The 101,056-nt window shown below is 38.5% G+C and overlaps 2 protein-coding genes, 3 non-coding genes and 1 pseudogene across 5 annotated transcripts; 3 read left to right on the plus strand and 3 right to left on the minus strand.

The window, feature by feature from the left end:
• Window positions 1-22,032: 22,032 nt before the first annotated feature.
• On the minus strand, window positions 22,033-37,817 carry LOC122697826 (annotated as a pseudogene).
• LOC122697878 lies at window positions 30,215-30,320 on the plus strand. The gene has a single exon (XR_006342210.1). It is a non-coding gene; the product is annotated as a U6 spliceosomal RNA (small nuclear RNA).
• Window positions 37,818-52,396: 14,579 nt separating the features above from the next.
• Window positions 52,397-58,664, minus strand: LOC122696829 (placental prolactin-related protein 3-like). The gene is made up of 5 exons (XM_043906953.1): window positions 58,571-58,664; window positions 57,440-57,621; window positions 55,144-55,251; window positions 53,199-53,382; window positions 52,397-52,584 (listed from the first exon to the last, which is right to left on the minus strand). Exons 1-5 carry the CDS (start codon window positions 58,662-58,664, stop codon window positions 52,397-52,399), a joined length of 756 nt encoding a protein of 251 aa, XP_043762888.1.
• Window positions 58,665-59,601: 937 nt separating this feature from the next.
• LOC122697866 lies at window positions 59,602-59,712 on the plus strand. The gene has a single exon (XR_006342199.1). It is a non-coding gene; the product is annotated as a U6 spliceosomal RNA (small nuclear RNA).
• Window positions 59,713-75,305: 15,593 nt separating this feature from the next.
• Window positions 75,306-95,505, minus strand: LOC122696830 (placental prolactin-related protein 3-like). Its single transcript, XM_043906954.1, has 7 exons — window positions 95,376-95,505; window positions 92,968-93,040; window positions 87,780-87,901; window positions 80,282-80,463; window positions 77,978-78,085; window positions 76,092-76,268; window positions 75,306-75,497 (listed from the first exon to the last, which is right to left on the minus strand). Exons 1-7 carry the CDS (start codon window positions 95,503-95,505, stop codon window positions 75,306-75,308), a joined length of 984 nt encoding a protein of 327 aa, XP_043762889.1.
• Window positions 82,417-82,526, plus strand: LOC122697885. Its single transcript, XR_006342216.1, has one exon. It is a non-coding gene; the product is annotated as a U6 spliceosomal RNA (small nuclear RNA).
• Window positions 95,506-101,056: the final 5,551 nt, after the last annotated feature.

A 101,056-nucleotide genomic window follows, 5' to 3' on the forward strand; every position in this document is an offset into this window, starting at 1 on the left:
GGGCTGACCCTATTTCCTCACTCTAGGCATGGGCCACTGTCTTGATCTGAGTACTCAGGATTCACCTAATTTATTCATGGTGGGCTTGTGATAAGTGCTAACTTAACTATACTTGTTTCTGGGACTTGGCTAGAACTTTTGGGATGAGTAAGGATACGGCTTCTAGTAGCTGCATTTTCTGTTCTGTGGGGACAGCCTGCCTGTCAACCTGGAGCTAAGGAGAGGGATGGAGAAAAGAGACACATTCCTGATAATGGACTCTGCCTCCTCCAATTCTCCAATTCTCCAACTCAGTCCCACTGAACTTCCCTGCTCTGTGGTCCAAAGAACATCTCCATGTTTTTGTCTGTTTAATTTGCTTCACAGAAGCTTCTGTTCCTGGCAATGGAATGTTCTGGTTTCTTCCCACTGTCATTCACTGGCTGGCTAGTGGTTGTGTTACCTTGAACTTGACAGCGGTGTTTCCTCAGGTTCAGTGTTTTCATGTGTAAAATTAAATTGTAGCATTTAGAAATCAAACAAACAATATACAGAAATGAAAATATTTCAGGAGTGTTATCAAGTTATGGGAGATGGGTGATATTAAATGAGTTGTTATCAGCCTAGATCCAAATAAACGGGAGAAGGGGTCATCTGTAGAACTTAAACAGAGTTTTGCGGGGGAGGACACCTTGAAGAACTGTGATTGTATCTGGGAAATTTTAAGAGAAGGGAGCCAGGGGAATAAGTTCACTGATCTCATTCTGTTTCCTTCCTTCCATCTCCTGCCATGGCTTCCCAATTGTTGATCCCAACAGGAAGACAGAAAGTAAGGCAGCCTGTTGATGTGGTCCCTAGGCCATCCCACAAAGGCCATAAACATGGTGGAGAAGGAAGAAAGTATATCCAGAAGGGCAAAGAAAAGGTATCTGGCATGGCAGATAATCTTGGACTTGTCTTTCAGTTCTAAAATTAAATGAGCATGAATAAAAAGCTAGAATGATGTGACATTGGGATTCGTTTGGGTTAATGTACACATACGAGTAAGAAAGAGAAGGGAAATCTTACATTACTCCCTCTCTTTTCTGCACATTTAATATCCCAGTTAATTAAAAGCATGACTAATTAGGCCAATGATGTTTTACTGTTTCAAACGACATGGCAAAAGAGTTAGGTAATTTACTAGTTAAATTAGATAATAAACTGATTCAAATTATTCTTGAACGTTGGTTTTAAAAATTAGAATAGGACTTTGAGTGTTGATTTTGAAAATAGATTTAGAAAGTACTTTTCTTTTATATGCAGTAGAGTTGAATAGCTTTAACTTACTCAACTAACCTGTGCTTGAAAAAAAAAAAAATCATAGAAGGAGACTCACAGATGTGTAGAACAAACTAATGGTTAGTAGTGGGTGGGGGGTTATTTAGTGATGACGAGTGTTCAAACTATTGGATATAAGATAGGCTGAAGGATGTTTTGTACAACATGGGTAAAGTAGCCAACATTTTGTAGTAAATATATGTAGAAAGCAACCTTTAAACATTGTATGCATTTTTTTTTAAAAAGCAGAAGACAAACATTTATGTTTAAAAACTAACCAGTGTTTTATCTGGTTTTTCCACTAAAGAGGTAGGAATTTTTCTAAATGCTTGAGAAAGCCTGACCATGTTAGACTTATTGCAAGACCACAAAGTAAGTATAAAACCACATATACCATTTTTTGTGGGTGATTTAAAGCATGTTCAAGAGTAAGTTTTTCTCCATACAAAATTTCCCCACTTATTTAATTCCTGAGTAAGATATAGCTCTAGTGTAATGGCACAACAGAATATTTAGAGGTGTTGTTCAGTCCTAAATCATGTCCAACTATTTGAGACTCTACAGACTGTAGTGCGCAGAATTCCCTGTCTTTCAGAATATTCAGAGAGAATAATTCTGTTTAAATATGGAGGTCTTACAAATTTAGAAAAAAAGCCTGTTAACTCCCATTTTTTGTTAGAACTGCATCCTTGTCGATACGAAGTCTAAATGTATGTGTGTTAACCTATAATACAGAAACACCACCCTCCTCCTTGGTGACAGTGATGGTCTGTGTCTATAGCTAGGGAAGTAAAAAAGGCTTCTTCTGTTGCAGGATGGTTTTCCTGTGCCCTGCCCACCAGAGAGGTCTGTGTGTGGCCATCTCCATTTATGCGTACCTTGTGTGTGGGCCAACCACAGTTCTATAGCACCCCCGCCAAGAACTTTGTCTTGGCCAGTGGAGGTGCAAACTACAGAGTGTCAAGATTTTATTCCATCCCAAAGGGTTCATCAGAAAGGTATAATCCATAGGAGTAAAAACAGACTCCCTGGAAAAGAATGCAAGTAATGCTCTTGATAGTCTTCAAAAATTTAAGAGAAAAATCTCAACAAACTGACTGATATATATTCTCAAATAACATTTTTTATTGTCTGCCTGCATGTAAAGGTGGAGCATTCATAATCTGGAGGACAGAGTGTAGACTCTTTCCATGTACAGACAGCCTCCTGCCACATTCCTTTCCATTTGAATTGGTGCACTGCAGTCTTTGCACCCAGTGGTAGAGTGCAAAGATAAGGGATTTGACCCAGAAAAAAATTCAACCTCACATCACTTGTAAGAAGTGTGAATTGTCATTTCACTCTAAAGACAGCTGTTTTCTTTCTTTCTTTTTTTTTTTTTTTGGTTTCTCCTTTGCACTAGGCAGTATAAGAGATGCTTAATGTAGTCTACATTGTCACATTTATATTTTTATTCACACGATCATATATGGCAGGGATGATTCTCTAGTTATTTTATAGCTAGAGAACTTCTTTCTCTCTTGCTTTGCTTATCCCTCCTACATATTAGACTTTGTTGTAAGTTTTAAACATTCTTTTATTTAAATCTTTTAAAGATTTCTTTTCTTTCCAGACCTTCTACCACAAACTGCTCCATCAATCTCCTGGGTGATCTGCAGTCCCTGAATTAATATCCCTGGAATCCCCTTCTGCTCCCTCTAACACTGGTTCCATTCTTCAGCGGGACTTTGTTATAAACATAGAACTATAACTGTGTCTCTGCTCCCTAAACCCTTGGATGGCTACCCCTTTTCCCTAGAAGAAAGCCCACTTTTCTTCCCACTGTCCTGGATCTCTCCTAGATCTGGCCCTTGCCTGGGCTTCAGCTTCACTCCTGACCTGTCCTCCTCTCTCTCCAGGCCAGCTACACCAGATCTGATCAGTTCCCTGAACATACCATGATCCTGCACTATCTTCCTTGCCTTGTTTTGCTCTGCCTAGAACGTTTTTTCCTATGTTTGTTCAGCTTCCTCTCATGTATCTTTTAGATTTTTAGCTTCTGCACCAGTTCCTTGGACAGTGACTCCTAACCCTTTTGACTAGGAGCCGAGTTCCCTTGCTCTCTGCTCCCACAGTGTGAATCCTTCCTGTTTCCACATCTCTTCATGTTTGTGATTACTTGTTCAAATACCTGTCTTTTCCGCTAGTATATAACCTTAATGAAGTCGGTGACCTCACCTGTCCCATTTATCAAAGGATTTTCTTCCTGTGATGTAGAATCTGGTGCTGGGGAGGCATTCAGTAAACCATTGTCAAATGCATAAAGATTTTAACGAAAACAGAGAACTGGAGAGGTTGAATCTCCTGCCCTGATTCATACAAGTTATACCTCTGGCCACACCTGGATTAGAACCCACGTGTGTTTATCAAGAGAGTCCAGCTTTCCTCCATTTGACTGCTACCTTCGGGAAGGTTGGTGTGACTGGAAAGGTTCATTTATACTTCTGCTGTTTTCTGCTCTTGGAACAGTATTTTGGATGCAGTTTTATATAATGGATCATTCTAAAATCTTTGTGATAATAGAACATATACTTTAAAAGAGTATTTTGAAAATTATAGATGCCTGCTTAGTGATATTTCTACATGTTTCAGAAAGTTATACAAACTAGAATACTCTTGTGAAATCTATCATTAACTACTTTTAATTTTCATCTTGAATTTTATGTTAAAATTTAAAGTAAGTATTTGTTTGTCTATCATTTTCTAAGGGCTTCCTTGGTGTCTCAGATGTTAAAGAATCCACTTGCAATAAAGGAGACCTGAGTTCGATCCCTGGGTTGGGAAGATCTCCTGCAGGAGGGCATGGCAACCCACTTCCCTATTCTTGCCTGGAGAATTCCATGGATGGAGGAGCCTGATGGGCTACAGGCCATGGAGTCACAAGGAGTCACACAAGACTGAGTGAATAAGAGACACATAGCACTACCAAATACTTATTTCACTATACGGGTGTGTAGGGTGTGTAGGTAGCTCAAGTTTATACATCAGGATTATGCAGATACTTTTAATATATTGGTTATGGACTAACCATAAAGAAATCTTGCTATTTGCGATAACATGAATGAATCTTGAGCACATTACACTACATGAAATAAGTCAGAGAAAGACAAATGTTGTATGATCACACTCAAATGTGGAATCAAACAACAACCATGAGGAACAAATCATAAATACAGAGAACAGATTGGTGGTTTCCAGACGGGGGGGTTTGGGTGGTCAGCCAACATGGGTGAAGTGGGTTAAAAGGTACAAATTTACAGTTATAGTCATGGGGATGTAATACAGAGCATGGTGACTCTAGTTAATAATAGTGTATTGCACACTTGAAAGTTGCAAAGAGAGAAGATCTTAAAAGTTCTCACCACTAGAAAGAAATCATAACGAAGTGTGATGATGGATATTAACTAGATTTACTGTGGTAATTATTTTCCTTCCAAACCACCAGGGAAACCCCTATTTGCAGTATATACAAACACCAAATCACTGTGTTGTACATCTAAAACTTGTATGATGCTATATGTCAATTATATTAATATCTCAATCTGAAAAATACACCATGAAAAAACAGGAGAGAGAGACTTTGATCATATACATTTCTATGTTCCTTATGGCCTTATTTCACCTATATTAATTGACCTAAGAATCTATGCCCACGTAGCCCTGAATAACATGATGACTTGAGAAATTTTACTGACAAGAAGAGAGAAAAGAAAGAGAGTCTAAGTTTTAATATTCATGCAACAGACATTTGACCTTAGAAAGCAGAAAATAAGACTCCCCAGATTTTACTGATAAACCCTCTGCTTTTGTCCCAGTGATGAAAAATGAAAGTGAAAGCCACTCAGTCATCTATGACTCGTTTTGACTCACTGGGCTGTATTCTCCAGGCCAGAATACTGGAGTGGGTAGCTATTCCCTTCTCCAAGGAATCTTCCCCACCAAGGGATCGAACCCAGGTCCCCCGCATTGCTGGCAGATTCTTTACCAGCTGAGCCACAGGGAATATGCCAAGAAATGAGGAAATGCTTAGTTTTCCACTCTTGTTTAGTTAGGATTGAGCAACCCAAGAATATGCTTGTGTATTCTGTGATGTGTTTCATTAGTTATGTTACTTATTAATTTTTTTGCATTTTAATATATGTGGTGTAATATAAGATACATGTTTATCTTATAGATATGTACAATTCCATGTAGCAATATGGTAATATATTGTATTTTTACCAAAGAAGATAATTATGTTCTACTTCTTTTATTCAAAGTAAAATTCCTATGTCTCACTGTAAGAAATAATTTCTGAAGGATAGTGAAGACATATATATCTACATAGTTGGTTGTGAGTGATGTTAAAAATGCAGTTCGTAAATATCCATTATCTCATCTACCACATATTTGACATTCACTCTAAATTAGACAATATTATTATACATTATTAGTGAAATGAAGTGAAACATGTGAAATGAATGAGTTATATTTAAGATGCAACTACTCTACAAGTGATACATTTGTAACCCTATTTTATTATGTGTTTTCTGATATGAGCAAAATATAAATAGAGATGTAGTGTTCTGAGGTTATTTAAATTTAGGAAGGGTAAAGGAAATGGAATTTTTGATTGAGAGGAATACATTAAATAGATTGATTTTACTTTTGAATTTTCATTATGTATAGACTTCATAATAGGGTTTCAACTACATAAAAGGGAACCAATAAATAAACTAGAGTTAGAAATTCATTTTAAATGTTGAATGATTTAATTAAGTTTTATTAGTGTCTCATCTTTTTTTTTAATCCATGTTGGGTAGCATCATGGATAGATTTGCATTGTATTTTTATAAGCAGTGATAAATGTTCATTTCTTGAAATAATTTTTTTCACATAAACTGAAATGGCCAAGGAAAGAAATAGTAAGCAATGGTGAAGCATTAAAATCCACAAAATTTAGTAACTGCATTGCTTTTCTTATTTAAAAACCGATATGTTATACAGTTTCTCCAGTAAAAATTGTATTTGCTTCACTCCAGTTCTATTTTTGTATAATCGTAATGGTTTTTGCCCAAGTATAGCAACTGTTCCATGTTCCACCTCTCAGGCCAGGTGCAAATGATGCTTGCTATTGCACTGGACATTGGGACTCAGGTCCAGGGGGGCAGGTAGCAAAGTGGTGTCAAGCAAACAGACAGGGAACAATTAAAGAGTAAATTACACAAATCATACCACAATCAACAGGTTGTTCATCATGAGGGGTGAGTAAGGTGTGGAGCTAACCAACATTAGCCTCAGGATTATGCAAGTACTCTTAATGTATTAGTTATGGACTTACCAGGAAGAAATCTTGCTCTCTGTAATATCATGAATGAACCTTGAGGGTATTATGCAATGTGAAATAAGTCAGATAAAGACAAATGCTATATGAGCTCCCTTAAATGAGGAATCAAAAACCAATAACCACAAAGAACAAAATATAAATCCAGAGAACAGTTTGGTGGTTTCCAGAGGCAGGGTTTGGGTTGCGGAGCCTGAATGGGTGAAGTGGATACAAATTTCCCGTTATAAACAAGTCACGGGGATATAATACAGATTGTGGTAACTATAGTTAATAATAGTGTTTTGTATACTTGAAAGTTGCTAAGAGAGTAGATCTAGAAGTACTCACCACAAGAAAAATTTGAAGCAGTGTGTGATGATGGATCACACTAGTAAATTAACACTAGAATTACTGTGGTCATAGTTTTGCTATATATACAAATATCAAACCATTGTGTTGCATATCTAAAATGTGTATGGTGTTATATGTCAATTAAAAAATAACCTTCATCTTGGGGAAAAAGTAGAGGTAGACTTTGACCATGTGTTTCTCTATGGTCCTTCATATTCCTATTTCTCCTTTATTAACTGACAAAAGGATCTAGGAGGATATAGCCCTGAATAACTTGATGACTTGTGAAATTGTCCTGACATAGGAGGGGAAAGAAAGAGAGTCTAGGTTGTAATACTTATCCAACAGGCATTTGACCCCGGATAACAGAAAGTAAGATTCCCCAGACTTTCCTGGTAAACCCTCTGCCTTTTGCCACACTGGGGATCAAGAGTCAAAAGTTACCTTGAATGTTAAGTATAAAAACTCAATATTTTTCAAGGTCCCTTTATGTTAAGAATTTGTATTTATAGTTGAGTTTTTGAAATTATTCACATTTGCAAAATATTTAACTGATTTTGAGTTTACTACTTTACTCCTTTATATTAATAAAAATTTAATACTATCCTGAAACATAGCCTAATGCATTTTGGCATGAGAAATGACCATGCCAATTTATCAATAACAAATTTATAAATAAATGATGTATTTTGTTCAAATACTTTTATTAAATATTATGAAGGGTTAGTGTTTGAATTTAATCTTGCTGGTCCCAAATTTTTCATGAGAAAGAGACAAATATGTGAATAAATAATTAGTCCAGTTGTATACATTTATTTGGTGAATGTAAGTAAAACTTTACATAGCAACCCGAAGGAGAGAAGAGCTGATTTGTCTGGAAAAGTTACAAGAGTTTTCAAAAAGGAAGTGAAATAGGATCTGGAGGAGCTCCCCAGGAGTAGATGGGGATGGGACTCCAGGTTGGAGAAGAGCTTATAAAAAGAAAGACATTTAAAATCCAAAGAGCACTGCAGGTGTGGGGAAAGATGATGAATTCTATTGACTCTCTCCTGTCTTTGGGAGGGCCAGACAGAAACAGCAAAAGATCCGTAGCCTGTGACTCACACGTCTCACTTGCTCCCTGCAGTTGTGTCCTTCCTATGAGTGGACTTCTGGGCAGACACATGGACACATGAGCCTAGGAGCGAACCCTCCACTCCTGTCTGTCCTGGAGACACGCCTCCTCACATGACCTTGGGAGAGAGCACTGGGTTCTATAGGTAAGATCCCCTGTAAAAGGAAATGGCAACCTAATCCAATATTTTTCCTGAAAATCTCACAGACAGAGGAGCCTGGTGGGCTACAGCCCAGGAGGTCCCAAAAGTTTCAGACAGGACTTAGTAACTAAATAGCAACAACAATTAGAAACTAGTAGTAACAACAAATCAAAGAATTGTGATTACATTGGGCCTTTTAATTGTGCTGTGATTACCCTTTATTACAACACATATTACTGAAGTTATTCTATATGTGTAATGTAAGACTGCTTGTATTTCATAAATATTAAACTTCATATCCACACGTGAGGCCTTGTTCTTCTTCTTGTTCAGTCACTAAGTCATATCTGACATTTGTGACCCCATGGACTGCAGCACACCAGGCTTTCCTGTCCTTCATATTTCCTGGAGTTTGCTAAAACTCATGTCCATCAGGTCGGTGATACCATCCAACCATCTCATCCTCTGTCACCCCCTGCTCCTCCTGCCCTGAATCGTTTCCAGCATTAGGGTCTTTTACAATGAGTCAGCTCTTTGAATCAGGTGGCCAAAGTTTTGGAGCTTCAGCATTAGTATTTCCTTTGAATATTCATGGTTGATTTCCTTTAGGATTGACTGATTTCATCTCCTTTAATCCAAGGACTCTCAAGAGTACTTCCAGCACCACTGTTTGAAAACATCAGTTCACATGCTCAGACTTTTTATGGTACACACTCATATCCATCCATGACTACTGGAAAAACCATACCTTTGAATATATTTTTGAATATACTTTGAATATTCTTTTGGCAAAGTGATGTCTCTGCTTTTTAATATGCTGTCTAGTTTTTTCATAGCTTTTCTTCCAAGGAGCAAGCATTTCTTAATTTCATGGCTGCAGTCATCATCTGCAATGATTATTGAGCAAAAGAAAATAAAACATGTGAGGCCTATCAAATACGTAACTCAAACTTTTCATCAAGATAAATGTGGTTAAAGAATTATATAACCTTAGAATAAACACATTTTGATGTTTTTTTTTTTAACTAATCACCATGTTTCTTTAATGATTCTGATTTATATCTCAAAGTTGTATTCTTTATCTTAGAGCATGACTCAAATTTACACTGAATCTACTATGTTCGCTAAGATATCCTGTGGCTAATGAAACAATAGGGGAACAAAATTTTTTAAAAAATTATGTGGTTAAAGCTGACACTGGAGAAAAAGAAGAGAACCACAGATAAATGTAAAATGTGCACTGAATTACCTTCTGGATGGTAGGAAAGAATGGCCATTTGGGTCTTTAAGAACAGTAGCCATATGGGGACACTTTATATTAAGACAGGGTACTCATTTTTCCATAAAGCTTCTGCTTCCTGGGGACAGTGGGTATTCAGTTCAGTTCAGTGGCTTCGTCATGTCTGACTCTTTGCTACGCTTCCTGGGGACAGTGGGTATTAAGAAATTAAAATAGAACTTACATTGCTATAAGAAATTTAGTGAAGAAGATGAGATATTGGGTGTCCTAGGGAAAAAGTCCCTTTTCTCAGCAAAAGACATTTTAACCCCAGGCCATATTCTACAGTAATCAAGATAATTAAAAAGCAGGCAGCTACCCCATCTTTGAGAAACATTTTCACAATTACCTGTTTCTAAAGTTTACAGGCAGTACAAGAGAAGAACATCTGTATTTAATATTTCCTTAAAATTATGATTGTAACTGCTGTTTCCAAGGTCACCCAACTGAGGATTGGGAGACACAGTATTTTTATAAAAGTGACTCTAGATGCAATGGTAATTCCATGGCTTAGACTCCCCAGTTGGCTTCCTGGAAGGAGTGTGAACTCCTATCCTTCTTGGAGGAACTTTTCTCTCAGACAAAAGTAGAACTAAGAAGTAAGGGGTCAGGAGGCCATCATTCTTTTCACACTAAGAACACATTGGGTTGATTAGAACAGGTCTGTGTTGCTCTTCCATCGCTTGATAGAAATAATTACTTGATAATACAGAATATTACTTTTATCTTTGATCTTCCATTGAAAAGCAGGAGTTGTAGTTAAGCACACTAGTGAGAGAAACTGTTTCTAAATGTCAGTATGTCAACTTGAGAAGTTTGCTATGCATAGTTGCTCAGTTGTGTCCACCACTTTACCACCCCATGGATTGATGACCCCTAGAACTGCAGCCCGCCAGGCTCCTCCATCCATGGGGATTCTCTAAGCATGAATACTGGAGTGGCTTGACATGCCCTCTTTCAGGGATCTTCCTGACCAGGGATGGAACCCAGGTCTCCTGTACTGCAGGCCGACTCTTTACTGTCTGAGCTGCCAGCTCCTAATAAAATCAGTCTTGTAGTATATAGAATAAGCTTGATTTGTCTACTTTTGTTTACTGCAACAGAGTTTTTATTTTTCCAGCTAAAATATCAATCATGTTTCTATTTACCTGAACTCTATCTATAATGCAAGTTCTCCCTAAAAGAAAAAAATTAACACAAAAGGAACTTTTATTTGGAATAGCAGTAAGATTTTGTCCAGTTGTCAGTTAATCCAAAATACTAGAGGCTGGGTATTTGCTTTTAATTATATTTACTTCAGAAAGTAAAAATGGCTGGCCAGTTTCTGCCATGTTTGATACTAAATAAAAAGTAACTTCAGGGCAGACGCTATACACTTGCAGCCCCAGGGGAACTGAATGAAAGGAATAGGAATTGGTGTTTTTCAGATAATTAACTATAATATAAGTCAGAATGTGGTCAGTGAGATAAAAATGGTGAGAATGACATTAGGAAGCCATAAGGAGGAAGATGGTACTTTCATCTAGGAAAAGTAGGTAACAATTCATCAAGGAGGTGAATTTCTCTTGTACCTTCAAAGAAAGATTAGGTGCTTGTGTACAATGTAAGAATATTTGATTTGTTCGCTCTCCTTAAAGTATTTTTATCTATCATGATCAGAGAGTACAGCTAAGAAACTGAACTCCTCTAGTGACGTTAAGAATCCTAAGGTAAAAAGTAAACTCAAGTGGCAGGTTCAGAGCACTGTCTCTAGTTCTGTCCTATTCAGCCTTTTAGTCAGTGACTCAATTATCACATTATCTTAGGACAGGAAACTGTGAGGGCTAGTGTATGTTGAATAAAAGACCGAACATCCAGTCCTTTCCATCTAATAGGGTAACAATTAAAAGCAAATGCATCCACAGTTCTGTGAAAATGAAAGTCTCTCAGTCATGTCCAACTCTTTGTGACCCCATGGACTATACAGTCCATGGAATTCTCAAGGCTAAAATACTGGAGTGGGTAGCCGTTCCCTTCTCCAGGGAATCTTCCCAACCCAGGGTTCAAACCCAGGCCTCCCACATTGCAGGCAGATTTTTTACCAGCTGAGCCTCAAGGGAAGCCCCTGCAGTTCTAGTTCTGTAATTATGTCCAAATAATCAGGGTATGAGGGTTTGGGTGGGGAGAAAAGACCTCATTGGTTTTAGTTCACTGTATGCTCTGAGAGCAGCATCAAAAATTCATTGGAATTTTACTCTGCACGAATAAAAGTGTTTCAATGAACAAACGACTAACGAAGCCCTGTTGGATGCAAAGAATGGACAGTAGTGAAGAGCACCAATATGGACTTTGTAAAGGAGGACTTAAATTTTAATAAATAAACAGAAATGAGGTAAACTTCAAAGTTAAATGTTGCACCACAATTGGGACACATGTCAAGAGGGAAAAGCACAGAATGCCATATGTCCACATAACAAGGAGACCTGAGCTGTGTCAGAATCAGGAAAGGCTGCTTTGTGGAAGTGGTTTTTACTGAGATCTGAAATATGTCAGGGAAGTCATGAGGTAAAAGAGTGAGGGTCTTTCAGGGAGAAGAAATGGCATTGATAAAGAGCCTTAGCCATAAGTGAGTATACAGAGTGAGTAAAACAGACATGCCAGCATTGAACCTTCAAGGAATTTAATTTATTGTTAAACTTATGCTAACTGGACAATGAATACAAAGCAGAATATGATCACTTTTGTGAAAGAGATAAGAATCAAATTTTGCAGAGCATAGGAGATATTTCCATTTGCTGGGTAGTTTGGTAAAGATTCACTTAAACCTAGGAACTATGGTTTCTATTGCTACTTTTGCATTAAGTTTTATAAGTTTAGATAAGTGACTTAATCATTCTTGGATTTACTTATAATATATCCTTAATATGGGAGGATTGTCTAGATAATTTCCAAGATTTCTTCCTTTTCTGAATATCCAGTGAATCCCACTGTTTATTATCTGGAATAAAAAAAAAAAAAACCCTTTTACATACCAAGATTAATGGTTGAAATATCTATAATATTATATAAAAAGCATCGAAATTCTTGGTTTTTTCTTTTTGCAGTTTTTTTAAATACAATTTCCAGATAAAATGGCAAGATATTTAAAGTATACATGACAATTTAAATAGGTATACATGACAATTTAAATAGGTATACATGATTAATAGATTCCCTCATTGATTTAATTAACATATTTATTAATATCACCTCACATATTTACCTTTAAAGATCTTTTTGGTAAGAACTTTTAAGTTTTCCTCTCTTACATGTGTGATAAGTCACTTCAGTCATGTCCAACTCTTTGTGACCCCATGGACTTTATAGCCTGCCAGGGTCCTCTGTCCATGGGGATTCTCCAGGAAAGATACTAGAGTGGTTGTCATGCCTTCCTCCAGAGGATCTTCCTGACCCAAGGATTCAACCTCACATCTCTTATGCATCCTGCACTCACAGGAGGGTTCTTTACCACTAACATAACCTGGGAAGGCCCACAAATGTCCATAACACATTACAAAACACAGTCATCATGTTACACATTAGATCCACACACCTTATTCATCATCTTATAGCTTAAAGTTTGTGCACTTTTAAAAATTCCTTCTTAAATCATTGATTTCTCAGCACTTATTTTTACATGACCTGTGACATGTTCTTGTATCTATGTTTTTGGAGTCAGGAAAAAAGATGTCCCCCTCCTGTTGTGAGCAGTTTAGAATCAGATCTTTGAGGGACCATCTTTATCTATCAGCTCCATAGCCACCCCTATCGTGTCAGAAATCAAGATGATTTACACAGATAAGGAAAATAAAGAAAACTGGCTTTCCTGGTGGTACAGATGACAGAGAATCTCCCTGCAATGTAGGAGACCTGGGTTGCACCCTTGGGTCAGGGAAGTCCCATGCAGAAGGGAACGGTTACCCTCTCCACTATTCTTGTCTGAAGAATTCTTTGGACAGAGAAGTCTGGTAGGCTACAGTCCATGGGGATCACAAAAAGTCAGACATGCCTAATCGACTAACACACAATCAGCTTTAAGAATTTGGAAGTTGAATCAGAGCTAAGGATATTTTAAAAGGAATAACAAAACTCTTTGACACAGGCACAAACAGGGGTACATGAACACTTTTAGGGCCACAGGGCAAAGAAGAGAATGGATATTGCAGTCTCTAAAGAGATTTGTACATAGCTGCAGCTAAAAGGGATGGCCTCTGACCAGAGTTCTGGGCTTCAGTGGAGAAAGTTGGCCACTTCCCAGCAAGAAAGGAGTCAGAGGAAAGAATCAATTCACTAATCTTTTTCTCCACTGACTCACCAATCTCTTTTGTTCACCACTGACCAAACTCAAATAGAAGTCAGAGGGCAGGAGAGGTAGGGGAATAAAGTCTGGTCTTCTCAGCGTCCAAAGGTTCATAACATAATAGAAAATGATCATTAGGGTTCCTGAGGGTCATATAAAGAATATCAAACACACCCACCATTTCTATGTAGTAGAAATGTTTTCTTTATCTTACGAATCTAGTTGTAGTTTTTTTGTTTTTTTTGGTAAACTTTTAGGATGACTAGGTAGGATTAACTTTAATGGGACAGGTCAGTTTCTGATTTGACCTAGACTCGATTATTTGTCACTGTATTTATGATATCATAATATTATTAATGGGACTTTAACTGACTGACTGTATTTTGATTCACTTAAACCCTTTGAAGAGATGGGTAATGTGATCGGACTTAGGAAGGGACCAGAAACCATCAAGAGATGTTTTTATACATTGTTGAATTCATTTGGTTGATTTGTATGTGTGAGAGTGAAAACTTTTATTTCCAAATTTGTGAGAGACGTTAGTCTGAAAATTCCTTTTGTACTGCCTTTCTCTGATTTTGATATAGAGCAATACTGGCCCCTTCTAATTAGTTTGGAATCGTTTCCTTCTCTTTCATTTTCTTGAAGAGATTTTGTCAAATTGATCTTAATTTTTAAAATATTTGAGAGAATTCTCTGGTCAAACTATCTTGGATTGGTGATTTCTTTTTCAAAAGTTTTATGGCACAGTTTCAATCTCAGTAAAGTGTATAGATTATTCAGATGATGTATCTATTTTTGCTTCAAATATTTGAAATTATATTGCTTGATGTATACATATTTAGGATTATTATGTATTCCTGCTGGATGACTCTTTTATCCTTATGTATGTCCTTTTATTCCTTTGTCATTCGAAATTATCTTGATCTAAAGTCTACTTTATCTAATGTTCACATATGTTTTTATCCTTTAATTTCCAAATATCCATGCCATTATTAAATTTCTCAGACTTTCCTGGTGGCTCAGACAGTGAGGAAACCACTTGCCTTGTGAAGACCTGGGTCCATTCCCTGGGTTGGGAAGATCCTCTGGAGGAGGACATGGGAATCTGTATTCTTGCCTGGAGAATTCCGTGGACAGAGGAACCTGGTGGGCTACAGTCCATGGGGTCACAATGAATCAGACACAGCTTAGCAACTAAACCACCACCTGGTGTTCCTTCACATTTATTCCTTGGGAGGAACAGCCCCACTCAGGCTGCCTTCTGATGCTAGGTTGGAGGTCAGGAATGCTGGGCCTGGGTTGTCTTCTGTTATGTGTTGCTGTGTTACTCTTCCATTCTTCAGGCCCTAAAGTGTTCACCTTCTTCTTGCCAACTATAAAAGGTCCCTTTAGTGGTCTCTTGTTATTTCCAGAATAAACAGAGGAGTGGGCACAAAGAGATCAAGTCATCTTGTCTGAACCAGAAGCCCAAAGTGTGTTTTATAACCTGGGGAAGAGATTTCATGGAGGGAAGTGGAAAGGAGTTCACAGTAGGCTGGAGATGAAAGCCATGGAGTGCCTTTCTTTAGAAGTCATCAGAAGCTGAGAAAGTATTTTTTCTAGGTGATATGTATATTCAGCTCGGAGTGAGTAACTTTTGGTTTCAGCAACTATAAGTCTTCTGTATTTTTTCATTAATTTTCTTTACAAATGCATATATATATATATATATATATATATATATAATGATATCAATACAACATTTTATTTATTCTTCTAGGCCATTTCAGTTCAGTTTGGTTCAGTCGCTCAGTTGTGTCCTACTCTTTGCTACCCAAAGAACTGCAGCACGCCAGGCCTCCCTGTCCATCACCAACTCTCAGAGGCCACCAAAACCCACGTCCATTGAGTCAGCAATGCCATCCAACCATCTCATTGACTGTTATCCCCTACTCCTCCTGCCCTCAATCTTTCCCAGCATCAGGGTCTTTTCAAATGACTCAGCTCTTTGCATCAGGTGGCCAAAGTACTGGAGTTTCAACTAAAACATCAGTCCTTCCAATGAACACTCAGGACTGATCCCCTTTAGGATGGACTGGTTGGATCTCCTTGCAGTCCAAGGGACTCTCAAGAGTCTTCTTCAACACCACAGTTCAAAAGCATTAATTCTTCAGCACTCAGATTTCTCTTTAAAATCCAACTCTCACATCCATACATGACCACTGGAAAAGCCAGAGCCTTGAATAGATGGACCTTTTTGACAAAGTACTGTCTCTGCTTTTTAATATGCTGTCTAGGTTGGTCATTAATTTCCTTCCAAGGAGTGTCTTTTAATTTCATGGCTGCAATCACTATCTGCAGTGATTTTGGAGACCAGAAAAATAAAGTCAGCCACTGTTTCCCCATCTATTTACCATGAGGTAATAGGACCAGATGCCGTGATTTTAGTTTTCTGAATGTTGAGCTTTAAGCCAACTTTTTCACTAGGCCATTTCTTTAAAGGCCATTGCTCTGCTTTTATTATGATTTGAGATTTAAACCCTGAAAAAAGAAATCTATTGTAGAGTTGGATTATTTACCAGTAGATGAATTGATTGAACAACAAAAGAACTAAAGATGGTTACTTAATTGAGCTCAAACTTTTATATATGCATATGAAGAGAGTTACTCACATATAATTTTATTCTTGGCCCTTTGTGGTATTCTGAGAACTTGGATTGAAGCTATATACAAAAGAAATCACGTTATTATTACAGTTAAACAACTGGTATAATTATGCATGTACATTCAGAATCCATTAGTCCAGTGGCCATAAAAATGAGTGTCCTCATCCCCTGGGGAAGAAAATGTTAGCATTTCCGTTTCCATTTATTTTTTTATCTCACTGTCATTCAATATACATTTTGTATATATTTTTTAGATGTCATAATATATTAGAATAGCAATGCATATATGATAATTTTACATAATATAATTAGGTCACTAAAAGTGTGTTGTAAAATGGAAAATAATTTGGAGGTTAGTTCTTCAGGAAAAAGAAAATTATCAAAATTTGCTGTGTAAAATGTTACTTAATTTGGGGGTTTACCAAAAAATTTTTCTGAAACCCGTTCAACTGAAGAGAGGCAGAATATTCAGAACATACATGTTTGCACGAGTTTGCCTAGAGCCTCAGAGAAGGAAACATTGTTGAAGTTGGGTAGAAGACCAAGAGACCTGACTGGACAGGGGAAAACTTGAATGCAAGAAAGCATGTTTGCTCCCCTCAGTGTGGTCTACATTGTTTTTCTTTAAATCACCTCCCTTTCTTCACATTCATTCCCGAAACCCCGTCCTCTGCTTTACTATTTCTTTTCCCACAGTAGAGATCACCTGTTAACATTCCATATAATGTACTTGGATTCATGTTTATTGCAGATTATCTGTCTTCCCCCAGCTGGAGTATCAGTTCCATGAGAATAAGAGTCTGCCTGCTTTGTTTATTGATGTAAACTAAGCACCTGTAAGAGTTTCTGAGTCAAGGAGGAATTAAGTCAATGATCAATTGGTTAAATGACCAACAGTAGATAGTGGGCAGGCCTATGGGTTTCAAACTTTTGGTGGTTTCAATTAGCTATTATAAATAAGCTGTTCTATAGTTAATGTTACAAGGTTAAGACAGGTTTCTGACTCTTTTATCAGCATAAACATAAGCTACATTTGAAGACCAGGTTTTAGACGCAACATGACAGCTAAAATGCACATTTGAAAAAAATATATATACTAGTTGATTTGTTTTCTTCATTCAAAATAGAATTATATTACTTTTCAAAACTATTCCTTACATAGCTGTGTGTACATATATGCTTATATATATAAATACAATTCCGTCTTGTCAAAGCTATTGTTTTTCCAGTAATCAGGATGGATGTGAGAGCTGGACCGTAAGGAAACTGAGCACCAAGGAATTGATACTTTTGAACTGTGGTGTTGGAGAGGACTCTTGAGAGTCCCTTGGACTGCAAGGAGATCAAACCAGTCAATACTAAAGGAAATCAGCCCTGAATATTCCATAGGGTCTAGCAGAGGCTCCGTAGAGTACTTATTTCTATCATTTGCTGCAGAACCTTAACATGTCTTGCTGATTTCTGCTACTAAGTTGATGAAATACAGGAAAATAGAGCTCAGATGCATTTGGATAAAACCTTAATTTATCTCCTCCCTTCTCTCTGACTTTTCATTGATTGATTCAACCACTCCCATATTGTTGGATGCCTTGCTTGACTCTTATGTCTGCCTCATTCCTTGCATGTGGTCAAGGTCTATTTCATTTCTTCTATCTCTCACATCCTTTACGTCTAATCACTTGGCAGAGTACTCTTTGATTTTTAGTGTCATAATATTCCCAGTTCTTTCTGCTCTCTTTCTTTTTCTCTACCCAGCCCAACAGCCCAAACTCCTCAATCCACATTAAAGTTTCTCTTTTCTAATTCTGGACATTCTGCTCTCTTGGACCTAATGTTCTTGGTTTCCTGTTAATTTGTAGAATAAAGACAAACTTGCCAAATTGGCATATATCATTCTTCCTAATGCATAAAAATCCATTCAAGTATTTCTCCATTCTAACCCTACAATAATATATAAAGTATATCATGGGAGCATAATCAGGAGAGATACAGCATGAATGGTAAAAAAAATGAACATTTCTTGTGTTTTTGTCAGACTTGATTATTCACTGATACCTTATAATGCCATACGTATTACTATATCAGTTGCCTTGACCTAGGATGTCAGAGATCCTTCCTTCATAAGATGATCCTAAATGAATTGACAGATATACTGTTTTCTCATTTTTCCACATCAATATCCCATTAACCTTTAAAAACTCCATCATAAAGCCATCCCATTTGCTTACTCCTGTAAGCAAATAGATAGATAGATCCTAGCTTTACCTCAATCTACTATAGCACCATGTTGGCATCACATCTTATTCTTCTTCACTCTACCATGCAATATGGTAATTTGTCTGTTTATATCACCCTTTCCTTCTCCACAAGTGGAGGGCCTGCTTCTGGAAAATAGGGACTTTTTCAAACCTCAGAATAAGTCCTCACTTATGACATGTGACTTACTAATCTATAAGTTCAGTCAACTTCAAAGGTTCTTCATTTGTTTCTTTCCATATGGTAACCACTGCTACTATTCTTGTTATATAAGGGCATTTCTTCAAGTGTAATCTTACATGGAAATCTGTAAAAGAGGGGAAATGCAATGATTTCTGGTACGCAAGGGAGTGATTGTTAAATCCTGTCCAAATATCCCCACCTTGGCTATTCCTGACTGACTCTATAGAATATCTATGGCTCTGTTCAATATTGTCTGAAATCTACAATATTCACTTTATATGAAACTGTCAAGCAAGGACAGCATTCTCAATGTCACTACCTCTGTTCTTGATGTAAAGTCCTAAATTTATGCTTGAAATAAATTTTATAAGCGACAAATACATGAAGATGTGTGTGGCCTATCGGTGAGTGTATGTCTCCTTCAATTGCATACTCCCCCATATTGCCAAATTTCCCCTGTAATAAATACCATCCTCTGTGCTGGAAATATCTAGACATTGAAGGAAAGAAAGTTAAGCAAGTAACACAATAAAATTAGATGTTTGGGGCAGTAAATGACTTAGAAAGTGCTTACAAGTTTTTTTCATGGTCTTTTACCTTTTGGAAGAAGAAAGTGAAAATACAGGAAAGCTGACACTTTACATGCATGAAGGAGCCAAAGGAGGTATTGATAGATTGCTTTGGGGCAGAGTATTCTGTCATGTTCTTTAAGGTTTGGATAATCCCAGGTAGAGGCAGGGGCAAGACTTAGGAAACAATAATCCTGGCTATGAGGGAAGAGGTTGGTTTTGGTGGACAGTGTTTCTGTATGTGGGTGAAAGGTGTCTTTGTCTAAAAGAACACGATTTGGCTGGACTCTGCCCTGAAGAGTTGCCAGGCTTTGTTCATCTCTAGAACTATGGCCTCTAGTAATAACAGAAGAATATTCCTAATATAAAGGACAATTTAAGAAAAAAGAGGAGAGAAGAGAAAATGGAACTAAAAGGGAATATGAGATATTTGCTCTTACAATATTGAATATGTATATATTATATATATATAATATATATAGGTCCTTATAATACAGTGTTCTAACATCTTTTCATCCTTCACGACCCAAGTCCTTCACTCAATTTGTGTTGCTGCATTTCCTTCCTTCTGTCTTTCTCTTCCTTCTCTCTTATCACCCCCCTTTCCCTTCTACCTATTGATTTTCCATTTTCTGTTTACTAGGAATTACTTGTAAAGCTCTAGAGAGCTGCAAAACCAGCCCAGCAACATCACTGACTTCTTAGGAGAGCCAGTCAAGAGATTGGCCCTCATCCCAGGTTGTCTGGAGGCTGTTGAACAAGCTGAGCAACCCTAATACAGTCACATTGCTCCAGTCTCAGTAGAGACTCAGTCTATTTGGAGGATTTTATAATTCTGGGACCTACTAGGGCATGCTTGTAAGACCAAATAATTACTGACTAGGATAGTTACTCTAAAAGGAAGAGAGAATGGTATCTCACTTCTCAGATAAATGTGTTTTTGAATCCAGCTTTCCAATCTCCTCGGTGTCTATTTGAGCAGTTGAACAATTGTCCAGAGGCCCCAGGCAGGGGAAGATGCACACCAGTATTTCTGCCATTCAATGGTTCAGAGTGTTTATGATACATGGGTTTCCCGTGGGTCAGCTAGTAGGCAGCTGACTGTGGGCTACTTAATTTTCTCCAGATGGTGCTTGCAGAGTGAGGGAGACAGAGAGGCTGTGCTGATGACTGCGGGTGGTGAGCTGTGGGTACCAGAATATTTCCCCTGATTAAAAAGGGAACTCTGGCGTTGGGGATCCCCAACTTGTGAATGTCCTGGATAATCACAAGGACACCCCACAAGAGAAACACTTGTCAGTCCGGGGGAATTTCAGATCAGTCCGTCTGGACCAAGAGAAGGGTACAACAGCTCCATGTAAGCCAGTGATGTCAGAGCTTTCCCATCTTGTTACCATCTACCCTGTTCCACCATGGCCCAAGGAATGAAGATCCAGAGAGGGAGAGAGAAGGAACCTTGCAGAAATGGACACATTGATGCTTCCTGGTAGGTCCCCTGGGCCTCAGCAGGGGAGAAGGAAACATTGAATAGGCTGAATATGAGATGGAGTTGTCACTTGACTGACCTGGCCTTGTGAAACCCAGAGTGATAGAATGTATGGAATGGTTGCAAGGTGATGCAGAAAATGAGGATGCAGTGGAGTGTGGGTGAAGACAGCCACTGGAGGAGGATGGAGCCAGTTCATGTTTATAGCCCTATGGTCTCAAACTTTGTGTCCCCCAGAAATTTCATATGATGAAATCCTGATTCCCATGGTTATAGCATCCATAGGTGGTGCCTTTGTGAGGTGACAGTGTGATAAGGATGGAGCCTCCTCCATGAGATGAGTGCTTTTATGTATAAGAGACACACAGACCTCCCAAGACCTTCCCCCCGTTTGAGGATACAATAAGAAGTGTGAGACCAGAAAGGACCCTGCATGACCACGCAGTGGAAATCCATTCCCATTGTTATAAGACTGTGATATTTTGTTATAGCAACCCAGAAAGGGTAAGACAGCATCCTAACAATCTTCAGATAGTTCAGTAAACCTCATGCTATTTGTACAAAGGTTTGAAGCACTGATCCTATCTGGTGTAACACTGTGACAGTTGGCTGACAGTTCATGGCTGGCTTTCATAAAGAATCCTGAGGATTCAGTCTTCTTGGTAGCAAGACCAGAACCATGAACAATTGTCTAATTCTCTGATTCTAATAACTTAACCCAGAATAATTTTCTGTGATTCTTATGCATTCTCTTAATGGTCTTCTTTGTAATGCCAGCTTCTGCTATTTGTGACTAATTTTAATAGGAGCTTCATTCTCTCAATTGTAGGGGTGGATTTTCTTTTGATTTTCAATTAAATGAAAATAAGAAATGTTAGCAAATTACCATCTTAGATTTTGACATCTCTACAGAGTCTGTGTTTATTTTTTTAAGAGGAGACCCATTTCACAGAGCATGCATGAAAAAGCTGTAAAATTCAAAGAAACTTGCTATGGGAAAGATCATTAGGACAATCTGAGAGCTGGATGGGATGGATGTGGATTTAGCACTCTTCGCTGCTTCGGCATGCCAGGATCTTGGTGTACATGTCAACTTTACGTGAATCCCGGCTCAGGCACTGGAAGAGTTTATAAATTACCGAATGACGCTTATTTTCATTACTGGACCTCAGGGATTGGGATCCTGGCCAGTACATGCGATCCTTGTCCAACTTCACTCTTGACTGGAAGAATAATCTGAATACCCAAAAGAAAATGACTTCTTATGCATTTTATTAATATTTGTTTAACTTTGTCCCTTGTCATTATCAAATTAAGATTTGGGGAACACATACGAATATAAAACTCTATGGATTTGGAGCCAGCCTATGAGAAAACAATTAGGAATCTAAAACGTAGAAACATAACTCATGTTTAGTTTTAATTTTCTCTTTTCTTCCTTCCCATTCTCATCCTCTGATTTGAGGAGAACAGAGAAAGAAGACAAGTGGACTTCGATAGCAGATGTCCTGGGATACTTTGAGGAAAATGCTGAGCTTGGAAATTCTGTTCTCTACTTCTCTTACTCTTGAAAATATTTCAACCCCCTGTGCCCAGGAAGAGGCAAGCTTTTGGTGGAATTGTGTACAATGCAGGGAAGGCTGCACATGACAAAAATTGCAGTGAAATTCTGATTCCTTCACAGTAGAATCTATCACTATGGATGACTAGGCTCCTGCTTTATGTAGTAGCAGTCTAGCATGAATCTTTTTCTTACAAAATGAGATATTTCAAATCCCCTTATGCATTACAGAGTCATCAACAAAGCAAGAAAGCCCTCTGCAGGATGCTCACCTGGCTGAATCGCTTCTCTAAGATTCTTTTAAGTTTGTTTAATTTTTTAAAATTCTCTCTGGCACTTGATAGGATAATATCTGAGAGGTCTTTCTCAAAGTGCCTGTCATGATGGGCTAGACCATACAGAGGACCATTCCAGAGGTACTGTAACATGAGTATCCATGTAGTAAGGTCTTCATTCTAAGCAAACGTAAGAAACAGTCTCATCAAAATAATCATAATTCAATGGTTTTTGTAACATTTGATCTTTGCTCAGAGCAGATGACCTAAAAGACTTTTGGTTATTCCTCTGTGTATGCAGATATTTTTGAAAGTAATAAAACTTGCAAAATTATAAAATGCAAGCTATTAGTTCACATTACACTGAATTATTGAAAATCTGGGTTATTTTAGAAATTAATTCTTTTGATGAGTTCTAATGTATAACTTGAAGTAATTTCTTTTTTCCTCTGAAATTCTAGTTAATATGCTTGATTTGTTTACAGCCACGAACTGTTTTAGTGGAAAAGAACAGAGAACTGAGTAGGATGAAATATAGCAATGCACATAAAGTGCTTAGTAAAACGTATGGCCATGTAGTAACTCTCAATAAACTTTAAATTTAAGCTTATTGAAAAATCCCTCCTCCTCCTCCTCTTTGACCTTTTCCTTTCCTTCATCATCCTCATTATTAATGAGCTTAACAGAAGAAAAGAATGTTGATATCATTAAGAAAGTTGTAGAGAGAGAAGATAGTATTTTAAGGGGGGAATGCATGTGAAAATATATTAAATAACATTAGGACGAAGGATAATGCAGGAAATCAGAAAGGAGAGATTATAATGGTGAAAATTTGGAGCTTCCATACATGATTGATGTTTGATTTGTAAACTCTATTGTCCTCAGAACAGAGGCAATTGTTGCAGCCATGAGAAGCAAAGCAATATTTTATAGGCCATTGTGGGGAAGGCTTACAAATTAAGAATAAAAGGTGACAGAGGAGTCACTGAGAATGACGAATGAAGGAGGTGTCATTGAAGTAGAAGTAGAATCAGGAGAGCCTTGAAAGGCAGACGCGCTGACTCGAGTGGTATAGTATAGGACTCCCAAATATGAGTCACTAGTAACAGGGAGTACTCAAAACTGAGGTGTGTTTCTTACATATTCATGAATTTTGCAGTCTTATAGTTTACACATGGAAGTTCCCATTCATTTCATGTTTTTGTACAGAATCATAGCTGCAATCCTGTTTATAATGCGCTGTTTGAACTAAATTTGTCTGCATGGACAAGTTATAGATCTGTTATTTATTTTGCTACTACAGATCTTTAGTCATCCCTTGGTTTCATTCATGTTTCATTAACTGCATCATATAATTTCTCTTCAATTGCTTACGGTTCTTCCACCGTTTTCTGCATGTACAGTTTCTGTTACCTCTAAAACTCTGAAGCCTGGTAAGCTACATTCTGTCTCATTTGATCTGGTAAAAAACCCAGGTGAAAGACTCATGTTCATCTGTTGGGCTTTTTCTCTTTCTTCAGCAGCATGGAGGGAATTGGTATGGCAGTCATTGGTGACACTGATATACTCCGGTGTACTCTGGGAATACTTTTCATCCTGAAAGTGATCAGGCAATTAGTTAGGGTTGTTGGGCATTCAGTAGATGAACCCATTACCAGAACATTAACATGTTTTATAGATGTGTAAGTTTTTAACGTGGGGGGGCATCACAAAATTTCAAGTCAGTCTTTTCCTACATTTTCTATATATTGTCTCTATAAAAATGATTTTACATCTTTTTCTAAGTTCAAACTTTTCCCTTCTCTATTTTATCATCATTATTATTTTTTTTTTTTTAGTATTTGAAACAAATATGATAATCTTGTACCAATACTTGTTGCTTCCCAGGTGATGGTCATGGTAAAGAACATTCCTGCCAATGCAGGAGATATAAGAAGCCCAGGTTTGACCCCTTGGTGAGGAGCATCCCTTGCACGAGGGTACAGCAGCACACTCCTGGACTCTCGCCTGGTGAACCCTATGGACAGAGGAGCCTCTTGGGCTACAGTCAGTAGGGTTGCAAAGAGTTGGACACAACTGATGTGACTTAGAATGCATGCATACACCTATATTTAACCATTTAATCTCAAGGATACTGTGGGTTAGAGCCAATATATTCCCTTATAAGGAGTAATGCAATAATGACTGACTTATCTCTGAAAATGCTCACCAAAAACTTAGTGTTCATCCCAGGTGCAGAATACAATGTTGTTTATGGTGAAAAATTGGTATGTTAGAAAAACATGGCCTAAAGTTATAGGAAATACTAAGCAATGGACTAAGAATAATAAGAGTAGAAAAATCTAGCTAGCACTTTGATAGAGAAAATCTAATCTTTAGCGGAAGTTATGAACATTTGAAGAGATTACTTGGAAGAGGTGGAAAAAAATGGACAGTCAAAAATGGAGGATGAAACAAAAACTAGTGAGCACAAAGAACTACGTGAATGTAATAGAAATCTTTATGCCGGGAGCCATTATGGGAGATCCCACCCATGACAAGGTCATGAGGAGAAGACCTGAAATGCAAGGCTGTTCAGGCTACAAGGGACCCTCCAGGTTGACCCCGGCCTCTACCCAACCCTGTATCCTCCCCCTCTTGCTGTTGTCCTTGTTCGTCCTGTTGCGGATCTTTGCGTTGCCTGCCCAGAGCTCTCCTGCTCCTCTTTCACTAAATTAAGACCGACATAGAACCCTAATTAATAAATCTCCTGGGCGCTGGTTCCCTATGAAGGGACCAGGAATGAAGGAAACGTTTCAAGTAAAAACCCTTTTGCTGGCACTCTGGCTTGTTTGGTAAATACATACTAATGCACATGACTGCTCACAATACCTTAATCATAAAGAGCATAAAGAACCTGATCACAAAAGGCCCTTATAGGCACAGAGGCCTCTGGGGGGTGAGAAAGCCCTATTAGAGAACACAAAAAATATTATTCTAAAATTGGTTATTGAATCAACATTTGATTGCTGTTATTGTGCTGAGGTTGTGCAGTAAAAACGATTGTTAATATAGTTAAGGATTTAAAAAAAATAAGAGTTTAACCCTAGTGTTGAGACAATAAGATAATTGTTAATTTTAATCAAGAGTGCTAAAACAGAGGCTGCCTCACCAGAGCCACAGAGTCTTTGTGTGGTAAACTTTTTAGATAAATTTAGCTGAGGACTTTTGCAAAAAGGCTGACGTTTGTGTGAACAGGACTGTATTTCTACTATGTTGCAACCTGCTGTACCATGAGACTGCAACTTTTCTGTTTTCTGCTAAACTCAAGGCAAAATATAACAATAAAGAATAGACTACGGAAAACAGTTTTGCCTTTTCCTAGGTCTTAAAATGTTATAGGCCCCAAGGCCAGAAGATAATGTGTAAAGATCCACTATGAAAGAAGACTCTCGTGAACAAGAAAGTATGCAGAAAACACCCTGGTTTCGTGAAAGACAAAACTGATGTGATGTTAAACTAAACTTTGTACGCTTATCTTTCACCTCCCCTTAGAAATGTACCACTTAGGGTATAAAAGCTACGATAAAAAATAAAGTGATGCCAGACCCTGCTGCACACTTCAGTCTGGTCTCTGTCTGTCTGTCTGTCTGTCTGATTGTCTGTGTGTGTCTCTCTCTCTTACTCGCTGACGCCATTCACCCTGAGGGTACCCCTGGATCCTGCTGGGGCTAGACCCTGGCACCTTTAGCACCACCTTTTACTAGCTGTCTGCTCTACTGTGTGCTCCTTGATTGTCCTAAAAGAATTAACATACAAATATCAAATACCTTCATCAGAAAGAGAATAACTGTTTCCAACTGTAAACTCCCCTTCTATTGTAGCTCGAAACTTATTCACTGCAAATCTTAAAACAATAATTTATAGCATTAAAAAAACTACCAGTATTCGTTATTATGACCAGGATTCAGCTTTGTTTAACATGTTCCATCCAGCCAGTTCACTGCAGAGCAGTTCTCATTTATTGGCTATTTACTCTGAGCCTGGAGAAGAAAGCCCAGAGAGACACTGAAGGACCAGAAAGTCAACATGCTTCCTTTTCCCCAATCCCACCTAAAACTTCTTTCTGTCAGGTAGTATTATGGTCTGAATGTGTGTTCTTCAAATTCATGTGTTAGAGCCCGAACTGCCAAAGTACTGTGTTTTGAAAAGGGTTCTGACTTTTTGGCACGCCATTGTCTATAGCCCACCAGACTCCTCTGTCCATGGGATTTCTCAGGCAAGAATACAGGAGTGGCTCGCCGTTCCCTTCTTCAGGGAATCTTCCAGACCCAGGGATAGAACCCAGGTCTTTGCCATTGCGGGCAGATTCTTTGCCATCTGAGCCACCAGCAAAGCCCATTAAGGTTAAATGAGCTCTTAGGGAGCAACACTCTTCCAATAAGTTTAGTGTCTCCATGAAGCGAAACGCCAGAGAATTTTCTCTTCTGTCTCTGTGTCTGTGTGTCCTTTCCTCTGTCTGTCTTCCCCACCCCCACCCTGTGTGAGGACTCACGGAGAAGCCATCCTGGGAAGAAAGAGTTCTTACCAGAACCTCACCTTGCTGGTGCCCTGATCTGGGACTTCTAGCCCCCAGAACTGTGAGGAAACAAATTTCTGTTGTTTATTCCACTGAGTCTATTGTATTCTTTTATGGCATTCCTAGCTGACAAATACAAAATCATTTATTTTGGAAATTTAAAAAAGAAAATGAATGAAAGGAAATTGAAAAAGTTATTGCACTTCTTAGGAATCTTTCAGATTTCACAAAACTGATCCTTTCTTCGTTTCCACATCTTATGAGCTGACGGCATCTTTAACCTAGAGGGTGTGTTATTTCAAGATTGGCTGATGCAGCCCTCTTGTTTAAAGGATAGTTTGGCCCAGTCACATACGGGAAATTACCTTCTGGGATACTTGTGGGCTAGAGTCCATGGGGTCGCTGGAGTCGGACATGACTTAGCAACTAAACCACCACCACCACAGTACTTACAAACTCATTTAACATTATTGTGGAAATGTTATGCATGTCGTGGGACAGCCTGGAGGCATGGCTAAACGCTTTTCTAAGGAACTTCAGGGTGATGCCAAACACGTCAGGACTGCAGGACGGGCATACGTTGCCTTGGCACAGGAGCAGATTTGACAGGACCAGCAGCAGGAGCAGGCAAGACTCTGCCAAATTAAAAACATGAGCCATTCTGAGATGATCTAGTCACCTGAGGGTATCAAATCCATCCTGTGGAGGGAAGCCTTCTCTTTCCCTGTTGCTCTGAGCAGGAGTTGGTGCTGTAGGAGCTGGGGTGGGGAAGAAGGAGCGCCTTCTGTGTGAATTTAGATGGATGATGATATTTGCACAGATAGATAGTTGGAGAAGTAGGTTACTCCCTACATTTTTGTATTGTCCCAGAAGTACTTCTGTGCTCTGCAAACATTTGGAACTGAGTTCTGAGCCAGAGTATTTAGGCCATTCTTTAAGACAGTTTAATCTGGGGACTCTGCAGACTCTGAGCAGCCAGGTCCTCTAGGAGTGTGTTATTTTTTCACTCTACACTGACTAGTGCTTGAATTTTAGACACTGAAATGACAAGAAGTGTACAGTTGATCTGTGTGGTTTACCATCACGCTGGGGTAAGAGTAAACACATGACTGACTGATCGCTACTATTGAGTACAGAGAGAATACTAAGAGAAAAAGGCACTGTACCTTGGATCTGCTAACTCACCTTCGTAACCCCATGCATGTCTTTGATACTTTCCCAAAAGCTTTAAAACATCTTAAATTTTGTGTTTCACAGTAACCTTGTGAGATAGCGTTCATCTTCACTATGATCATCAAGTTATGTTAATGAAGATACAATGCCTTGGAGAGGATAAATTATTTTCCCCAGGTCCCGTTATTAGCAGATGGAGGTGACTGGGCACCAACGCAGTCATCTGTTCACTTCCTGATGTCACATCACACATGCCTGTGGGCTCTCGGTCTGCATGTGTGTAACCAGGACCACATCAGGAGCTGTGATGACTCAGCTTAAAGCAAAAATTATTTTGTCTTTGACTGCAAAGCAGCAGTGACCCTAGAACACTGGTTTTATCCATTTGTTCTGCTCTGTCTATAAAACACTCACTGTTAACGTCTTTGACATTATCAGTGTGGGGGCCCGGTTCTCCTGGCTAGACTTGCTTCTAGGCAACTTGACAGCTCTTCTACTTTTATGCATCTTTAATCTTCTCATTATGTTTGTTTCTTCGAGACAGTGGCAGGTAAATCTCCAGATGGTCATCCAAGAATCTTACCTGCTCAGCACCCAGGCCCCCGTCACTGGCTCTGCAGACACGCCTGGCCTTTCCTGACTGTGACGTTTCAGGGAGAAAATCCATCTGTCTGGTCGGGAGCACATCCTGACAACCATGTGACTGAGTTTTCGAACCATCTCCAAACATCATCTCTTTGATAGGAGAACTAGACCTTCATGCCTCCATGATGTAGTGTAATATTTCAGAAATTATTCCTGGCCCTACCTTTGGCCAACAGAAGCATAAAATCATAGACTCTTGCAAGCGTGATTTTAACATTCCTTTCCTGTCCGTCCTTTGTAAGTAAGCAGAATTTAAGACTGAAGTGAGCAAGAACTGAGTTTGGACAAGAGAACTGGTAAAATAGGCATTTTATCCTCCTGAATGAGATCTGAACATGATTCTTTTTTCCAATTTACCAGAAGAGTGGTAATTAATGAAGGATAAGATATCAGCATTTCCTACATTTTCTCTAATCTTAGTTAGTTTAAAGGGCATGGTATCTAAGAATAAAATGTTTATTTAAAATTAGGTGGTGAAAATCAAAGAAGTGGTTCTCAAAAAGAAGACATATAAGTTGGAGAAATTTAGGACTATGTCTCTCATCATCTAGAGAGCTCCAGAGTGATGGGATGAGGAGGGAGGCAGAAAGGGGGATCAGGATGGGGAACACATGTAAATCCATGGCTAATTCATGTCAATATATGGCAAAAACCACTACAAAATTGTGAAGTAAAAAAATAAAAAATGAAAAAATTAAAGAGTCTCTTTCCTAAAAAAGGGAGAAAGAACTTCAAAAAATAAAATAAATAGAGAGCTTATTGTAACAGGCAAGGAGAATAACAACTTGTATAACATAGATATATTTCTGTGCATATATTTCTGTGCATGTATACGTGTGTTATGAATCAATATATGCTTAATTCCTACATGGAACTTTGGACCTTATAAAATTCATTTTTATAAGAGGCAGTAAATATAGCAGAATACCGTATATCCTAAAGTAATTGATCATTTTTTGTTAGATGACTAATGTTTTTTTTTTTTTTTTCCTGTTAAAGTGCTATTTGTGTGTTTGCTTTGGTAGCAAATATATTAAAAAAATTGAAGTAACACTGAGAAGATTAGCATGGCTCCTGCCCAAGGATGACACACAAATGTATGAAACCTTCCATATTTTTCTCTAACAACTTCGAGGGGTGCGATGGGAAGCAAGGTGGGAAGGAGGTTCAAGAGCGAGGGGACATAGGTAAACCTATGGCTGACTGATGTTGATGTTTGGCCAAAAGCAGTACAATATTGTAAAGGAATTACCCTTCAATTAAAGACCAATAAATTTAATTATTAAAACTGTCATTGGGGATCATATAACAGGTTCAGATATCCATTGTATGACTAAAGAGGATCCGAATGGAAACTGAAGGTGTCAATTATCATTGATTAGTGCTTCATTAACTTTATAGTTGAATGAGAAAAGTAAACTAACAAATATTATAACCTGTGATTCAGCATCATAGCAAGCTATGATCCTTGTCTGCGTTTGCTTTTAGGTGGTATAGTGCCCAAACTTTGAAACTGAGGCTGTTTCCAGAAGCGCACATTCATGTGTCCTGCCTAGGGTTTCTGTTCCTGATGCTAGAGGCTTCTGTTCGCTGATCCACTAGATCCGAAAATATCTCTCCTGAGCATTCTCTGGTTCTATCATGTGCACAAGTCTTTCTATTTTGGTGTCTAATTTGATTCTCTTATTCTTTTGATCAGACTACCAAGTCTCTTTATGATGTATTTTTCAGACCCTTTTGTGCTTTGATTTTTCTGATGCTCATTAGTGTATTTGCTTCCACGTCTACCTCTCTGAGTAGTTTTCAGTATCTACATATACCTTATTCGCTTACTGTCTGGATTTTGGCGTTCAGCATCAGCATATTTTATGAACTTCATTTTCCTTCTGGTGAAATTTCTGGTATACAGCTTAAGCTGGTTGGCTCCCATCAGGCTTGTTCGTGTTATCTCCAAAAAATTACAGAACTCTGCTTTTGTCTAGTCAAATCTGCCCTCCTTTTGATACCATTGCTAATTTTCTGTGATTTCACTGCCTCATAACTTTGTCTTTCTCAATCTACTCTAACTTGAGTACTGTTTGGTATTACAATTTTATTTTATTTTGTTTATTTTAATTGGAGGCTAATTACTTTACAATATTGTATTGGTTTTGCCATACCTTGACATGAATCTGACATGGGTGTACATGTGTTCCCCATCCTGAACTCCACTCCCATCTCCCTCCCCTTCCCATCCTTCTGAGTCATCCCTGTGCACCAGCCCCGAGCACCCTGGATCATGCAATGAACCTGGACTGGTGATTCGTGTCACATGTGATAATATACATGTTTCAATGTCATTCTCCCAAGTCAGCCCACCCTCGCCCTTTCCCACAGAGTCCAAAAGACTTCTGCACATCTGTGTGTCTTTTGCTGTCTTGCATACAGGGTTATCGTTACCATCTTTATAAAATAAATATATATGAGTTAGTATACTGCATTGGTGTTTTTCTTTCTGGCTTACCTCACTCTGTATAATAGGCTCCAGTTTCATCCACCTCATTAGAACTGATTCAAATCCTTTCTTTTTAATGGCTGAGTAATATTCCATTGTGTATATGTACCACAGCTTTCTCATCCATTCGTCTGCTGATGGGCATCTAGGTTGCTTCCATGTCCTGCCTATTATAAATAGTGCTGCAATGAACATTGGGGTACATGTGTCTCTTTCAATTCTGGTTTCCTTCTGTGTGTATGCCCAGCACTGGGATTGCTCAGTCATATGGCAGTATATTTCCAGTTTTTTAAGGAGTCTCCACCCTGTTCTCCATCATGGCTGTATTACTATTTTAAATAAATATCAACCTGGTACCAGAGAATTAAAGGGAATAAAATTACAATAGTATTAATAATACAGTCTCCCAAATTATAATACAGTAATGCTCCCAGTTTTAAATGACTTTCTACCCATGTATTATTGAGGTTCCCTACTTACTCCTTACTAGGTGTTTCAATTTTGAAATAGAATGTAGAAAATAATGGAATGGAAAATTCTGAAAAATCACCTTGGATTTTAGATGCCTCAAGATTAAGTATGCAATTATTAGTGTTTGATAGTTAGTAGGGCTATTCGTAGCACACATAGCTCAGTGTAGGGTGGTTGCTATTGAGTGAAGGATGTATACTGTGAACTGTAATCACCAAACAGGTGACTGGAAATAAAGAAAGCAATGCCAGGAAGACACAGCCTTTAGTTCTAGAAGGAAAACTTACAGTGTCTCTCATCTACAGTCTAATCTTCAGATTTTTCAAAACACTCTTCGTTTGCTCATTTAATAATTTGAGTTGTTCGATAATTTTTTTTCTACTGAGTTGCATGAGTCTATTATGTAAACTTGATATCAAGCCCTTACCAAATATGTGATCTGCAAATTTATTTTTCATTCCATGGGTTGCATTTACTTTTATTGATGGCTTCTTTTACTATGCAGAAAGTTTTGAGTTTTGAGTTTGATGTGGTCTCACTAGTTTATTTTTGCAGCTCTTGCCTTTGCTTTTGATGACTGACTTGTTTGAGCTGCTTGTATTTTGGAAAGCGATCCTTTATCAGTTATTTTATTTGCTATTATCATCTCCCATTCTTACCAAAAGTCATAGACTGGCTGAATGGATACAAAAACAAGACCCATATATATGCTGTCTACAAGAGACCCACTTCAGTCCTAGAGACATATACAGACTGAAAGTGAGAGGATGGAAAAAGATATTCCATGTAAATGGAAATTTAAAAAAAGCTGGATTGGCAAGTCTCATATCAAAAAATAATAGACCTTAAAATGAACACTGTTATAAGAGATAAAGAAGGACACTACCAAATGATCAAGGGTCAGTCCAAGAAAAAGACAAAACAATTTTAAATATTTATGTAGCCAACATAGGAGTACCTCAATATATGAGGTAAACACTAACTGACACAAAAGGGGAAATTGACAGTAACACAATAATAGTAGGCCATGTCAACTCTGCACCTGTACAAATGGGCAGATCAACAAAACAGAAAATCATTAAGGAAACATAAGACTAAAAGGAAGTATTAGAGCAAACAGACCTAATTGATATGTTCAGCACATTCCATCCAAATGCAGAGTACACTTTCTTCTCAAGTGCACATGGAACATTTTCCTCATCTTGGGTCACAATTCAAACCTCAGTACATTTAAGGAAATTGAAATTATATCAAGCATTTTTTTTTACCTCAACACTATGAGACTATATATAGATTATAGAAAAAAAATATTTAAAGAACACAAGCACATGGAGATTCAACAAAACACTTCTAAATAATAAACAGGCTACTGAAGAAATAAGGGAAATCAAAACATTCCAAGAAACAAAGAACAATGATTTTGCCATACATTGACAGGAATCCACCATGGGTGTACATGTGTTCCCCATCCTGAAACCCCTTCCCATCTCCCTCCCGATCCCATCCTTCTGGGTCATCCCTGTGCATCAGCCCCAAGCACTCTGGATCATGCAATGAACCTGGACTGGTGATTCGTGTCACATGTGATAATATACATGTTTCAATGTCATTCTCCCAAGTCAGCCCACCCTCGCCCTTTCCCACAGAGTCCAAAAGACTTCTATACAACTGTGTGTCTTTTGCTGTCTCACATACAGGTTTGTCGTTACCATCTTTATAAAATAAATATATATGAGTTAGTATACTGCATTGGTGTTTTTCTTTCTGGCTTACCTCACTCTGTATAATAGGTTCCAGTTTCATCCACCTCATTAGAACTGATTCAAATCTTTTCTTTTTAACGGCGGAGTAATATTCCATTGTGTATATGTACCACAGCTTTCTCATCCATTCATCTGCTGATGGGCATCTAGGTTGCTTCCATGTCCTGCTTATTATAAACAGTGTTGCAATGAACATTGGGGTACACGTGTCTCTTTCAGTTCTGGTTTCCTCGGTGTGTATGCCCAGCACTGGGATTGCTCAGTCATATGGCAGTATATTTCCAGTTTTTTAAGGAATCTCCACCCTGTTCTCCATCATGGCTGTATTACTATTTTAAATAAATATCAACCTAGTATACCAGAGAATTAAAGGGAATAAAATTACAATAGTATTAGTAATAATACAGTCTTCCAAATTATAATCCAGTAATGACTTTCTACCCATGTATTACTGAGGTCCCCTACTTACTCCTTACTAGGTGTTTCAATTTTGAAATAGAATGTAGAAAATAATGGAGTAGAAAATTCTGAAAATCACCTTGGATTTTAGAAGCTTCAAGATTAAGTATGCAATTATTAGTTTTTGATAGTAGGGCTAACTATCTACCCATGTTTTAATGACTTTCTACCCATGTATTACTGAGGTTCCCTACTTACTCCTTACTAGGTGTTTCAATTTTGAAATAGAATGTAGAAAATAATGGAGTGGAAAATTCTGAAAATCACCTTGGATTTGAGATGCCTCAAGATTAAGTATGTAATTATTAGTTTTTGATAGTTAGTAGGGCTATTCGTAGCACATATAGCTCAGTGTAGGGTGATTTCTACTGAGTGAAGGATGTATACTGTGAACTGTAATCACCAAACAGGTGACTGGAAATAAAGAAAGCAATGCCAGGAAGACAGAGGCTTTTGTTCTGGAAGGAAAAACTTACAGTGTCTCTCATCAACAGTCTAATATTCAGGTTTTTCAAAACACTTATTCTTCCATTGCTCATTTAATAATTTGAGTTGTTTGATCTTTTTTTCTACTGAGTTGCATGAGTCTCTTATATAAACTTGATATGAAGCACTTGCCAAATAAGTGATTTGCAAATAGTTTTTTTTTTCATTCCATAGGTTTCCATTTAATTTTATTGATGGCTTCTTTTACTATGCACAAGGTTTTGAGTTTGATATGGTCTCACTAGTTTATTTTTGCAGCTCTTGCCTTTGCTTTTGATGACTGACTTGTTTGAGCTGCTTGTATTTTGGAAAGCGATCCTTTATCAGTTTTTTTATTTGCTATTATCATCTCCCATTCTTAAAAAAAGACACAGACTGGCTGAATGGATACAAAAACAAGACCCATATATATGCTGTCTACAAGAGACCCACTTCAGTCCTAGAGACATATACAGACTGAAAGTGAGAGGATGGAAAAAGATATTCCATGTAAATAGAAATAAAAAGAAAGCCGGATTGGCAATTCTCATATCAGAAAAAATAGACCTTAAAATAAAAACTATTATAAGAGATAAAGGACACTACCAAATGATCAAGGGTCAGTCCAAGAAAAAGACAAAACAATTTTAAATATTTATGCAGCCAACATAGGAGTACCTCAACATATGAGGTAAACACTAACTGACACAAAAGAGGAAATTGACAGTAACACAGTAATAGTAGGGCACGTCAACACTGCACCTGTACCAATGGGCAGATCAACAAAACAGAAAATCATTAAGGAAACATAAGACTAAAAGGAAGTATTAGAGCAAACAGACCTAACTGATGTCTTCAGCACTTTCCATACAAACATAGAATACACTTTCTTCTCAAGTGCACATGGAACATTTTCCTCATTGTGGGTCACAAATCAAACCTCAGTAAATTTAAAAAAATTGAAATTATATCAAGCATTTTCTCTGACCACACCACTATGAGACTAGATATAGATTATAGGGGAAAAGAAAAAAAAACCTTTAAAGAACACAAGCACATGGAGATTCAACAACACACTTCTAAATAATAAACAGGCTACTGAAGAAATAAGGGAAATCAAAACATTCCTAGAAAAAGAGAACAATGAAAACATGATGATCTAAAATCTATAGGATGCAACAAAAGCAGTTCTGAGAGGGAAATTTACAGTAATACAAATCCTACCACAAGAAACGCATTGCATAGACAACCTAACTTTGTATATCTTTAGCTTTTTTTAAATTCTATTATCAGTATCTTAAAGGTTTTGTATAAAATCTTTCAACACCTTGCTTAAGTTTATTTCTAAGTGTTTCATCTTTTTGTGATGCAGTAGTAAATGTGCTTGTTTACTTTATTCAACTTTCTGATAGTTCATTATTGATATATAGGTAGACAACAGAGTTTTGTATATTGGAATATAGTAGACATAATGTATGCTACATCTTTAAAGAATAGATATTTTCCCACAATTAAGACATATAGATGGTCAAGAGGTATATGACAAGATGCTTAGCATCGTTAATAATCAAAGGAAATGCAGATCAAAAGCACAAGAGATATCACCTCATACCTGTTTGAATGGCTAGTACCAAAAATATAAAAAATGACAGATCTTGATGAGGATGTGGAGAAAAAGGAGTGCTTATGCACTGTTGGTAGGGATGTATACCGGTGCAAGTCCCATGGAAAAATACTATGGACGTTCCTCAAGAAATTTAAAAGAGAACTGTTATGTGATCCATTATCCCACTTCTGGATATACAGTCAAAGGAAATGAAATCATTTTCTCAAAGAGAGATCTGTATCCCCATGTTAATTGCAGCATTATTCACAGTAGCCTTGATATAGGAACAACCTGAGTATCTTTCAACAGGTGAATGGGTTAAAACAATGTGATGTAACATATATAGGTAAATATTATTTAGCCATTAGAAAAATAAAGAAATCCCTCCATTTATGACAACATGGATGAAACTGGAGGGCATTACACTAGGTAAACTAAGTCAGAGAAAGAAAAATACAATATGATCTCAATTGTAAGGAATCTCAAAAAAAAAAAAAGAAAAAAAAAATCCCTGAGAGAGTGGACATCATCGGGTGGCATACTGACTCAACGGACATGAGTTTGTGTAAGCTCTAGAAGTCAGAGATGGACAGCGAAGCCTAGTGTGCCACAGTCCATGGGGTCGCAAAGAGTCAAACACCACTGATGGCTGACTCAACTGAAGAGAGTGAAACTTACCTGTGTTCTCCTCAAAAAGAAAAAGTTAAACATGTGTGGTGATGGCAATGTTACTTAATAGAAAGGGAAACTCATTTCTAATACATGCACAAATGGGGGTGGACCATATGGCGGAGGGGTAGGTAGAAGTGGGTACACCTCTCTCCACCGATGCATCAGTTCAGTTCAGTTCAGTCATTCAGTCGTGTCCGACTCTTTGCAACCCCATGAATCGCAGCACGCCAGACCTCCCTGTCCATCACAAACTCCTGGAGTTTACTCAAACTCATGCTCATCAGGTGGATGCATCAAGAACATTTAAAGATACAGCAGTTCTCACAGAAGACCAGGTGAATTCTGACAGGACTCCATGACTACTGAGAAGGAATATCCGAATCCATACAGAACTCGGTAGGACAAAGGAAAGAAGGGACGAGGACGAAGGGGAAAGAAGGAGGAGAGCACGTGGGACCAGCCCGCACCTGGGGCTGAGGGAGCTGAAGGGCAGGGGAGAGATCCTCCCATCCATGGCCATCCACTGGAATGGGGGAGTCATTTGAAGCTGTTGGGGAGTGAACTAACTAACCTGTGACCGTCTGAACAGAGTGAGAACCACACAGACAAGCCATGATGCTGCCTTTCATACCTCGGACAGGGTTGTAAGTCCACTGGTGTCCACGGAAGCTGGGAGCTGGAGTCATGGGACTGAGGAATGATCCCAGGGTGAGGAGTACTGTTGACCGTGGGGAGTCAGCCGGATGGGATGGGATGGAGGAAATCTGCTGCATCCAATGCTTCTTAAGGAAAGCCACGAGGCCATAAAAGTAGGGTTCAATTGCCTGTGGAGTAGAGCTATCTCTTTCTCCATGAGGGTACCTGTAGGTTGAGCAATAGAGAAAGACTTCAGTGAGGGTGGTCCTTGAGTGTCTGATGCATTAAGCAATGGAGGATTTTGAATGTCTATATACCATACCCTACCCTATTCTCTGTCTAAATTGTGACTTTTAGCATCGTAATATTTTTATGAATTTAAATTTCTCCTGGTAGAGTTTGTGGTTTACAAATTAAGCTAATTCCTCACATCTGGCTCATTCTTGGTGTTTCAAGAAACTTCGAGAACCTTCCTTCCTTTCAAGGCAATACTGCCCTTTACTATCATTGCTGACTTCCCATACTTTCACTTCTTTCCTAATATATTCTATGTCTTTCTCTATTCACTATAACTTTAGTAGTATGTGTCCCTATGTTGCTATTAATATTCTGATAAATTATTAACCTGATGCAGTGGAGAATCAAAAGCACTGTAGTTAAACACTAGTAATCAATAACCCCCAAATTATAATCCATTAATGCTCCCATTTAAAACTGATTTTCTATCTATATATTTTGAGGAATCTTAACTAATTTTCGTTACTAGGTGGCTCAATTTTGAAAAGAAATATAGAAAACAATGGAGTGGTCAACTCTGGAAATTACCTTCCTTTTGATATGCCTCATTAGTAAGTATGCAAATATTAGTTTTGCTTTGTTATTTTCCCCCAGTGAGGCTGTCCTTAGTACATATTATAGCTCACTGTGGGGTGATTTCTAATGACTGAAGAATGTACACTCTGAACTGTAATTTTCAAACAAGTGAGTGGAAATGAAGTAAGTAATGCCAGGAAGGCATAGGCTTTTGTGGTTCTAGCAGGAAAACCTTGCTGTGTCTCTCATCTACAGTCTAATCTTCAGATTTATTGAAACTCTTACTTTTCTTTCTTTTCTTTCTTTTTTTTTTTTTTTTTGAAACTCTTACTTTTCTTATGCTCCAATAAAAATTTGGATTATTTGTTGTTTTTGCTCCTTGAGTTGTATGTTTCATGTATTATTGAATATTAAGCCTTTGTGAAATATATGATTTGGAAATATCTTCTGTCAATCTGTAAATTGCCATTTGATTTTGTTGATTTTCCTTTCTTTGGAGTTTGATGTGGTCCCACATGTTTGTTTTTGCAGTTGTTGCCTTTGCTTTTAGTGTGAAACCCAAAAACTCATTGCAACGACTGATGGCAAGAAGATTACCTCAATGTTTTCTTCTACGGGTTTAATCGCTTAAAGTCTTAAATTCAACTTTTTAATCCCTTTTTAGTTGATTTCTGTGTATGGTAAAAGATAGGGGCACAGTTTCATTTTTTCATAGGACTATCCAGTTTTCCCAGTGCCATTTTTGAAAAGCTTGTCCTTTCTCCACTGGATAGTCTTGGCTCCTTTATCATAAGCTAACTGACAATATATGGGTATACGTTTCTTTCTGGCTTTGTTTTTCTGCTCTGTTGATCTGTGTGTCTGTTTTCATGCCAGTCAATAAATATGAAACATGTTTCCTTTTGTGTCTTTTAAACATTTCTTTAATGAGTGTCTTCAATATTTTCATATGTAGATCTTTCAACATCGTGCTTAAATTTACTTCTACGTATTTTTGATGCAATTATAAATGGAATTATTTGTATTTCTGTCATTTATTTTTGTGTATGGATAGGTACCTGAGTTTTATATATTCAAATACAGTATACACAATGCATTCTATTTTTTAATAGCATAGACAATTTTCCCCCCAAATAAGACATACAGAATGCCCAAGAAGTATATGACAAGATGCTCAACATCACTATCAGGGAAGTGCAAATCAAAAGTACAGCACATACCACCTCACTCCTGTTTAAATGGCTTTTATCAAAAAGTAAGAAATCAGTGTGATTGAGGATGTGTAGAAAATGGAGGTTTTAATGGATTATTGGTAGGAATGTATATTGGTGCAATTCCCATGGAATACCTTTAGGAAGTTTCTCACGAAATTTCACACTTCTGGATATATATTCATTTCTGAATATATATTCAAAGGAAATGAAATAATTATCTCAAAGAGAAATCTGTACTCCCATATTCACTGCATCAGTATTGACAGTAGCTTGCTGCTGCTGCTACAGCTGCTAAGTCATTTAGTCGTGTTCGACTCTGTGCAACCCCATGGACGGCAGCCCACCAGGCTCCCCCTTCCCTGGGATTCTCCAGGCAAGAACACTAGAGTGGGTTTCCATCTCCTTCTCCAATGCATGAAAATGAAAAGCGAAAGTGAAAGTGAAGTCGTGTCCGACTCCTAGCAACCCCATGGACTGCAGCCTACCAGGTTCCTCTGTCCATGGGATTTTCCAGGCAAGAGTACTGGAGTGGGTTGCCATTTCCTCCTCCATCACAGTAGCCCAGAAACAACCTATTATAGGAACAATCTAAATATCTGTCAGCAGGTGAAGAGATTAAAACAATGTGATGTGATATATATATATATATATATGAATTTTATTTAGCCATTAAGAAAGAAACACATTTTTCCATTAGTGGCAGCATGGAGGGCCTAATGCAAAGTGAAACAAGTTAGAGAAAGACAGATACAGTATAATCTCAAATGTAAGGAATCTTCATATCAATGTATGACAAAACCCACTGAAATGTTGTGAAGTAATTAGCCTCCAACTAATAAAAAAATTAAAAAAAATAAAAAAATAAAAAAAATAAAAAAATGTGGAACTCAGAAATGGAGTAGGAAAGTGATTGCCAGGGCTTGGAGAGTGGAGAAAATAGGAACAGATTTGGAAAAATTTATACATTTTAACATATGAGAATTATAAGGTCTGAGGATCTAATGTGTAGCATGATGACTATAACTGATAAAATTGTGTTGTATAATGGTGCTGTCTGAGAGAGTGGACTGGTCAAGGCTACTCATTGGAAAAGACCCTGATGCTGGGAGGGATTGGGGGCAGGAGGAGAAGGGGACCACAGAGGATGAGATGGCTGGATCGCATCACCGACTCAATGGGCTTGAGTTGAGTAAACTCCGGGAGTTTGTGATGGACAAGGAGGCCTGGCATGCTGCGTTTCATGGGGTGGCAAAGAGTCAGACATGACTGAGCGACTGAAATGAACGGGACTGAAGAGAGTGGAACTTACCTGTGTTCTCTTCAAAAAATAAAAGGTAAACATGTCAGATGATAGCTATGTTACTTAAGTTAATAGAAAGGGAAAAATCTTTTCTAATACATATGTAAATGAGGGTCAGCACTATGGCAGAGGGGTGGGTAGAAATGGCAAGTATACTGGAGTGGGTTGCCATTTCCTCCTCCAGAGAAGTTTTCCGACCCAGGGATTGAAACACCACCTATCTCTCCTGAATCACAGGCAGATTCTTTAGCTGCTGAGCCATCAGGGAAGTCCTAGCAAAACTACCATATGTCCTAGAAATTCTACTATTGGGCATATACCCTGAGAAAACCATGATTCAAATAGACATGTGTACCTCAAAATTCACTGCAGCAGTTTTTACAATAGCCAGGACATGGAAGCAATGTAGACATGCACTGAGAGAGGAATGGATACAGAAGTTGTGGTACATCTATACAACGGAATTTTAATTAACCTTAAAAAGAAGCGAATTTGGGTCACTTGAGCTGAGGCGGATGAACCTACAGCCTGTTGTGTAGAGTGAAGTAAGTCACAAAGAGAAAACCAAATACTGTATATTGATGTATATATGGAATCCAGAAAAATGGCACTGGTTATCCTATTTTCAGGGCACGAAGGGAGGCACAGACAGAGAACATGTTTGTGGACACAAAGGGGAGGAGAGGGCAAGTTGAGCTGAGAGAGTCGCATTGAAACACAGTACATTACCATCTGTAAAATGTTAACAGACAGCTGGTGGGCAGTGTCTGTATGACACAGGAAGCTCACCCCGTGCTGCGTGACCACCTGGAGAAGCGGGACGGGGTGCGAGTGGGGGACTCAAGAGGGAGAGGGTATATGTACACTTATGGCTGACTCACATCATTGCACAACACATTTTAAAGAAATTATACTACAATTAAAACTAAATTTAAAAAATAATATATACATCTATCAAATTCTCATGTTATATACTTTAAATATCATACAGTTTTATTTGCCAGTTCTGTCTCAAACAATACTCTGCTTGCTAGTCACGATTCATGACATTTGATTTATACATGTTGTCTTAATAGGGAAAAAAAAAAAAAAAGAAAAAACTTTGCAGTATCTACCGAGAAAGACAAAATGGAGACTTTTTTGATGCTTAAATATCACTTAAGCAAAAGGATTAATAATTAAGTAGTTATCAGTGGATAATTAGCCCCTCAGCCTCTCAAACAAAAAATAAAAATGGTTAAAAAAAAAAAAATAGCCCCTCATCAACGCAACCAAAAAACTTAAAATGGCTAAAAAAATAATTGTTGGTATCTTTCCAACATAGTGGCTTTCAGTATGAACCTTGGAGTCCTGTAGCCCTTGTACATACTCCCACTCCATCACTCACTAGCCCTGAGTCTTTAGACAAGCATTATTTTGCTTCTCTCCATAATGCCATTCAAACTAGCATCCACCTCATGGAGTTGCGTAAGAATTAATGAAGATAATGCAAAAAAAAAAAAAAAAAATTTCAGAGAAAGACCAGAAGAAGATAAATACTTGACCAATGTTTGTCACTTCACATTTTCTTATTGTGAAGTTACAACGAGGGAGACTTGTCAAGCAAAACCAGCTACCCGACTGTGTTGTGAAGGGCTCAGCCTCATCCAAAGGGAAATCTGGATTTTGCCCTTGTTTTCTTGGAGCGCCTCTCTAAACCCTTAGGTTGATTCATCTGACAAAGAGTGACTAAAAGTGTCAAAGGTTGACACTGAAAATAGTGCTTTTCTTTATGTGAGGGTCTTGGGCCAGCCTGATAGAGATGTCAGCAGTGTGATTTAGAGTAAAAACTTTGGGCCACAAGAATGATGTGATTCAGGATGGGGGATTTGGTCATGCAGTATCAGCTGAATCTCCAGAGATGTTTGAGCCTGAGATCAGCTATAAGGACCCTCAGTCATTTCTTGGTAATGGAGCCCCAGTAAAAACTCTGGACACGAGGCTGGAGTGAGCTCCCCTGTCTGCAAGTGCTCACTGCCAGCACATCGCTGCTGGGAACACAGAGCTGCCCATGACACCCTGAGAAGAGGAAAGCAAAGTTCCATGTTTCACATTTCCTTTGACACTGCTCTATATGCCTTTTCCTGGGCAGTTTTTTATCTGTATCTTTTAAAAAGCTGCAATCCCCTGGATATATTCCAAGAGAAAATCATACTTTGTAAAGATACATGCACCTCAGTGTTCCTTGCTTCATCAGGGCTTCCCTGGTGGCTCAGATGGTAAAGAATCTGTCTGCAGTGCGGGAGACCTGGGTTTGATCCCTGGGTGGGAAGATCCCCTGGAGGAGGGGATGGCAACCCACTCCAATCTTCTTGCCTATTATTGTCCACAGGGACTACCTCCATGGACTGAGGTGCCTGGCAGGCTACAAACCATGGGGTCGCAAAGAGACGGGCATGACTAAATGACTAATCATAGCACTGTTCATTACAGCAGCATTTACAATAGCCAGAACATGGAAGCAACCTAAATGTCCATCAACAGAGAAATGGGCAAAGAAGATGCAGTGCAGATATACAATGTAATGTTACTCAGCCATAAGAAGGAACAAAATAATGCTATCAGAAGCAATGTGGATGGACCTGGATAATGTCATCCAAGTGAAGTAAGTCAGACAGAGAAAGACAAATGCATATGATATCACTTATATGTGGAATATTAAAAAATGGTACAAATCAGCTTATTTACAAACAGGAAGAGTGTCACAATGCAGAAAATAATCTTATGGTTCCAGGGGGAAGAAGGGGGGGATGAATTGTGACATTGGGATTGACATGTACACACTAATATATATAAGATAGATTACTAATAAGGACCAACTGTATAGAACAGGAAACTCTACTCAACTCTCTGTAATGACCTACTTGAGTTCAGTTCAGTTCAGTCTCTCAGTCATGTCTGACTCTTTGCGACCCCATGAACCACAGCACACCAGGCATCCCTGTCCATCACCAACTTCCGGAGTCTACCCAAACTCATGTCCATTGAGTCGCTGATGCCACCTAACCATCTCATCCTCTGTCACCCCCTTCTTCTCCTGCCTTCAATCTCTCCCAACATCAGGGTCTTTTAAAATCTGTCAGCTCTTTGCATCAGGTGGCCAAAATATTGGACTTTCAGATTCAACATCAGTCCTTCCAATGAACACCCAGGACTGATCTCTTTTAGGATGGACCGGTTGGATCTTCCTGCAGTCCAAGGGACTCTCAAGAGACTGTTCCAACATCACAGTTCAAAAGCATCAATTATTCAGTGCTCAGCTTTCTTTACAGTCCAACTCTCACATCCATACATGACCACTGGAAAAACCATAGCCCTGACTAGACAGATCTTTGTTGACAAAGTAATGTCTCTGCTTCTTAATATGCTGTCTAGGTTGGTCAAAACTTTCCTTCCAAGGAGTAAGCATTTTTAATTTCATGGCTGTAATCACCATCTGCTGTGATTTTGGAGCCCAAAACAATAAAATCGGCCACTGTCCAGTTTCCCCATCTACTTGCCATGAAGTGATGGGACCGGATGCCATGATCTTACTTTTCTGAATGTTGAGCTTTAAGCCAAATTTTTTGCCCTCCTCTTTCACTTTCATCAAGAGGCTCTTTAGTTCTTCTTCTCTTTCTGCCATAAGGGTGGTATCATCTGTATATCTTTTGATTATTGATTATTGATATTTCCCCAGCAATGTTGATTCCAGCTTGTGCTTCATCCAACCTGGCGGTTCTAGTGATATACTCTGTCTGTAAGTTAGATAAGCAAGGTGACTGTATACAACCTTGACATACTCCTTTTCCTTTCTGGAACATGTCTATTGCTCCATGAGAAAAGAATCTAAATAAGATATACAAGTTATTCACTGTTCAACAAAAACTGACATTTATAGCATTGTAAATGAATTATACTTTAGTAAAAATAAAAAATGAATGAAAAAAATTAAAGATCTGGAATAAACCATAACCATATGTATAACAGCTTTCAGTGATCTTCTGGAGTCCTAGTTGATTATGGAACGCAAGAATGGTCTTGGGAGATCCCCAAACTTATAATTGCTATCTGAAGTGAAAAAGTCTTGAGGACTCTCCACTCTGAAATTTGTATCTGTCAAAGGCCCTTTTCTTCATATGCATAGTTGTCATATTATCATGTTGTGCTATTGGTACTTTGTCTAAGAACTCAGTAATAACTCACATTTCAAATAAGAACATGTATAGGAGGGAGGGATTCCTCAATGACTGATAACCAAGGAAGACGCTGGAGATACTCATATATTGTTGTGAAATCCATCAAGGAGTTTGCCATCTCAGACCCTCCACCTGGGGCTGCTGGTCCTTATTCAACATCCTTAGTCCTCGGCCTCCTATCAGCACCACAGAGCCTTCAGTATGCATGAGGCATTGGGTTACCTTAGACAAGTCAGTCTCCTCGTTGGGTGCCATGGTCTAAATGATTGTGTACTTCCAAAATTCATATATTGAAAACCTGATCCCCAAAGTGATGATTTTAGGAGGTGGGACCATTGGGAAATGATTATGCCATGAGGGCAGAACCCACATGAATGGAATTAGGGCCCTTGTGAAAGAGGCCTGAAATACTTGCTCATTCCTTCTATTTAGAAATATGTCCTGAAAGAGGCCCTGTCTCACTCAACCATGCTGGCACCCTGATCTTGGACTTCTAGCTTCCAGAACAGTGACAAATAACGTGGTTTATAAAACACCCAGACTCTGGCGTTTTGTAACAGCAGCCTGCATGCACTAAAACACAGGACATGATTAAGTGGGGGAAAAAAAAAGTCAATCTTGTTTTCCCTTCCAAGGTCATGAATGTGGAACAGGTAGCATAGATATTCAAACCCAAATAAAGTGGCACATGGTAACATATCCCATAGAATTGTACATTTCTTTCAAATTGTAATTCTTTGACGTGCTCACCTGGGAACATATTTTCTTAGAGGTAATTAACATTTAAACCTATAGATTGTGGAATTATGTGATCAGTTGAAGGCAAAGAAAGAAGTTTCTCAAAATAAAAGCAGTTCAGCCTAAAGATGTCTCCATTACTGGTACCCCAATCTCCAGTCTGTCAGCCTAAAGATGAAGCAACTGGACCCTAAGGCCTGTCACCAGGCTGTCATCAGAATCCTAAAATAACTGCTCTTTGACTTGGAAAACCTAGCTTCATTTCTCTATGGCTTGGTTTTCTCAACTGGAAAAGGAAAATTAGACCAGAAAATCCTTTACCTTTACAAAGATCATGCAAATCTCTGTATAAAACATGATTCCAAACTGAGGTGTGTTCTTTTTTCCGAAAAGAAAATTATAGATTGGTTGAGCAGCTTCCCTGTTTGGATCCCTTATCCTTCTCATTATCCGTTCTATCTCATAATGTATTTCTCTAGCTTACCTTTAAGAACAAATCATTGATAGAAATAATCAATTGACTGTTATGGAATATTACTTTTATCTTTGATCTTCCATTGAAAAGCAGGATTTGTAGTTAAGCACACTAGTGAGAGAAACTGTTTCTAAATGTCACTATGTCAACTTGAGAAGTTTGCTGTTTGTAGTTGCTCCATCGTGTCCAACACTTTATGACAGCATGGCCTGATGACCTCTTGGACTGCAGCCAGCCTGGCTCCTCTGTCCATGGTGATTCTCTAAGTAACAATACTGGAGTGGTATGACATGCCTTCTTCCAGGGATCTTCCTGACCATGGATGGAGCCCAGGTCTCCTGTACTGCAGGCAGACTCTTTACTGTCTGAGCTGCCAGCTCCTAATAAAATGGATCTTGAAGTATACAGAAGATGAGTGATTTGTCTACTTTTGTTTCCTGCAACAGTGTTTTGGTGTTTTTTTTTTTTTTTTTCCCAGCTAACATATAATTCCCATTTCCATTTACCTGAACGCTATCTAGAATGCAAGTTCTCTCCAAAAGAAAGACATTAACACAAAGGGAACTTTTATCTGGAAGAGCAGTTAAGATTTTGTCCAGTTGTCAGTTTATCCAAAATACCAGAGGCTGGCTATTTGTTTTTAATTATAATATTTACCTCAGAAAGAACAAATGGCTGGTCATTTTCTGCCACATTCGATACTCAATGAAAAGTAACTCAGGGCAGTTGGCGTACTCATGTAGCCCCAGGGGAACTGGATTAAAGGAGTGGGGATTGGTGTTGTTCAGATAATTAACTATAATATAAGTCAGAATGTGGAGAGGGAGATAAAAATGGTGAGAATGAAATTAGGAAGCCATAAGGAGGAAGATGGTACTTTCATCTAGGAAAAGTAGGTAACAATTCATCAAGGAGGGGAATTTCTTTTGTACCTTCTCAGAAGGATTAGGTGTTTGTGTACAATGTAAGAATATTTTATTTGTAAGTTCTCCTTAAAGTATTTATATCTGTCATGATCAGAGAGTACAGCTAAGAAACTGAACTCCTCTAGTGAAGTTAAGAACACTATGGTAAAAAGTAGACTCAAGTGGCAGGTTCAGAGCACTGTCTCTAGTTCTGTCCTATTCAGCCTTTTAGTCAGTGACTCAGTTATCACATTATCTTAGGACAGGAAGCTGTGAGGGCTAGTGTATGTGGAATAAAAGACCGAACATCCAGTCCTTTCCTTCTAATAGGGTAACAATTAAAAGCAAATGAATCCAAAATTCTGTGAAAATGAAAGTCACTCAGTCATGTCCGACTTGTTTCTCCATGGACTATACAGTCCATGGAATTCTCCAGGCCAGAATGCTGGAGTGGGTAGCCTTTCCCTTCTCCAGGGAATCTTCCCAACCCAGGGATCAAACCCAGACCTCCCACATGGCAGGCAGATTTTACCAGCTGAGCCACAAGGGAAGCCCCACAGTTCTAGCTCTGTAATTATGTCCAAATAATCAATGTATGAGGGTTTGGGTGGGGAGAAAAGACCTCATTGGTTTTAGTTCACTGTATGCTGTGAGAGCAGCATCAAAATTCACTGGAATTTTACTCTGCACGTGTAAAAGTGTTTCATCGAACAAACACCTAACAAAGCCCTGTTGGATGCAAAGAATGGACAGTAGTGAAGAACACACATGTGGACTTTGTAAATTAGGACTTAAATTTTAATAGAAAAATAGAAATGAGGTAAATGTCAAAGTTAAATGCTGCACCACAATTGGGACACGATCAAGAGGGAAAAGCACAGAATGCCATATGTCCACATAACAAGGAGACCTGAGCTGTGTCAAAATCATGAAAGGCTGCTTTGTGGAAGTGGTTTTTACTGAGATCTGAAAGATGTCAGAGAACTAATGAGGTAAAAGAACGAGGGTCATCCAGGGAAAAGAAATGGCATTTATAGAGCTTTATCCATAAGTGAGAATATAGAGTGAGAAGAACAGACATGAAGGATTGGTCAAGGTCTATTTCATTTCCTGTGTCTCTCACATCCTTTGCATCTTTTCACGTAGCAGAGTCCTCTTTGATTTTTAGTGTCATGATATCCCCAGCTCTTTCTGCTCTCTTTCTTATTCTCTACCAGCACCAACAGCCACAACTCCCCAATCCACATTTTAAAGTTTCTCTTTTCCAATTCTGGACATTCGGCTCTCTTGGACTAAATGTTCTTGGTTTCTTGTTGTTTTGTAGAATGAAGACAAACTCTCCAAATTGGCATATTTGATTCTCCCAAATGCATAAAAATTCATACAAGCATTTCTCCATTCTAACCCTACAATAATATATACAGTATATCATGGGAGCATAATCAGGAGAGATACAACATGAATGGTAAAAAGTGAATATTTCTTGTGTTTTTGTCAGACTTGATTATTCACTGATACCTTATAATGCTATATGTATTAATATCTCAGTTGCCTTGATCTAGCATGTCGGAGATACTTCCTTCATAAGATGACCCTAAATGAATCGACAGATATACTGTTTTCCTATTTTTCCACATCAATATCCCATCAACCTTTCAAAGCTCCATCATAAACCCATCCCATTTACATCACTCCTATGACACATTCAGATTTCTCCTAGCTTTACCTCAATCTACTGTAGCAACATGTTGGCATCACGTCTTATTCTTCTTCACTCTACCATGCAATATGGTAATTTGTGTGTTTATATCACCCTCTCCTTCTCCACAAGTGGAGGGCCTGCTTCTGGAAAATAGAGACTTTTTCAAACCTCAGTTTAAGTCATCACTGTATCCATGATATCTGACTTACTAATCTATAAGCTCAGTAAACTTCAAAAGTTCTTCATTTGTTTGTTTCCCTTCGGTAACCACTGCTACTATTCCTGATATAGCAGAGCCATTTCTTCAAATGTAATCTTATATGGACATCTGTAAAAGGGGGGAAAATCAAAGCTTTCTGGATGGCAAGGGAGTGATTGTTAAATCCTGTCCAAATATCCCCACCTTGGCTATTCCTAACTGACTCTATAGAATATCTATGGCTCTGTTCAATATTGTCTGGAATTTACAATATTCACTTTATATGAAACTGTCAAGCAAGGACAGCATTCTCAGTGTCACTACCTTTGTTCTTGATGTAAAGTCCTAAATTTATGATGAAAAAAATTTTATAAGAGACAAATACATAAGATGTGTGCGGTCTATTGGTGAGTATATGTTTCCTCCAATTGCATTGTCCCCCTTATTGCCAAATTTTCCCTCAAATAAATACCATCCTCTCTGCTGGAAATATCTAGACATTGAAGGAAAGAAAGGTAAGCTAGTAACACAATAGAATTAGATATTTTGGGCAATAAATTACTTAGAAAGTGCTTACAAGGTTTTTTCAAGGTCTTTTACCTTTTGGAAGAAGAAAGTGAAAATACAAGAAAGCTGACACTTCACATGCATGAAGGAGCCAACGAGGTATTGATAGATTGCCTTGGGGCAGAGTATTCTGTCATGTTCTGAAAGGTTTGGGCCATCCCAGGTAGAGGCTGGGGCAGGACTCAAGAAACAATAAACCTGGCTATGAGGGAAGAGGTTGGTTTTGGTGGACAGTGTTCCTGTATGTGGGTGAAAGGTGTCTTTGCCTAAAAGAACATGATTTGGCTGGATTCTGCCCTGAAGAGTTGCCATGCTTTGTTCATCTCTAGAACAACATCTCTAGTAATATCCCTAGTAACAACATTTCTAGTAACATCTCTGGTAACAATAATACAGACTCCTAATATAAAGGACAACTTAAGGAAATAGAGGAGAGAAGAAAAAATGGAAATAAAAGGGAATATGAGATATTTGGTCTTATAATATGTTCTAACATCTTTACATCCTTCACTACCCAAGTCCTTGACTCACTTTCCTTTTGCTGCTCTTCCTTCTTTCTGTCTTTCTCTTCCTTCTCTCTTTTTCATCCCCCTTTCCCTTCTATCTTTTGATTTCCCATATTTTGTTTACTAGGAATTACTGTTAAAGCCCTAAAGATGCAGCACAACCAGCCCAGCAAAATCACTGACTTCTTAGGAGAGCCAGTCAAGAGATTGGCCCTCTTCCCAGGTTGTCTGGAGGCTGTTGAACAAGCTGAGCAACCCAAATCCAGTCACATTGCTCCAGTCTCAGTAGAGACTCAGTCTATTTGGAGGATTTTATAATTCTGGGACCTACTAGATCATGTTTGTAAGGCCAAATAATTACTCACTAGGATAGTTACTCTAAAAAAAGAGAGAATGGTATCTCACTTCTCAGATAAATGTGTTTTTGAATCCAGCTTTCTGATCAGCTGGACAATTGTCCAGAGCCCCCAAGCAGGGGACAGATGCACACCAGTATTTCTGCCATTCAATTGTTCAGAGTGTTTATGATACATGGGTTTCCTCTGGGTCAGCTAGTAGGTAGCTGACGGTGAGCTACTTAATTTTCTCCAGATGGTGCTTGCAGAGTGAGGGAGACAGAGAGGCTCTGGTGATGACTACAGGTGGTGAGCTGTGGGTACCAGAACATTTCCCCTGATTAAAAAGGAAACTCTGGCATTGGGGATCCCCAACTTGTGAAAGTCCGGGATAATCACAAGGATCCCCCACAAGAGAAACACTTGTCAGTCCGAGGGAATTTCAGATCAGTCTGTCTGGACCAAGAGAAGGCTACAACAGCACCATGTAAATCAGTGATATCAGAAATTTCCCATCTCCTTACCCTCTGCCGTGTTCCAACATCCCCAAGGAATGAAGATCCAGAGAGGGAGAGAGAAGAAACCTTGCAGAAATGGACACATCGATGCTTCCTGGTAGGTCCCCTGGGCCTCAGCAGGGGAGAGGGAAACAATGAATAGGCTGAATATGAGATGGAGTTGACACTTGACTAACCTGGCCTTGTGAAACCCAGAGTGATAGCATGTATGGAATGGTTGCAAGGTGATGCAGAAAATGAGGATGCAGTGGAGTGTGGGTGAAGACAGCCACTGGAGGAGGATGGAGCCAGTTCACATTTCTATCTGCTATTTTCTCAAACTTTGTGTCCCCCAGAAATTTCATATGATGAAATCCTGATTCCCATGGTTATAGCATCCGTAGGTGGTGCCTTTGTAAGGTGATGGAATTATAAGGATGGAGCCTCCTCAATGAGATGAGTGCTATTATGTATAAGAGACACACAGACTTCCCGAGACCTTCCCCCCCATTTGAGGATACAATAAGAAGTGTGAGACCAAAAGGACCCTGCATGACCACGCAGTGGAAATCCATTCCCATTGTTATAAGTCTGTGATATTTTGTTATAGCAATGCAGAAGAGCTTAGACAGCACCCTAACAATCTTTAGACAGTTCAGTAAACCTCATGCTATTTGTACAGAGTTGAGAAGCAGTGATCCTGTCTGGTGTAACACTGTGACAGTGGGCTGACAGTTCGTGGCTGGCTTTCATAAAGAATGCTGAGGACTCAGTCTTCTTGGTAGCATGACCAGAACCATGAACGATTGTCTAATACTTTGATTCTCATAACTTGACCCAGAATAATTTTCTGTGATTCTTATGCAATCTCTTAATGGTCTTCTTCGTAATGCCAGCTTCTGCTATTTGTGACTAATTTTAATAGGAGCTTCATTCTCTCAATTGTAGGGGTGGATTTTCTTTTGATGTTTGATTAAATGAAAATAAGAATGTTAACAAACTACCCTCTTAGATTTTGACATCTCTACAGAGTCTGTGTTTATTTTTTTAAGAGGAGACCCATTTCATAGAACATGTATGAAAAAGCTGTAAATTTCAAAGAAGCTTGCTATGGGAAAGATCATTAGGACCGTTTTAGAGCTGGATGGGATGGATGTGGATTTAGCACTCTTCGCTGATTCGGCACACCAGGATCTTGGTGTACATGTCAACTTTACGTGAATCCCTGCTCAGGCACTTCAACAGCTTATAAAATGCAGAATGACGTACATCTTCATTGCTGGAGACCAGGGATCCATATCCTGACCAGAAAATGGGATTCTCAATCAACTTTGATCTGACTGGATCAACAACCCGAATACCCAAAAGACAATGACTTTTTATGCATTTTATTTTTATTTGCTTATCTTTGTCCCTTGTAATTATAAATTAAGATTTGGGGAACACATACAAATAGAAAACTCTCTAGATATGGATTTTGGAGCCAGCCTTTGAGAAAACAACTAGGAATCTAAAAAGTGGAAACATAACTCAAGTTTAATTTTAACTTTCTCATTTCTTCCTTCCCACCCTCATCCTTTGATTTGAGAAGAACAGAGAAAAAGACAAGTGGAAATTCAATAGCTGATGTCCTGGGATACTTTGAGGAAAATGCTAAGCTTGCAAATTCTGTTCTCTAGTTCTCTGAATCTTGATAATATTTCAACCACCTGTGCCCAGGAAGAGGCAAGCTTTTGGTGGAATTCTGTGCAATGCAGGGAAGGCTGCACATGACAAAAACTGCAGTGAAATTCTGATTCCTTTACAGTAGAATCCATCACTATGGATGACTAGGCTCTTGCTTTATGTAGTAGCAGTCTAGCATATAGAAGTCATGAATCTTTTTCTTACAAAATGAGATATTTCAAATCCCCTTATGCATTACAGAGTCATCAACAAAACAAGAAAGCCCTCTGCAGGATGCTCACCTGGCTGGATCGCCTCTTTAAGATTGTTTCAAGTTTGAAAAATATATTTAAATTCTCTCTGGCACTTGATAGGATAGTATCTGAGAAGTCTTTCTCAAAGTACAGTTCATGGACTAGATCATACAGAGGACCTTTCCAGAGGAACTGTAGGATGAGTATCCACTTAGTAAGGTCTTCATTCTAAGCAAACATAAGAAACAGTCTCATTAAAATATTGATAATTCAATGGTTTTTGTAACATGTGATCTTTGCTCAGAGCAGCTGTCCTACAAGACTTCCATTTATTCTTATGTGTATGCAGAGATTTTTGAAGGTAGTCAAAGTTGCAAAATGATAAAATGTAAGCATTGGCTCACACTTCACTGAATTATTAAAAATCTGGGTTACTTTAGGCACTGATTCTTCTGATGAGTTCTAATTTATAACATGAAGAAGATTCTTATTTTCTCTGAAATTCTACCACCCACACAGTGAGTTCTTTTATGTTTGTATATTTGTGTGAGAGAAATCTAAGTACTTTATGACAAGTCAGTATGTGCCTGCATTACCTGACCTAGGAAAGAGACATTCTACCTGTGCCCATATCATTGTAACCCAATGATACTTTCGTATTAATGAATCAGATGAGTCATTCGTATTGATTTTTCATCGGTAATTTGTTTTTTGATATTACAGCAAAGAGACAATGAAGAAGACATGACATTCCTAAACGGGCTTTCTTTCCTCAATTGATCCCAACACCAGCCCCCATGCTGGTATCAGAAGAGTCTGTCTTGTTGACACATGTCTGGGCAGAAAATGGCACAGCTTTGTCTTTAGTAACAGCATCAGTGGGATTCACAATGCAGGGTTTCCCCCCCAGGTTCACTACTATTAGAATTGGGCTTGAAAATCCCAGGGGGCTGAAGATCTCTAGTTAATATGCTTGATTTGTTTACAGCCATGAACTGTGTTAGTGGAAAAGAACAGAGAACTGTGTAGGATGAAATATAGTAATGTACATAAAGTGCTTAGTAAAATGTATGGCCATGTAGTAACTCTCAATAAACTTTAAATTCAAGCTTATTGAAAAATCCCTCATCCTCCTCCATTTTGAAATTTTCCTTTACTTGATCATCCTCATTATTTATGCCCTTAACAGAGGGAAAGAATGCTGGTATCGTTAAGAGAGTTGTAGAGAGACAAGATAGAATTTTAAGGGGGGATGCATGTCAAAATATTTTAAATAATGTTAGGACAAAGGAAAATGCAGGAAATCGGAAAGGAGAGATTATAACGGTGAAAATTTGGAGCTGCCATTAATCATTGAGGCTTGTATGTAACCTGTGTTGTCCTCAGAACAGAGGCAGTTGTTGTGGCCATGAGAAGCAAAGCAATGTTACATAGGCCATTGTGGGGGAAACTTACAAATTAAAAATAAATGGTGACAGAGGAGTCATTGAGAATGATGAATGAAGGAGGTGTCAGAGAAATAGAAGCAGAATCAGGAGAGCCTTGAAAGGCAGACACGCTGGCTCGAGTGGTGCAGTATAGGACTCCCACGTACAAGTCACTAGAAACAGGGAGTACTCAAAACTGGGGTGTGTTTCTTACATATTCATGAATTTTGAAATCTTATGTTTTACACATGGTAGTTCCCATTCATTTCATGTTTTTGTACAGAATAATAGCTGCAATCCTGTGTCTAATGCATTGCTTGAACTAAACTTGTCTGCATGGACAATTTATAGATCTGTTATTTATTTTGCTGCTACAGATCTTTAGTCATCCCTTGATTTCGCTCAAGCTTCATCAACTGCATAACATAATTTCTCTTCAACTGCTTATAGTTCCTCCACCATTTCCTGCATGTACAGTTACCATTACCTCTAATAATCGGAAACTTGGTAAGCTACATACTGTCTCATTTGATCTGGTGAAAAACCCAGGTGAAAGATTCACGTTCATCTGTTGGACTTTTTCTCTTTCTTCTGGAGCATGGATTGAATTGGTGTGGCAGTCGTTGGTGGCATTGATATACTCTGGTATACACTGGGAATACTTTTCATCCTGAAAGTGATCAGGCAATTAGTTAGGGTTGTTGGGCATTCAGTAGATGAACCCATTACCAGAACATTAACATGTTTTATAGATGTGTAATTTTTTAATGGGGGGGCATCACAGAATGTGAAAGTCATTCTTTTCCTACTTTTTCTATACATTGTCTCTATAAAAATGATTTTACATCTAACTTTTCTAAGCTCAAATTTTTCCCTTCTCTATTTTATCATTATCTTTTCTTTTTCTTTTTTAGTATTTGAACCATATATAGTACTTTTGTACCAATACTTGGTGCTTCCCAGGTGATGGTAGTGGTAAAGAACATTCCTGCCAATTCAGGAGATATAAGAAGCCTCAGGTTTGATCCCTAGGTAAGGAGCATCCCTCGAAAGAGGGTACAGCACCACACTTCTGGACTCTCGCCTGGCGAATCCAATGGACAAAGGAGCCTCTTGGGCTACATCAGTAGGGTTGCAAAGAGTTAGACACAACTGATGTGACTTAGAATGCATGGATGCACATATATTTAACCATTTAATCTCTTGTTTACTGTGGGTTAGAGCCAATATATTCCCTTATAAGGAGTAATAGAGTAATGACTTTGTCTCATCTCTGAATCCGCTCACCAAAAAGCGTAGTGTTCATCCCAGGTGCAGAATACAATGCTGTTTAAGGTGACAAAATGGTACATCAGAAAAGCATGGCCTAAAGTTATAGGAAATAAAAAGCAATGGACTGAGAATAATAAGATTAGAAAAATCTAGCTAACACTTTGAAAGAGAAAAACTAATCTCTAGCGGAAGTTATGAACATTTGAAGAGATTACTTGGAAGAGGTGGGAAAAAATGGACAGTCCAAAATGGAGGATGAAACAAAAACTAGTGTGTACAAATAACTACGTGAATTTAATAGAAGTCTTTAGCACCGCTTTTTATTAGCTGTCTGTTCTACTGTGTGCTCCTTGATTGACCTAAAAGAATTAACATACAACTTTCATATACCTTCATCAGAAAAAGAATAATTGTGTCCAATTGTAAACTCCCCTTCTATGTAGCTCCAAACCTATTCACTGCAAATCTTAAAGCAATAATTTGTAGCATTAAAAAAACTACCAGTATTCATTTTTGTGACCAGGACTCAGCTTTGTTTAACATGTTCCATCCACCAAGTTCCTGCAGAGCAGTTCTCATTTGTTGGCTATTTGAGCCTGGAGAAGAAAGCCCAGAGAGATACTGAAGGACCAGAAAATCAACATGCTTCTCTTTCCCCAATCCAAGATAAAAGTGCTTTCTGTCAGGTAGTATTATGGACTGAATGTGTGTTCTTCAAATTCATGTGTTAGAGCTCGAACTGCCAAAGTACTGTGTTTTGAAAAGGGTTCCGACTTTTTGGCACGCCATGGTCTATAGCCCATCAGACTCCTCTGTCCATGGATTTCTCAGGCAAGAATACTGGAGTGGCTTGCCGTTCCCTTTTCCAGGGAATCTTCCAGACCTAGTGATAGAACCCAGGTCCCTCCTATTGTGCAAAGATTCTTTACCATCTGAGCCACCAGCAAAGCCCATTAAGGTTAAATGAGCTCTTAGGGTGCAACACTCATCCAATAGGTTTAGTGTCTCCATGAAGTGAAACACCAGATAATTTTCTCTTCTGTTTTTGTGTCTTTGTGTCCTTTTCTCTGTCTCTCTTCCCCACCTGCCACCCGGTGTGAGGACGCACGGAGAAGCCATCCTGGGAAGAAAGAGTTCTTACCAGAACCTCACCTTGCTGGTGCCCTGATCTGGGACTTCTAGCCCTCAGAGCTGTGAGGAAACAAATTTCTGGTGTTTATTCCACTGAGTCTATTGTATTCTTTTATGGCATTCCTAGCTGACAAATACAAAATCATTTATTTTGGAAATTTAAAGAAAAAAATGAATGAAAGGAAATGGAAAAATTTATTGCACTTCTTAGGAGTCTTTGATATTTCACAAAACTGTTCCTTTTTTCGATTTGCACATCTTATGAGCTGACGGCATCTTTAACCTAGAGAGTGTGTTATTTGAAGTTTGGTTGATGCAGCCCTCTCATTGAAAGGACAGCATGGCCCAATCACTTACACGAAGGTACCTTCTGGGAGCCTGGTGGGCTACAGTCCATGGGGTCTCAAGAGTCGGCCATGACTTAGCATCTAAACCACCACCACCACAGTAGTTACAAGCTCATTGAACATTATTGTGGAAAGGATATGCATGTCATGGGACAGCCTGGAGACACGGCTAAATGTTTTTCCAAGGAACTTCAGGGGGATGGCAAATACATCAGGACCGCAGGACTGGCATACGTTGCCTTGGCACAGGAGCAGATTTGACAGGACCAGCAGCAGGAGCAGGCAGGACCCTGCTAAAATAAAAACATGAGCCATTTTGAGATGATCTAATCACCTGAGGTTATCAAATCCATCCTGTGGAGGGAAGCCTTCTCTTTCCCTGTTGGTCTGAGCAGGAATTGGAGCTGTAGTAGCTGGGGTGGGGAAGAAGGAGCGCCCTCTGTGTGAATTTAGATGGATGATGATATCTGCACAGATAGATAGTTGGAATAGTCGGTTACTCCCTGCATTTTTGTATTGTCACTGAAGTACTTCTGTGCTCTGCAAACATTTGGAACTTAATTCTGAGCTAGATTATTTAGGCCATTCTTTTTTAGATGGTTTAATTTTGGGACTCTGCAGACTCTGAGCAGCCAGGCCCTCTAGAAGTTTCTAATTTTTTACTCTACATTAACTGATGCTTGAATTTTAGACACTGAAATGACAAGAAGTGTACAGTTGATCTGTGTGGTTTACCATCACGCTGGGGTAAGAGTAAACACATGACTGACTGATCGCTACTATTGAGTATAGAGAGAATATTAACAGAAAAAGTACTGTACCTTGGATCTGCTAACTCAGCTTCGTAACCCCATGCATGTCTTTGATACTTTCCCAAAAGCTTTAAAACATCTTAAAAGTTGTGTTTCACGGTAACCTTATGAGATAGCCTTCATCTTCACTATGATCATCAAGTTATGTTAATGAAGATGCAATGACTTGGAGAGGACAAATAATTTTCCCCAGCTCCCATTATTAGCAGATGGAGGGGACTGTGCACCAATACAGTCATCTGTTCACTTCCTGATGTCACATCACACATGCCTGTGAGCTCTCTGTGTGCATTATGTTACTAGGACCACACCAGGAGCTTTGTTGACTGCTTAAATCGAAAAATATTTTGTCTTTGACTGCAAAGCAGCAGTGACCCTAGAACATTGGTTTTATCCACTTGTTCTGCTCTGTCTATAAAAGACTCACTGTTAACGTCTTTGACAATTATCAGTGTGGGGGCCTGATTCTCCTGGCTAGCCTTGAATCTAGGCAACTTGACAGCTCTTCTACTTTTATGCATCCTTAATCCTCTCATTATGTTTGTTTCTTTGAGACAATGGCAGGTAAATCTCCAGATGGTCATCAAGAATCTTACCTGCTCAGCAACCAGGACCCCTCACTGGCTCTGCGGACATGGCCTGGTCTTTCCTGACTGTGACATTTCAGGGAGAAAATCCATCTGTCTGGTCGGGAGCACATCCTGATAACCATGGGGCTCAGTTTTTGAACCATCTCCAAAGATCTCTTCTTTGATAGGAGAACTAGAGCTTCATGCTTCCATGATGTATTGTAATATTTCAGAAATTATTCCTGGCCCTACCTTTGGCCGACAGAAGCGTAAAATCATAGATTCTTGCAAGCATGACTTTAAATTACTTTTCCTGTCTGTCCTTTGTAAGTAAGCAGAATTTAAGTCTGAAGTGAGCAAGAATTAGTTTGGACAAGAGAAGTAATGAAATGGAAGTTTTATCCTCCTGAATAAGATCTCAACTTGATTCTTTTTTCAATTTACCAGAAGAGTGGTAATTTAATTAATGATAAGATATCACCATTTACTAGGTTTTTCTGCTCTTAGTTTAAAGGGGCATGGTACCTAAGAATAAAATAGTTATTTAAAATTTGGTGGTGAAAACCAAAGAAGTATTTCTCAAAAAGAAGTCATATAAGTTGGAGAAAGTTGTGACTATCTCTCTCATCAACTAAAGAGCTTATTGTGACAGGCAAGGAGAATAATAGCTTGTATAACATAGATATGTTTGTGTACATATATTTCTGTGCATGTATACATGTGTTATGAATAAATATATGCTTAATTCCTACATGGAACTTTGGACCTTATAAAATTCAGTTTTATAACAGGCAGTAAATATAGCAGAATACCCTAATTCCTAAAGTATTTGATAATTTGTTGGTAGATGACTAACTATATGATTTATTTTTTTCTTAAAGTGTTATTTGTGTGTTTGCTTCGGTAGCACATATATTAAAAAATTGGAATAATACTGAGAAGATTAGCATGGCCCCTGCCCAACGATGACACACAAATGTGTGAAGCCTTCCATATTTTTCTGTAACAACTTCCAGGGGTGCGATGTGAAGAAAGGTGGGAATGAGGTTCAAGGTTGACGGGACATAGGTAAACCTATGGCTGAACCATGTTGACGTTTGGCTGAAAGCAGTCCAGTATTGTAAAGGAATTGCCCTTCAATTAAAAATCAATAAATTTAACTATTAAAACTGTTACTGGCGATCATATAACAGGTTCAGATATCCATTGTATGACTAAAGAGGATCTGACTGGAAACTAAAGGTGTCAATTATCATTGATTAGTGCTTCATTAACTTTATAGTTGAATGACAAAAGTAAACTAACAAACACTATTGTCTGTGACTCACTGTCATAGCAAGCTATAATCCTTGTCTATGTTCGCTTTTAGGTGGTATAGTGCCCAAACTTTGAAACTGAGGCTGTTCCCAGAAGTGTAGAGTCATGAGTCCTGCCCAGGGTTTCTGTTCCTGATGCTGGAGGCTTCGGTTCACTGGTCCACTAGGTCCGAAACTTTCTCTCCTGAGTATTCTCTGGTTCTATCATGTGCACAAGTCTTTCTATTTTGGTGTCTAACTTGATCCTCTTATTCTTTTGATCAGACTACCAAGTCTCTTTATGATTTACTTATCAGACCCTTTTGTACTTGATTTTTCTGATGCTCATTAGTGTATTTGCTCCCATGTCTAAATCTGAGTAGTTTTCAGTATCTACACATACAATACAGTATTTGCTGTCTTGATTTTGGCGTTCAGCATCAGCATATTTTTATGAACTTCATTTTTCTTCTCATGAAGTTTCTGGTATACAGCTTAAGCTGGTTGGCTCCTATCTGGCTTGTTCGTGTTGTCTCCAAAAAATTAGAGAACTCTGCTTTCTTTCTAGGCAATACTGCCCCTTCTTTTGATACCATTGCTAATTTTCTGTGATTTCACTTCCTGCCTCATAAGCTTTGTCTTTCTCAATCTACTGTAACTTGAGGGGTGTGTGTCTCTATGTTGGTATTACAATTTTATTTTATTTTGTTAATTTTATTTATTTTTTTTTATTTATTTTGTTAATTTTAATTGGAGGCTAATTACTTTACAATATTGTATTGGTTTTGCCATATATTGACAGGAATCTGCCATGAGTGTACATGTGTTCCCCATCCTGAACCCCCTTTGGTGTGTTGCCCAGTAGTGGGATTGCTCAGTCATATGGCAGTTATGTTTCCAGTTTTTTAAGGAATCTGCACCCTCTTCTCCATTGTGTCTGTATTACTACTTTAAAGAAATATCAATCTAGTATACCAGAGAATTAAAGGGAATAAAATTACAATAGTATTAATAATAATACATCCCCCAAATTATAATCCAGTAATGCTCCCAGTTTTAAATGACTTTCTACCCATGTATTAATGAGGTCCGCTAATTACTCCTTACTAGGTGTTTCAATTTTGAAATAGAATATAGAAAACAATGGAGTGGAAAGCTCTGAAAATCACCTTGGATTTTAGATGGCTCAATATTAAGTATGTAATTATTAGTTGTTGTTTTTTTTTAAATTAGTAGGGCAATTCATAGCACACAGCTCAGTGTAGGGTGATTGCTATTGAGTGAAGGATGCATACTGTGAACTGCAATCACCAAACAGCTGATTGGAAATAAAGCAATGCCAGGAAAACAGAGGCTTTTGTTCTGGAAGGAAAACCTTACAGTGTCTCTCCTCTACAGTCTGATCTTCAGATTTTTCAAACCACCTATTCCTCCTTTGCTCATTTAATAATTTGATTTGTTTAATTTTTTTCCCCACTGAGTTGCATGAGTCTCTTATATAAACTTGATATGAAGCCCTTACCAAATATGTGATTTGCAATTTTTTTTTCATTCCAAAGATTGCCATTTAATTTTATTGATGGCTTCTTTTACTATGCAGAAGGTTTTGAGTTTGACGTGGTCTCACTAGTTTATTTTTGCAGCTCTTCCCTTTGCCTTTGATGACTGACTCGTTTGAGCTGCTTGTATTTTGGAAAATGACCCTTTATCAGTTGTTTTATATGCTTTTATCTTCTCCCATTCTTACCAAAATACACAGACTGGATGAATGGATACAAAAACAAGGCCCATATATATGCTGTCTACAAGATACCCACTTCAGTCCTAGAGACACAAAGACTGAAAGTCAGAGGATGGAAAATGATATTCCAAGCAAATGGAATTCAAACAAAAGCCGGATTGGCAATTGTCATGTCAGAAAAAATAGACCTTAAAATAAAAACTATTATAAGAGATAAAGAAGGACACAACCAAATGATCAAGTGTCAGTCCAAGAAAAAGACAAAAACAATTTTATATATCTATGTAACTAACATAGGAGCACCTCAATACAAAAGGTAAACACTAACTGATACAAAAGTGCAAATTGATAGTAACACAGTAATAGCAGGGCATGTTAACACCACACCTATACCAATGGGCAGATCAACAAAACAGAAAATTAATAAGGGAACATAAGCCTACAAGGAAATATTGGGGCAAACAGACCTAATTGATATCTTCAGCACATTCCATCCAAATGCAGAATAAACTTTCTTCTCAAGTGCACATGGAACATTTTCCTCATTGTGGGTCACAAATCAAACCTCAGTAAATTTAAGGAAATTGAAATTATATCAAGCTTTACTCTGACCACAACACTATCAGACTCGATATAGATTATAGGGAAAGTAAAACAACATTAAAGAACACAAACACATGGAGTTTCAACCACACATTTCTAAATAATAAACAAGTTACTGAAGAAATGAGGGAAATCAAAACATTCCTAGAAACAAAACACAATGAAAACATGATGATTTAAACCTATAGGATGCAACAAAAGCAATTCTAAGAGGGAAGATTATAGTAATACAAATCCTACCTCAAGAAACAAGTTGAACAGACAACCTAAGTTTACATATCTTTAGCTCTTTTTAAATTTCTCTTATCAATGTCTTAGAGGTTTCATATAAAATCTTTATCACCTTGCTTAAGTGTATTTCTGTGTTTTATCTTTTTGTGATGCAATAGTAAATGGGCTTGTTTACTTTATTCAACTTTCTGATAGTTCATTCTTGATATATAGGTAGGCAATAGAGTTTCATATATTGGAATATAGTAAACATAATATATTCTACATCTTTATAGTAAACATAATGTGGGAAAAGAATAGACCTTTTTCCCACAACTAAGACATACAGATGGTCAAGAGGTATATGACAAGATGCTTAGCATTGCTAATAATCAAAGGAAATGCAGATCAAAAGCACAAGAGATATCACCTCATACCTGTTTGAATGGCTAGTACCAAAAATGTAATAAATGACAGATCTTGTGGAGGTTGTGGAGAAAAAGGAGTGCTTATGCACTGTTGGTAGGGATGTATACTGGTCCAACTCGCATGGAAAAATACTATGGAGGTTACTCAAGAAATTTAAAAGAGAACTGTTATGAGATCCATTATCCCACTTCTGGATATACAGTCAAAGGAAATGAAATCATTTTCTCAAAGAGAGATCTGTATCCCCATGTTCATTGCAGCATTATTCACAATAGCCTTGATATAGGAATAAGCTGAGTATCTTTCAACAGGTGAGTGGATGAAACAATGTGATGTGACACATATAGGTAAATATTACTTAGCCATTAGAAAAATAAAGAAATCCTTCCATTTATGGCAACATGGATGAAACTGGAGGGAATTGCACTATATAAACTAAGCCAGAGAAAGGAAAACAAAATACGATCTCAATTGTAAGGAATCTCAAAAAAAAAAGAAAAAAAAAATCTCTGAGAGAGTGGACATCATCGAGTGGCATACTGACTCAACGGACATGAGTTTGAGTAAGCTCTGGGAGCTGGGGATGGAAAGGGAAGCCTGGCTTGCCGCAGTCCATGGGGTCGCAAAGATTTGGACACAACTGAATGACTGACTCAATTGAGGAGAGTGAAACTTACCTGTGTTCTCCTCAAAAAGCAAAAGTTAACCATGTGTGGTGATGGCAATGTTACTTAATAGAATATTCATTCTGAATATATATTCAAAGGAAATGAAATAATTATCTCAAAGAGAAATGTGTACTCCCATATTCACTGCATCAATATTGACAGTAGCTTGCTGCTGCTGCTGCTTCAAACTCACTTCAGTCGTGTCCAACTCTGTGCGACCCCATAGACGGCAGCCCACCAGGCTCCCCCTTCCCTGGGATTCTCCAGGCAAGAACACTAGAATGGGTTGCCATGTCCTTTTCCAATGCATGAATGTGAAAAGTGAAAGTGAAAGTGAAGTCGTGTCCGACTCTTAGCAACACCATGGACTGTAGACTACCAGGCTCCTCTGTCCATGGGATTTTCTAGGCAAGAGTACTGGAGTGGGTTGCCATTTCCTTCTCCATCACAGTATTCTAGAAACAACGTATTATAGGAACAATCTAAGTACCTGTCAGCATGTGAAGAGATTAAAACAATGCAATGTGATATATATATATGCATATATATATATGAATTTTATTTAAGTACTAAAAAAGAAACAAGTTCTTCCATTTGTGGCAGCATGGATGAAATTGGAGGGCCTTTATGCTAGGCCGCACAGAGTGGGACACGATTGAAGTGACTTAGCAGCAGCATGCTAGCTGAAACAAGTTAGAGACAGACATATACTGCATGATCTCAATTGTAAGGAATCAAAAATAAAAAGGTGGAACTCCGAAACAGCATAGAAAGTGATTGCCAGGGCTTGGAGAGTGGAGGAAATAAGAATGGGTTTGTAAAATGTTATACATTTTAACATATGAAAATTATAATGCCTGAGGATCTAATATGTAGCATGATGACTATAACTGATAAAATTGTGTTGTATAATTGGTGATGTCTAAGAGAGTGGAACTTACCTGTGTTCTCTTCAAAAAATAAAAGGTAAACATGTCAGATGATAGCTATGGTACTTAAGTTAATAGAAAGGGAAAGTCTTTTCTAATACATATGTAAATGAGGGTCAGGACTATGGCAGAGGGGTAGGTGGAAAAGGCAAGTATGCTGGAGTGGGTTGCCATTTCCTCCTCCAGAGAAGATTCCCGACCCAGGAATTGAACCATCGCCTGTGTCTCCTGCATCACAGGCAGATTCTTAAGCTGCTGAGCCATCAGGGAAGTCCTAACAAAACTACCATAAGACCTAGAAATTCTACTATTGGGCATATACCCTGAGAAAACCATAATTCAAAAAGACACGTGTACCCCAAAATTCATTGCAACAGAGTTTACAATAGGCAAGACATGGAAGCAATTTAGATGTGCACTGAGAGAGGAATGGATAAAGAAGTTGTGGTACATCTATATGAGGGAATTTTAATTAACCTTAAAAAGAAGCGAATTTGGGTCACTTGAGCTGCGGTGGATGAAAGGACAGCCTGTTATGTAGAGTGAAATAAGTCACAAAGGGAAAACCAAATATTGTTTGTTAATGTATATATGGAATCTAGAAAAATGGCACTGGTTAACCTATTTTCAGGGCAGGAAGAGAGGCACAGACAGAGAACATGTTTGTGGACACAAAGGGGAGGAGAGGGCAAGTTGAGTTGCGAGAGTCGCATTGAAACACAGTACATTACCATCTGTAAAATGTTAACAGACAGCTGGCGGGCAGTGTCTGTATGAGACAGGAAGCTCACCCCGTCTGTGTGACCACCTGGAGAAGTGGGACGGGGTGCGAGTGGGGAACTCAAGAGGGAGGGGGTATATGTACACTCATGGCTGACTCACATCGTTGTACAACACATTTTAAAGAAACTAAAAGTAAGTTTGTAAAATAATATATACACATATCAAATTCTCATGTTATATACTTTAAATATCTACAGTTTTATTTGCCAATTCTGTCTCAAACAATACTCTGCTTACTACTCACTATTCATGACATTTGATTTATACATGTTGGGGTCTACATAGGGAAAAAAAAAAGAAAAAACTTTGCAGTATTTACTGAAAAAGGCAAAATGGAGACTTTTTTGATGCTTAAATATCACTTAAGCAAAAGGATTAATAATTAAGTAGTTACCAGTGGATGATTAGGCCCTCAGCCTCGCAACCAAAAAAAAAAAAAAATTGTTGGTATTTTTGCAACATAGGGGCTTTAGGTATGAACCTTGGAGTACTTTAGCCCTTATGCATTCTCGCATTCCACCACTCACTATCTCTGAATCTTTAGGCAAGCCTTATTTTACTTCTCTCCAAAATGCCACTCAAACGATTAAGTGACTAAGCATAGCGGTATTCACTGCATCACCGTTTACAATAGCCAGAACTTGGAAGCAACCTAAATGGCCATCAACAGAGAAATGGGCAAAGAAGATGCAGTGCAGATATACAATGTAATGTTACTCAGCCATAAGAAGGAACAAAATAATGCTATCAGAAGCAATATGGTTGGACCTGGATATTGTCATACCTTGTGAAGTAAGTCAGACAGAGAAAGACAAATGCATATAATATCACTCATATGTGGAATATTAAAAAGTGGTATAAAGGAACTTTTTTACAAACAGGAAGAGAGTCACAATGTAGAAAATAATCTTATGGTTCCAGGGGGAAGAAGCGAGGGATGAATTGTGACATTGGGATTGACGTGTACACACTAATATATATAAGATAGATAACTAATAAGGACTTACTGTATAGAACAGGAAACTCTACAAAATTCTCTGTAATAACTTACTTGAGTTCAGTTCAGCTCAGTCGCTCAGTCGTGTCCAACTCTTTGTGACCCCATGAACCACAGCACTCCAGGCTTCCCTGTCCATCACCAACTCCTGGAGTCTAACCAAACTCATGTCCCTTGAGTCAGTGATGCCACCAAACCATTTCACCCTCTGTCATCCCCTTCTTCTCCTGCCTTCAATCTTTCCCAACATCAGGGTCTTTTCAAATGAGTCAGCTCTTTGCATCGGATGGCCAAAATACTGGAGTTTCAGCTTCAACATCAGTCCTTCCAATGAACAGCCAGGACTGATCTCCTTTAGAATGGACTGGTTGGATCTCTTGCAGTCCAAGGGACTCTCAAGAGTCTGTCCCAACACCACAGGTAAAAATCATTAATTCTTCAGTGCTCAGCTTTCTTTATAGTCTAACTGTCACATCCACATATGACTACTGGGAAAAAATAGCCTTGACTAGACGGATATTTGTTGACAAAGTAATGTCTCTGCTTCTTAATATCCTGTCTAGGTTGGTCATAACTTTCCTTCCAAGGAGTAAGCATTTTTAATTTCATGGCTGTAATCACCATCTGCTGTGATTTTAGAGCCCAAAACAATAAAATCGGCCACTGTCCAGTTTCCCCATCTACTTGTCATGAAGTGAAGGGACCGGATGCCATGATCTTACTTTTCTGAATGTTGAGCTTTAAGCCAAATTTTTTGCTCTCCTCTTTCACTTTCATCAAGAGGCTCTTTAGTTCTTCACTTTTTGCCATAAGGGTGGTTTCATCTGTACATCTGAGGTTATTGATATTTTCCTAGCAATCTTGATTCCAGCTTGTGCTTCATCCAGCCCAGGGGTTCTCATGATGTACTCTGTATATAAGTAAGATAAGCAAGATGACTGCATACAATCTTGACATACTCCTTTTCCTTTCTGGAACCTGTCTGTTGGTAAATGAGGAAAGAATCTAAATAAGAGTGGATATATGTATATATATACAAGTTATTCCCTGTTCAACAAAAAATGACATTTATAGCATTGTAAACCAATTTTACTTTAGTAAAAATAAATAATGAATTAAAAATAAATCAAAGATCTGGAATAAACCATAACCACATGTATAACAGCTTTCAGGGAGCTCTTGGAGTCCTAGCTGATCATGGAACCCAGGAATGGTCTTGGAAGATCCCCAAACTTGTAATTGCTACCTGAAGTGAATAAAGTCTTGAGGACTTTCCACTCGGAAATTTGCATCTGTCAAAGACCCCTTTCTTCATATGCACAGTCGTCATATTATCATGTTGGTCAAATGGTACTTTGTCTAAGAACTCTGTAATTAACTCATATTTCAAATAAGGACATGTATAGGAAGGGGGGATTCCTCAATGACTGTTAACCAGGGAAGATGCTGGAGATACTCATATATTGTTCTGAAAACTATCAAGGAGTTAGCCATCTCAGACCCTTCACCTGGGGCTGCTGGTCCTTATTCAACTTCCTTAGTCCTCGGCTTCCTATCAGCACCACAGAGCATTCAGTACGCATGAGGCATTGGGTTACCTCAGACAAGTCAGTCTCCTCGTTGGGTGCCCTGGTCTAAATGCTTGTGTTCTTCCAAAATTCATATGTTGAAAATCTAATCCCCAAATTGATGATTTCAGGAGGTGGGACCATTGGAAAATAATTAGGCCATGAGGGCAGAGCCCACATGAATGGGATTAGGGCTCTTGTGAAAGAGGCCTGAAATATTTGCTCATCCCTACTATTTAGAAATATGTCCTGGAAGAGGCCTTCACTCACTCAACCCTGCTGGCACCCTGACCTTGGACTTCTAGTCTCCAGAACAGTGATAAATAGTGTGGTTTATAAACCACCCAGACTCTGGCATTTTGTAACAGCAGCCTGCATGCACTAAAACACAGGACATGTTTAAGTGGGGAAAAAAAAAAATGTCAATCCTGTTTTCTCTTCCGACGTCATAAATGTGGAACAGGCAGCATAGATATTCAATTCCAAATAAAGTGGCACATGGTAACATATTCCATAGAATTGTACATTTCTTTCAAATTGTAATTCTTTGACATGCTCACCTGGGAACATATTTTCTTAGAGGTAATTAACATTTAAACCTATAGATTGTGGAATTATGTTATCAGCTGAAGGCATTAAGCGCAAAGAAAGAAGTTTCTCAAAATAAAAGCAGTTCAGCCTGAAGACGGCACCATTACTGGTACCCCAATCTCCAGTCGGTCAGCGTAAAGATGAAGCAACTGGACCCTAAGGCCTGTCAACGGGCTGTCATCAGAATCCTAAAATAACTGCACTTTGACTTGGAAAACCTAGCTTCATTATCTAGGGCTTGGTTTTTCAACTGGAAAAGGTAAATTAGAGCAGAAAATCCTTTACCTTTCCAAAGATTATGCAAATCTCTGTATAAAACATGATTCCAAACAGGTTTGTTCTTTTTTCTGAAAAGAAAATTATAGATTGGTTGAGCAGCTTCCCTGTTTGGATCTCTTATCCTTCTCATTATCTGCTCTATCTCACAATGTATTTCCCTAGCTTACCTTTAGAACAAATCATTGATAGAAATAATCAATTGACTGTTATGGAATATTATTTTTATCTTTGATCTTCCATTGAAAAGCAAGAGTTGTAGTTAAGCACACTAGTGAGAGAAACTGTTTCTAAATGTCACTATGTCACCTTGAGAAGATTTCTGTGTGTAGTTGCTTCATCATGTCCTAAACTTTATGACCCCATGGACTGACGACCCCATGGACTGCAACCAGCCAGGCTCCTCTGTCCATGGTGATTCTCTAAGTAAGAATACTGGAGTAGTTTGACATGCCCTCCTCCAGGGATTCCTGACCATGGATGGAGCCCAGGTCTCCTGTACTGCAGGCGGACTCTTTACTGTAGGAGCTGCCAGCTCCTAATAAAAGGATCTTGAAGTATACAGAAGATGAGTGATTTGTCTACCTTTGTTTCCTGCAACAGTGGGTTATTTTCCCAGCTAACATATAAGTCCCATTTCTATTTACCTGAACGCTATCTAGAATGCAAGTTCTCTCCAAAAGAAAGACATTAACACAAAGGGAACTTTTATCTGGAATAGCAGTTAAGATTTTGCCCAGTTGTCAGTTTATCCAAAATACCAAGGCTGGCTATTTGTTTTTAATTATAATATTTACCTCAGAAAGAACAAATGGTGGCCAGTTTCTGCCATGTTCGATACTCAATGAAAAGTAACTTCAGGGCAGTTGGTGTACCCATGTAGCCCCAGTGGAAATCATTTAAAGGAGTAGGGATTGGTGCTGTTCAGATAATTAGCTATAATATAGGTCAGAATGTGGAGAGGGAGATAAAAATGGTAAGAATGAAATTAGGAAGCCATAAGGAGGAAGATGGTACTTTCATCCAGGAAAAGTAGATAAAAATTCATCAAGGAGGGGAATTTCTTTTGTACCTTCGAAGAAGGATTAGGTGTTTGTGTACAATGTAAGAATATTTGATTTGTAGGTTCTCCTTAAAGTATTCTTATCTGTCATCATCAGAGAGTACAGCTAAGAAACTAAACTCCTCTAGCGAAATTAAGAATACTATGGTAAAAAGTAGACTCAGGTGGCAGGCTTCGAGCACTGTCTCTAGTTCTGTTCTATTCAGCCTTTTAGTCAGTGACTCAGTTATCACATTATCTTAGGACAGGAAGCTGTGAGGGCTAGTGTATGTGGAATAAAAGACCGAACATCCACTGCTTTCCTCCTAATAGGGTAACAATTAATCGGGTGGAGAGGGAGGTGGGAGGGGGGATCGGGATGGGGAATACATGTAAATCCATGGCTGATTCATGTCAATGTGTGACAAAAACCACTACAATATTGTAAAGTAATTAGCCTCCAACTAATAAAAATAAGTGAAAAAAAAAAAAGCAAGTGCATCCACAGTTCTGTGAAAGAAAGTCACTCAGTCGTGTCCGGCTTGTGACCCCATGGACTACACAGTTCATGGGATTCTCCAGGCCAGAATACTGGAGTGGGTAGCCTTTCCCTTCTCCAGGGAATCTTCCCAACCCAGGGATCAAACCCAGACCTCCTCAATGGCAGGCAGATATTTTATCAGCTGAGCCACAAGGGAAGCCCCACAGTTCTACCTCTGTAATTATGTCCAAATAATCAGGGTATGAGGGTTCCGGTGGAACAAAAGACCTCATTGGTTTTAGTTCACTGTATGCCGTGAGAGCAGCATCAAAATTCACTAGAATTTTACTCTGCACGAATAAAAGTCTTTCATTGAACAAACACCTAACGGAGGCCTGTTGGATACAAAGAATGGATAGTAGTGAAGAGCACACATGTGGACTTTGTAAATTAGGACTTAAATTTTAATAGAAAAACAGAAATGAGGTAAATGTCAAAGTTAAACGCTGTACCATAATTGGGACATGTGTCAAGAGGGAAAAGCACAGAATGCCATATGTCCACATAACAAGGAGACCTGAGCTGTGTCAACATCAGGAAAGGCTGCTTTGTGGAAGTGGTTTTTACTGAGATCTGAAAGATGTTGGGAGCTAATAAGGTAAAAGAACGAGGGTCTTCCAGGGAAAAGAAATGGCTTTTATAGAGCTTTAGCCATAAGTGAGGATATAGAGTGAGAAGAACAAACATGAAGGATTTGTCAAGGTCTATTTCATTTCCTGTAATTCTTACATCCTTTGCGTCTTTTCACTTGGCAGAATCCTCTTTGATTTTTTAGTATCATGATATTCCCTGTTCTTTCTGCTCTCTTTCTTATTCTCTACCAGCACCAACAGCCACAAATCCTCAACCCACATTTTTAAAGTTTCTGTTTTCTAATTCTGCATAATCGGCTCTCTTGGACTAAATGTTCTTTCCTGTTGTCTTGTAGAAAAAAGACAAACTCTCCAAAGTGGCATATATGATTCTCCCAAATGCATAAAAATCCATTCAAGTATTTCTCCATTCTAACCCTACAATAATATATACAGTATATCATGGGAGCATAATCAGGAGAGATACAACATGAATGGTAAAAAGAGAACATTACTTATGTTTTTGTCAGACTTGATTATTCACTGATACCTTGTAATGCTATATGTATTAATATCTCAGTTGCCTTGATCTAGCGTGTCGGAGACCCTTCCTTCATAAGATGATCCTAAATGAATGGACAGATATACTGTTTTCCTACATTTCCATATCAATATCCCATCAACCATTCAAAGCTCCATCATAAAGCCATCCCATTTGCATCACTCCTATGACACACTCAGATTGCTCCTAGGTTTACCTGAATCTACTGTAGCAACGTGTAGGCATCACGTCTTATTCTTCTTCACTCTACCATGCAATATGGTATTTTGTGTGTTTATATCACCCTCTCCTTCTCCACAAGTGGAGGGCCTGCTTCTGGAAAATAGAGACTTTTTCAAACCTCAGTTTAAGTCCTCACTGTTTCCATGACATGTGACTTACTAATCTATAAGGTCAGTAAACTTCAAAGTTTCTTCATTTGTTTGTTTCCCTTCGGTAACCACTGCTACTATTCTTGTTATATAAGGGCATTTCTTCACATGTAATCTTACATGGAAATCTGTAAAAGAGGGGAAAATCAAAGCTTTCTGGATGGCAAGGGAGTGATTGTTCAATCCTGTCCAAATATCCCCTTCTTGGCTATACCTGACTGACTCTATAGAATATCTATGACTCTGTTCAATATTTTCTGAAATCTACAATATTCAATTTATATCTCACAGTTAAGCAAGGACAGCATTCTCAATGTCACTACCTCTGTTCTTGATGTAAAGTCCTAAATTTATGATGAAATAAATTTTATAAGAGACAAATACATGAAGGTGGGTGTGGTCTATTGGTGAGTATATGTTTGCTCCAATTGTACTGTCCACTTTATTGCCAAATTTTCCCTCAAATAAATACCATCCTCTCTGCTGGAAATATCTAGACATTGAAGGAAAGAAACTTAAGCAAGTAACACAATAGCATTAGATGTTTTGGGCTGTAAATGACTTAGAAAGTGCTTACAGGGTTTTTTTTTTTTCTTTTTGGTCTTTTACCTTTTGGAAGAAGAAACTAAAAATACAAGAAAGCTGAAACTTTATATGCATGAAGGAGCCAAAGGAGGTATTCATAGATTGCTTTGGGGCAGAGTATATCGTCATGTTTTGAAAGGTTTGGGTCATCCCAGTTAGAGGCAGGGACAGGACTCAGTAAACAATAATCCTGGGTATGAGGGAAGAGGTTGGTTTTGGTGGACAATGTTGCTGTATATGGGTGAAAGGTGTCTTTGTGTAAAAGAAGATAATTTGGCTGGATTCTGCCCAGAAGAGTTACCAGGCTTTGTTCATCTCTAGAACTATGGCCTCTAGTAATAGCAGAAGTATACTTCTAATATAAAGGACAATTTAAGGAAATAGGGGAGAGAAGAAAAAATGGAACTAAAAGGGACTATGAGATATTTGGCCTTATGATATTAAAATATATATAAATATATATATTTGGATCCTTAAAAATACAGTGTCCTAACAACTTTTCATCCTCACTACACAAGTCCTTGACTCAGTTTCCTTTTGCTGCTCTTCCTTCTTTCTGTCTTTCCCTTCCTTCTCTCTTTTTCATCCCCCTTTCCCTTCTATCTTTTGATTTCCCATATTTTGTTTACTAGGAATTACTGCTAAAGCCCTAAAGATGCTGCACAACCAGCCCAGCAAAATCACTGACTTCTTAGGAGAGCCAGTCAAGAGATTGGCCCTCTTCCCAGGTTGTCTGGAGGCTGTTGAACAAGCTGAGCAACCCAAATCCAGTCACATTGCTCCAGTCTCAGTAGAGACTCAGTCTATTTGGAGGATTTTATAGTCCAGGGACCTACTAGATCATGTTTGTAAGGCCAAATAATTACTGACTAGTATAGTTACTCTAAAAGGAAGAAAGAATGGTATCTCACTTCTCAGATAAATGTGTTTTTGAATCCAGGTTTCTGATCTCCTCGGTGTCTATGTGACCAGTTGGAGAATTGTCCAGAGGCCACAGGCAGGGGACAGATGTACACCAGTATTTCTGCCATTCAATGGTTCAGAGTGTTTATGATACATGGGTTTCCTGTGGGTCAACTTGTAGGCAGCTGACTGTGGACTACTGAATTTTCTCCAGATGGTGCTTGCAGAGTGAGGGAAACAGAGAGGCTGTGGTGATAACTGCAGGTGGTGAGCTGTGGGTACCAGAACATTTCCCCTGATTAAAAAGGAAACTATGGCACTGGGGATCCCCAACTTGTGAATGTCCGGGACAATCACAAGGATACCCCACAAGAGAAACACTTGTCAGTCAGGGGGAATTTCAGATCAGTCCGTCTGGACAAAGAGAAGGCTACAACAGCACCGTGTAAGTCAGTGATGTCAGAACTTTCCCATCTGTTACCATCTACCCTGTTCCAACATGGCCCAAGGAATGAAGATCCAGAGAAGGAGAGAGAAGAAACCTTGCAGAAATGGACACATCGATGCTTCCTGGTAGGTCCCCTGGGCCTCAGCAGGGGAGAGGGAAACATTGAATAGGCTGAATATGAGATGGAGTTGACACTTGACTGACCTGGCCTTGTGAAACGCAGAGTGATAGAATGTATGGAATGGCTTCAAGGTGATGCAGAAAATGAGGATGCAGTGGAGTGTAGGTGAAGACAGCCACTGGAGGAGGATGGAGCCTGTTCACGTTTTTATTTGCTATGGTCTCAAACTTTGTGTTCCCCAGAAGTTTCATATGATGAAATCCTGATTCCCATGGTTATAGCATCCGTAGGTGGTGCCTTTGTGAGGTGATAGCGTGATAAGGATGGAGCCTACTCAATGAGATGAGTGCTTTTATATATAAGAGACACACAGACCTCCCGAGCCCTTCCCCCCATTTGAGGACACAATAAGAAGTATGTGACCAGAAAGGACCCTGCATGACCACGCTGTGGAAATCCATTGCCATTGTTATAAGACTGTGATATTTTGTTATAGCAACCCAGAAGGACTAAGACAGCATCCTAACAATCTTTAGACAGTTCAGTAAACCTCATGCTATTTGTACAAAGGTGCGAAGCACTGATCCTATCTGGTGTAACACTGTGACAGTGGGCTGACCGTTCACAGCTGGCTCATAAAGAATCCTGAGGATTCAGTCTTCTTGGTAGCATGACCAGAACCATGAATAATTTTTAATACTTTGATTCTCATAACTTGACCCAGAATAATTTTCTGATTCTTATGTAATCTCTTAATGGTCTTCTTTGTAATGCCAGCTTCTGTTATTGTTGACTAATTTTAATAGGAGCTTCATTCTCTCAATTGTAGGGGTGGATTTTGTTTTGATTTCCAATTAAATGAAAATAAGAAATGTTAACAAACTACCCTCTTAGATTTTGACATCTCTACAGAGTCTGTGTTTATTTTTTTAAGAGGAGACCCATTTGTGTCTCTTTTTCTGTTTTGCATATCCTGTGGGAGAAGGTAAGGGTGGGATGTTTCCAGAGAACAGCATCGAAACATGTATATTATCTAGGGTGAAACCGATCACCAGCCTAGGTTGGCTACATGAGACAAGTGCTCGGGCCTGGTGCACTGGGAAGACCCAGAGGGATCAGGTAGAAAGGGAGGTGGGAGGTGGGATCGGGATGGGGAATACATGTAAATCCATGGCTGATTCATGTCAATGTATGACAAAAACCACTACAATATGTAAAGTAGTTAGCCTCCAACTAATGAAAAAAAAAAAATAGGAGACCCATTTCACAGAGCATGCATTAAAAAGCTATAAATTTCAAAGCTTGCTATGGGATAGATCATTAGGACCATCTCAGAGCTGGATGGGATGGATGTGGATTTAGCACTCGTCGCTGATTCTGCACGCCAGTATCTTGCTGTACATGTCAACTTTACGGGAATCCCTGCTCAGGCACTTGAACAGCTTATAAAATGCAGAATGATGCATATCTCCATTGCTGGACACCAGGGATCGGTATCCTGACCAGTAAATGCGATTCTTGGTCAACTTCGATCTGACTGGATCAACAATCTGAATACCCAAAAGAAAATGACTTTTTATTCATTTTATCATTATCTGCTTATCTTTGTCCCTTGTAATTATAAATTAAGATTTGGGGAAGACATACGAATAGAAAACTCTCTAGATATGGATTTTGGAGCCAGCCTATGAGAAAACAATTAGGAATCTCAGAGTAGATACATAACTCAATTTTAATTTTACCTTTCTCTTTTTTCCTTCCCATTATCATCCTTTGATTTCAGAAGAACAGAGAAAGAAGGCAAGTAGAAATTCAACAGCAGATGTACTGGGATACTTTGAGGAAAATGCTGAGCTTTCTCTTACTCTTGAAAATATTTCAACCACCTGTGCCTAGGAAGAGGCAAACTTTTGGTGGAATTGTGTGCAATTGAGGGAAAGCTGCACATGACAAAAAAATGCAGTGAAATTCTGATTCCTTTACAGTAGAATCCATCACTATGAATGACTAGGCTCCTGCTTTATGTAGTAGCAGTCTAGCATGTAAAATCATGAATCTTTTTCTTACAAAATGAGATATTTCAAATCTCCTTATGCATTACAGAGTCATCAACAAAACAAGAAAGCCCTCTGCAGGATGCTCACCTGGCTGAATCGCATCTCTATTGTTTGAAGTCTGAATAATTTTTTAAAATTCTTTTTGGCACTTGATAGGATAGTATCTGAGAGGTGTTTCTTAAACCGCACGTCATGGGCTAGATCATACAGAGCATCTCTCCAGAGGTACTGTAAGGTGAGTATCCACTTAGTAAGGTCTTCATTCTAAGCAAACATAAGAAACAGCTTCATTAAAATAATCATAATTCAGTGGTTTTGGTAACATGTGATCTTTGCTCAGAGCAGCTCACCTACAAGACTTCTGTTAATTCTTATGTGTATGCAGAGAATTCTGAAGGTAGTAACAGTTGAAAAATGATAAAATGTAAGCATTAGCTCACAGTTCGCTGAATTATTAACAATTTGGTTTACTTTAGGCATTAATTCTTCTGATGAGTTTTAATTTATAACATGAAGAATATTCTTTTTTCCTCTGAAATTCTACCACCCACTGAGTTAGTTCTTTTATGTTTGTATATTTGCTTGAGAGAAATCTAAGTATTTTTTGACAAGTCAGTATGTGCCTGCAGTACCTGACTCAGGAAAGAGGCATTCTACCTGTGCCCACATCATTGTCACCCAGTGATTCTTTAGTATTAATTAATCAGATGAGTCATTCGTATTGAGTTTCGATTTTTGATCTGTTTTATGATGCTACCAGAAAGAGACAATGAAGAAGACATACATTCCCAAACAGGCTTTCTTTCCTCAGTTGATCCCAACACCAGCCCCCAAGCTGGTATCGGAAGACTCTGTCTTGTTGACATGTGGGATTTACAATGGAGGGTTTCCCCCCCAGATTCACTACTACTAGTAGAATTGAGCATGTAAATGCCAGGAGGCTGAAGATCTCTAGTTAATATGCTTGATTTCATTATAGCCTTGAACTGTTTTAGTGGTAAAGAACAGAGAACTAAGTAGGATGAAATATAGTAATGCACATAAAGTGCTTAGTAAAATGTATGGCCATGTAGTAACTCTCAATAAACTTTAAATTCAAGCTTATTGAAAAATCCCTTGTCCTCCTCCATTTTGAACTTTTCCTTTACTTGATCATCCTTATTATTAATGAGCTTAACAGAGGAAAAGAATGCTGATATCATTAAGAGAGTTGTAGAGAGAAAAGATAGAATTTTAAGGGGGGATGCAAGTCAAAATATTTTAAATAATGTTAAGACAAAGGGTAATGCAGGAAATCAGAAAGGAGAGATTATAACGGTGAAAATTTGGAGATGCCATTAATTATTGAGGCTTGTATGTAACCTGTGTTGTCCTCAGAACAGAGGCAGTTGTTGCGGCCATGAAAAGCAAAACAATGTTTTATAGGCCATTGTGGGGGAAACTTAAACAAATTAAAAATAAAAGATGACAAAGGAATCATTGAGAGTGACAAATGAAGGAGGTGTCATTGAAGTAGAAGCAGAATCAGGAGAGCTTTGAAAGGCAGAGGCGCTGGCTGGAGTGGTGCAGTATAGGACTCCCACGTATGAGTCACTAGTAACAGGGAGTGCTCAAAACTGGAGTGTGTTTCTTACATACTCATGAATTTTGCAATGTTATATTTTACACATGGAAGTTCCCATTCATTTCATGATTTTGTACAGAATAATAGCTGCAATCCTGTGTCTAATGCATTGCTTGAACTAAACTTGTCTGCATGGACAATTTATAGATCTGTTGTTGATTTTGCTACTACGAAATCCCTTGATTTTGCTCATGCTTCATCAACTGCATAATATAATTTCTCTTCAGCTGCATACAGTTCCTCCAACATTTTCTGCATGTACAGTTACCATTACCTCTAATAATCTGAAGCTTGGTAAGCTACATACAGTCTCATTTGATCCAGTGTAAAACCCAGGTGAAAGACTCACGTTCATCTGTTGGACTTTTTCTCTTTCTTCAGGAGCATGGACTGAATTGGTGTGGCAGTCGTAGGTGGCATTGATATAATCTGGTTTACTCTGGGAATACTTTTCATCCTGAAAGTGAACAGGCAATTAGTTAGGGATGTTAGATATTCAGTAGATGAGCCCATTACCAGAAAGAACATTAACATGTTTTATAGACGTGCAATTTTTTATCGGAGGGGCATCACAGAATGTGAAAGTCATTCTTTTCCTACATTTTCTATACATTTTCTCTATAAAAATGATTTTACATCTAACTTTTCTAAGTTCAGATTTTTCCCTTCTCTATTTTATCATTATCATTTTTTTTCTATTTTTTAGTATTTGAACCAAATATAGTACTTTCGTACCAATACTTGGTGCTTCCCAGGTGATGGTAGTGGTAAAGAGCATTCCTGCCAACTCAGGAGATATAAGAGCCTCAGGTTAGATCCCTAGGTGAGGAGCATCCCTTGCAAGAGTGTGCAGCAGCACACTCCTGTACTCTCGCCTGGCGAATCCTATGGACAGAGGAGCCTCTTGGGCTACGTCAGTAGGGTTGCAAAAGTTGGAGACAACTGATGTGACTTAGAATGCATGGATGCACATATATTTAACCATTTAATCTCTTGTTTACTGTGGGTTAGAGCCAATATATTCCCTTATAAGGACTAATACTGTAATGACTCTAACTTATCTCTGAACCCGCTCACGAAAAAGCTTAGTGTTCATCCCAGGTGCAGAATACAATGCTGTTTAAGGTGACAAAATGGTGAGTCAGAAAAAAATGTTGTAAAGTTATAGGAAATACTAAGCAATGGACTGAGAATAATAAGAGTTGAAAAATCTAGCTAATACTTTGATAGAGAAAAACTAATCTCTTAGCGGAAGTTATGAACATTTGAAGAGATTACTTGGAAGAGGTGGAAAAAAATGGACAGTCCAAAATGGAGGATGAAACAAAAACTAGTGAGTACAAAGAACTACGTGAATTTAATAGAAATCTTTAGCACCGCTTTTTATTAGCTGTCTGCTCTACTGTGTGCTCCTTGATTGACATAAAAGAATTAACATATAACTTTCATATACCTTCATCAGAAAAAGAATAATTGTGTCCAATTGTAAACTCCCCTTCTATTGTAGCATGAAACCTATTCACTGCAATTCTTAAAGCAATAATTTGTAGCATTAAAAAAACTACCAATAATCATTTTTGTGACCAGGATTCAGCTTTGTTTAACATGTTCCATCCACCCAGTTCACTGCAGAGCAGTTCTCATTTATTGGCTATTTACTCTGAGCCTGGAGAAGAAAGCCCAGAGAGGCCGTGAAGGACCAGAAAATCACCATGCTTCCTTTTCCGCATTTCCACCTAAAAGTGCGTTATGTCAGGTAGTATTATGGACTGAATGTGTGTTCTTCAAATTCATGTGTTAGAGCCTGAACTGCCAAAGTACTGTGTTTTGAAAAGGGTTCCGACTTTTTGGCACACCATGGTCTATAGCCCACCAGACTCCTCTGTCCATGGGATTCCTCAGGCAAGAATACAGGAGTGGCTCGCCGTTCCCTTTTCCAGGGAATCTTACAGACCCAGGGATAGAACCCAGGTCCCTCCTATTGTGCAAAGATTCTTTACCATCTGAGCCACCAGCAAAGCCCACTAAGGTTAAATGAGCTCTTAGGGTGCAACACTCATCCAATAGGTTTGTTGTCTGCATGAAGCGAAACACCAGAGAATTTTCCCTTCTGTCTCTGTGTCTGTGTGTCCTTTCCTCTGTCTCTCTTCCCCACCCCCACCCTGTGAGAGGACGCATGGAGAAGCCATCCTGGGAAGAAAGAGTTCTTACCAGAACCTCACTTTGCTGGTGCCCTGATCTGGGATCTAGCCCCCAGAGCTGTGAGGAAACAAATTGCTGGTATTTATTCCACCGAGTCTATTGTATTCTTTTATGGCATTCCTAGCTGACAAATACAAAATCATTTATTTTAGAAATTTAAAGAAAAAATGAATGAAAGGAAACTGAAAATTTTATTGCACTTCTTAGGAGTCTTTGATATTTCACATAACTGGTCCTTTCTTTGATATCCACACCTTATGAGCTGACGGCATCTTTAACCTAGAGAGTGTGTTATTTGAAGTTTGGCTGATGCAGCCCTCTTGTTGAAAGGACAGTTTGGCCCAGTCACTTATGTGAAGGTACCTTCTGGGAGCCTGGCGGGCTAAAGTTCTTGGGGTTGCAAGAGTTCGACACGACTTAGCAAATAAACCACCACCACCAGATTACTTACAAACTCATGGAACATTATTGTGGATAGGTTATGGATGTCATGGGACAGCCTGGAGACACGGCTAAACATTTTTCTAAGGAAATTCAGGGGGACGCCAAATACATCAGGACCGCAGGACTGGCATATGTTGCCTTGGCACAGGAGCAGATTTGACAGGACCAGCAGCAGAAGCAGGAAGGACCCTGCTAAAATAAAAACATGAGCTATTCTGAGATGATCTAGTCACTGAAGTTATCAATCCATCCTGTGGAGGGAAGCCTTCTCTTTCCCTGTTGCTCTGAGTAGGAGTTGGTGCTGTAGTAGCTGGGCTGGGGAAGAAGGAGCGCCTTCTGTGTGAATTTAGATGGATGATGATATTTGCACAGATGGATATTTGGAGAAGTAGGTTACTCCCTGAATTTTTGTATTGCTCCCAGAAGTACTTCTGTGCCAGAGTATTTTGTCCACTCTTTTAAAACAGTTTAATGTTGGAACTGCAGACTATGAGCAGCCAGGCCCTTAGGAGTTTGTGATTTATTTACTCTACATTGACTAATGCTTGAATTTTAGACACTGAAATGACAAGAAGTGTACAGTTGATCTATGTGGTTTACCATCATACTGGGATAAGAGTAAACACATGACTGACTGATCACTACTATTGAGTACAGAGAGAATACTAAGAGAAAAATGTACTGTACCTTGGATCTGCTAACTCAGCTTCGTATCCCATGCATGTCTTTGATACTTTCCCAAAAGCTTTAAAACATGTTAAAATCTATGTTTCACGGTAACCTTGTGAGAGCCTTCATCTTCACTGTGAACATCAAGTTATGTTAATGAAGATGCAATGTCTTGGAAAGGGCAAATAATTTTCCCCAGGACCCATTATTAGCAGTTGGAGGTGACTGGGCACCAATACAGTCATCTGTTCACTTCCTGATGTCACATCACACATGCCTGTGGGCTCTCGGTCTTCATGTGTGTAACCAGGACCACATCAGGAGCTGTGATAACTCTCCTTGCAGAGAAAAATATTTTGTCTTTGACTGCAAATCAGCAGTGACCCTAGAACATTGGTTTTATCCACTTGTTCTGCTCTGTCTATAAAACACTCACTGTTAACGTCTTTGACATTATCAGTGTGGAGGTCTGGTTCTCCTGGCTAGAATTTCTTCTAGGCAACGTGACAGCTCTTCTACTTTTATGCATCCTTAATCTTCTCATTACATTTGTTTCTTTGAGACAATGGCAGGTAAATCTCCAGATGGTCATCAAGAATCTTACCTGCTCAGCACCCAGGCCCCCATCACTGGCTCTTCGGACACGCCTGGCCTTTCCTGACTGTGATGTTTCAGGGAGAAAATCCATCTGTCTGGTCAGGAGCACATCCTGACAACCATGGGGCTGAGTTTTTGAACCATCTCCAAACATCTCCTCTTGATAGGAGAACTAAAACTTCATGCTTCCATGGTGTATTGTAATATTTCAGAAACTATTCCCGGCCCTACCTTTGGCCAACAGAAGCATAAAATCATAGACTCTTGCAAGCATGATTTTAAAATTACTTTTCCTGTCTGTCCCTTGTAAATAATCAGAATTTAAGACTGAAGTGAGCCAGGATTACTTTGGACAAGAGAACTGATAAAATAGAGATTTTATCCTCCTGAATGAGATCTGAACATGATTCGTTTTTCCAATTTACCAGAAGAGTGGTAATTTAATTAATGATAAGATATCAGCATTTACTAGGTTTTCTCTGCTCTTAGTTAGTTTAAAGGGGCATGGTACCTAAGAATAAAATGGTTATTTAAAGTTAGGTGGTGAAAACCAAAGAAGTGGTTCTCAAAAAGAAGATATATAAGTTGGAGAAATTTGGGACTCTCTCTCTCATCAACTAAAGAGCTTATTGTGACAGGCAAGGAGAACAATAGCTTGTATAACATAGACGTATTTGTGTGCATATATTTCTGTGCATGTGTACATGTGTTATGAATACATATATGTCTAATTACTAAATGGAACTTTGTACCTTATAAAATTCAGTTTTATAACAGGCAGTAAATAGAGCAGAATACCCTAATTCCTAAAGTACTTGATCATTTGTTTGTTGATGACTAACTATATGATTTTTTTTCTGTTAAAGTGTAATATTTGTATTTGCTTTGGTAGTACATATATTAAAAAGATTGGAATAATACTGAGAAGATTAGCATAGCCCCTGCCCAACAATGACACACAAATGTGTGAAGCCTTCCATATTTTTCTGTAACAACTTCCAGGGGTGCGATGTGAAGAAAGGTGGGGAGGAGATTCAAGGTTGACGGGACATAGGTAAACCTATGGCTGACCCATGTTGATGTTTGGCAGTCCAGTATTGTAAAGGAATTGCACTTAATTAATGATCAATAAATTTAACTATTAAAACTGTTACTGGGGACCATATAACAGGTTCAGATATCCATTGTATGACTAAAGAGGATCTGACTGGAAACTGAAGGTGTCAATTATCATTGCTTAGTGATTCATTAACTTTTTAGTTGAATGAGAAAAGTGAACTAACAAATATTATAATCTGTGATTCAGTATCATAGCAAGTTATAATCCTTGTCTGTGTTCGCCTTTAGGTGGTATAGTGCCCAAACTTTGAAACTGAGGCTGTTTCCAGAAGCGCACATTCATGTGTCCTGCCCAGGGTTTCTGTTCCTGATGCTGGAGGCTTCTGTTCTCTGGTCCACTAGGTGCGAAACTTTCTCTCCTGAGCATTCTCTGGATCTGTCATGTGCACAAGTCTTTGTATTTTGGTTGTCTAATTTGATTCTCTTATTCTTTTGATCAGACTACCAAGTCTCTTTACGGTTTACTTTTTAGACACTTTTGTACTTTGATTTTTCTGATGCTCATTAGTGTATTTGCTTCCATGTCTACCTCTCTGAGTAGTTTTCAGTCTCTACATATACAATACCTTATTCGCTAACTGTCTGGATTTTGGCGTTCAGCATCAGCATATTTTTATGAACTTTGTTTTCCTTCTGGTGAAGTTTCTGGTATACAGCTTAAGGTAGTTGGCTCCCATCTGGCTTGTTCTAGTTGTCTCCAAAAAATTAGAGAACTCTGCTTTCTTTCCAAGCAATACTGCCCCTTCTTTTGATACTATTGCTAAGTTTCTGTGATTTCACTTCCTGTGTCATAAGCTTTGTCTTTCTCAATATACTGTAAATTGAGGGCTATGTGTCTTTATACTGGTATTACAATTTTATTTTGTTAATTTTAATTGGAGGCTAAATACTTTACAATATTGTATTGGTTTTGCCATGCATTGACAGGAATCTGCCATGGGTGTACAAGTGTTCCCCATCCTGAATCACCTTCCCATCTCCTTCCCCATCCCATCCTTCTGGGTCATCCCAGTGCACGAGCCCCGAGCACCATGGATCATGCATCGAACCTGGACTAGCGATTCAGGTCACATGTGATAATATACATGTTGCAATCCCATTCTCACAAGTCATCCCACCCTCACCTCGCCCACAAAATCCAAAAGACTGTTCTATACACCTTTGTGTCTTTATCTGTTCGCATACAGTGCTATTGTTCCCATCTTTCTGAAATCCATATATATGCGTTTGTATACTTTATTGGTGTTTCTCTTTCTGGCTTATTAACTCTGTATAATAGGGTTCAATTTCATCCACCTCATTAGAACTGATTCAAATTTATACTTTTTAATGGCTAAGTAATATTCCATTGTGTATATGTACCACAGCTTTCTCATCCATTTGTCTGCTGAAGGGCATCTAGGTTTTTTCCATGTCCTGCCTATTATAAACAGTGTTGCAATGAACATTGGGGTACACGTGTCTCCTTCAATATGGGTTTCCTCGGTGTGTATGCCCAGTAGTGGGATAGCTCGGTCATCTGGCAGTTCTATTTCCAGTTTTTTAAGGAATCTGCACCCTCTTCTCCATAGCGTCTGTATTACTACTTTAAAGAAATATCAATCTAGTATACCAGAGAATTAAAGGGAATAAAATTACAATAGTATTAATAATAATACAGTCCCCCAAATTATAATCCAGTAATGCTCCCAGTTTTAAATGACTTTCTACCTATGCATTATTGAGGTCCCCTACTCACTCCTTACTAGGTGTTTCAATTTTGAAATAGAATGTAGAAAACAATGGAGTGGAAAGTTCTGAAAATCACCTTGGATTTTAGATGCCTCAAGATTAAGTATGTAATTATTAGTTTTTTTATAGTTAGTAGGGCGATTCATAGCACACAGCTCAGTGTAGGGTGATTGCTATTGAGTGAAGGATGCATACTGTTAACTGCAATCACCAAACAGGTGATTGAAAATAAAGAAAGCAATGCCAGGAAGACAGAGGCTTTTATTCTGGAAGGAAAAACTTACAGTGTCTCTCATCTACAGTCTGATCTTCAGATTTTTCAAATCACTTACTCTTCCTTTCTTCATTTAATAATTTGAGTTGTTTGATTTTTTTCCCACTGAGTTGCATGAGTCTCTTATATAAACTATATATGAAGCCCTTACCAAATATGTGATTTACAATATTTTTTCATTCCAAAGGTTGCCATTTAATTTTATTCATGGGTTCTTTACTCTGAAGAAGGTTTTGATTTTGATGTGACCCATATATATTCTGTCTACAAGAAACCTACTTCAGTCTTACAGACACACACAGACTGAAAGTCAGAGGATGGAAAAAGGTGTTCCAAGCAAATGGAAATCAAAGGGATTGGCAATTGCCATGTCATAAAAAATAGACCTTAAAATAAAAACTATTATAAGATATAAAGAAAGACACTACCAAATGATCAAGGGTCAGTCCAAGAAAAAGACAGAACAATTTTAAATATTTATGTAGCCAACATAGGATCACCTCAATACATAAGATAAACACTAACCGACACAAAAGGAGAAATTAACAGTAACACAAAAATAGTAGGGCATGTTAAGACCTCATCACTACCAATAGGCAGATCAAGAAAACAGAATATTAATAAGGAAACAGGCTACAAGGAAATATTGAAGAAATCAGACCTAATTGATATCTTCAGCACATTCCATCCAAATGCAGAATAAACTTTCTTCTCAAGTGCACATGGAACATTTGCCTAATTGTGGGTCACAAATCAAACCTCAGTAAATTTAAGGAAATTTAAATTATATCAAGCTTTACTCTGACCACAACACTATCAGACTCGATATAGATTATAGGAAAAATAAAACAACTTTAAAGAACACAAACACATATAGGGTTATCGTTACCTTCTTTCTAAATTCCATATATATGTGTTAGTATGCTGTAATGTTCTTTATCTTTCTGGCTTACTTCACTCTGTATAAGGGGCTCCAGTTTCATCCATCTCATTAGGACTGATTCAAATGAATTCTTTTTAACGGCTGAGTAATATTCCATGGTGTATATGTACCACAGCTTCCTTATCCATTCATGCTGATGCTAACCCTATATGCAAAACGGAAAAAGAGACACAGAAATACAGAACAGACTTTTGAACTCTGTGGGAGAATGTGAGGGTGGGATATTTCAAAAGAACAGCATGTATACTATTTGTGGTGAAACAGATCACCAGCCCAGGTGGGATGCATGAGACAAATGTTCGGGCCTGGTGCCCTGGGAAGACCCAGAGGAATCGGGTGGAGAGGGAGGTGGGAGGGGGGATCGGGATGGGGAATACGTGTAAATCTATGGCTGATTCATATCAATGTATGACAAAAAAATAAATAAATAAAAATTAAAAAAAAAAAAAGAACACAAACACATGGAGATTCAACCACACATTTCTAAATAATAAACAAGTTACTGAAGAAATAAGGGAAATCAAAACATTCCTAGAAACAAAGCACAATGAAAACATGATGATTTAAACCTATAGGATGCAACAAAAGCAATTCTAAGAGGGAAGATTATAGTAATACAAATCCTACCTCAAGAAACAAGTTGAACAGGCAACCTAAGTTTACATATCTTTAGCTCTTTTTAAATTTCTCTTATCAATGTCTTAGAGGTTTCATATAAAATCTTTATCACCTTGCTTAAGTGTATTTCTGTGTTTTATCTTTTTGTGATGCAATAGTAAATGGGCTTGTTTACTTTATTCAACTTTCTGATAGTTCATTCTTGATATATAGGTAGGCAATAGAGTTTCATATATTGGAATATAGTAAACATAATATATTCTACATCTTTATAGTAAACATAATGTGGGAAAAGAATAGACCTTTTTCCCACAACTAAGACATACAGATGGTCAAGAGGTATATGACAAGATGTTCAGCTTTGCTAATAATCAAAGGAAATGCAGATCAAAAGCACAAGAGATATCACCTCATACCTGTTTGAATGGCTAGTACCAAAAATGTAATAAATGACAGATCTTGTGGAGGTTGTGGAGAAAAAGGAGTGCTTATGCACTGTTGGTAGGGATGTATACTGGTCCAACTCGCATGGAAAAATACTATGGAGGTTACTCAAGAAATTTAAAAGAGAACTGTTATGAGATCCATTATCCCACTTCTGGATATACAGTCAAAGGAAATGAAATCATTTTCTCAAAGAGAGATCTGTATCCCCATGTTCATTGCAGCATTATTCACAGTAGCCTTGATATAGGAACAACCTGAGTATCTTTCAATAGGTGAATGGATTAAAACAATGTGATGTGACACATATATGTAAATATTATTTAGCCATTAGAAAAATAAAGAAATCCTTCCATTTATGGCAACATGGATGAAACTGGAGGGCATTACACTAAGTGAACTAAGCCAGAAAAAGAAAAATACAATACGATCTCAATTGTAAGGAATCTCAAAAAAAAAAAAAAACTCTCTGAGAGAGTGGACATCATTGAGTGGCATACAGACTCATTGGACATGAGAGTCCGGGGATGGAAATGGAAGCCCGGCATGCCGCAGTCCATGGGGTCGCAAAGATTTGGACATGACTGAATGACTGACTCAACTGAGGAGAGTGGAACTTATCTGTATTCTCCTCAAAAAAAAGTTAAACGTGTGTGGTGATGGCAATGTTACTTAATAGAAAGGGAAACTCGTTTCTAATACATCCACAAATAGGGGTGGACAAGGTGATGGAGGGGTAGGTGGAAGTGGGGTACACCTCTCTCCACCGATGCATCAAGAAGGTCTGAAGATGCAGCTGTTCTCACAGAAGACCAGGTGAATGCTGGCAGGAATCCCTGACTACTGAGAAGGAATATCCGGATCCATACAGAACTCAGCAGGACAAAGGAAAGAAGGGACAAGAAGGAAGGGGAAAGAAGGAGGAGAGCAAGTGGGACCAGCCTGCACCTTTGGGTGAGGGAGCTGAAGCGCAGGGGAGAGATCCTCGCCTCCATGGCCGTCCACTGGAATGGGGGAGTCATTTGATGCTGTTAGGGAGTGAACTAACTAAACTGTGACCGACAACGGAATGAGAACCGCATAGACAAATCGTGCTGCAGCCTTTCATACCTCGGACAGGGTTGTAAGTCCACTGGTGTCCACGGAAGCTGGGAGCTGGAGCCGTGGGATTGTGGAATGATCCCAGGGTGAGGACTCCTGTTGCCCGTGGGGAGTCAGCCAGACGGGATGGTCTGTTGCATCAGATGATCTGTTGCATCAAATGCTTCTTAAGGAAAGCCACAAGGCCATAAAAGTAGGGTTCAACTTCCTGTGGAGTAGAGCTATCTCTTTCTCCATGCTGGTACCTGTAGGTTGAGCAATAGAGAAAGACTTCAGTGAGGGTGGTCTTTGAGTGCCTGATGCACTAAGCAATGACGAATTTGAATGTCTATATACCCTACGTTACCCTATTCTCTGTCTAAATTGTGGGTTTTAGCATTGTAATATTTTTGTAAACTTAAATTTCCTTGGTAGAGTTTCTGGTTTACAAATAAAGCTAATTCGTCATATCTGGCTTGTTCTTGGTGTTTGAAGAAACTTTGAGAACCTTCCTTCCTCTCAAGGCAATACTGCCCTTTACTTTACTACCATTGCTGACTTCCCATACTTTTACTTCTTGCCTACTATATTCTATGTCTTTCTCTATTCACTATAACTTTAGTAGTATGTGTCCCTATGTTGCTATTAATATTTATAATAAATTATTACCTGATGCAATAGAGAATCAAAAGGACTACAGTCTCAATACCAGTTGAATAGTAATAGTAATAAATTACCTCCAAATTATAATCCATGAATCCTCCCATTTAAAACTGATTTTCTGTCGATATATTAGTGAGGTCTCTCTTTTGTTTTTTTTATTTATTATTAGTTGGAGGCTAATTACAACATTTCAGTGGGTTTTGTCATACAATGACATGAATCAGCCATGAAGTTACATGTATTACGTCTCTTAACTCATTTTCCTTACTAGGTGGCTCAATTTTGAAATGAAATATAGCAAACAATATAGTGGTCAACTCTGGAAATTACCTTCCTTTTGATATGCCTCATTAGTAAGTATGCAAACATTAGTTGTTTGTTTTTTTTTTCCCCTGTGAGGCGTTCTTGGTACATATTATAGCTCATTGTGGTGTGATTTCTATTGACTGAAGAATGTACAATGTGAACTGTAATTATCAAACAAGTGAGTGGAGATGAAGAAAGTAATGCCAGGAAGGCACAGGTTTTTGTGGTTCTAGCAGGAAAACCTTGCTGTGTCTCTCATCTATAGTCTAATCTTCAGATTTATTGAAACTCTTACTTTTCTTATACGCCATTAAAAATCTGTGTTATTTGGATTTTTTGCCCTCGAGTTGAATGTCTCATGTATTTTTGGCTATTAAGCCCTTATGAAATATCTAATTTGGAAATATCTTCTGTCAATCTGTAAATTGCCATTTGATTTTGTTGATGTTTCTTTCTTTGGAGTTTGATGTGGTCCCACTTGTTTGTTTTTGCAGTTGTTGCCTTTGTGTTTAGTGTGAAACCCAAAAACTCATTGCAAAGACCAATGGCAAGAAGATTTCCTCAATGTTTTCTTCTAGGGGTTTAATCGCTTAAAGTCTTATGTTCAACATTTTAATCCCTTTTTAGTTGACTTCTGTGTATGCTAAAAGACAGGGGTACAGTTTCGTTGTTTCATAGCACTATCCATTTTTCCCAGTGCCATTTTGAAAAGTTTGTCCTCTCCGCACTGGATATTCTTGGCTCCTTTATCATAAGCTAACTGACAATATATGGGTGTGCGTTTCTTTCTGGCTTTGTTGCTCTGCTCTTTTGATCTATGTGTATGTTTTTAAACATTTCTTTCATGAGTGTCTTGAATATTTGCATACATAGATCTTTCAACACATTCCTTAAATTTATTTATAAGAATTTTATTTTTTTGATGCAATTATATTGGAATTATTTGTATTTCTGTCATTTCTTTTGGTGTATGCATAGGTAACTGAGTTTTATATATTCAAATACAGTATACACAATGCATGATATTTTTTACAGAGTAGACAATTTTCCCCCCAAATAAGACACACAGAATGCCCAAGAAGTATATGACAAGATGCTCAACATCACTATCAGTGAAGTGCAAATCAAAAATACAACATTACATGTTGTATTTTTGATTTGCACTTCACTGGAATACATGTAGATTCATGGCTGATTCATATCAATGTATGACAAAACCCACTGGAAAAAAAAAATTAATTAGGGAAAGTAAAAAAAAATAAAATAAAATAGACTCTCTCCCAAAAAAAAAAAAAAAAAATACAACATATACCACATCACTCCTAGTTAAATGGCTTTTACCAAAAAGTAAGAAATCAGTGTGATTGAGGATGTGTAGAAAATAGAGATCTTAATGGATTACTAGTTGGAATGTATATTGGTGCAACTTCCATGGAATACCTTCAGGAAGTTTCTCACAAAATTTCACACTTCTGGATACATATTCATTTCTGAATATATATTCAAAGGAAGTGAAATAATATCTCAAAGAGAAATGTGTACTCCCATATTCACTGCATGAGTATTAACAGTAGCCTGCTGATGCTGCTGCAAAGTCACTTCAGTCGTGTCCGACTCTGTGCAACCCCATAGACAGCAGCCCACCAGGTTCCACATTCCCTGGGATTTTCCAGGCAAGAACACTAGAGTGAGTTGCCACCTCCTTCTCCAATGCATGAAAGTGAAAAGTGAAAGTGAAGTCCTGTCTCTTTGCAACACCATGGACTGCAGCCTACCAGGCTCCTCAGTCCATGGGATTTTCCAGGCAAGAGTGCTGGAGTGGGTTGCCATTTCCTTCTCCATCACAGTAGCCTAGAAACAACCTATTCTAGGAACAATCTAAGTATCTGTCAGCAGGTGAAGAGATTAAAACAATGTGATGAAATATATATATATATATGTATATATATATATATATATAAATTATATTTAGGCATTAAAAAAGAAACAAATTCCTCCATTTGTGGCAACACAGATGAAATTGGAGGGCCTTATGCTAAGTGAAACATGGTAGAGAAAGACATATACTGCATGATCTCAATTGTAACGAATCTAAATTAAAAAGGTGGAACTCCGAAACAGCATAGGAAAGTGATTGCCAGGGCTTGGAGAGTGGAGGAAATAGGAACAGGTTTGTAAAAGGTTATACATTTTAACATATGAAAATTATAAGGTCTGAGGATCTAATGTGTAGCATGATGACTATAACTGATAAAATTGTGTTGTATAATTGGTGCTGTCTAAGAGAGTGGAACTTACCTGTGTTCTCTTCAAAAAATAAAAGGTAAACATGTCAGATGATAGCTATGGTACTTAAGTTAATAGAAAGGGAAAGTCTTTTCTAATACATATGTAAATGAGGGTCAGGACTATGGCAGAGGGGTAGGTGGAAATGGCAAGTGTACTGGAGTGGGTGGCCATTTCCTCCTCTGAGAAGATTCCCGACCCAGGAATTGAACCATCGCCTGTGTCTCCTGCATCGCAGGCAGATTCTTTAGCTGCTGAGCCATCAGGGAAGTCCTAACAAAACTACCATAAGACCTAGAAATTCTACTATTGGGCATACATCCTGAGAAAACCATAATTCAAAAAGACACGTGTACCCCAAAATTCATTTCAACAGTGTTTACAATAGCCAGGGCATGGAAGCAATCTAGATGTGCACTGAGAGAGGGATGGATAAAGAAGTTGTGGTACATCTATACAAGGGAATTTTAATTAACCTTAAAAAGAAGCGAATTTGGTTCCCTTGAACTGTGGTGGATGAAAGGACAGCCTGTTATGTAAAGTGAAATAAGTCACAAAGGGAAAACCAAATATTGTATGTGAATATATATATATGGAATCTAGAAAAATGGCACTGGTTAACCTATTTTCAGGGCAGGAAGAGAGGCACAGACAGAGAACATGTTTGTGGACACAAAGGGGAGGAGAGGGCAAGTTGAGTTGCGAGAGTCGCACTGAAACACAGTACATTACCATCTGTAAAATGTTAACAGACAGCTGGCGGGCAGTGTCTGTATGAGACAGGAAGCTCACCCCGTCTGTGTGACCACCTGGAGAAGCGGGATGGGGTGCGAGTGGGGGGCTCAAGAGGGAGGGGGTATATGTACACTTATGGCTGACTCACAGCACTGCACAACACATTTTAAAGAAATTAAAAGTAAGTTTGTAAAATAATACATACACATACCAAATTCTCATGTTATATACTTTAAATATCTTACAGTTTTATTTGCCAATTCTGTCTCAAACAATACTCTGCTTGCTACTCACTATTCATGCCATTTGAATTATACATGTTGGTGTCTACATAGGGAAAAAAAGAAAACTTTGCAGTATTTACTGAGAAAGGCAAAATGGAGACTTTTGATGCTTAAATATCACTTAAGCAAAAGGATTAATAATTAAGTAGTTACCAGTGGATGATTAGGCCCTCAGCCTCGCAACCAAAAAAATAAAAATGCTAAAAAAAATAGCCCCTCTGCAATGCAATCAAAAAATAAAACTGTTAAAAATAAGAATTGTTGGTATCTTTGCAGCATAGTGGCTTTAGGTATGAACCTTGGCGTCATTTAGCCCTTATGCATTCTCGCATTCCACCACTCACTAGATCTGAATCTTTAGGCAAGCCTTATTTTACTTCTCTCCATAATGCCATTCAAACTAGTGTCCACCTCATGGAGTTGCATTGGAATTAATGAAGACAATGCAAACAACAACAACAACAATTTTCAGAGAAAGACCAGAAGAAGATAAATGCTTGACCAATGTTTCTCTCTTCACATTTTGTTATTGTGAAGTTACAATGAGAGAGCCTTGTCAAGCAAAACCAGCCACCCAGCTCTGTAGTGAAGGTCTCAGCCTCATCCAAGGGGAAGTCTGGACTTTGTCCTTGTTTCCTGGGAGCTCCTCTCTAAACCCTTAGGCTGTTTCCTCTGAGAAAGTGTGACTAAATGTCTCAAAGGTTGACATTGAGAAAAGTGCTTTTGTTTTTGTCAGGGTCTTTGGCCAGCCTGACAGGGATGTCAGCACTGTGATTTAGAGTAAAAACTTGGGGCCTCGAGAATGATGTGATTCAGGATGGGGGTTTTGGTCATGCAGTATCAGCTGCACCTCTAGAGAGGTTTGAGCCTGAGATCAGCTGTATGGACCCTCAGTCATTCCTTGGCAATGGAGCCCCAGTAAAAACTCTGGACACGGAGCCTACAGTGAGCTCCCGTGTCTGCAAGTGCTCACTGCTGGCACATCGGTGCTGGGAGCACAGAGCTGCCCATGACACCCTGGGAAGAAGAAACCAAAGTTCCATGTTTCACATTTCCTTTAACCTATATGCCTTTTCCTGGGCAGTTTTTTATCTGTATCTTTTAAAAAGCTGCAATCCCCTGGATATAAACCAAGAGAAAATCACACTTTGTAAGAGAGGCACCTCAGTGTTCCTTGCTTCATCAGGGCTTCCCTGGTGGCTCAGATGGTAAAGAATCTGCCTGCAGTTCAGGAGACTTGGGTTCGATCCCTGGGTGGGGAAGATCCCCTGGAGGAGGGGATGGCAACCCTCTCCAACCTTCTTGCCTATTATTCTCCACAGGGACTATCCCGATGGACAGAGGTGCCTGGCAGGCTACAATCCATGGGGTCGCAAAGAGTCGGGCACGACTAAGTGACTAAACATATAAGTGTTCATTGCAGCACCGTTTACAATAACCAGAATATGGAAGCAACCTAAATGCCCATCAACAGAGAAATGGGCAAAGAAGCTGTAGTGCAGATATGCATTGTAATTTTACTCAGCCATAAGAAGGAACAAAATAATGCTATCAGAAGCAATATGTATGAACCTGGATATTGTCATACCTTGTGAAGTAAGTCAGACAGAGAAAGACAAATGCATATGATATCACTTATATGTGTAATATTAAAAAGTTGTACAAATGAACTTATTTACAAACAGGAGGAGAGTCACAATGTAGAAAATAATCTTATGGTTCCAGGGGGAAGAAGGGAGGGATGAATTGTGACATTGGGATTGATGTGTACACACTAATATATATAAGATAGATAACTAATAAGGACCAACTGTATAGAACAAGAAACTCTACCCAACTCTCTGTAATGACCTACCTGAGTTCAGTTAAGTCCAGTCGCTCGGTCGTATCCGACTCTTTGTGACCCCATGGATCACAGCACGCCAGGCTTCCCTGTCCATCACCAACTTCCGAAGTCTAACCAAACTCATGTCCATTGAGTCGGTGATGCCACCTAACCATTTCACCCTCTGTCATCCCCTTCTTCTCCTGCCTTCAATCTTTCCCAACATCAGGGTCTTTTCAAATGAGATAGCTCTTCACATCAGGTGGCCTAAATATTGGACTTTCAGCTTCAACATCAGTCCTTCCAATGAACACCCAGGACTGATCTCCTATAAGATGGACTGGTTGGATCTCCTTGAAGTCCTAAGGACTCTCAAGATACTGCTCCAACACCACAGTTCAAAATCATTAATTATTCAGTGCTCAGCTTTCTTTATAGTCCAACTCTCACATCCATACATGACCACTGGAAAAAAAAATAGCCTTGACTAGACAGATCTTTGTTGACAAATTAATGTCTCTGCTTCTTAATATCCTGTCTAGGTTGGTCATAAATTTCCTTCCAAGGAATAAGCATTTTTAATTTCATGGCTGCAATCACCATCTGCAGTGTTTTTGGAGCCCAAAACAATAAAATCGGCCACTGTCCAGTTTCCCCATCTACTTGCCATGAAGTGATGGGACCGGATGCCATGATCTTACTTTTCTGAATGTTGAGCTTTAAGCCAAATTTTTTGCCCTCCTCTTTCACTTTCATCAAGAGGCTCTTTAATTCTTCTTCTCTTTCTGCCATAAGGGTGGTGTCATCTGTATATCTGAGGTTATTGATATTTCCCCAGCAATCTTGATTCCAGCTTGTGCTTCATCCAGCCTGGTGGTTTTAATGATGTACTCTGTATATAATTTAGATAAGCAAGGTGACTGTACACAACCTTGACATGCTCCTTTTCCTTTCTGGAACCTGTCTGTTGCTCCATGAGAAAAGAATCTAAATAAGTGTGGATACATGTGTATATATGTGTGTGTGTATATATATATATATATATATATATGTGTATATATATATATAAGTTATGCACTGTTCAACAAAAACTGACATTTATAGCATTGTAAACCAATTTTACTTCAGTAAAAATAAATAATGAATTAAAAATAAAACAAAGGTCTGGAATAAACCATAATCACATGTATAACAGCTTTCAGGAATTCTTGGAGTCCTAGAAGATTATGGAATGCAAGAATGGTCTTGGGAGATCCCAAACTTGTAATTGCTATCTGAAGTGAATAAAGTCTTGAGGACTTTCCACTCGGAAATTTGTGTCTGCAAAGACCCCTTTTTTCATATGCATAGTCGTGATATTATCATGTTGGTCAAATGGTACTTTGTCTAAGAACTCAGTAATTAACTCATATTTCAAATAGGAACACATATAGAGGGGGGGATTCCTCAATGACTGATAATCAATGAATACTCTGGAGATACTCATATACTGTTGTGAAATCCATCAAGGAGTTTGCCATCTCAGACCCTCCACCTGGGGCTGCTGGTCCTTATTCAACTTCCTTAGTCCTTGGCTTCCTATCAGCAACACAGAGCATTCAGTACTCATGAGGCATTGGTTTACCTCAGACAAGTCAGTCTCCTCGTTGGGTGCCATGGTCTAAATGCTTGTGTTCGTCCAAAATTCATATGTTGAAAACCTAATCCCCAAATTGATGATTTCAGGAGGTGGGACCATTGGAAAATGATTAGGTCATGAGGGCAGAGCCCACATGAATGGGATTAGGGCTCTTGTGAAAGAGGCCTGAAATACTTGCTCATCCCTTCTATTCAGGGATATGTCCTGGAAGAGGCCCTCACTCACTCAACCCGGCTGGCACACTGATCTTGGACTTCTAGCCTCCAGAACAATGATAAATAGTATGGTTTATAAACCACCCAGCCCCTGGCATTTTGTAACAGCAGCCTGCATGCACTAAAACACAGGACATGTTTAAGTGGGGAAAAAAAAAAGATGTCAGTTTTATTTTCCCTTCCAAGGTCATGAATGTGGAACACGTAGCATAGATATTCAATTCCAAATAAAGTGGCACGTGGTAACATATTCCATAGAATTGTACATTTGTTTAAATTGTAATTCTTTGACATGCTCACCTGGGAACATATTTTCTTAGAGGTGCTTAACATTGAAACCTATAGATTGTGGAATTATGTGATCAGTTGAGGGCTTTAAGAGCAAAGAAAGAAGTTTCTCAAAATAAAAGTAATTCAGCCTGAAGATGGCACCTTTACTGGGTAGCCCTGTCACCAGCCTCTCATTAGAATCCTAAAATAACTGCTCTTTGACTTGGAAAACCTAGCTTCATGTCACTAGGGCTTGGTTTTCTCAACTGGAAAAGGTAAATTAGAGTAGAAAATCCTTTACCTTTCCAAAGATTATGCAAATCTCAGTATAAAACATGATTCCAAACTGAGGTTTGTTCTTTTTTCTGAAAAGAAAATTATCGATTGGTTGAGCAGCTTCCCTGTTTGGATCTCTTATCCTTCTCATTATCTGCTCTATTTCATAATGTTTTTGTCCAGGTTACCTTTAAGAACAAATCATTGATAGAAATAATTACTTGACTGTTATGGAATATTACTTTTATCTTTGATCTTCCATTGAAAAGCAGGAGTTGTAGTTAAACACACTAGTGAGAGAAACTGTTTCTCAATGTCCGTATGTCAACTTGAGTAATTTGCTGTGTGTAGTTGCTCTGTCTTATCCAACACTTTACGACCCCATGGACTGACGACCCAATGGACTGCAGCCTGCCAAGCTCCTCTGTCCATGGGGATTCCTTAAGCAAGAACACTGGAGTGGATTGACATGCCCTCTTCCAGGGATCTTCCTGACCATGGATGGAGCCCAGGTCTCCTGTACTGCAGGCGGACTGTTTACTGTAGGAGCTGCCAGCTCTTAATAAAATGGGTCTTGAAATATACAGAACATGAGTGACTTGTCTACTTTTGTTTCCTGCAACAGTGGGTTTTTTCCCAGCTAACATGTAAGTCCCATTTCTATTTACCTGAACGCTATCTAGAATGCAAGTTCTCTCTAAAAGAAAGACATTAACACAAAAGGAACTTTTATCTGGAATAGCAGTTAAGATTTTGTCCAGTTGTCAGTTTATCCAAAATACCAGAGGCTGGCTATTTGTTTTTAATTATAATATTTACCTCAGAAAGAACAAATGGCTGGCCAGTTTCTGCCATGTTCGATACTCAATGAAAAGTAACTTCAGGGCAGTTGGCGTACCCATGTAGCCCCAATGGAACTGATTTAAAGGAGTGGGGATTGGGGTTGTTCAGATAATTAGCTATAATATAAGTCAGAATGTTGAGAGGGAGATAAAAATGGTAAGAATGAAATTAGGAAGCCATAAGGAGGAAGTTGGTATTTTCATCTAAGAAAAGTAGGTAGCAATTCATCAAGGAGGGGAATTCCTTTTGTACCTTCGAAGAAGGATTAGGTATTTCTGTACAATGTAAGAATATTTGATTTGTAGGTTCTTCTTTAAGTATTTTTATCTGTCATGATCAGAGAGTACAGCTAAGAAGGTAAACTCCTCTAGTGAAATTAACAATACTATTGTAAAAAGTAGACTCAAGTGGCAGGTTTCGTGCACTCTCTCTAGTTCTGTCCTATTCAGACTTTTAGTCAGTGACTCAATTATCACATTATCTGAGGACAGGAAGCTGTGAGGGTTAGTGTATGTGGAATAAAAGACCGAACATCCAGAGCTTTCCTTCTAATAGGGTAACAATTAAAAGCAAATGCATCCACAGTTCTGTGAAAGAAAGTCACTCAGTCGTGTCCGGCTTGTGACCCCATGGACTACACAGTTCATGGGATTCTCCAGGCCAGAATACTGGAGTGTGTAGCCTTTCCCTTCTCCAGGGAATCTTCCCAACCCAGGGATCAAACCCAGACCCCTCACATTGCAGACAGATATTTTATCAGCTGAGCCACAAGGGAACCTCCACAGTTCTAGCTCTGTAATTATGTCCAAATAATAAGTGTATGAGGGTTTGGGTGGGAAGAAAAGACCTCATTGGTTTTAGTTCACTGCATGCTGTGAGAGCAGCATCAAAATTCACTGGTATTTTACTCTGCACGTGTAAAAGTGTTTCATTGAACAAACACCTAATGGAGGCCTGTTTGATGCAAAGAACGGACATTAGTGAAAAGCACACATGTGGACTTTGTAAATTAGGACTTAAATTTTAATAGAAAAACAGAAATGAGGTAAATTTCAAAGTTAAACGCTATTGGGATCATGTCAAGAGGGAAAAGTACAGAATACCATATGTCCGCATAACAAGGAGACCTGAGCTTTGTCAAAATCACGAAAGCCTGCTTTGTGGAAGTGGTTTTTACTGAGATCTGAAAGATTTCGGGGAGCTAATGAGGTAAAAGAACGAGGGTATTCCAGGGAAATGGAATGGCATTGATAAAGCACTTTAGCCATAAGTGAGAATATAGAGTGAGAAGAACAGACCTTGAAGGATTGGTCAAGGTCTATTTCATTTCCTGTATCTCTCACATCCTTTGTGTCTTTTCACTTGGCAGAGTCCTCTTTGATTTTTAGTGTCATGATATCCCCAGCTCTTTCTGCTCTCTTTCTTATTCCCTACCAGCACCAACAGCCACAACTCCTCAATCCACATTTTAAAGTTTCTATTGGAGAGTATATAACTCCATTGCTAACACTAGCAAAGGGGTACTCTTTTGCCCCCTTCTGATGCCTATGTCAGAAGCTTTCTCTATCTCCTTTATACTTTAATAAAACTTTATTACACACACACACAAAATCTTCTGGACATTCAGCTCTCTTGAATTAAATGTTCTTGGTTTCCTGTTGTTTTGTAGAATGAAGACAAACTCTCCAAAGTGGCATATGTGATTCTCCCAAATGCATAAAAATCCATGCAAGTATTTCTCCATTCTAACCCTACAATAATATATACAGTATATCATGGGAGCATAATCAGGAGAGATACAACATGAATGGTAAAAAGTGAACATTACTTGTGTTTTTGTCAGACTTGATTATTCACTGATACCTTATAATGCTGTATGTATTAATATCTCAGTTGCCTTGATCTAGCATGTCAGAGATCCTTCCTTCATAAGATGATCCTAAATGAATGGACAGATATACTGTTTTCCTATTTTTCCACATCAATATCCCATCAACCGTTCAAAGCTCCATCATAAAGCCATCCCATTTGCATCACTCTTATGACACACTCAGATTGCTCCTAGCTTTACCTGAATCTACTGTAGCAACATGTTGGCTTCATGTCTTATTCTTTTTCACCGTACAATGCAATATAGTAATTTGTGTATTCATATCACCCTCTCCTTCTCCACAAGTGGAGGGCCTGCTTCTGGAAAATAGAGACTTTTTCAAACCTCAGTTTAAGTCCTCACTGTATCCATGACATGTGACTTACTAATCTATAAGGTCAGTGAACTTCAAAGGTTCTTCATTTGTTTGTTTCCCTTCGGTAACCACTGCTACTATTCTTGTTATATAAGGGCATTTCTTCAAGTGTAATCTTACATGGAAATCTGTAAAAGAGGGGAAAATCAAAGCTTTCTGGATGGCAAGGGAGTGATTGTTCAATCCTGTCCAAATATCCCCTCCTTGTCTATTCCTGACTGACTCTATAGAATATCTATGGCTCTGTTCAATATTGTCTGAAATCTACAATATTCAATTTATATCTCACAGTTAAGCAAGGACAGCATTCTCAATGTCACTACCTCTGTTCTTGATGTAAAGTCCTAAATTTATGATGAAAAAAATTTTATAAGAGACAAATACATAAGATGTGTGCGGTCTATTGGTGAGTATATGTTTCCTCCAATTACATTGTCCCCTTTATTGCCAAATTTTCCCTCAAATAAATACCATCCTCTCTGCTGGAAATAGCTAGACATTGAAGGAAAGAAAGTTAAGCAAGTAACACAATAGCATTAGATGTTTTGGGCTGTAAATGACTTAGAAAGTGCTTACAGGGGTTTTTTTTTGTTTTTTTTTTTTTGGTCTTTTACCTTTTGGAAGAAGAAAGTGAAAATACAAGAAAGCTGACACTTTATATGCTTGAAGGAGCCAAAGGAGGTATTCATAGATTGCTTTGAGGCAGAGTATTCTGTAATGTTCTGAAAGGTTTGGGCCATCCCAGGTAGAGGCATGGGCAGGACTCAGTAAACAATAATCCTGGGTATGAGGGAAGAGGTTGGTTTTGGTGGACAGCGTTCCTGTATGTGGTGAAAGGAGTCTTTGTATAAAAGAAGATAATTTGGCTGGATTCTGTCCTGAAGAGTTGCCAGGATTTGTTCATCTCTAGAACGATGGCATCTAGTAATAGCAGAGGTATACTCCTAATATAAAGGACAATTTAAAGAAATAGGGGAGAGAAGAAAAAATGGAACTAAAAGGGAATATGAGATATTTGGACCTGCATGACCATGCTGTGGAAATCCATTTCCATTGTTATAAGACTGTGATATTTTGTTATAGCAACCCAGAAGAACTTAGATAGCATCCTAAAAATCTTTCGAAGGTTCAGTAAACCTCATGCTATTTGTACAAAGGTGTGAAGCACTGATTTTGTCTGGCGTAACACTGTGACAGTGGGCTGACCGTTCGCGGCTAGCTTTCATAAAGAATCCTGAAAATTCAGTCTTCTTGGTAGCAAGACCAGAACCATGAACAATTATCTAATTCTTTGATTCTAATAACTTGACCCAGAATAATCTTCTGTGATTATTACATAATCTCTTAATGGTCTTCTTTGTAATGCCAGATTCTGCTATTTGTGACTAATTTTTTTTCATTTATTTTTATTAGTTGGAGGCTAATTACTTTACAATATTGTAGTGGTTTTTGTCATACATTGACATGAATCAGCCATGGATTTACATGTATTCCCCATCCCAATCCCCCACCTCCCTCTCCCCCGGATTCCTCTGGGTCTTCCCAGTGCACCAGGCCCGAGCACTTGTGTCATGCATCCAGTCTGGGCTGGTGATCTGTTTCACCCTAGATAATATACATGTTTCGATGCTTTTCTCTCTAAACATCCCACCCTCGCCTTCTCCCACAGAGTCCAAAATTCTGTTCTGTATTTCTGTATCTCTTTTTTGTTTTGCATAT

Source organism: Cervus elaphus, chromosome 7 (assembly GCF_910594005.1).
Source record: "Cervus elaphus chromosome 7, mCerEla1.1, whole genome shotgun sequence".
Classification (NCBI taxonomy): Eukaryota; Metazoa; Chordata; class Mammalia; order Artiodactyla; family Cervidae; genus Cervus; species Cervus elaphus.

What these genes read in the sequence shown, in the direction of transcription:
- LOC122696830 (XM_043906954.1), bottom strand. Translation starts at nt 95,505, where the DNA reads ATGGCACCCAACGAGGAGACTGACTTGTCTGAGGTAAACCAATGCCTC. An exon ending in CAATAATGTTCCATGAGTTT is followed by an intron (nt 78,086 to 80,281) that starts GTAAGTAATCTG and finishes GTTCACTTTCAG; the next exon opens with GATGAAAAGTATTCCCAGAG. An exon ending in AAAAAGTCCAACAGATGAAC is followed by an intron (nt 76,269 to 77,977) that starts GTGAGTCTTTCA and finishes ATGTTTGCTTAG; the next exon opens with AATGAAGACCTTACTAAGTG.
- LOC122696829 (XM_043906953.1), bottom strand. Translation starts at nt 58,664, where the DNA reads ATGCATAAAAGTAGAAGAGCTGTCAAGTTGCCTAGATTCAAGGCTAGC. An exon ending in AATTGTCAAAGACGTTAACA is followed by an intron (nt 57,622 to 58,570) that starts GTGAGTCTTTTA and finishes TTATTTTAGCAG; the next exon opens with GGTCCTGCCTGCTCCTGCTG. An exon ending in AAAAAGTCCAACAGATGAAC is followed by an intron (nt 53,383 to 55,143) that starts GTGAATCTTTCA and finishes ATGTTTGCTTAG; the next exon opens with AATGAAGACCTTACTAAGTG.